We start from the raw sequence: 144,179 nt of genomic DNA, 5'->3' as shown, positions 1-144,179 counted from the left end.
ACGTCATCAAGTCTGGAACTGGTCGTGGTGCAAGAGAAACACCACCTAGAATTTTGCAGGGATGGGGCATCCCCCAGACATCTCTGGGACACCTCTGGGTGCTCCTCTTTCTACCTCCTTTCTTGGACTAGACGTTAGAGTCTGGAGGAAAGCAGGTTTCTCCTTCGAGAAGTCTCCGCTCTTGGGCAGGCCAGCTTACTTGGTCCTTCGCTCCCGTGGGACTGGGGCACAGCGGGCTCGGAGGGGCCCAGCTTTATAAAGGCTCCCCAGGCTGCGGGGCGAGGTCAGCAAAGGGGGTTTTTAAAAAGATCATTTCTTGCACCCACCTCACAACTTCTAACTCAGGATGTTAAGCAGCCAAAGGGGTTCTTGTGTAGGGGCACCCCTAGTGTAGGGAATGGAGCACCAGCTTCCAGGGCAAAGGAGCTGGGGCTCTCAGCGAGGCCCTGGCCCTCTGTGCCTCTGGCCATGGTAGCCGTCTCGCCTGGACCAAAGCTGCCCCGGGAGGGTGAAACGTGAGCGTGGCCAGGACAGCTTTTCCTGGGACTTGATAACTGTCATCGTCTGAGTTCTCAAACTGTGGACCTGACAAGCGTGATCTCTGCTTTGTAAAGCTGTGCGAGGGCACCGCAGGCGAGCTGAGGAAAAACCCAAGAAGCCGCTGCTTGGAAGCCGCGGGGCCCAGCTTCCTCTGGCCTGAGCTGGAGCTGGGAACGCCCTTTCCCGGCACCGGCATCACACAGATCCAAGTGATGGGGAGTCCACGTCCCCGGAGGTGAGCCCTGCATCCAGGAATCCGGGCGGAGCAGAAACGCCCTGCAGGAGCCTGAGAACTGTGTGCTTACAGGAGACCCTGAAAAAAGTTTCCTGCTGACAAAAACTGCCACTTGGTCACTCAGAACGACCAGCCACTGCTCTGCTGCGGCCGGGAGCAGCCTGTGACTGGCGCCTCAGCCAGGCCTGAGGCCACGCAGCGGGCAGAGCCTTCAACTGTGGTCTCGGTCGCACCTCCTCAGAAGCCTCACCAAGGAGCAGGGACACGGACGGAAGCATGCGTCCTGGCAGCATCCCATCCCCTGCGCCCCTGCTTCTACACTGCTGCGTCCGGTCACCCCCAGCAGGCCTGTCTGCCCCAGACTCTCAGCCTTCACAGTCCTGAGGGGCTCAGTGAGCTTCCCGGGAGCCCAGACACAGACAGCCAGGTTGGTCCAAGGCAGCTCAGGCACGGCTGGGGACCCCACGCTGCTGCTGAATACTTGTGGCTAAATCCCCAAGCCTGGGACCTTGTAGGTCCCCAATTTGTGTGATTAACATATCATTACAGGACCTCCCGGGTGGCGCAGCAGGTTGAACACAGCGCTGTGAAGTTGTCTGCAGCCTCCACGGCACCGGTTCGATTCCCGCCCAGCCGGGGAGATTCCCACCCGGCCAGGGAGATTCCCACATGGCGCGACAGACCTCTCCTGTCTCTCCTGCTGCTCCCCTCAGCAGTATATTTCGGTCCTTCTGCCTGTTCTGCTCCCCACTCTGTCTCTGGTGGATTCTCTCACCCTCCCGTGCCTCTGGCCTATACCCCAGTGCTTGTATAAATAAAAAAATCTTAAAAAAAAACATTACAAAAGAGCTGTTACTATTACTGGACATACTGGGGGACTAGTTACACAAGGGACCCGCGAGCTCTTATGGGATCATCACAACCAGGACATTATTATCCCCGTGGGAAGGATAAGGAGACCGAGCTGCAGTGATGTTAGGAGGTCGGCCCTGCTTAGCAAGCTAATGAGTGACACAGGGGAGGTGATGCAGGGCTTTGGGTTTTAGGCAAAGCCCACACCACACTGAGGGGCCCCATCTGTGCTCCTGGCCTGGTAATCTGCATTCCTCTCTCCTCCTGGAGATAAGGGCACAGCACCCAGGGAAAGACCTGAGACCCTGAGTCCCCATCATTTTGGACTCAGGAGTCCCACCAGCCCCCATCAGGACCCCACCCGACCACTCCCACTGGCTCCCACCAGGTCCATGTGGTTCACTAGGCAGGCCTCTCTTCCGATCACAGCTTCCAAGTTTCTCTTGCTTTATCTGTCCTGCTCCTCCTGGATCATTCACGCTCCTTCCTCAGCGAGACATCCAGGGCCTGGCGCAGGTTACTGGGTCAGGCCCAGCTGTCAGGTCTGGCACCCAAGACCTCGGGTCTGAAGCAAATCCCTTCCGCCTTCCCCCAAACTGCCCTCGTGTGCCCCTCCATCTGCTCCTTGTGAGCTGAACGGCTCTCCCTCCACTCACGTCAACACGCCGACTGCTCACCTAGTCCCGCGGGAGTCTCAGTGGAGCACCTGCGCCTGCTGAGCCGTCCCCAGCCCTGCAGGTCAAGAGGCCCACCCCACGCATGGAACTTAAAGCCCAGCTGAGGAGACAGAGCCCAGTGTCTTTGAGGAACTGAAAGGCCAGGGAGGTGGCTGTGGCCGGGGGAGCACAGCTTGAGAGAAGGGTGGAGCGGTCAGCAGGGACGAGGTAGTGCGGACGTCAGGGCCACAGACAGGGCTCCACAAGATTCCCCGTACAAATGGGGGGTTAAAGACAAGGAGCGACACAACCCGGCTTCACAATGGTGCTGTCCTCGTTGCCTCGTGCCTAGTTCCTGTCTGATGTCTCCAGCGGATGGGGAGCTCCACCTCGCTCCTCTCTGTGGCTGCAGAGCTGGGCCGAGAGAGGCCAGCAGGACTGGCCACTGAGGCTGCGGCAGCCTTGCCAATGCCGGCGCTCTGAGGGGCGGTCTGCTGGCTCCCGTGGGGAACATGGGGAAGAGGAAGAGCCCCTGGAGGGAAGGTGATGGAGGGAAACGGTGGAGTGGGCCCTGGGCAGGCCCGTGCAGCCAGCGCAGCAGCCTCCTTGAGAGGCTTCCCTTGGGGGTGGTGAGCGCCGGGGCGAGCAGGAGAAAGGCCAGGCTAGTCTCAAACGGGGCAGATCACAGCGCTCTGGGACTGCGAGCTGGGAGCCAGGGCCCCCGCAGTGGGGGTGCCTCCGATGGTTGCAGAGCCCATGCGTGCCCACCCCTGCTGTATCCCCCTCTAGAAGGAAGGGGTGCCCTCCTGGTCTGGTGCCTGGGCAGCTCTGGCTTGAAATAACCGTTGGGCCTGAGCTTGGCACCTGACCCCAAGAGAGCTATTGGGGGGCCAATAAGGAGACCGGCCAAGGTGGTCAGGCCCAGAACTCTGTCCAGCCAGGATCGGACACCAGAAGTGAGGGCCCAACCGTGTCCTCTTAGGGAGTCTCAATAGCACCTCCAGCCAGCGCGGCGGGGTCTTCTCCATAACACCCCGCGAGGGATGGCAATAAGCTGCCGCCACAGAGCTCTGGGCACCCTGAGCAGGAGGAGATAGGCCAGAGAGGAGGAGTCGGGGTGGCGGCTGTGAATGCAGCAGCCCAGTGAAGCCAAGCTGCTCAGGTGATGAAGACCCAGAGCAGGGATGGGTGTTGCAGGTCCAGGTGGCCGTGACCCACCGGGTAGGGCCAAGCAGGAGGAAGTTCATGAGACCTGTTGAGGCAGCCCGAGCTTTCTGCCCTCTCCACCACCCGCCAGCAAGGCCTGAGGCTACCTGACTGTGCCTCCAGGGTTCACACCCCAAAACCCTCAGTGCAAGGCCAGAGCGCAGCCTGCCCTGAGCTCGGGGGCTGCTGGAGGCTGCTGGGCTACCAGAGCAGCTTCTCCCAGGCTTTCTGTGATAATTACCCGGAGCGACCACACTGGACCGAGATTTTCTTCCAAAGTCGTCTGTACAGGGAGAGCCTGCAAGCGCTGCTGGGAAATTATAGGATTGGAGACCACAGGAAACCACAGGAAAATTCCCGTCAGGGCCAGGAGCAGACACAAGAAGAAAGAGGCTGTGACTGGCTCCTCGGAGGGAGGGAAGACAAAGCAGCCAAAGCTCAGCTGGATGGTATGGAAAGAAAATGGAGACATGATGGAGCAAAGCCTGGAATCCCAGAGTGGGGCAGCTGGCAGGGGACGGGGAACTGTGTGACCAGATGTTTGCTTTGCCTCCTGCACGGAAAACACTCCAAATGGAAAACGTTCCGGAACCAGTGAGGTCAGAATCTACCAGCAGCCCCTCCTCCAAGGGTAAGATGGCGGCGCGGGCAGGCTGCACCCAGCCACCAGGGCTGCTGGCTCGGGGCGCATAGCTGGGACCTCAGCACAGACCTCAGCACACTCCCTCGTTGGCCCCCTCTGGGAACAACCTCTCCCTGACAAGACTGCAGCGACAAACCATTTGCTCCCTGACTTTCCAGTCCTGGCTCTGGAAGGAAGACCCACAGGAAGGGGACCACGTCCAACTGGAGGCCGGGAAATGTTTCCCTGGTCTGTGGCGGGGCTGACGCTGGCTCGCTTCCTTCTTGTCCACGACAGGATGGTACAAGTGAAAGCAAACAAAGCAGAAGCCAACGCAAAGGCTTCTTGGGCTTTCTCAATGAGCACAACCCAGGCCTTGGGCCAAGAGCAGGAGAGGACCATGGAGGCCCTGGGAGCTCACACCCCCGTGTGGATGTGTTCTGTCTACTCCGACTCCCTGCTTGACTTCAGCTTCCGAGCCTTGCTCTCTCCTCTCCAACGGGCTGTGAGACACCTCCTTGGAGACCCTTCTTCTGAATTGTCTCTCTAAGCGCCACATGGCTGCAGCCACAAGCAACCCCCACAGCTCAGCAGTGAGTTCCAACAACGAGCGTTCCTTCCTCTCTCACGGTGCCCGTGCGTGGCTATCAGCTGTGGTTCTGGTGGCCTGTCCGTGACTTCTCATTCCAGGCCCACGCCCGAGGAGCTGCCCCTGTCCTCGGGGTCAGGCTATTGCTAGGCCGGGGCAGTGAGTGTGATGCAGATGTATTTTACGTTTCTGCTGAGGCCGGGGGTGCAGGGTCACACCTCGTCACCTTCCCGAGGCTGCATCATGTCACACAGGGAGCTCCAATGTCAACGGGCTATGTGCAATCTTCAAAGGAAAGGCGGGCGTGCACATTATACGCCCCCTTCACCCAGTCTTTCTACAGCCCAGCAGCCGCCTCTGTGCCCCGACAACCTTACAAGACCATAGCAATAGCAACAGTAACTACTATGCACTCGCCCTTTTGTGCTAGGTGCTGGTCTAAGTGTTTAGCAGACAGTGCAGCACCTACGAGATGAAGGCAGCTCCAACTCCCGCTTTGCATACCAGAAAGCTGAGGCTGAGAGTTTAAGGGACTTACCCAAAGTCACCTGACCCCAAAAGTTCAGGATGGGGTTCGCTCCTGGGGCAACAAAGATTTCAACTCATGGGTCCACTTTTAAGGGGATTGTTTTCCTCAAAAACAATTTGCGTTCCACATGCGAGGGCTCTACACTCAGGGATTCATCCAACTGGGGACCTTCATTAGTTCAATCTGCAGATGCACGACCAGGAACACAGAGACTGGCTATGAGGGACTTGAATGTTCTAGATTTTGGTTTCCATGGATGGGATCATTGAAACCAAACCCCCACAGAGGCCAAAGGATAACGAGAATGAAGTCTGAGGAGGTCAGAAATTATTCACAGGGGGTGGGAGTCAGCACCCCTAACCCCCACGTATTCAAGAGTCCACGTACTGCTGCCTCTTTATCTTTATTTTTATTTATTTATGCATACAAGAGCTGGAGTGCAGGCCAGAGGTGGGGGTGGGAGACCTCACCAGAGACAGGGCAGGGAACAGAACAGACAGACTGACTGAAATCCACTGCTGAGGGGAGCAGCAGGGGACAAGAGAGGTCTGCTGCGCCACGTGGGTAGCCCCCTGGCTGGGGATCAAACTCTTACCACAGTGGCTGCAGATAGTTTGATAGCACTGAGCCTTAACCCTGCACCACCAGGGAGGCCCTGCTGCCTTTTAGGAAGGTAGGATTGAGCCTGGGGTGGGATTGCAGGGGGTGACTATGGCCCCCTTTGGAAGACTCTTACCAGAGGCACAGAAAGGTGACTTGACTTGCCCAGAGTTACACATCACAAACCCAACTAAAAACACAAATACCCTGTGCCTAGGCCAAACCCTTTTCTGTTCATACTCCTGCACGTGTGTGCACATCGACCTGCAAACACACAGGTAGACAAATAGAAATGCATGTGTAAAGAAATACACACAGACACACAATACGGTCCCACACGCAGCCCCCAAATGGGGCGAGGCTTGTCCTGCTGTCTGCTCTCCCCTGGAGGCCTGTGCTCTCTGGGGAGCCATGCCGCACCCACCACCAGCAAAGGTGGGGGTGGCCCCTGTGGTCAAGTCCCTCCCCAAACCCCATCTTGCAGGTGAGGAGACTGAGGCCTAAAGATTCACAATAGCTCACACGCATGCCAGGCACAGCTCGAAGCTCTCCATGGATTAACCCACTTGTACTTAGAATCGCCTCTCATGTTCTTGGCTTTGCACAGGAGGAACGGAGCGTGGTGGTGATGGGTGAGGTCGAGCACGCTGGCGCCAGGCTGTGCTCCTAGCCCCTCAGCCCAGCTGCCTCCTGCCCCTGGTGCAGCCGTGTGAGCCTGGGCAAAGGGACCTGCACTCTCCGGAGCCCGGGGCAGGCCCCAGCGCCTCTGCCCGGGCCTCACGCTGAGACGCCAGTTCTCTGACCTCGGGCAGTTTCCCAGGGCCGTCCAGACAGGGGGACCCCAGGGTGGGGGGGATGCTGCTGCCGTGCGGGGGGGCCCCCAACCTTCCCCCTTTCCGGGCACAGGGTGGGACAGTTCCCGAGAATGAGACCAGCCTCCCCGCAGGCCAGATGCCCGGTTCCTTTGGCTTCTTTGCTCACACTCTCCTGGCTGTGCTTATTGGGGCTTGATTGAAGTTTAATTCCAGCTGGAATGACTGGAAATACCGAGTATTTCACTCGGATTAACGCTGGCTGGAAGCGCCAGCTGCCTTCACCACAACCAGGTACCACGGAACTCAGAGGATCATTAATCCAAGGGAACCTGGGTGACTCAGCTCCGGGTGGCTTCTTGGCCCGGGAGGGCCAACCCAGTTCATAAATGCTGGGCCAGGCCTCTGCTCAGCTGGGGGTGCAGCGGGTGCAAGCTCCCTCCTGCTCATCCAGGTCGGGGAGGTGCAACAGGAAGGCTCAGCTCAGAGCAAGCCTGGCCTCCCACCCAGCCCACCCCTGTCACCAAGTGCTGGTGGAGGTGGGGAGCAGAGGGGCAGGGCGGGCAGTCCACATACAGCCAGAGTTCCTGGGCTCCAGCCCTGGGGACTCCAGGGTACAAAGCAGGGGTTAGGGGCTCCGCTCCTACTCAACATGCCACTGACTGCCCTGTGCCTCAGTTTCTCCTCTCTAAGTGGGAAGGACAACAGCACCTCCCACGCAGAGCTGTTACGAGGATTAAGTGGGGTAGGGTTTTCAAAACACCTTGCAGATTGTGGCACACGGAAAACCCCATGTAATTACCAGTTATCAGTGTGAAACATGAAGCTCGCCACACCTGCCAGGCCTTCAGTCTTCCATGGAGGGAAACAATCAGAGGTGTGAGACACCCCCTCACTCGGATGATGGAGCTGGTGTTCCTTCCTACCTGTCCGCTGCTGCCTGACGCAGGTCTCAGCCAACTACGTCACAGGGAGATGTTCTAGCAACAAGCTCCGCCCAGCCAGGCAGCTCCTGGCACCCGGGCTGCTCTCTGCGCTCCAGGCTGCCGCCCAGGGCAGGCATCCCCAACCAGTGCCTCTGCCCCACCCTGGGTGTCGCTCCACCACCTCTGCCTGTTCCCACACCTGGTTCTTACCAGCCACCCTCCTGGTACCCCAGGTGCCCTCTGAGATGGATCCCTGGTGAGTTCCAGCTGGTGGTGGATGAGCAGTTGGCAACGTGCCCCTCCTTCCTTATGCCGACCCGGCACAGCTGGGGTCCTGCCACCTGTGAAGGGAGCACCCCTAGTTCCTGGTAGCTGGGGTCTCTGTCCTGCACCTTGGCCCTCTGTGAGCTGTTGGAGCAAGGAGGTTCTGGAGACCTCCCTCAGCCTTCCCGCCATGGGACGCGGAGAGAAGACAGCTGACTGTAAACCAGGAAGGGAGCCTCCCCAGGTGCTGAATCTTGACCTTGGACTTCCCTGTGTGCTGAACTATGAGGAAAAAAAATTGTTTAAACCACCCACCTGTGGGGATTCTATTACAGCAGCCCCAGCAGACCAAGACAGAGGGTTAAGCCAGGCCAAGGATGCCTTCCGAGGAATTCTCTCCCCACCCCACGCCCACCCTACTCCCCAGGGCTCAGGGTTGAATTGGCCAAAGCAAATGGCCCTGCATTTATGGCCTTATGGTTTGGGGCTGCCAAGGGACACCCACATCAGCCCTGGGGCTGGAGCGTGCGAAGTAGAAACCATCTGTCCATCCACCCTTCCGTCCAGCCTTTCACTCGTCTATCCATCTAGCAAATGTCTACTGAGCCTTCTCAGCGCTTGGCACTGAGGATACTCCAGGGGGGCAAAATTCAGCAACTCGTGCGGCCTGGCGGCCTGGTCAGCATCGGGCTCTAGTTGGGTCGCACAACACAAGCTGGATTGCAGCGACGATAATAGGGGCTTAAAAGAACAAAGAAGACAACCCGGTCGGGGAGACTAAAGGAAAGGTTGGGAGGTCACGAGCAGAGGGGCGCAGGACCATCATTCTGCAAGGAAGGGACAGCACCCCCAAAGGTCTTTGTGGGTGAAGCGGCAGGTGCGGGGGGCAGGTGGGTAAGACCAAGGCAGGAGTGCTGCTGCTGGGGCTGAGGCGGGGGAGGGCATGATGGGTGCTGCGAGCCCAGGGCAGAGACCAGCCCCAGAAGCCCCCGGGGCCAGCAAGGAGGGGCAGTGGAGCTGGGAGGGAGAACCAGGACAATGGGAGGGAAGTTTTGAGGGCTTCCAGCGCAGGGTTGGTGCTCAGGGTTGCATTACGAGAGGTCCCCCCAACCCCCCGCGTCTCGGCGCTGAGAGCAGGCTGGCTCCCAGCTCTCCCGCGGCTCTCCCCATGGCCCCATCCACACAGCTGTGCAGTTTCTCTCCGTGGGTGGAATCCATGGGACTTGGGACTTGCCTGGAGTGCTGGTTGACCCCAGGCCTCAACAAATTCCAGAAACCTGGAAGCAGAGGTGCAGTCCCAGGGGGGCAGCTCTGCCCAGGCATTTCCCTCTCTCACGCTGGTGCCCCCACCACTGCCCACGGCAGGGAGGCTGGCACAGGGAGGCCGCAGGCCAAAGCAGGGAGGACCCCAAGTGTGGGCCCCACTTGTGCTTATGCGCCTCAAGCCCTGCCAGGGTACATCCCTGGGGCCTCCAGCCTGGGACACTCACTCGTGGAATCCACTGAAATCGCTGCCCCAGAGAACGGGGCTCCCATGTCCCACGCGGGGTCAACCCATCAAGGACTTTCCGTGCGCACCTGCCCGGCTCCCAGAGTGAAGTGCTTTTCCACAAGAGGCGTTTGGAGTGTGCATCACGGAAAGTAGCTTTTGTTTCCTTATTCGACAAATATTGATTGAGCGCCTCTACTGCCTTTCCCTTTGTTGAATAATTGCTTCATATGTACTTTGCAGCTGGAGCCCCAGGCGGCAAGAATTTCCCACCGGGACCAGGGTGTTCCCGCGTGCTTGGAGGGCCCCGACTGTGGGGCCAGAGGGCTCCAGAGAAGGGCCTGGGATAAGCAGAACCAAGCAGATGAAGCTGCTGGCCAGAGAGGTGGGGGGAGGGCGGGGGGAGGTGCTGGGGCTCCAGGGACTTGGAGGAGGCCCCAGGAGCTGAAGCCTATGAAGAGGGGGTGGTCCCGTGTCAGAGGAGGGCCTGGGCCAGCCAGGAGACTCCCCAGAGGCAGGCATAGCTTAAGGAGCTGTATCCTAAGCTAAAAGCTCTCCAAGGAGCAAGGAACCCCCAAATTCCAGCCCAGGTTTGGGTACCCCACCTGAGCACTGAGGAAACAGATGGTTTCAGGGGGAACAGCAGGAGGGAAGGGGCCTGGGGGACAGACCTAAGACCGAAACAGGCCACTGAGGGCCGGGTCATGGCGGCCGACACACTGAGCGCTAGCCTGGGGCTCACGCCGGGGAGGGGGATTCCCTGGGGAGGGGGCCCAAGTGGTGCCAGGCTCAGTGCCACCCTGGGTGGGCCAGGAGAGAGGAGCGGTTCTCAGATGGGGCTCACCCGGGAGCTAGTTAGAAATGCAGGTTCTTGGGCCCCAGGCCAACCTACCCAGGAGTCCGTGCCAGCCTCACCCCTCCCTACCACATTAGACACTGAGTTTCCTGGGCTTAGGACACCGTTCTAGAGTCTGACGCAGACCCAGAGCTTGCCCCATGCTGCTCGGCTCCCAAGCTCACCCCGTCCTGGTCTCACCCCGACCACCCCCCAGGGCCTTGGTGTGAGGACACAGCTATGGGCAGGGTTGGGGGGTGCAGAGCAGGGCGGAGGCTGGGGGGGCGCTCAGAGCTTCCTTCAGGGGTCAGCATTTGACTTGTTTCTCTCATCCCAGCGCATATGAATGTGCAAGTCTTGCCCCAGCATCGCTCAGGCACTTGCTCGCAGGAGTCTGCTTCTCAAGCCCCTTCCTCGCTCTCCCCCAGCCTGAGCTGCCCCTGGAAGGGCCGGGGCCTGCTCCCGGGTGGGTGAGGAGGGAGGGAAGCCCTCCGTGTTTGCAGTGAGTCAGACTCATGGAGTGGTGCAAGAAATGCCTCCCAGGGCCCTGCCCCTGCTCTTGTTTCCCCAGCAGGACCCCGTCCTCCAGGGACAGAGGTCTGGCCTCCACGGCAGGAAGCCCAAAGACAGCCTCACACCTCCACGGCCCGCCACTCTCGGCAACCTCACGTGCTCCCGGGGAGCTCCCCAGCCTTGGTGCTCCCAGGCCCTGGGCTCGACCTGGGGTAAAGGGTCAGGGTGACCCAAGGCTGGCAGGAAGGTTGAGGAACAGCTAGAAATGCAGATTATTGGGCCCCAGGCCCCAGGCCCCGCCCCACATCTCACGAACACCCAGCAGCCTTGTTTTGGTGAGAAATCCAAGTGAGGGCAATGCCTCCCAGGGGTTCCTGCTCAGGCCTCCTCCCCACTCCTCCTCACGTCACAAGGCCTCCCTGCTGTGCTCAGCTCTGCCTTCAGCCCGCAAGTCCCCCCACCTCCCCAGTGCCCCCCCCAGGCTTCCCTCCTCAGCCTGGCCCCCACACTCGGCATTGCACCTCACTGCCCTTCAGTGATCTTTCTCAGCGTTCCCTTCCTCAGGCTTCAAGTCGCCTTTCCCAGCTCCCCAGGGCGGGGACGCCTTTGTTCACGTGTTTGACCATCCTGCGACACCTGCCCACGCCTGACATGGGTTATCCTCTTCCACAGGGTGTCACCCAGCGCCAGGCCCTGGGACAGAAGCAGGGCGACAAGGCAGTGGGCTCAGGACTGACAGCAGAGTATCCAGCGCCCCTCTGCCTGGATACCTCGATTCCGAGGGACCCCGGGCCCTCATTAGGTTGACTCGGGTCTTGTCAAAGCCTCCCCTGGGTACTGTCCTCACAAGAGGCTACCAGAGACCAGCCCAGCCACGGGCTCTCACCCGCCTGCCCGTGCAGACAGCTGGACCAAGATGGCTCTTCCCATGATCAGGCAGCACAGCAGAGCGGAGTGGAGGCTCAGAGTCAGACAGGCGGGAATCAGCTCCAATCCTGAACCCCTCACCTACTTCCTGTGTGACTTAGAGACGTTCCTCAACCTCTCTGTGCCTCTGTCTCCTCAGTACCACTTGCGGAGTAAATACTTGCATCACTTGCGGAGTAAATACTCAATAAATATGAGGTGTTTGGATCGGCTGGCTGCATGACAACAGATTCAAAGTCCCGTATTCCCTATCAGGACTGGATTTTCATGCAGTGGTGACACCTGAGAGCTCAGAGTTTCTGGCATGAGACTGTCATGAGACCAATAACTCCCCTTTGATTTATTGTCTCTCTCGCCCATGAGGGCTCTGTGGGAAGGTGGCTGGGGATTTCCGCAGACTCATACAACTATTTCAAGTTACTGGTTAACATAAGTTTCAACAAGTGTGAGGTTGAGTAAGGTCAGTCTTCAGGGAATCACAAAAATGGATGAGAGGAAGGCAGGAGGCCCAGGTCACGGAGCCGCCCGCGCCGGCCTGACGCCACTACGGGTGCAATGAGCCCTCGCGGCCGCTCCTTGGGGACCGGTGGGCAGCACCTCGAAAATGGGTCACCCCCTTCCACTGGTCACCCCTTCCACCCCCAGGCATCGGCAACAGGCAGAGACGTGCACAGAACTGTATGCATCTCACCGTTACAACATTGTCTGCTTATTTCAAAATAAAAGAGGAACAAATGTCAAATACTAGGGAAACAGTTTCAGGAGGGACGTGCCTGCGTCAGAATATTCCGCAGCCAGAGGCTAGTTAGCGATGGGCACAAAGTGAAATGGAAACAAGTCAGGCTAGAAGGCCCCGGCTGCCCGCCGTGATGCCCTCTGTGGGGGCCGTGGGGAGCTCACAGGCGCGGAACTGCAGACCCCCTCGCTGTCCTGGGCTGTCTCTCAGAACTTTTGACTTACTCATTTGCATTTTCCAAGCTTACTCAGCCAGGAAGCCCTTTTTCTACAAAGTGTCTTGGAAGATTCTGGGGGAGTCTGGTTTAGCTGAACCCCCTCACTCTGGTGAAAGGAAAGTCCGAAAGGGCCAGCAACCTGCCAGATGATGCAGAAAGCAGGGGCTGACCCACTGCAGGAACCCAGAAAACACAGGAGACCGTTCAAATGGAAAGAAGGCCCTACAGTTAAAGGGTACTAAAGAAATCACCGAGAAAAAGAAAGACAAACGTGCCTGCGAGTGTAAACTTGAACTTCAGAACTTCAAGGTGTCCATAAACCAAATTAGCAGTGAAATGACCCTATTGCTGTAGACCATGCTATCTCGACTCTGGCTCTCCAGGAGGGTAACCCGAGGAGCACTAATAATTCTACAACCCAGGCCTCACCCACAGAGCTTGATTGCAGCGTTCAAAGCCCCCAGGTGATTCTAATGTGCCTCTAATACTAACAGTGAGAGGCCCCGTGTGAGTATAATTAACAGAGACAGACATATTGAAAGATCAGTTAAAACAAAAAAAAAAGTACTATACTCCAGTAGAAAAGAGGGCAAACATTAACTTTAATTTTCTGAAAAATAACATGAAATATGAAAATTTCAATTTTACCATTAGTCAAGGAAAAGGAAAGTGAACATTTACCGAACACTTACCATGCTCCATGGTAAGTGGAAATCTTTCTCTGGAAAGCCACTGGCCAGTATGTTGCACCAGGCTTAAAAACACAGATGTGGGCCTCCCCGGTGGCGCAGCGGTTGAGCGCTGGGTTGCGAAGCTGCCCGCAGCCTCTGCAGCGCCGGTTCGATCCCTGGCTGCTCCCCGCCCACCAGAGGAGGTTCCCGCATGGTGCGCAGACCTCTCCTGCCGCCCGCTGCTCCCCTCAGCAGTGTCCTTCGGTCCTTCTGCCTGCTCTGCTCCCCGCTCTGGCTCTGGTGAATTCTCTCACCCTCCCGCGCTTCTGACTGTACCCAGTGCTTGTATAAATAAATAAATAAATCTTTAAATAACATAAAATAAAAAAAAACAAAGCCAATCATTTAAAAAAAAAAAAAAAACCCACAGATGCCAGGGCCTCCCTGGCGGCATAAGGGTTAAGATGCAACCTATGAAGCAATACGCAGCCTCTGCAGTACAAGTTTGATTCCTGGCCAGGGAGCAACCCACATGGGGCAGCAGACTTCTCTTAGCTTGCCTGCTGCTCCCCTCAGCAGTGTATTTCAGTAGATCAGCTTGTTCTGCTCCCGACTCTGTCTCTGGTGAATCCTCTCACCCCCCACACCTCTGGCCTGTACCCCAGTTCTTGTATGTATTAATAAATCTTAAAAAAAAATAAAAACACACAGATGCTTTGACCTTGGGCTTCTACTTCTAGTAATGTGCCCTGTAGAACAGGCGCAGACAAGAACATAGGACATCCCATGTAATGCAGGATCCTAAACTCCATTTCACAAATGAGAAAATTGGGGCACAGGGACATCAGCGATCTGCCAAGGGATCTTGGGTCACTGAAAATTAAGGGTTGCCATGCAGGGTCAGAGGATCTGCCCCAAGTCTGTTGGTGTGGACAAGCCTCTCTTTCTGGAGCCCCAGACTCAACGAGTCCTGGTTCCATCTGTAAAGTGACTGTGAGAATAGACTGGGTATCCAGGTGACCGCCCTGTCTTCACACTGATCCTGTCTTTCTGTGATGGGCCAGAGTGGGGACATGTGGCAACATAGGCCTTCTTGGTCCCTGGGATCACGCACTGAAACTGTGGCTGTAACCACACTTCACGGGCCAAAAGCCAGAAGACACTGTGTGACCACGAGCCAGGACACTGGAAACATGATCTCACCTGTGTGAGTGCTCCATGTGCTGGACACTGGACAGGGTCCTCTGAGGACAGCTGAGCTCGGAGCTCCACCCCCACCCCAGCAGCACTCCTCTGTGGGCTAACCAGGCAGGTGGCAGCTCCCCCGCGCCCCCACCCAACTCCTCTCTCTATTCTGTCACCAAGGTAATGCTCAGTGAGAGTAAAAAGCAGGTGCCCGAGCTCCCCCTGGCCTGTTAGTTGCTAAGCGGGCAGTGCCTGCAGCCTGTGGGCTCTGGGAGGGCAGCTCCCTCCCAGCGATCTTGGAGCCTCCGTGTTTGATGGCCTATTCTGTTCTCACATGCGCTGAATGCCCAGCTCAGGCGAGTGTCTGGCCCATCCCAGTCCGGCAGGGGTCCCGCCTGTGGCCTCCTCCGCAGCAGATTTCGGAGGCAGGGATAAGGGTCGTTATATAATGCAGTCCCATAACCCCAGCCATCCCCCTCACTGTCCCCACCCACCATGTTCCAGGAGCTAGAATTCATTTATTTCACTCACACAGTGTTTCAGGCAGTGGGCTGGATCTTGAAGAGACCCATCACAGTCCCTGTCTCGTGGAACTCACAATCTAGGTGAGATGCTGAAATGTAAAAAAAAAAGGAATTAAAACACAACATACACAAGTTATGATAGGGGTGTATGGAGGCTGCTTTGGGGCATGCCTGGGTTGAACCAGGAGGGCTTCCTGGAGGAGGGGCAGCCATCCAGGATTGTTGGTGGGGCTGAGAGGCTGGCTCGGGCAGGGGAGGCCTTGAGAGATTAATGATGCTGTTAGTGAGGCGCATTATGAGAGTCTTATGCCTGGCCCAGTACTTGACCTTAGCTTCAAAGAGTTTATCGGTTTCTAAGGAACTGATCAGCGAGGCTCAGATGATTTTGATTACAAGAAACATTGATTGATGATTTCTTACAAGTCAGGTATGACCCTAGGTGATTTTACAGCTCTGAGCTAGGAACTATTTTTATCTCTATTTTCTCAGTGAGGAAATTGAAACTCAGGTTAAATAATTCGCTCATGATCATGGCTGTCAGGTGTCAGTTCTGAAAGGAATCTTGGTGATCAATTGGTCTAAACCCCTTCTTGTACAGGGGAGGAAAAGGATGTCCTGGCAAGGGCAGAGTTTGCCCAGGGTCATTCAGCTGGACCCTGGATGGTGAAGGTGGGAAATGTTCTTGGGGCCAGTGGTGTGGGTGACAGCCAGGTAGCCTGCCCAGGACTCATTGAGAAGAATCAGGCACTTATTTAGCGCAGGACAGTAAGTATATAAAAGAAAGACCACCAACTGCTTCTAGGATCCATTCTCCGTTTTTCATTGAACAACATCTTGCTGCATTGAAGCTGGACACAGGACTGTGCACTAGAAACTACCCTTCCCAGGAGCCTCTGTGGTGAGCATGACCACGTGACAGTTTATGCTGATGTGAACAAAAACACCTGTGGGTCACCCTCCTCCAGACCAGCTGCAGCCTGCATGCCCCCCTCCCTTCCTGCTCCCCGAGAGGTGGGGACTCTGGCACAGCTGCAGGGACACAGCCAGATGTGAGGGGTCACAGAGCTGCCCACTCAGGAGAAGACAGAGCCCGTGAGGGCCTTGAACAGGCAATGAAACGGATACCTGGCTGGTGTAGACGAAATGGACCGGCGGTGTAGCCGGTGTGGCGGGGGCGCGGGCAGAGCTCAGATCTGCCCGGAACTAGCTCCGGTGGGAGGTGGCGAGGAGCAGTGGGGAGGACCACAGCTTCTCCTGCAGCTCCTTTTGGGGCCGTGTACGGATCGTTGCTCCAGCCGCACAAAGCCCAAAGCCACGGTGCCCAGGGCCAGGCTCCTAGAGGCTGTCCACCGCCCCTCATGGGAGCAGAAGGACCTCATGGGCTCCTTTGGCCATGTCCCCTCGGGTGCCCCAAAAACTCCAGAGGGAAGGGCTGGGTGCTCCTTCCCAGCACCAGCCAGGGCCTGGCCTCCAGCAGAGCTCAAGCCTGGGTGGTGGATGCCTGGTGACAAGAAGGCCGAGTGGCAGCAGAGGGTCGGTGGCGTCGGCCCCCTCCTGTGGCAGGCCGACCGGGGCTTCCTTCCCTGGCCCAGAATTTGTGCCTGGGGTTTCTCAGTATCAAGCCTTAGATTATTCTAGTTCAAGTCCACGGACACTTTTCTAGGCTCCTGAGCCCACAGGCATGGGTCCAGCACAGGCCCGCACCAGCCGGGACTCCCCGACTGGAAGGACAGAGACTAGTGCCAAGGTATTGCCCACCCAAGCAAAACGACCTCGTGTGCAAGACAGGGAGTCAGCACTTCAGGGTCTGGGGACCCTGCCTGCCCGAGGGAGGGGGGAACCCGGTGGGAGGGAGCGGAAGCTTCCAGAAGCAGTGACAGGTGAGCCAGGCTGAGGTTAATGAGTGATGTTCCAAAAGCTTTGGGAAAAGGGAGGTTCCAGGTGGAAGGATCTGCTTGAGCGAAGTCTGAGGCAGGTGCATGAAGGCCAGGCTCGGGGTCAGGTTATCCTCCAAGGATCACCTGTCTCCAGCCTCGGGCAGGCTGCCTTGCAGCAGCAGGTCTGGGCAGAGCTTGCTTTCCTCTGGCTGTTGACCTTGGAGAGTCACTTATCTCCGGGCCTCAGGGTCCCCATCCATGAAAGAGGGAACCGGGCAGTGGTAAGAGGACAAGAGGTGTGTCTGTTGTCTTTGGGAGCTCGGGCGCCAGTTTCTGCTCTGCTCCAAGGGACTCTGGCACCTGTCAGGCTGGCCGGCTGGCTCCTGAGGCCCCACCCAGGGCCCGGGGCTGCCCTCCGCTCTAAAGGTGAGCCTGTGACGTCAGCAGGGCCCTGTGGACAGTTCCCACCGGCTCTTCCTCCTCTTCCCCGGAGCAGATGACAGCAACAGGGCTGGAAGCTGGGCAGAGAAAGGGCCTTTGATTACAGGGGGGCTGGGAGGGACTCGCTTTTATTTGTTGACTATAAAAATGTCAGCTCCTTCGGGCAGCTTCTTGAATCAATATTTGCTGTTCTGAGGCCCAGTTCAAATGCTCAGTAATCCACTCGCCTGCTTCTTCCTCCCTCACCTGGGTGAGGACTCACACCCGTAAGTATTTGGCAGGGCCCCACTCCGCCCAGGGCAGGCAACCCGCCTCACTCCCAACCCCCTCCCCTGCAGGGGCTCTGTCACCCAGAGGTAGCTCACTGGGAAGGAAGGTTCCAGTAGAGAGAGTTTCTGAGTTTTGTTTTCTCCAAAATGGAGGAAACAAATGGACAGGATAACAGCACCTTCTTTCCAGGTTCTGCTGCTTTAAATGAAAGAAGGGATGTGTTCGGGGTCACTGGATGTTATGCCACCAGCTTAACTGGAGTGACAACAATGATGAGGAGGATGAGGAAGGCCATTTTCCAGAGCTTTCCAGGTGCTGCTGTGGGAGAGGGATTTACCTTCCGGCTCAGTTGTGGGCATCTGAGAGCAGACAGATGCTGGAGCACTGTGGCCAGCAGCTAGTTCTCAGTCTCCAGCAGCCACCACTTTTGGTCCTTTTCTGACAAGGGGCCAGTGGGACATTAGTGGAGAAACATGGGGCTCTGAAGGTAGCTGGAGCCTCGCCCCCCACTTAGTGCTGTGTGCCTTCTGGCCAGTTACTTAACCTCTCTGAGCCTCACGTCCTTGTCTGCAAGACAGAACAGCCAGGCTTGCCCTGCAGAGTGCTGTGGGCCTTAGAGAATGTGCCCCCAGCAGGACACCTGGCACCCAGTGGGCGCTCCCAGAGTTTCACCGTGGCCTCCAAGTCTAACACAATTCACACACCCCCACACGTGGGCCCACGCTCTGGGAAACACCAGCCTGGGTGACGCCATGGTGAGAAAACACGAGGTCTCCTCACTGGCCCACGGAAAGCTCCCACTATCAAGCTTGCTTTCAAATTGCTTTGTCCCCCACCTTTGCTGGCATCTGCTTTGGCTCAGCTGCAGCAAGAAGCTGGAGGCCTGCAGGGTGCGGGCGGAGCTGTCCCCCGCAGGTGGAAGTGGGCAACTGATGCCAGGGTGGCCTTGGAGGGGAGGTGCAGACTGGGTCTGACTCACACAGCCTGGGCCCAGCTCACAAACACCCTGCAGATGACACAGACATGGCTGCCCCCCACTGTTTGTCATGAAGCCCTGGCCAGGGAGCCAGGCCACTCGGAGGCTTCAGGTGCCCACGAACAATAATAAACCTCATCTCAGGCCAAACCCATGATGCACCCAAGGGCCTCCAGGGCCGGATAGCCACTCCTTCTGAGCTCGCCAGTGGAGATCTGAGGCCTCCCAGCCCTGCTGCCCTGGAGCTGAGCTTGGGGAACCTCAGGGAGCCTTGGGGTCCTCAGGAGCACCCAGGGAAGGGGCAGCTTCCCTTCACCTGCCGACCACATTGCCCCGCAGAGCCCTCTGTACTTTCTCCCCCTGGCGCCTGGCAAGTCTCCGCTTGAGATGCCACCGCCCCAACACACCCTGGCCAGGATGAGGGAGAGGCACAGCAAGCTGCCCTCTGCTCTCTCCATGAGGCGAGACCCCAGCATGACTGGCCTTTCTGGTGCTGGTCCCACAGCCGAGCCCGAGCAGAAGCCAAGAAATTGTTGCACCAATAAAGTTAACAAAAACTAACTACTGGGGCCTCCCTGGTGGCTCAAGGGATTAACTCTCAGCACTCTGAAGCTATCGGCAGCCACTGCAGCATGGGTTGGATCCCCGGCCAGGGCGGTGACCCACATGGCGCAGCAGACCTCTCCTGTCTCACCCGCTGCTCCCCTCAGCAGTGTATTTCAGTAGATCTGCCTGTTCTGTTCCCCACTCTGTCTCTGGGGAATTCTCTTACCACCCCCCCATCTCTGGCCTGCACCCCAGCTCTTGTATGCATAAATAAATACATCTTAAAAACAAAAAACAAAATACTACAAAAAAGAATAATAGAGATTAGGTTGTGATATTATTCGAACCGTTGTAGAATGGAACGGTCTACTAACATTCATACCATAGACACAATTAACTTTAAAAACAATATTTAGCTTTTTGCTATTTAGTTCCACTTAGGTTCGAGGTATTTCAAGAAAATTTCCCACAGCTTGGGAGGATGTATTTTGTTCCCTTACATAGCATAAGAAGGAAAAAAAAAATCCAAAATCACATACACTATCTCCATAATAAATAATCTTCATGTTAAACATAATAAAGATATAATTGACATTATGATATTAGAAGAAACTTTTAGGTAAACAATGAGGTAAACAAAAATACATTTTCTACTCACTGCTCAGATTTCAAAGTAACAGACACAGAGGCATTCTTTCAAAAAGTTTCTTATAGTTTTGAGTCCCTGAAGTTAAAGATTTAAACAATGCATTTGCTGAAAAAATTGAATACACTGTGATAAATTTCCTGTAATGAAAAGAGGATGAATTTTTGAGATAGGGTCAAGCCATCAATTCCAGGTTAAAATAAACCATGGTGCTACAAATCTTATTTCGGACCATCTAGATGCTGAAAAGGTGACATTAGCAACACTTCTGATAAGCTTCTTTTTTATTAGTCTTTTTCATGGTGGACCTTAATCCATTTAATATTTTTAACCCTTCATATCCTTCAACTTCATTATATTTTAATCCTGGCTGACAAGCTTTGCTTTTAAGTGCACTGTTCCATTTATATTTAATGTAGTGGTTGAGGTATTGGGATTTAAAGCTGTCATCTCGTTCTTTTGTATTTGTCTCTCCCAGACTATGTGGTTTTTCCTCGCCCCTCTGCTATTAAATGAATCAAGATTTTTTAAAGCATTTCTTCCTTCCATTTCATTAGTTTTGATTTTGCATTTAATGATTACCCTTAAAATTTATAACGGGTAGCCTTGACTCGGTAAAATATACCATAAATTAATATTTTCACTCCCTCCAGACATGGTATAAGATCAGGACAGAGTAAGAACTGTCGGTCTCGGTCTTCATCTACATCTCCTGGCCAGTGCTCTAAAACCCTTAGAAGTTTCCTAAGTGACAAAGGTGCTAGGAGCAGCTTTGCCATAATAGTTGGTTGTGATTCTGGTTCCTGAGACAGAGTTCCTAAAGCCCTTAGAATTTCACAGGTTATAAGAGCATCTTTTGTTGACCTAAGATGACTCTTGGTGGGCAACTGGACAACTTCATATGGAGACTGGTCCCCAGAAAGACAAAGTCATGATTCGAAACTTGGAACTTCCAATCCCACCGCCAGCCTCTGGGGAAGGAGAAGGGTTAGAGATTGAGTCAATCATTCATCATGTCTACTTGTAAAGCCACCATACAATCCTTAAACTGTGGGGTTCAGGTTGCTTCCAGGTGATACACGGCAAATCCTGGGGACAGAGCTCCTGCACCCAGGACCCTTTCAGACCTCCTTGTGTGTCTCCTGTTCTGTATCCTTTATCACATTCTTTGTTATTTAATAAACTGGTAAGTGTTCCCCTGAGTTCTGTGTGCTAAACTAGCAAATTATTGAGCTTGAAGAGGGGGTTGTGGGAACTTATGATTTGTTGCCAAGTCAGACAGAAACACAGCTAATGGGCTCAGGAAGTTTGCACAGCCTTGCGGGATTGACCTGTGGGGTTCGATGCTGACTCCTGGTAGATGGCGTCAGAGCCGAGCTGGCTAGCTCGTGTTAAAGAACTGGCGTGTGTTCCCACATATTTGGGAACCAGAAGTATTGGTGTGAGCAGAGGTTGTGAGAGGGGGACCCTGGTGTTTGCCTTTTCATAAGGGAAGGACCGTGAAACACTTTAATTCCCTTTACTAACTTGCTTTTGGGGCAATTTTTGTCCTGTGTGTTAAACATAAACGTAAGTTCCAGCTGATAGAAATGATTATCACCTTATCCCGTCCATAGTCATTTATTTATTTTTTTTTTTAAAGAGGCATGAATTTTTATTTATTTATTTATTTATTTATTTGTTTGTTTGTTTATTTATACAAGCACTGGGTACAGTCAGAAGCGCAGGAGGGCGAGAGAATTCACCAGAGCCAGAGCGGGGAGCAGAGCAGGCAGAAGGACCGAAGGACACTGCTGAGGGGAGCAGCGGGCGGCAGGAGAGGTCTGCGCGCCATGTGGGACCCTCCTGCGGTGGCCTGGGAGCAGCCGGGGATCGAACCGGCGCCGCAGAGGCCGCAGAGGCTTCGCAACCCAGAGCTCAACCGCTGTGCCACCGGGGAGGCCCCATAGTCATTTAGATTCACCCACATACCTACCCTAACCACTGCCCTCATACCCCCTGCCTTTCAAGGCTTCCACGTGGGATAATACGCTTTGACCTAAAAATAGAGTTTCTTTTTAGTGCAGCAACCAATTCTCCCAGAAATTGTTGGATATCCATCTTCTGAAGGTTATTCTAGGTTTGCAGTTGTTTGTTTTCTGTTCAGCGCCTGACAGGTATTATGCGAGTAGCTCCTGCTGTCAAAGCTTCTGTAGAAAAGTCAACTAGTGCTCTTACTGTGGCTCCGCTGAAGATGTCTTTTCTTTGTCTGCTTTTATCTTCGATATTCAGCATTTTCACTCCATCAACTTTCTTTTCATCAACACTACTTGGATGTCATAGAACTTTTGAATCTTTTCAAGAAGTTTAGAAAAGTCTTGGCTTGTAGCTTTTAAGTTGTGCTTCTACCCATTCTTTTTCTCATTCTGAGATGCTTAGTACATATATATTTTCCTTGGTCTCATCTCTCTCTCTCTTTCTCTCAGGACCCTTCACTTTGCATATATTCAAGAAATCTGTCCTCCTGGTGATGAATTCTCTCTCCCGCTATATAATCTGCAGTTGAGGTGATCTATGTAATGTTTAATTTCAGTTATTTTGGTTTTTTTTAGTCCTATGCGTTCCATTTAACTCCTATTATAGTTTCCAGTTCTTGGATGAAATTCCCCACTTTGTCTTTTTTTAATTAAGCAATTATTTCAAAAATAATGTCTGATAACCAATATCTGGATCACCTTTGAGAGTGTTTATTTTATAAGGTTGTTTCCCTCTCACTGTCTCTGTGACTCTATTTCCTAGCTTGTCTGATATTGAAGGATGACTACTGTGTATAAAAATTGCCAAGAGGATTTGAAATGCTCGAGTGCTGTATTCTTCCCTGGAGGAGCTCCTTTTGCTGCCTTTGGGAGTGAGAGGTGGGTAGAAGGCCTCGCCAGCCTGGGGCTGCTGGATGGCAGGTCTGTGTTTTGGTCTTTTGTGAGAACTACTTCTGGTTCGCCCTGCATCCTAGACTTCAGGTGGGGTCATAACGGGAAGTCAAGTGTTTGCTAGGGTCTCTTGGTGGTGGTTGCAGGATTCAATATTTTGTTTCCTCAGTTTTTTTTTTTTTTAGACTACTTACAGCTCTGCCTCTCTGCTCTGTGCTGTATCTAAATTTGCAGATGCCTCAGAGGAAAAGCACTGTCAAATACTTCCTAAGAGAAGCATCTTTTTCTCTCAGGAAGAAAGTTTCCAGAATCTTGTCCTTGGAACTTTTCTGGGCGCACCATACATCTGACAAGATGCTAATTTCTGAGATCTGCAAGGAACTCATATAATTCAACAAAAAGAAGACAAAGAATCCAATCCAAAAAAGAGGACAAAAGTGATAAACAGAAACTTCTCCAAAGTAAACAAGTAAATGGCCAACAGGCACATGAAAAATTGTTCATCCACCTATCATCAGGGAGATGCAAATCAAATCCACAACGAGACACTATCTCACACCCTTGGGAATGGCCCATCTTAAAAAGACTAGGAACAAGTATTGGCAAGGATGTGGAGAAAAAAGAACACTTACACGCTGTTTTCCAGCCCCTCTGGAAAACAGTATGGAGATTTCTCAAAACATTAAAAATGGAGTTACCATTTGATCCAGCAATTTCATTCCTTGGAATCTACCTGAAGAATATAAAAACACATTTGAAGAGGTATACACACTCCTACTTATATTGCATGTAAACAACGTGAGGGCCCCAGGGCAGATGAGTAAATAAAGAAGTTGTGGTGGACACACAATGGAATCCTACTCATCTATTAAACAAATAAAAAGATGAACTCTTGCTATTTGTGACAACACGGATGGAGGAGATTATGTTAGAAGTAAGTCAGCAGGTGGGAGACAAATACTGGACAGTTTCGTGCATCTGTGGACTATAAAGAAAGAAAACAAAAGAACTGACAAAACTAAACCACACAAACCCTAGAAATCTGAGTCCACCAAAGGGGGAGAGGCAGGGGAGTAGTGGGAGGGACAAAATGGGGTGAGGTTCTAGGGGACTATAGTGGAGGGTTGTGGATACGTTGTTTGTGAGTGTGATGTGGGGATGTTCATCTGAAGAGATATGAACCTGCTCCCTAAATCAAATAGGTCACCAATGTGAGCAGTTCAGCATAATACAACTTAAAAAATAAAGCATTTTTATAACAAAGTTGTATTAATAAGTAAACTATAATTATAAAACTCCTGTTTGTGTCTCGGGAGTTCATTCAATAATGGTGGGTTTTGGTTTCAAACCTAATACTTTGTGAGTTTGGTCATCATTTACTATCTGTCGTGAGATGATAAGCTCTTAAGACTTTATCTGAAATTGTCTTTATTTTAACCTCTTCACTGATAGGTGGGCTAAATGTGAAACATGAGGGTAGAAAATCAGCTTGTCACAGAATATTTTTCTTAAAGATTTATTTATGCAAGCACTGGGTGCAGTCAGAAGCGTGAGAGGGTGAGAGAATTCACCAGAGCCAGGGCAGGGAGCAGAGCAGGCAGACTGACGAAATACACTTGAGGGAAGCAGTGGGCGCAGCCGGAGAGGTCTGCGCGCCTTGTCACAGAACATTTAATTTAATGGTCTATCTGTTCTTGCTTCCAAGTTACTATTGAGAAATCCAGCTCCATTCTGGTTCCTGATGCTTGTGATGTGACCTGTGTGTCTCCCAGACTCCTCAGCAGCTTTTGAGAGTTTTCCTCTGTTCACAGTGTTAGAAACGCCCAGTTTCAGCTACAGAATGTATTTTTATTTGTTGTGATGGGCACTCAGTCTTTTATTTCTGGGACATTTTCTACATTTATGTTTCTTTCTCTATTTTCTCTTTAAGGAACTACTATTATTTGGATGTCAGTCCTTTTGTTGTAGAGCAACCCCGATACAAAATGGGATGCCTGACTGTGGGTCCTCACCCGCGCACTTAAAAGGACTTATCAATGCTCTACTGCAGGCACACGCGAAAGGTTCATAAAAGGTTTATTCACAAGGGAAGGGGAAATGAGGAAATGTGCAGCTCAGGGAGAAAAGTGGGAGACAAAGTTTTAAATGAGTCCTACCCGATCCGCCGATCAGGAATCCCAAAATGGCGCTCTGAGAGCTGGTGGCGAGCCAGGAGCCGTGAAGCCAGGAGGCGAGCGACAGAGCGCGAGAGACCCCAAGGCCCACGTGTTTGGTTTTTATACCCAACCTGGCTGCCCAACTCCACCCTCAAGTCCCAGTCACCCTCCCTTTGGTGGTGATGGGATTTGTCTTTCCCAGTGTCCTGATGGCTTTGGTCTGGAGTGGGGGTGGGGTCCACAAAGCCTGTATGGGATTAACTCAGGACATCATTTCCCCCTAACACTTTTTTCAGGAATGGTCTGCTGTTTGAACTTCAGAAATTTGTTAAATTCTAAATGCAAGGTTTTTAAAATTTGAAGCAATGCATGTACCCCCATGTTCATTGTAGCACTGTTCACAATACCCAAGAGTTGGAAACAGTAAGTGTCCATCAATAGGTGAGTGGTAAAGAAGAAGTAGTATATTTACACAATGGAATACTATGCAACTATAAAAATGATGACATTTTGTCATTTGCATCAACATGGAGGGATGTACAGGATATTATGTTTAGTGAAATAAGTCAGAGGGAGAAAGACAGACATTTCACTCATATGTGGTACATAGAGAAAACAAACGATTGTATTAAACAAAGTCAAACTTTGATATTTTAAGAACTTTCTAGTGATTACTAGAAGACAATGCGAATGAGGGGTGAGTAAATGGAGTAAAAGAGGTCCATAGAACGGTGGAGGATGGAATTGGACCTTTAGGAATAAATCAGGGGTGATTTATAGTGGTTCACTCCTGAATCTTATATAGTGTGTACAGTACAATTTACTTCAATAACAAAAATTTAAAAACACAGATGACAGTATAAAAAATAAATGCAAGATTTTATATTGATGTAAAAATTTGTCTTATTTTTGGGAAGAAACCAACCCTCTTTACATAAAGAAGAAGGAAGCCGAGTGGGTGGGGGTGAATAGAAATAATGGCTGGATTTGCCCAGTTTCTCTTCCGCTTACTCCCTGTTATTATCAAAACAAGTTGACGCTAGTCAGCAGAAAGGGAACCTGACCCCACACCACACCGCCTGGTCTCCATCCTCAGCTTCTACCGACTGTTTAGTGGCCTCGGGCAAGTCACATCTCCTCCCTGGGCTGCCAGCTCATCATCAGTAAAAGGAAATGTGAAAAATAACATGTGCCCAGCCTAATAAAATAATAGGATGGCCTCACTGGGGAGGTGTGAAGAACTTGTGAGAGCAAGATTTGTAACCAGCCAAGACTTGTGCATGTGGGAGAAATTTTTAGTGCAATAATAACGTTGGGGTTGGTGGCTTTAAGATATTGTGTTTCTCTTTCCCCCAGTGTTTTTCTAAATTCCAAGGGCGCAGAGCTTCCAGTGACAGTATTAGGGACAGGTTTGCAAGGTGATAAACATCTCCCTTAACAGCAGGAGTAGAGGCCCAGACCGCCCAGAGCTAATGATGTCACTTATAAGTGAAAGAAGCCAAACAAACCTACAAAATCCTCAGCCTCTGGCATTTCCTGCGGCCCTGGTGTTGAGTTCAGAATTTAGACCTCTGTTTGAGGCAAGTTCTCTTTGCTATCACAGGCCTGGCTATCATTTTAACCTTAAGGGCATGGCTACTTCTCTGTTTCAGGATGACTAAGACATCTCACTGACCTCCCAGCCCACCCTATGTGTCCCTTCAGACTCTCATCACTTCTACACTTTGATGAAGCGTCCTAACAATTATCTGTGGCTCCCATCTTGTCCCTCCATGCCCACCTGCCGTGTTTGTTTTATCTTTCAAAAGCACAAGTCTGTCCCTGTCACTCTGTGGAGTTAACCCCCTCAGTATGGGCACTAACTCTCCATGCCCTTTCCTTTAGTCTGGCTTTGCATAAATAACCCACCATCATTTTATTTTAACCTAAATCTCTGTCTTTTCTCATTCATTTTTTCCTGAAAATCCATGCATTTGTTTTCTTTATTTTATTTCTAGAATATTCCTAGACTCCTGCGGCCACTTCACCCAGGTCTTTGCTCCAATGTCTCCACCCCACTGCCTTCTCTGCAACTGTCCTGAGGGTGTTAGGGGGACACATGTCTTCTCTACCCTCCTTCATTATTTGTCCCCTTTGCATCCATTGGTAACATTCATCATCACTGACCTTAAGAAATATATTTTTATTCACTTGCTGGAATTTTTCACCCTTCTGCTTAGTGGAGAGTACGCGGATTGATGGGACTTTATGTCCATCTTACTCGGCGCTTACCCCCATGTCTAGAGACATGCCTCAGACATCTTAGAGCTTGATAATCACTTGGAGAATGTCTAAATGAACGAATGAGTGAGTGATTAAACAGACTGGTTGGAAAGAGGAAGAGGGATAAGACCGTTAGAAGGAGAGGGAGAGAGGATTATTTTAACTCCCTGTGCCAGCTTCTCCAGAAAGCTTTCCTAACTTCCAGTCACGTCACCTTACTCTGTCTGCCCATGCAAGTCATGTGGCATTTATCTCACCTTGTAGTTTGGACGGATTTAGACTGTGGTCCTCCTGAGAACAGGAGCCTGCCCCAGTCACCTGTTCACCCCGGCGCCTAACCCAGGTCCTGCCAGACAACAGGCTCTCATCGCTGTGGAGTTGAATTCAACCCACACTGGCTACCACGACGCTGAGTGCAAATGTCTTTAGCCTGCTTGCTGGCCCAGTCACTGTTGCCGAAACAAATCAGATTTTTTAATTATCGACCAAAAGTCTAGATGGAATGAAGCGTTTTTCAGGGCAATTTTCGTCATTAAAATAAAGCATCCTGAGAGCAAAGTAGAAATGATTATCCAGCCATCGTCCTTGAAGGGAGGAACAAAATATAACAATCTCCGTAAGCCCTCCCGTAAGACAATACTAGTGATTAGAGAGTGTGCTCTGTAAATACACAAATGTTACATGAACGAATTTTAAAAAAAGATTTTAAAAAAATTGTCCTTTTATTGTCTTTTTCCTAATTTGCAAATGGATTCTAAGGATGATCTCTAAAACCCTCCCAGCTATACATTTAAAAAAAAAAAAAAAACAAAAAAACCCTAGCTTCTTTTAAGAAGAGACAGGTAATCAGGTAATCCCAAGGGCAAAAAAACCAATGGAACACGGTAGGGGATGTCAGTGCTTGGTGGCGAGTGTGGCCAACAGCCTCCCAAAGATCGTGGCTAGCTGTAAAGTCACACACAATGCAATTGTTAGGGGGGGAAAGGCTGTCCTAAAGCTCATTCCATACAGGCTTCGTGGACGCCACCCCCAAAGCCAAAGACACTGGGAACTCCAAATCCCATCCCCACCCAAGGGAAGGTGGCTGGGACCTGAGGGTGGGGTGAAGCAGCCAAGTGAGTATAAAGACAGACACGTGGGCTTTTTTTTGGGGGGGTTGTCCACCATTTTGGCTCCCTGCCAGCTCGCAGCGTCCGGCCAGCTCTGAGAGTGACTTTGGGTTTCCAGGTCAGCGGATCTGGTAGGACGCATTAAAGACTTTATTTCCCTATTTTCTCCCTGAGTTGTCCATTTTCCTTATTTCCTTTTCCCTTGTAAATAAACCTTTTATGAACCTTTTGTGTGTGTCTGTAGTGGAGTATTCGTAAGTCCCTTGTAAGCGCGGGTGAGGACCCACAGCCAGGCAACCCGTTCAATATCGGGGCTGCCCTATAACACTATCGCTAACAAAACAGAAGTGCAAGCTGCAGGAAGCGTCCCTCCAGGCCTAAGGTAGTCTGAGCTGCTCTGCCTTTTGCATCCTTTGCTGCAGATGTTGCTAGAAAATCAGGAACCAAGTCCACTGAACATCTGCTGACACCTGCAGAGGCCAGGAGGACGCCGGCCCCGGCAATCACTGCCTGCCCTGACCAGGAGCTGCAGGCCGGGGTGACACGGTCCTCCCCAGCAGAGGGGAAGCTGTGCGGGAACAGGGGAAGCCTGGCTTGGGCGGACAGAGAAAGCGGGAGGAGGAAGAGGAAAGGACCAGACAGAGCGGGAGGCCCGTGTGCCCTTTCAGTCACGACTGTTGGCCAAGTGGAAAAGTACCCAGCCCTCGGGAGGCTCCATTGTGCGCTTCTCAGAATCGTCTCTGCAAAGGGGTGGAACGAAGAGGCCACCTCGCTGGCGCAGGTCCGAGCCCCGTCCCTCTGTCCTGCACAAGCCCAGCGCCCCGGCTGGTGCAGGTGGGGGCGGGGGTGGCGCCCCGAATGCCCCGAGGAGGTCGCACACAGTCAGGGCTCGCCCGCGCCCTTTTCAAGGGAAACCGAGGCAGGTGCCTAGAGGCTTCCACCTCCCACGCCTCCTCTTCCTTTCCGGGGTCTGGTCGGCAGACAGCGTGGCCCCCGTGGACTGCTGCTGGCCGGGGCCGCGGGCGCCCCCACTGCAGGCCACCCCTCAGCCCTGGGTGCTGGGCTGGGAGGGAGGCAGGGGCCAGCGCTGCTGGGTGCACACCCCGTGGGCAGCAGAGCCAGGGCTGCACCCACCTCCTCCAGGCAACGAGCTCGCCAGGTGGAAAGGAAACTGCAGGGTCCCCAAAACCCCTCCGGGGGACCAGCTCAGGAGGCTGGCGTTCTTATGAAAGGGAAGGTGGCAGGCTGGGCCCAGCCGTGGGGGGTGCGCTGGGGTGGGGGTGCCCAGCCCCTGGGGAGGCTGCTTAGCGTCCCCCAGGCTCCGCCTCTGCATCTGAAGGAAACAGCCATAGCACCCCCCTGGGCTGTGCTGCGGGGTTACATAAGACCCGGCCTGTGTGTCACCAGCAGGCTGCTTGGCGCTGCAGGGCTGGGAACACAAGGGAGTCATTGTTCGGTGACTGACAGGGACCTGCGCCGCAGGGATCGCGGGCCTCCCAGGATGTGCGGCCACCACCACCACCGCAGGGGCCAGGCCGGCCAGGCCTGTGAGGCGCCCAGCGCGGGAGGCACGCCTCCCGGCTCTCACCGAGTGTCCCCGAGATTGGCACTAATCCTGACTGCGAAAGGAGGAAGGTGCTGCTCTGGGCCCCAGGGCAGGGCAGGCTTAGCTGGCTGGCTCTGGCCCAGTTCCTTCTGGCCCACAAGCCGGGCACAAGCACAGGCGTGCAGGGGTTCTTCCTGGCACCCCTGCGGTCAAGAGGGGTGGGGCTCTCGGCAGGGAGAGTCGGGAGCGCACCTGTATAACCCTCTCGGGGTCAGCACAGCCCCCCATTCTTGTACTCTGCTCCTGTTTCACAGCATCCTGCGTTGGCCCTGCACGCCGTCTGCCCCAGGGTCCTTGGCCCCTATCGCTCCCCTTCTCTCTAGTGGACTGAGCTCCATTTGGGGTGATGGAGGTGTGGTGAGCAGCCAGGGCCGGTGGGTGACGAGGCCAGAGCAATGAACAGATTTGCCAAGAGTGAGCCAGTTCCCCCTGCGAGGGCAGAGGCCCCCTCCCGGCAGTGTCAGGTACCAGGCCCCGGCTGGGGTGCTCCCTGCTCCCAGGGGTACAGGGTGGTGCGGGGGAGGGTCCGAGGGCTGCATGCAGAATCCCAGGAGGACCCACCGCTGCTCCCAACACCCTCCCCTGCAGCTATCCTCTCTTCTCCCCCTTCACCGGGTCCTCTCCTGCAGCCACACCCCCGCTGCTCCCCCAGGCATGCCAGAGGAAGGGCCCCCAATCTCCAGGTCACTGTGCATTTACCTTTGTCCTTTGGGGACCATGGTCTGAACCCCCTTCCCCAAGCCCGCTCACTGGGAGGCAGAGGCGCTGCCTGAGTCCTCGCCCTCTGGTGCTGAATGAGGCACCCAGCGCACCCCACAAATGCACATAGACTTGAAGGGGAGCCAAGGTGGCCACTGATTTTGCAGGTCCCTCCTGCCGAGCTGAGGAACTCAGGGTCACAGACGTACTTCAATCGCCAGTGCCCGGGGCCGCGGGGCCTGCGATGGCGGCTGCTCTGGGTTCCTGCTGGATTCTGGCCTGAGAACCCCCCAGTAGCTTTTCGTTCTTGAGTGCTTTTTAATAGGTGGGTTGTTTTTTTTTCTTTTTAAAATCTCATTCGGCTTTTTAAATTGTCCTCACTGGGACAGTTGGTAGGATGTTCCCGTCAGTAACGTTTTCAGTCCAGCTTGACAGATGATAAAACGTGGAAGGGGCCTTCCTGGTGGCACAAGGGGTTAAGATGCAACCTATGAAGCTGTCCACAGCCTCTGCAGCACGAGTTCGATCACCCAGCCGGCCAGGGAGCTACCCACATGGCACGGCAGACCTCTCCTGACTCGCCCGCTGCTCCCCTCAGCAGTGTACTTCATCAGTCTGCCTGTTCTGCTCCCCACTCTGTCTCTGGTGGATCCTCTCACCCCCACACCTCTGGCCTGTACCCCAGCTCTTGTATGCATGAATAAATAAATCTTTAAAAAAAAAAAACAAAAACATGGATGTTCCCAGAGTCGCTCACATCCCCATTTTCCTATGAAAGTATTTCCCCTTTTCGTCCTCTCAACCCTTCTCCTTAAATCCCACTCTCCCCCCACCCCAGTCTTTATGCCAGGAGCGTCACTTCCAATTTCACGGATCAGAAAAGAAATCCCACCTCCCACCGCGCTCTCCCGTGGGCTCTGAGAAATAAACTCCCTCAGACACGCCTGCCCTGCGCTGCCCCCACCCGGCCGCCGCCCAGGCCCAGGGCCTCCCCACACCAAACTCCCCTCCCTGAGGGACGGTTCCCGGGCAGAGCGTGGACATGGGCCACATGTGTCAGCAGCGGCTGCCGGCAGAGCTGCCCGGGTGTCCCCAGCCCTGCGCCCGGCGACCCCCTGCGCCCACGCTCCCGCAGCAACACTCTCAAGAGCTGCTGACACCCGGCCAGCGCGCCCCTCTCGTTTCTTCTTGGGTGTTTCCGGAGCTGGCTCTTGTCTCCGCGCCTGTCATTTTGCAGGACGCTTTTTGTCAAGGTCGCCAGGGCTGTCCACGCCGCCCAGGCCCAAGGCCAGTTCTCAGCAGTCATTGCTCGCCGCCCACCCGCGCGGGGGCTGTGCCCTCCTGGCTTCGCCACCTCTTCACAGAGTTTCCGGTTCTCTCCCACGACGCCGGCTTCTCCTCCCTCAGACCTTTCCACCCTGGACGTCTCTCAGCCCTGGGATGATTTCTTTTCTCTCTCTCTCTCTCTCTCTCAAGGGACCCAAGTCTAAGCAGCAAGAGAACGTGACTGACCACAGCTCTGTGTCCACGCAGACGCCCCTGAGCTGCAGGCCTCACAGCCACGTGTCCCTTCATGTCCACTCGCTGGCCAGCAGGAGCTGCAGAGTGCACACGGTCAAGAGCACTTTCTAATCACAGCCCCTCCGAAATCTCGAGGCTGTTGATCCTACAGGAGCTGCGGTGATGACCTTGACGTCCCTTTTTTGTAGTCACAGCCAACCTGGAAATGAATCACATCAGTTTTACCTTCAAAATCTAGACCTGTCCACTGTCCCTGCCACGGGCCTAGGTCACCATCATTGCTCACTGGGATTGTTTCAGCAGCCACCGCGCCGGTCTCCCAACCACCCGCCCTCCACACAGAAGCCAGCGTGACCCTTTAAGGACACCGAGCAGGTCACCCTCACCCGTGGCCAGTCTTCCAGGGGCTTCTATTTGGCTCAGGGCAAACGCCACAAGGTCTCAGGCGGCTGGGCCTTGCGACCTCTCTGGTCACACTGTGCGAAGTAACACACTGTGTGACTGGAAGGGCTGGGTGCCCTGAGCTACGGTCTCCGCTTTGCTGTGTACCTTCCATGTGCTGCTTCCTTTTTCTAGAATGTCTTGCCCATTTGTTGCAGCTGTGGTCAACAAACTTCTCATTCCTCAAGTTTCAGTCCAGGATGTCCTCTTGGAAAGCTCTAGTTAGGCTGGTTTAACTTCCTTTCCACTCTCTCTCCCCACCAACTGGCTCTGTCGACTCCAGAGGTGCTCGGGCAGCCCCAGCCGCGTCCTGGCAGAGATGAGCTCAGTCCCTTGCTTCACGGCAGGGGAAACTGCGGGGCTCCCCTCAGTCACCACGCGGCCGTCACATGTCCCTGCCTTCCATCCACCAGCAGTTTCTCTCTTTAAGCGCCAATAGCATTTACAACACCCTGTCCTGGGGGACATGATGCCAGGCTGCCCGCTCGCCCCCTGCCACCCCAGAAGCCCCGTGAGTCAGCTGCCATCATTGATGGCCACTCTGGTGCCTGGCCCAGCTCCCGGCACACAGGGGCTGAGTGACGGTGTGAGGAAGTCACTCCAAAAGACTTGGTACCAGGAAGCTCATTCTTGGTCAGGAACCAAAACTGATACTGAGAGAAACTGAGGGGACCCCAAACTGTTGATGGGGAAAACCCATGTTGCCTGTTCTAGGGGTTTACACCACTAGCACACACAAAGGGGCCGCGAGTGAGTGCACAGATTTTGAGGGGGGGTGGGAGGTGTGAGGGGCAAGAGGATGAGTAAAGGATTTCCAGGTACAGACCGCTGCCCTCCCATCCGTTCATGAGCAAACAGCCAGCAAACAGCCCGGAGCGGAGTGGGCAAAAGCAAAAGCAAAGCTGCCAGGAGCCCAGACACATGCTAGCCAGAGGCCAGGCGGGACCCAGAGGTTGGGGAGAGAAGCAGCCTGAAGTTCACCACGTGCCGTCCAAGCTGGATGATCCCCACGAGGCCAAGATGACGGTCGCCATGGTCTTGAAGAGAGACAGATCCAGGCCCCTGTTCCAAGCGCTGAAGGTGGGGGGAGGCGAGACCCACCTGTGCTCAGTCTCTGAGGGGTCCATGTGGCCACTCAGCTCCACCCTCGTCCCCGCAGATTCTGTCCCGTTCAGGAAGCGGGGTTCAGGGCTTGCTGGGAGATGGGGTCGGCTGTCAGAGGCATGGAATGAGCCAGGGCGCCTCACTCACGGCTGAGCTCCCGGGGGCCACCTCCCTGGCCGACTGCCGCAGGGTTGTAGACATGCCCGTGGCCGATTCCCACCTACCTTGTACAATGTCGTTCGAAACACTATTCCACAAAGCCATTGTCCTACCTGAGCTAAAATCATTTGTGTGGATCAAATGAGAATTTTTCAATGGTTTCCATCTTCTAAAACTCTTACCTACTAGTTCAAACCCTTTTTTATTTATTTTATTTTAACATTTATCATTTTTTACATTTTTTAGACAATATTTGTTTCCCCCCACCCCCTCAGATTGAGTCCCCACAGAATTTCCTTCCCCAAGGCACCCGTGCACCATCACCACAGTCCCCTGAGTTCAAACCCTTTTTTTTTTTAAGATTTATTTATTTATTTATTGATTGATTGATTTATACATACATTCATACAAGCACTGGGTACAGCCAGAAGCGCGGGAGGGTGAGAGAATTCACCAGAGCCAGAGCGGGGAGCAGAGCAGGCAGAAGGACCGAAGGACACTGCTGAGGGGAGCAGCGGGCGGCAGGAGAGGTCTGCGCGCCATGTGGGACCCTCCTCCGGTGGCCGGGGAGCAGCCGGGGATCGAACCAGCGCTGCAGAGATCGCGGGCAGCTTCGCAACCCAGCGCTCAACCTCTGCGCCACCAGGGAGGCCCAGTTCAAACCCTTTTTAAAGAAGGGAGCTCATAGTTGGAAGGAAACTGAAAAGTCTCCTTTAGGTGATGCTTGTTTTCTGTTTGGCAAACATTTCTGTGCTGAGCTGGTTTGAGCGGGGCGAGTGCCCAGGACAGATAGAACCCCAAGTGGTGGCTGCCGTCGATCACGGGATCGCCCAAGTAGCCAGGCCCTGAGGCACCCTCTGCGAGCCAACATCGGGTGGACTGAGCAGCTTAGGCCTCCCCTTCCTAGTCTCCCGCGTTTCCATCAGGTGAAGATTCAAAATTAAGGAGATGAATGAACACTTGGGGTGCTCGCCCCCTGGCGGCAGGCACTGCTGACTTCCTTCTGCGGACCTGTTTCTGAATCCTGCGCTCGCCTTGGTTCTCTCTGGAGTCACCAGGAGTGTTGCTGAATATTTTTAAAAGTTAATTCCAGGGAAGTGTCTTAAGCTCCTTCTAAATACTATTCATTTTTCCGTACCTCAAGGGCTCTATGGTATTGGAATTTTAGGCTTTCATAAAGGAGGGGCCCTAGGGATTTTGGTGGGTGCCGCTATTGGCCCACCCTGGACCAAGGGCAACACCGTCTTGGGGTGAAAAGGGCTGCGTGAGAGTTTGGGGGAGCAGCACCCCCAGAGTTGGACGGGCTCTTCCCAGTCTTTCCCGCGCGGGCCTCTGGCTGCTGTCACAGAGCCATCTTCCTGCACGTGCCCCGCACCGTGTCCCCACCCCACCTGGATGCGGCCACCTTGGGCTACAAGTCCCGGTGGGCCCTGGGGACGTCAGGGGCAGGGAGCGCCTGGGAACAAGGAGCAAAGGGGAGGGGACCAGGGGACACGGAAGGCAGGTGAGCTCCGGGCAGGAGGCTCTCACTCCCGCAGCCTGTCTCACACGGTGGCACTGCACGGAGGGGGACGCGCAGAGACCCCTGGAAGAGACGCGTGGGTGTTATCCTGAGGTGATTTTCCTTCTGTCCCAGCTTTCTGGGACCTGCTTCAGAACCCCTTTGCTGTGGTTCCCCACCAGGAGGTGCCTGTGGTTAAGATTTCAGGCATCAGCAGTCCCACTTCAAGCCAATCCTGCTTTTTGCCCATGAGGGGAAGGGTGATTTGGGGTGTTTTATTTGGGGTCTGTACCTGGAAACTTTGGGTGAAAATATCCGTCCATTCCTGCCCCCTCAATGGACACTAATTCTATCAAAGATCTAGCCCACCCAGAGTCTGCTTTACTTGCGCAGTGGATGGCAGCTCCGGTTTGATTTTTGATTGTTAACTAAGGTAGCACTGTGGTATCCCCTAGAGGTCTTACCCTCACAGTGCACCCACCAACTCGCCCACACGCCACAACCACGGGGGCAGAGCTGAGGCATTTGGTAATTAAAAAGTTAAACTGCTGGGCTCCTGGCATTTAAGCTGCTGGCACTTTGGGGGCTGAACTGCAGGCACGTTAGCATTTGTGTGGCTGGGGCGTCAGCAGGTGCACAGCTGGTGAGGTGGGGCGTCTGGAGGTGCTGCCTGACTGTACACAGCTTCAGCGTGGATCTGAGGCTCTGCTCAGCGGACACTAGCTGGGGGAGGGCGGCCTGGCCACGAGCCAGTCTGTGATGATCCTCACAGTGCTCACTTTCCTCATTCCCCGCACACATCAGCCCTGTCATTGCTTTGCATGTGTCTGCTTTTGTGTTGTGTCCTGCAGTCGTAAGCACAGTTGAGGACCCACCCACTGGGCGAACCATGGTCCCCCCAGGTTTGCTGTGTCAACAGACTCAATCACTGTCTACAGTCTAATCCTGTTTTTCAAGCCCACTAGGCCTACTTTTGCCCAAGTATTACTAAAGCAGGGTCGGGTGAGATTTTAATGTGGCAGAATGAGATCAAGGGATTGAGGTGACTGTTCAGCTTGAAGATCTGAGAGTCCGGACTAGACAAAGTCTCAGCGGTGCAAGCACAGTAATGCAATCAGGTGGACACAGAGTTTTTCTTAAATCAGACAGAGTAAGAACCGCCACTGAAGCAAGCTTTCCGTAACTTCAAGTTGAACCAAGAGAAATCCTGTCTGGATGTGGACCCTGAACACGGACCGTAAAAGCCAGTTGTTTTGTAACTAGGGAGACTGGACTGCGTTGTCACCAGTCAGTACAAATGAAGGACAAAAAATTTCACTTAAAGAACATCTTTATTTGATCTTTGATACACGATATTACCTTTAATTTGTAAAAACTACACAGAGAGAAAATGACTGGAGATCAGTTCAGGAGCAGCCAGTGGGTACCGAGTTAGGAGCTCACACTCACCCCGCTATTAGTTTAGGGAGCAATTGAATCTGGGACCAGTGAGACTGAAGAATGTCATTTCGATGTCCACATACAGTAATTAAATCTGGGGATATTTTAATGAATCCAACAATAATTCAAAGTTTTCCAAAAAATAAATGTTCCCGAGAAAGCTGAGCTTCTCTCCAGGGAGCTTTCCGGCGTGCAGCGTGTAACATTCAAGTAGCTGCAAGGCACGGCCGTTATCTAAAGGCCTCTGCACACCAGCACGTGTGTGTGTGTGTGTGTGTTTGTGTGTAATCACATTCACACTGAGTTGAAACCACCCGGATGGCGTGGCAGACCTGGAAAGGCAGCTCATTTATATGCGCTCCCTCTCCCACCCTAAACACAGGACCCCCCTCCTCGAGAATCTCCCCCGACAGTGACATATTTCATAAACTTAGTGAAAAAATCATTCTCAGGATGGGTGCATTGCAACGTACCAACTAGTGAGAAGATGCTGTGTACTTTCAGGGATAATCTCACGAGTTCTGTGGGCGCAAACCAATTTTAAAATGGCTTAGTTGTTAAACGGTGAAAATAAAAGTTTGAGGAAAGCTTTCATTCCAACATGATTCATGGGGACATTCTGAAACACTGCCACTGACTTGTGAAGGGTGTGAGAGGTGAGGTGCGCAAGAAGAGAGGAAGGAAAACTGCTCTCTGCACTTCTCCAGATTTGGACTGTCCTCCAGGGAAGGAGGGCCGTGACTTTGTGCCGTCTGAAAGGTGACTGCCCACCAGCAAGTGAGGCACAGAACCTATTCTCTGCCGCTTAAAATTTTACAAAGATTCAGTTTCTACAGCACAAAGGTCAGGCATCCTGTCATATTCTTGTCATAGGACTCGGAGTGTTCAAGTGCAGGGATTTTGTAGCCGCAGCAACCCAGAGTCCTGGTCCAAGGGTCAGTGAGCAGGCAGCGCTCGGACAGCGTATTCAGATACCACTTGAGCATGACACTGAGACCCTTCTTTTTCCATGAGGACTCTGGAACTGCCTTACAATGTGACTACTGGCTGACAGCACACACCGGGAACAGAAAAATGTGCCTCTTTCATGAGTCCTATCACCCTGAAACCCGAAGAGACTCTAGAAGGGCAGTTTCCATTTTGAAGACAACAAAATCTATAGTTTAGGTTACACAGACACATACAATCATACACACACATAGCTTTTTTGCTTTAAAAGGTGAATTATGTAATTCAAAACACAGAGAAGCAGCAGAGATTACAGGGTCTTACATAAATTAAACTGGAGACCAAAAGTTAACAATTATGACTCATGAGCCAAATGCAGCCTGCCATGGTTTTATAAATAAAGTTTTATTGGAACACAGCTACACTCCTTCATTTACATATTGTCTATACTTGTTTCCATTTTTCAACAGCAGAACTGAGTAGCAGAGAGAGACTGTATGGCTCACAAAGTCTAAAATATTTATAATCTGACCCTTACAGAAACGCTTGTTGACTCAATACAGACAGTATATATGTATATCTCCATGGTGATCTGAAAGAGCTGAAGTAACAGAAAATCATCTTCACCAATGTTATTGACTGAACCAGAATAAGTGCATTAAAGTATCTCCAAATCATGTTTGGTAACTCAAATATTCTGCTTAGAATTTGTGCAGCCAAAACCGGTTAACAATTAATTGTTCCTTACTTATTAACACAGACAGTAATAAAATTTCCATGTATAATTTATGTATATATCTATGTAAAGAGTAGATAAGACAAGCTAGCCAACTGGAGGGTAAGAAAACCTAAAGAAAAATAAGAACTCAAAATCCTCTATCTAGAAACTGTTATTTGGAACTTAGAAATATTTTAGTATATTTGTCTTTATACTTAACAGCATGGGGACATTAGCAGGACTCATAGCAGAGCAAAAACAATTGACAACTGCAAACTTTTCCCATGAATTATGTGCCCCAATTTTTTGAATATAAAATAACCAGCACTTCTATAAATCATTAATTTCTAATTAGTACTTAGAGTGAGACAGTAAAAGAATGCTTTTTCTCTCTAAAGTAAATATTTTAGTTAAGCTTGCATGAGAAATCAAGTATTTGACAGTTTCCATGAGACTTTAGTTATCGACTGCAACTATCGCTGTTAGTATGATACAGTAACACTTTGCTTAAAATATATTATAAACCATCTCTTTTCCTCTTTAATTTAAATGAAATATAAAATTAAGGATTTTGTCACATGACGCATACTAGAAACATTTAAAATGGTATGGACTACTCTTCTACCAAAAATGCCACTGGAATCATAAAATGTGAGAGTGCCCAGCACGACGGTTGGCACGTCAGGTACTCCGTGTTTGTTCACTCGTTCTGATTCACTCACACATTCATGCACAGAAATCCAGGCTTGAGGAGAAACTGCATAATGAGGACGGCAAGCACAACCTTTTATGAACAAATGCGTAGTTTTGACAAAGACTTTGGCAATGGAGAGTGGGGATGAGAAGTTCAGGAGCAAAATCTTCAACTGCTTGGTTAAAGTTTACCAAGTGAAGTCCTAGGTTACCCCAGATAACAGCAGAGAGAACCAGGGTCCATATTCCACAAGAGGAACTCATTCCTTCAATGCCCAGGCCTTATTTCTACATATAAAATAGAAACATCTACTCCAAGACAAGAACAAGTCAGAGTCAGAGAGGTAAAACAGCAAACACGTGTGACCCACCAGAAAGCAAGAATCCTCTGACCGGGGACTGATTTTTCTGCAGAGACTTCTTTTTGGTTAGGGCCGCATTTCCTTGGCTTTAATGACTTTATACTGGTTGAATAAAAAAAAAAAAAAAACAAAGAAAAATCTGGTTTGAACCAAACTGTGATTCTAAGAGACAGAAACATCTGAGAGAGAGAGAGGAGCTCTGAGTCTCCACTGTCTTCCGCCAGGGAACCCCTCATCTACCTGCTCTGCATATTTGTGCCCAAAGCACAGTGATGTGTCAGAGCTTTGAGGAGGCATCCAGAAAGGGGCATTTCTAGGCCTTCTGTATTTAACACGAAGTGGTCTACAAAATGCAAGCGACTATAAAGAACAGAAGAAAGAACTCTCTTGGAAACTAAACAGAGCATGGGATAAGGACTGAAACTGGAGGAAACGATTTTAAAAATTTCTAACAAAAATAAAACATGACACCAGCAAGTCATTTGTAGCTGACTTTAATTGCCTTTGGTATTCAGAGAAGGAAAAAAAAAAAAAAATGGAAGCATTGCTGGAACTCTAGTCTCACCACCATAAGGAAGTGGGGAGCAGTGAAGCAGCCTCTTTACCTCTTCACTGTTCCCCGCAAGCCATGGGCTTGCGTCAAAACTGGCCAGACTTGTATGCGTCTCTGCTGTTTCCTAAGCCCCAGTCACTGGAGAAAAATATAAACAGAGCCCTTGTGGTGGGGTTCTGTCTTTTCATTCCTTGACAAGTTTTTGGGAGAAGCAAGGACACCCCTTTATTCTGTGTTCTCCCGGACAGAGGGGGGGATTCACTGCCCCCTCTGGAGCTGTTCTGTGTCTTCGCCAACTCAAGTTTTTCACTTGTGCTATTTCAGGACTAGCATCAATGCTTTTTTGGGCGCCAAATACTTTCGCTTTCCCTCCCAAAGTTACAATCATGTCCCCATCACATTTAAAATTTCTAATTTTTCAAGTAGTAAAAGATATTACAATTTCAAAATATGTGCTAAAATTTAATGTTATTAAAGACTCAATGCAACTGACTCTACACCTTTTTCTATGTATCCTGGAAAATCATGAGTGGTTACCGTTAATGGGTCATTTGCTGTGCTATGAGCAGTTTGACAATTTCTGGTGTAAGAGGATCACCCTTAGAAAATATTTGATTACATTTATTTATTAAATCTTTCCCCAATTTAAACCTACTACATGCTAATGTAAGGTTAAAAAGAAAAGCTATCAAAATAAGTAAATAAGCCACTGGAATTCCAAAGTAGGCTTCCTGGCACATTGTTTCATGAAATCTTCAAATTCAGGGTAAATATTAGGCTAATTATACTACTCCCAACTTTTATTGTCCATGGAAGCTGCATGTATTAAGTGTAAAGCAGAAAAAGACATCTCATACGGAGACAAAACCTCAAGGGACAGAAAACGCATATAGTGTTAGATATTTATCTTACAATATAATTCTTGATAAAATTTAAGTTCTTCCACCAAAATATAAAGAAATAGCAGTTTCTTTAAAAATAATATTGTAAAATTTACTGATGGTAAGAGAAAGTCCTTCAGATAGACCCAGATTTAGTGTAATAGGATCAATCATATCAATATTTTACCACTAAAAATTATTTTGAAGCATTGTGATTCTTTGGATTTCTATAAATATTCTTGGAGAAAATAAAAGTTGAATTTATTTTCTACATAAAATATTTGTGAAAAGCTCACTCATCTGATAATAAATAAGGGATCTCCTGTCCCCATTCCAGATATAATATTTAAGGAAGTTTCACTGTATTTTATTTTTTATTTCATAAGTTATAAAAGTAATTTGGCTCATCAAGGTAAATTGAAAGTTGCATAAGAGTATAATGAATTTTGCCAAGCCACATAAATAAAGTTGTACACTGAGGGACTCTAAGTTGATAATGAGGTTAAAGTGGATCAAGTTTACTTGGTAGATGTGCTGATCTGGAAAAAAAAATCTCCTACCAGCAAAACCAAGGCTTTCTCTTAGAACAGGCTTCAAGGCAACAAACTGCGGCATTTCCCCCACTTTTTGTCATGCTATCGACACTGGACTGAACATCATGCACAAAGTCCCAAACCCAGGCTCGGAAGTAACGGTTCCAATGAGGAGCGGATTCAGAGATTCCACGTGGAGACATGACTTGAAGAGTAATCTTTGTTACACCATGCCCCCAGAGACATGGAATCTAACCAAGAAATTTCAACGAAGTAGATTGGGACCTGAAATGGCTGCCAGTCTGGTCATCCAGGGAAGTGGAAATTCAGATAGGGACAGGTACTTCTCTCTCTTTTTTGAGTCTTCCTGCTGCTGATGCAGTCATTCTGTTCTTTTACTCGTGTTTATTTTAGTTCATTCCGTTACTAAAAATGGAGAGAAAGGGGGCAAACAAGGTGTACGTATTTGATTTGAAAGCTGCTTCCCATGGGCGGAAGCAGCTATATACTTGGTTCGAAAGGCCATCTCTAACTTCCGTAAGATGCTCCACATTCTCGGCTTATTCTTAGGCAGTCTAGCCTCCAGACTCCAGAACTCTTAAAAAATAAAATAGTATTAACAGGCATAATTTTTCATGTGACGATCTCGTTAAGAATCAAAGTACATCAAGTTTCTGTCTTACACATACCGGATTATTATGTTTTGGTCAGGTATAAAATGGAATCATTTCAAAGTTGAGATATCTACAAGCTGAAAAGTTTCGTGGGGAATAGTCACATTTCACCCTGCATTGTTGACTTAAGAGGTCCAGGTCTTCAAAAGCCCCCTCTCCAGACTAATTTCTGTAATGGTCCATGTAAACAAAACACAGGAGAGAATGGTCTTTCTGGAGCTGTTTTCATCGAACAGCAGGATTTCCTGAAAGTGTGGCATTGGCTAAATGTAACACAGGCAGAGGATGAGCCTCTGTATTAAACACCCAGTGGTCTAAAGGTAAAAGGTCATCACCAGAGAACAGCAGATATAAATATCTGAAAATAAAAGAGGGGTGGGGGAAAGAGCTTCAATTAGAATTCAACAAGGCCATCGAGTGATCTCAGTTATAACATCAGAGGAAACAACTTATTTGGAGGTTTCATGAAAAAACATATATAAGAAAATGAACTCTACTCACTCAAATGATCTAAAACACAAAAACAAAAACAAAGAAAATCCAGTAAGATGTACAGAGCATTAAGAAAATCCAGTAGGACTGCTGAAATAAGAAGATGTTTAAAAATTCCACACACAGATGTAAAGTACATAAAACAATGATGTTCTAAAAAGTGGCATACAATAAATTCATAATTTTCAAAGGATTTCTTTTAAAAATAATATACTATACCAATCATGTTTTGGCAACTTCAGAGCTCACAGTATAACCTGACATTAATAATTACGTTTACTAATGAACACTGACAGAAATAATAACATTGTTTTCACAAAGCAAATTTATGCATTCCTAATACTTCAGTAGTCTTCACGCTTCTTGGAGCAGGTACTGCCAGCTGCTAACTAAAGGTTTAAGGAACATTACAGATTCACAGCAGGTTTACTACTTTGTTAACTGCTCTTAAGGGACAGTAACATCATTCTTATGAAAGCAAGGATTCCTGATATCTCCAGGATCACCGTAAGTCAGAGTGATAATTTAGAAGTGTAAATGATAGAATTAATACACACAATGATTCTTACCTATAATGTTGGGCAAATTGCAATCTGAATTCTATTAGCGAGTCATTAAAGTGAGCATCAAAAATACAAGTATATAGTCAGGAAATCTGGGTTCTAGTTCTTGGTATTAGCAATAACCCCCTGGGCCATGATAGGTCTCAGTGGAGAATTCCTTTACAGATTTAACTTAAATTTCATTATTTAAAAAACAGGCATGCTAATATCATTTGATTACAGTCATTGTAGGGATGATAGAGTAAAAATGTACTGAGGTAAAATGGGAATTACGTGACTCTACAACTGGTAAAACTGGAATGGAAAATAACAGGTCAATCTTACTCCTTGACCTTAGGCCCCGATACCTGCTTGATTTTATTTACCAGGTTACAAGCAGAAAAGCTGGAATTGATTAAAAAAAAAAACAAAAACCAAAAAACCGGACTGGACTAACAAGAGACTCCGCTTGGTGGCTCACTGTACAGAGGCCAGAACGTATGCTCTTGGCAATCTGAGCAAGAGTATCTCTAAGGAGCGGTGTTCTAGGCAATTCCACATCTCTCAGTTAAATACGGACTAACAGCTTGAGCTTACTCTAGCTTCATCACTTCCTGGGAGATAAGTCAGTGAAGGCCTAGGGAGAGGAGTTTCCAGGAAGGTGAGTCCTTGCACGTAACCACAAATGCTATGAAAATCAGTAAGATAGTGTGAAAGTTTTAGATAACTGAATGCGGTATTTTTAAACCTTCATTTTAGAAAAGTATCTTAAATATACTATAGCGGAACTGACCTGCACACCCCAGACCTCCAATTCAAAGCTCAAAGTCTCAGAATGTGATCTTATTTGGAAATGAGTCTGTAGATATAAATTAATAAAGGATCTAAAGATTAAAATAACCTAGTATTTAACAGTGGTCCCTAAATCTAATGACTGGGGTCTTTTCAAGAGAAATAAGAGATCTGCCACAAAGACACACAGGGAAGGTGTTCATATAAACATGAAGGCAAAGATTGAAGTTATGTCACCATAAGCCAAGAAACATCTTCAGAAGAAGCTGACTTCTCGCTGAGAGAGAATAAATTTCTGTTATGACACCAAATTTGTGATGATCTGATCATTATAGCAGCCCTAGGAAACTAACACAACTTCCACCCCTCCCCTCCAGAAGACCCCTAGTCCTTTGTGTTTGTGCATGAGTCTTGAGGACTAGTATATTCTTTTCACACAACCACTGATGCTAATGTCCAGTGTCCTGTGGACAAGTGTTACAATTCTAAAAGGGCTTGTACGAAGAACTAAAACTCTTCAGAAAAACAGATTTGAAAAACAATTTACTTGAAACTTTCACCTGTGCTTCTAATATTAAACATCATCTTTGGAATGAACTGATTAGAAATGAAATGAAATAGAAGACATTCATTGGAAATTATATTCAAAAATGTACACTTATATCTGCCTTGCCCCAGAGCAAGATTTTTGTCACAAACTTAGCTCTTCAGTTCTATCTTCACCATCTCTGCTTTAAGAAGCACCAAGATTAAAAACATTAAGAAATTTATTTTAGTTCAATAGTAAACAAATTTAATTCCTACTTCTATGACTCCTTTCAGAAGCACATAATAAAGGGATTCTCAAGTGTTACCAGATAGACAATATAGGTCTAGCCATATAACAGATAACTATGCATCAACAGAAAGGAATAAATTACTGACACTTGCAACTACATGGATTAAACTGAAAAATCCCATGCTGAAAAAAATGCCAAACAGAAGAATGAGTGCATACTGTCTGATTTAAATTACATGAGATTCTAGAATAAGCAGTCAATTGTGATAGCAGATATACATTTGGGGTGGGATTGAACTTCCTGCATGGCTAGGATGAAGGGGCCTTCCTAGTGGTACAAGGGGTTAAGTCTCAGCACTATGAAGCTATCCACAGTCACTGCAGCGTGAATTCGATCCCCAGCCAGGGAGCTACCCACATGGCGCAGCAGACCTCTCCTGTCTCACCCGCTGCTCCCCTCAGCAGTGGATTTCAGTCAATCCATCTGCTCTGGCCCTCACTCTGTCTCTGGTGAATCCTCTCACCCTCTTCCACCTCTAGCCTACATCCCAGCTCTTGTATGCATAAATAAATTAATTAAAAAAAAAAAAAAAAGACTAGAATGGAAATGTTCCACAGTAACCAGGGTGGTAATTACCCATGCTTATATATTAGTCAAAATACAATGAAATGTAAAATGAATTTTTAAAGTTAAAAAAAGACTAAAGGAAAAGAAAAATAAACTTTTTATGTGCTGTTGTTACATCAGTATAGTTTGGGTTGTGGCTCCCTCTACTGTAGCAAAAAAAAAAAAAAACTGACAAAGATATTTAAGTATATAGTTATTTTTTTTTAAGATTTATTTATTTATGCATACAAGAGCTGGGGCACAGGCCAGAGATACAGGGGGTGGGGAGGAGGGTGTGTGTATGAGAGAGAGAATCCACCAGAGACAGAGTGGGGAACAGAACAGGCAGACTGACTGAAATACACTGCTGAGGGGAGCAGCGGGTGAGATAGGAGAAGTCTGCTGGGCCATGTGGGTAGCTCCCTGGCCGGGATTGAACTCATGGTTGCAGATAGCTCCATAGGTTGCATCTTAACCCCTTGCACCACCAGGGAGACCCTCCTAATTCAAATGTTAATGTATTTTGACCCACCCATTTTTTCCTAGGAATTTTAATAATACTTAAATTCATACAGGGAACAAAGATAGGCACCACTGCGACACTGTGTATAGCTACAAACAACTAGGACCAACTGACTGACGAAACACACCAGGTACAGGTCAGTGCATCTGCATGTGTCAGTGTGGCAACTTTCCCTAGATAAGGAGTTAAGTGGAAAAATATAAGTCTCAGAACAGTATCTGCAGGGGGAAGTGAAAGCCTAATGAGAGTGTATATATATGTAGTTATGTTAACATATACTCAGGAAACTTCTAAAAGGCTACATCAAGAATAGTTATTTTTAAGAGTGAGAATGGATGAGAAGTAGACAGAAACTCTTTCACTTTTTCTGTCACATACAACTTATTTTGCCATAACCACATTTTTTTTTTGTAATTTCAAAACTAACCGGTATTAAACCCATTATTAACCCTGATTTTTCAAAAGCTGCACAATATAGAGGAGATGTTTGTATAATTCCTTTTACTATGACAAGTGCTACGCTGTGAATTCTGTATAACTGGTTCAACATCCGTTAAGTGTGCTCTAACCTAAACACTATTAAGTACCGAGGATATCATACTTCATGTCAGAATGAGGGCAGTGCCGTGAGGATGGATGAATTCCGCCTGAGTGTTGGAGAGGGCTCACGGAGGCGTGATATCTGAGGCAGGCCTTGAAAAGGTAGTAAGATTCCGTTAGGGGTAAGTAAACAAATGAGGAATTCCATGCAGAATGGACAGCAAGAACAAAGACATGTAAAAATGTACAGTAGGCAGCTAGAGAACACACAGGTGAAGTGGCCAAGCCGGAGATGTGACTGGCAGGACACAAGTAGCACCTCACCTAAACTACTCAGTGTAACAGTGAAGAATATCAACAGTGTGAGAAAATCATTATCTTAGCTCATGCAAAAAGTAAAGATCTATACTATATTTTCAAGCCATATTGACAGGATTACCAGAAAGGTGGATGCAGTATTACTGTGCACTGATGATGAAGTATAATGCACAAATTTCAGGTTGCTATTTGACTACATCTTGAATGCAATGCCCAGTCTAGAAAACAATGGGATTATTTCCAGAGAAGGCAACCAGACTGGTATCAGAGAAATACTACAGAAACATGAAATTTTTAGCCTGGTAAATAAAAGTATCTTTAAATGAACACATAGAAAACTTGCCAAAAGGCGAAACAAAGATCACTGAATGGAATTCACAGTAAAGCAGATCTTAACTCATACAAGAAAGAGCTTCCTAATAATAGGAGCTTTTGAACTAATGAGATTAACAAAAGCATGTTGTAAACAGATGTTTAGCATGAGAATGTCTGTGTGTGGGGCTAAGGGAAGAGTGGTGGTGTTTGCTGAACTGAATGACCTCCAAATTTTTTTGCAGCTCAAAAAAATTCTTTTGATTCCAGTCACAAAGACGGCAACTCAATGTGAGACTAGAGAATATTGCTGCAGTTTATAAAATTTTTGTTCTGATTATAAAAGCAAAAGCAGAACAATTAAAAAATCAAACTAAACCATGCTTTACACATTTAGATGTTGAAATAAATATTAAAATGTTCATTTGTAAGCTTTACATACATACATGCATGTGTGCACTTAATATCCTACTTAATATTATATTGTGAAGAGTCTAGAGTTGCTACTGGTTCCTGAACATCCACTGCGTCTTAATTTAGACATTAACTATTACTTTAGCCATCAACTATTACTGAGTGTATAATATTTAATATAACTCATTTTCATAACAGTCATAAACATCCTGACACATATATAATTTTCCATATTTTGAATATTTCAGATTCTTGCCATATTCTTACATATTTTTCAGGACTTTGCCATTATATTCAAAGTCTGAATTTTAAAATATTGGCAGGAAAAAAGGTGCACACATACACACACACACACACGAGTTCTACACCCCAAAGATTTTCATTACCAGTGAAAACAGACACATTGGAAACACATTGGAAACCTGGTCTCAAGTGTATGTTATTTCTTTTTCTTTTAATAAGAAACTTATTAAAAATACTGTATTTCCAACTAACAAGATTTCTTTTAGCCATTTAATAACAAACATGAACTCCAAAAAACTGGTTCAAACATATCTTAAACATGTACATTTTTCTCAATTTATCAGATCTTCAAATAAATATGCACAGAACTGAGCTGAGATTCAATGTTCAGTTAGACCTAGATTAACTGGTGGATACTGAAGTACAGATATAAAATAACACGCTCCTCTTTCAAAGTTTTTGTTAAAAGGAAATGATTTATGATAGTAATGGTACAAAGTGACAGAACTAACAAGAATCCAAGTGGAAGATACTCATTCAACAATTTAAGGGCCTCTGCTAGAAAACTGCTCCCAGAAGTCTTGGTGTTCCACCTGCTATAATGCTTAGAATTCATTAAACTTACTTGGCTTTGATCACAGTTTTTAATTTCACTCAAACCAATATAAAGACAATTCATAGCGGGAACAAAGCCATTATCAAAGAATGTATTTCTTGTAGGAGAAATGTGGAGAGTGGAATTATTTACCAATTTTTGTAAAACAATCTAGATTCCAAATAAAAGCCTTAAAACAATTTTATGTTAACAAAAACTATTCAGTTTTTTCTTTTTCTTGCATAATTCCTCTGCTCACCTAACAGTAATCAGGTGTAGCACTAGTATGACTAGTATGCACCGGTCTCTGTCTACTCTCAAAGTAATCTCCAGAGTCTCCTGCCCTATTCAGCCTGGACTGGTTATCCTCTCCATCCCCCTCCACGTGTTCCCTTTATTCGCTGTCTTGCCTTTTGGTTTAGACTCAGTTTTGATGAAGCATATTCTACAAACTTCACTGAGAAAGTCAGTGTAGAAGAGTACTTTTGAGACCTTGCCTGGCTAAAGACTTAGAATTCTAAGCTGTAATTAATTCTTATTCCTAATTTTGAATTAACTGCTCCATTGCTTCTAGCTGTCACTGTTATTGACAAGTCTGAGGTCATTCTGATTACAGATCATTTTTCCACTTTTATTCCCCCTCCCTTTGGAAGTTATTAGATCTGTTCTTTACCCCAAGGGTTCTGAAATTTCCTGGCACTGATATACACAGAAACATGGATGGATCCAAAATGAAAAGAATCCAAAGCCCATATATTGTGAATCATATGCCACCTCAAAGTATGAATGCGGAAGTTGAGGACATGCTATTCCAACACACGCCACGGCGGTAAATGAATTTATTCTAAGCTACTTAGAATAGATGCTTGAAAAACAGCCTGTGGAAGGAGAAGCTTTCTCTGAATTTCCCTTTTCTTCCTAAAGACAGCTCCTCTTCAGATGGAACTTGCTGTCAATACACCCCCCCCCCCCAGAAATTCCATCGATCACGGAAGACGGAATCTTATTACAGGAGAGGAGGCTGGACGGCATCGTCACAAATTGTGTCATGAACTATGCTCTCTCCCGTCTCATCTACTAAGGAAGATGCATGCGTCTTTAAAAGACGGGAAAAGCATGGATTCTCCCCTGCTGGCCGACATCCCTGTTAAAATGGTATTTTAACCTTCCCCTGTTAAAATGGTATTTCAGCCTGAATTGTAAGTAGGTCACTTCTTCGAGGCACTCACTTTTTCCCCGGATACCTTCCGTGTATACACAAGGTAAATGTGTTACTTCTTTTTAAAATAAACTTTAAAAACTCATAGTATAACATGCACAAAGAACACGCACAAATCTTGTATGTCCACAGTTTGATAAATATTCCTAACTCAACACTGTCAAACTAATAATTTAACAACGAGGCACCGGAACTCGGACTAAGGGCCTACTGGTATTTGCTGTGGCTTCACCACTAGGGGCTGAGTGAGAACAAGGACATTTTGTTGAGAGAAATTCGCCTACCAGCATCTGTATTTTTCTTGGAGACTAATAACTTTTTCTAGAAAGGAATCCTCCAATCTTGTGTCTGCTTTCAGATGGGTCTAGTTTCCCCAGTCAAGAGTCTCCATGATTTGACCTCTTCAATCAAAAAATCTCTAATCTCATTCATGGTGGAGATAAGGCAAGAGTGGATCTGGGGTCTAACTACTACTTCTATGTACTTAAAAAAAAAAAAACCCTACAGTTTTCAATCTTACCTGCACCTTGGTCCTGGGTCTTTCCTAGCAGTCATCAACTAGCTTTAAATTACTTCTCCTGACACAGGCATTTAGCTTTCTCTACTCTGTTTTCCACATTTAAAAAATCTGCTGACATCTCTTATCTGCTGTCAATTTCTTTTTCATTATTTTTGTCCTTACCCTTTCTATATCATTAGCCCCCTAAACTCATTTCAATGGCTTTCAAGAAAACAGAGGGTAAATGCAAGAGTTCATTCTGCCAAGCTAAGCCTGAACCTCCTTTCCTTTGTTAGATACAGGCACCTTCAAAGGATCAGACATATGTCTCAGTTCCCTTCATCCTCAAAATCTTTCTGAGTTCCAGATCTATATTTGTAAATGGCTCTTGGGAGCAGAGGTCAAAATAACTCATTAACTTTTCTGAAAATCTATTTCTTCTTGTAACTTGGTGTCATAATCATTAAAGTTATCCACACTGGAAATGAATATTATCCCTGATTCTTTCTTCTTATTGAATCTCCATATATCTAATAAGATAATAAGGCTTGTCAATTCCACCATGAAAGCTCTTATTTCATTCTTAATACTCCACTGTCTACATTAGAGTTACTCTCCTGAATACCAGTTCACTGTATTATACCTACTGTCTGGTTTAAACCTACTGTTTAAACCACTGTATCATACTTACTGTCTGCTTTCACCACTTTGATGAAACCTTCCTTTCAGGTTAAGTAAACTCTTCCTCCTCTAAAAGGTCTTGCATTTTGTTAACATTTCTCTTATGCACTTAATATATTTAGTATTTCTTGCAAATTTGCATGTTTAATTCCATCATGATAGCGTAAGAGTTTTAAGGAAAGTGTTTGAAGGAATCCACGTCTGAACTTATTCAGTACAGTTTATATTGTGCCATCAGTATATAAGGTAAATGAATGAATCAATTTGGCACTAATGATGGAAACAAATGAAATAGAAAATGTATACCAACAGCCATAGATATAGCATATCTACAGCACAGCATCCATGACAACATGAAAAGCTAAAATGGCCCTCTACTTAGGCTTATTTAATGTTGCCACTACCAAGCCATCTCTGGTAGCAAAAACACATTGCTTCCCTTTAATGAATTCATAATAAAATTATTGTTATTCAGCTTCTGACAAAACTTTATTTCACTGATTAAATACAAACTTTTAACAATACTAATCACAGAAATGTCTTGATTCAATTGCATTTTAATATTATGCCGTCATTTTTTATAAAGAGTAAGTCACATTAACAGTGTTTTTGCATTATTTACAACATCACTGAAGGTATTTATCATTATGTTTTATGTTGAATCATGAAATTGCCAGTATTCAACTGTTTTGATTTTTAAAAAGGGTAATTTCATATGGTTTACCTAATAGTTCATTTTTTTAAAAAATGAGCTATGCAAATTAAAGCATCTTATAGTACTAAGAAAATATTTTGTCTCATCTGTCAAAGTAATATGCTCTCCTCACTCCCAAGATGACGATGGCAATGTGCAGGAAGGATGTGTTCTTTCTTGCATCCTGTCAGGAAGCTCAGTGCTGAAAGCAGCATTCAATGGTGATCACTGTCTTAGCCTAGACTTTGTTATAATTATTTGTGTAAGTACTTTGGCTTTACCTTTTTCACTTTATGACTCCCAATGCAAACTTTTTTTTTTTTTTCTGAATGTGAATACTGCAGCAATTATGTACAGACAGATGTGACTAGTTACCTAGGGTACTGTGTTGAGAAGGATATGGCCTGAACTTGGCAGGGAAAAGTACCAAGGTCAACTGGTGATATTCCACATACATGCTGGACAGGGAAAAGCAGCTGCCACATACTGACAGTCCTAGGCCAAGTACTAAAGTGCACAAAGTCTGAACTGATGAGTCATTAGAGAATGAACTGTGAGGGCCAATCTGTAGGAGACAGATCTGAACTGAATTCAGAAATGAGAGGGGCATTAATTGATAAGAAGGATAAAGGCATTTCTGTCAGAGCCAATTAAACATGAAATAGATAATAAAATGCAAAGTAACAAGAAATGAAGTTAGAGATGAATGAACCACTTTAGCTTTTGCGCGGGAGGAAAGTGACATGAAGAAAATGGTATATAACAGCAATAATATCAAGCAATTTCTTTTTAAGATCAGAAGCGATCTCAAATATCAGCATTTTATTACATAGTAATATTTCACTCATGCACGATGCCAGAAGAATGAATGAAAAACGTCATCTGTGTAATATTCATGCCAAAAATGTTTAAGCTAAATTTCATCACCAGGAAACAATCAGAATAAGTTGAAGACATTCTTCAAAGCAACTAGGCTGAATATTTATGTCAATGTTATGAAAGACAAAAGAAAAACAGAGAAACTCTATTCTAGTTTAAAGGGGATTAAATAGACAAGGAAACCAAATACAACAAATGATCCTTTGCTGGACCCTGGATTGGGGTTGCTAAAATATATTATTAGAAAAATTGAGGACTTTAAAAATGGACTACCTCTTAGGCACTAGCATTGTTGCACAAGTTTCTCAAATGTGATAACTGTTCTGTGATTATGTAGGATTATGTCCTCTTCTTGAGAAAAGAAGAGTATGATACACAAGTATCATAATGCCAGTGAGCAAAACTTTCAAGTTGTACAGTAATAAATGAGCAAATGTGAACGTGGGTGTGCGCATATGCATTTGTGCACACGTTCACACACGGGGTGGCTGTGAGGAGAATGTGGAAAAAGTAACAACAGGCAAAATTAGGTGAAGAACACACACATATTTGTTGTACTACTTATAATTTTTCTGTCTTTAAAAGATAAAATATCTTACATAAAAGAGGGGGAAATAAGAGTACTAAGGATAATAAAAGAACAATTGGACTAAAATAGTCATTTAGGAAATGTAATGTTGAGACACACACATTCAATTAAACCAAAATGTATAAAATCCCTTCAATTATACCAAGAATAGTATAATATGTAAACTCCAGGATGGTAGAAATTTTTGACCTATTTATCTACTGATAAATCTACTTCCATGTGACTTAAAGAATGCCTGAAAATATTTTTTCTTTTTTGAACGAATGAAGTTTGTTTATAAGACATTCAGGTACAGATATACAGGAAACAGAAATAACAAATAGAAGATATCAAGAGATTTTCACTTTGTTAAGTCTTTAGGGACAGGGACATATTTAAGGTCTCTAGCTTCTTCCAGGTTAATCCAAGATACCAAGATTACTTCCAGATAAATCCAAATAAGCAATCCAAGATTACTTCCAGATAAATCCATTTTTCTTTTCCATTGTTCCATTTATGTACCTTCCTCTTGGCAAGATGTGTGGCTTTGCTTATAAACCATCTACCACCATCAAGATCTGATTAATCCTAACAGGTTTCAGCAGCTACAGCAGAGTGTTCAGGCGTATTCTCAGAACCAGCATCAAAAGCATCAAGAGTTGTCAGAAATGCAAATTCTTAGATTCCCCCCGGACCTACTGAATTAAAAACTCTGGATGGCCCAGTTATTTGGGTTTTAAGAAGATAATTCTAATGTATACTAAAGAAATAAGGACAAAATAAAGGTATTAAGCCCTTTAATTAACAAAATATCTACCCCATAGTCTAAGTCATTATTGAGAAGCCAGTAAAAATCTAAGACCCAATCACATTAAAAAAATTTTGTAATAAAATTTAGTATATCACATACCTATAACTGATCATATATTAATCATACAGCAAAATCAGCCCACAAAAAAAAAAAAAAACCACATTTCAAAAGGCATCTACTTACTTTAACGTTTCAGCAAGAAAGAAGCTCTGCTGAACATCATCATGCGTAGGAGTGGAGGAATACACATCCTTCACCCCAGAAAATCCGCTACTGACTCTGCAATACTTTTCAATAGCCTGTGGAGGAGACCAGACGAAAGCATCAATGCCACAGAATTTCAACTTTAGAAGGACATGCAAAGGAACTATAATCAAAACCTCAGAGATTTATATAAGAACTGTATGGTTCTAGGGTAAGATTTATTATCAAATGGAATATCCTCCTACTGGAAAAATTAACTGAGGTATCCTGTTTCCTGTAGAATTTCTCCCTCACCAAAACTAATCATTTATGACACCTTACTTTTTCCTACTTAGGAATCAAGATAAAATATCACTATTCTCTCTCAGCATCAATAGGGGCTGCATCGGTTCCTGTGCTACGTGACCACCACCTTCATTATTGTTGTACCTTACTGTTAAAATTCCATAAGGACTAGCTAGGTCTGAATGACAAACGATACCTACAGGTCCTGTAGTTCATAGTACAGCAGACCCTCTTATCTGCTGGGTATACATTCCACGACCCCCAGTGGGTGTCTAAAACTAGACAGTATTAAACCCTTATATCCCTTTTTTTGGTGTATATAAACATGCTTGTGATAAAGTGTAATTTATAAACTAGGCACAAAAAGAGATTAGCAACAATACAGTAAAACAATTATAACAATACGCTGTAATAAAAGTTAAATGACTGCTGTCTCTCTCAAAATACCTGATTGTAAACGGTATTTTTGGACTGTAGGCAACTGAAACCCTGGAAAGCAAAACAGCAGCTAACGGGGGACTATTATATTCTTAGATTACTGCAGGGTCCTCAAAACCTACCTATTTGTAGTTAACGATCAGATCCTTTTGTTGTTACTTCTCACTAAAAATCCTTTGTTAGTTCCTTCACCTTGAAAGACCTTTAGGAATTCTGCAATGGTTCTAAAGTTAGGGAGATATACTCTTATGAAAAGACTAATGATTTTCTTCTTCCACTGGTACTGACAGTCATGAGGTTGTCTAAAAAAACCAGTATTATACAAGTAAACCTTGAAAAAACGCCTCATTTCAAGTAGATTTTTTTTCTGATTGAAAAATGCTGTCCATGTACAATAAATGTCTGATAGAAACATTAGCAAGTGCGTGTGTGTGTGTGTTGTCTTTCAATCTTAAAAAACTAATGTATCATCTTATGATGATTCATGAAGGATTTACTCAGAACACAAGCTGAAGTGAATAGGGGGCAATCTACACAGGCTGTGAGTTGGGAAGTTTGACAATGATCTATTTTTTTTTTCCCAGAAGTTAAGCATTGAGGCAAAGAAATTGTGTAACAGTGAAAATTTTGATTGCTTCCCTATATTCAATAAGAATGGGCAAGCATTTAAAAGATAACAGTTGTAACAGAGAACTATTCAGAGGGTACTAAGGATCATCTTAGCACTTTAAATGAACTAAGGAATAGCTTTTCCATCCAATGAAATGAAAGCAGCCCTGCAAGTAATGAACATGGGCTAACATGGATGAAGATGCTCAGTACAATGGGGCGGCTTGATTGAACACTTGTGCATAAGAGAAAATATTTACCAGTGCTGCTTCCCAGCCCCACTGCCTATATCTTGGATCATGAGTGAATCGCCACAGGTACCAATAGGTTTCAATTACTTCTGGACGGAGAATGTAATACTTTTCAGCCTGCCGGACCGCCACAGCCTCTACTGCACCATCAAACTTGAATGATTCAGGACCTAGTTTTAATGCTGTTATATGACCAAAAAAAAAAAAAAATTAAATGAGCAGAATAAACAATTTGTTTCGTATTTGCCAGAGCTTTTTTTTCTCCTTTGAAAGAATGAGGTTAAAGTTATTTTTGTTATTTGTTTTACTTTAATTGCTATTTTGCAAAATCAATGACTTTAAAAGATCCATACTTGGTTTACTTGTAATAGACTTATAAATATACCTATTATTTTAACATGAAGTATTTCTCATAAACGATAAACATTAACATACTTCTAAGCCTATACTAACAAGAATCTTGTAATCCTTTGGAAACAAATGCAAAGCTAGACATAAGCACATTTCATATTCCGTTTTCATCTAAAGCAGTACAGATAACCATACGATGCAGAATTATTTTTTAAAAAGACAATTTTAAAGTCCTTTCAAAATAATACATATATAAGAAAACACTTAAGAGTTCAGATCTTGAGTTATATTTAGCTGTAGATAATAAACTTTTTCAAAGCAAACAACAGTATTTCAGGAACAACATATTTCAAAACTTAAAAATAAATTCTCTGTAGCAAGGAAGAGGTTCAAATTGTCAGTCACCAAGAATTTCAACAATAATTTTACCCATTTGCCAGCTTGAATAAAACAAGGCCATTATATATATCTTTCAACATTGCAACTATTCCTTGAACACGATTTCCATTCAGGCTGGAATAAAGCGTAACATGGAAGACTTTTTTTTTTTTTAAATAATAAGGTATTCTTTTAATTGTGGTAACATTAGGATTCTCTCCATCAGGTATTGCCACCTACATGGAAGACTTCTAAAAAAACCTCTTTCTAACTACATCAGTACCCTAAACCTGTGTAATATAAACAAGGTCCTCCTCCATTGGGTTACTGGAGTCACAATTACCACTTTTAGCTGGCATCTTTCTTTCTTTTCACTTAGCTGTAAATACTGGCAAAGGTTAAATAAGTTTCAAGGTCTTATACCTCTTTCACACAATGCCAGACATTTTTATGTTTTTGCAGAGAAGGTAACACAAGAACCATAACGTTGGCAGTCCAGAAATAGTCATTCCATCGTTGTTGGTGTGACAAATGCTGCTGTGGCCAAATATCAGCATTACAACAGCAAGCCCATAAGCTTCAAATAATCACAGGTCTAAGGAGGTGTAAGTAAAGCTGTCTTTAGCACTCCAAAAGAAAACCTAAGAAATAAATGCCCTCAGGGAAAATCCCAAGAAAAATCCCATAAAACCAAAACCACTGTAGTGATGGTAGAAAGTTCTATTAAAAGCAAAACATATGATCCTTCTCTTTTCTCTTCATGAAAAGTTTATAACAAATAAATACTGTTTACTTATCTATGACTGTATGTATAACTATGCTCTTATATATATATTTTTCACCACCAATTTTTGTCACTCTAAGAATCATCTCATATTACAGATAAGGACACTGAAGTCCAGAAATACTATATATTTGCCTAAAGCAGGCATCAGAGGGCATTTTTAGTGAAAGGCACATAAGCAACTCATAACTTGTTGGTAATAAGACAAATTATTAGGTCACTGAGAAACCAATTACACATTCAATATAACCACTATTATCTTTTGGTTAGTCTTACTTTCACAAGAGGATAAGCAAGGCATCCTCTAAATCAGTCAATTTTGTGTTCTTTTAAGTAACTGGTTTAATTAAAGTTGGAATGAATGGCTAAAATGAATTCTTAAATAATAGCAAATGTATATTCTATACATCCTCAAATACCCTACCTCTTGTCTTTAAAACAATTACTGCAAAATCTTTATTAACAAAAACATTAATAGCTTTCAGAATAATTTTAAAAATGATGCAGGAACACATTTCCAGAATTAAAATTTAAGTTCTTAAGATTACGAGTTACTGTGTTAGAATAAACTGATAAACTGTTTTCCTTCTAATTCCTGGACATAGTTTTAACTTAGAGGTTCTTTTAGCTAATTAATTAGCTTTACTAACAGTCTTACCAGTTCTGTCATAGGATTCATGACATGTATGTGCAATTTCGGCCCCTAGCTCTAAATAATGGCCAGCTTTATCAGTTTTGGAACCATCTGCTCCGAGTGCAAACATTCCCCCAGCAAAGCAAGCCAAATGCCCCATCTTCTTCTCCAAGTGCCCATTCTTCCATTCTCCAATAAATGTAAGACCTCCCCGGGACTTCTTAATAAGATGTTTTTCTATAGCCTACAAGAAAAAGTAAATATTTAAGATTTTAAAAGCAAACTATGTTTAAACTTCTTATATCATTTTGGCTACTGTTAAACCTTGATAATAACAGGATGTCTTGAAAAACAGTAACTTTCCTAAACTGAACACTTAATTCATAATAAGTAAATTTTGGCGTGAGTAATTAAGTTGCATCTAACCTTGAAAAAATATTCCTCAGTCAATACTATAAAAAGACACAGTAGGAGAGGGGAGAGCTAGTCTAAAGATCACCTTTTAAGATAACACTACGCATTTTAAGAATTTTTTTATTCTTGAACTAAATGAAATTCATAATAACCAATCAATGGAGATCATGAGGACAAGGTCTAACTAGTTCATACCTTCCTAGTTTATTTTCTTTCCTACAACATAAACTGAGTAGGAAAAACTCCTAAGTAAATCAGAAAAATACAATTTTAAAAATTAGTTAAGACGGTTTCTATTTTTCCAGGTATCAATAGCTATACCTTTTGTCAAAGTAATTTAAAAAGGTACAATTAGGTGAAACACGTTATGTTATAAAGCTTACAGAACTACCTGGAAGTTCAACCTTAGCTTCTTAGTCCCTTACTTCGCAAACTCAGGCACTTGCTTTGCTTGCTGTGCCCGTGACTGGGAGAGGCCTACTGAAATGTGGATTTACTCAAAAGGTGTGAGTGATGAAGTAGTTTATATTAAACTTGAATATGACAAGAAATAGAGTTCAACAATCATATTTAATTTTAAAATGAGATTTTTAAGAGATTTGTTCCTCGCCGCTAAAGCTCTCAGACTAATGAAGAGGTTATGGATTAGAAATACTCCTATGGAAAAGTATAAGAAAATTGCATTAATTCACTTCTCTTTGGTAGAAGTTACTATAAATGACTAGATACTATACTTTTCTGACAATAAAGGAGTTTAAGTATTAATCCACATTTTTATTATGGGTTATTTTCTGACAAGCTCAGTAAAAATCAGCTTTGGAAAAACTTACTCTGTATTTTTTATAATTAAAATGTAAGTTTTGCAGAACTATAGGGACTTCGCCTCATTTATTGTCTTATCCTCCGCAATGTCTGTATGTGTAATACACACTCAATAAATGTTAAATTAGTAAGTCTTTTTATAAATAAACAGTACTCTTAGTAACTGTTTGGTCTATTGGGGAATACAGGGTGATTGATAAGCAAAATGATAAGGAACTACCACTGGATTTTAAGTTTTTATTGTTGTTTTCTTTTAACCATAATACTATGAAGCACAAAAAGAAAGAATTCATTTTTTCAGTTACAGGGACAATGACTTTTATCTTTGCGGACCTCATGGCATATAGCAAGTTTGCTAGATGTAAGGCATTCAATAAACACCTTTAGAATGATATCTATGGTTTGGGTTCCAATTTCTGTATATTTTTGTCATTTCTATTCTTTTTAACATTAATCTTACTTTGTTATAATTAGAAGATATTCAAATATATTTTAAAGAATTTACTAGAACTAAAGTAAAAGGTGGGTATACATAGGGGTTTTTAACCAGTAATTCACTTATGAACCCCTGAAATTTCCTTTACAGCTCTTGTCTCTATAAAAATATGAAGAATGTCTAAGAGTTCAATTTATATAAATGCTGAACTATGGAATGGCAACAAGGAGTAACATTATTGCTCTTCTGTTAAAAAGTGTTAAAGAAATCTTCACAAATATTGACACTACTTTCTTGTCCCAAAATGATCTTCAAAAAGCATGTTTTGCATCACTATTTTTTTTTTTTTTTAAGATTTATTTATTTATTTATTTATTTATATAAGCACTGGGTACAGTCAGAAGCGCGGGAGGGTGAGAGAATTCACCAGAGCCAGAGCGGGGAGCAGAGCAGGCAGAAGGACCGAAGTACACTGCTGAGGGGAACAGCAGGTGCGGCAGGAGAGGCCTGCACGCCCACATCACTATTTTAAAAATGAAAGACTAAATATAAACTTGATTAGAAAATAAAACCTATAAAAAAACAAAAATTTTTTAAAAAGAAAGCGAAGATGGAGGAGCCAGGAATAAGGGTATTTGTGAGTACAGAGGAGAATGAGATGGGAATGCATTCAGTGAAAGAGGTTTGTTCAGAAAGGCAGATTTTAAATATGACTTATCTCAATTAGAATGAAATAATCTTTCCTATTGCTTCCTTACAGTCCATGTCATTAATCTTACAATTTGTGTATCGTGTCTCCTAGCAGAATTAATAATAGTTACTGGAGTTAACAAAACACACACTGCAAAAAACTGCACCCCTGAGATCATGTCTTGAAATTAAAGCTGGTCAAGTGATTATTTAAAAACTTAATAGGAGCCCATTTTAGACTTAAGAACTAATAAAAATAGGACAAAGAAAACAATGTAGAAAGATTCTTACAACACATAACACACAGTTAATTCCCAGAAAATGATTTTATGAGATTAACTTTCAAAACAGGTATCATGCCTTTCAAAGTACATACAGTTAAAAAGGAAATGACAAATCTAATGTTCCTTTTCCATTAGGAAGACTTAAACAAAGTGAAACAAAACAATGGTTTTAGATTTAAAATATTACAAGAAAGCATCCAACTATGAAGAAAAAAATGATTAGCTGGTATATGACAACACGCTTTCTCACAAATAAATCTATTAGTCATTCATTTATTAAATATTTATTGAACACCTGTTATGTTTCAGGTATTGTGGCAAGTGAAAATGATAAACACACACAGTCTCTCAGTCTACCGGGAATGACTAAGGGCTACTCCAACACTATGATTCTAATACCTTTACATTTTTCCTTGATGACTTTTCTAGGATGACAAAGATATCTAGGTGGAAAGTTTAATAACAAATGAAACTCCAACTTTTTAAACTGTAATACTTTATAAAGAATTTTATAAGCCACACACTAAAATGTAGATTCTTGGTCACATATCCATAGCTGAATTTCTTAGCACAATCTCTCAATAAACTTCTACTGAATGCCTACAATGGGCATGGACAAAGAGCTACATGCCACAGACTTGTTTGCCTCCTATACATTTTTATAAGCAATTTATAGGGATTTAGTGCCTTAAAAAGTAAGGGATAAAATGGGTAATAACATACTTGGTTTAATTTAAAGACAAAACAACAATTATAACTCAGAATAATTATCACTGGCTATAGTTAGAATGGTAGTTATCTACAAAATATACTATTTTAAAAAATAATTAAAATTATTTAAAGGACATGGGTTTATATTGGATCAGAAAGAAAACAAAGTTACTAATTGCTTAATATACTTTTCTCTCTCAGTTTGTGCATGGAAACAACACATGTAAGTGTTTCCAAGAATGAGACTTGCTCCAATTTTAAAATGTCACAGCACTATGTTCTGAAACTACACAGGTCAGAGGTTGTGAGAGCAAGTTCTGAAGTTAGATTGTGCAAAAGTCACTTCTCTGTCTGTGCCTTAAGGTCCTCATGTGCAAAATGGCCATAAAGATTAAGTAGTTCCACGTATGTAGAGAGGTTAGAGCAGTGGCTGGTATGTGAAAAGTACTATGCAAGTGTTTGTCCTTATTGTTTACCCACAAGATACTCAATGTGTGGATTCAATAGATCATTTCAGAGAAGAAATGTTTATGGAAATGTGTGTCAAAGTTTTTCCTGTCTCCTAGATAATAACTAAAAGTAATTACAATAAATTTTCATAAATATGCTACACTAAATTCTTTCAACAATTTCTTTCTTTTCTTTTTTTTAAAGATTTATTTATTTATTTATACGAGCACTGGGTACAGTCAGAAGCGCGGGAGGGTGAGAGAATTCACCAGAGCCAGAGCAGGGAGCAGAACAGGCAGACGGACGAAGTACACTGCTGAGGGGAGCAGCGGGCGGCAAAAGAGGTCTGCACTCCATGTGGGACCCTCGCCCAATGGCCGGGGATCGAACTGGCGCTGCAGAGGCTGCAGGCAGCTTCGCAACCCAGTGCTCAACTACTGCACCACCGGGGAGGCCCTCTTTCAACAATTTCTTTAAAAATACCACAAAAAAGGTAAACTTAATAAGACTTTTATATTAAAAGACTTAACAAACTCTATAGTGAATACATCTGACAAAACAGAAGACGCCCCTCAGTCACTGTCAAATATATTGTATATTAAACATGCTAACTAAAAGAGAATTCTGACAACAATTACCTCAATAGCATCATCATACATCTTTCTCGCCTCATGGTCTGTTTTATCTGACATCAACCATGCTTTCAGTAAGTATTCATAAAAACTGTCTCCCAGGCCACCGACTGATGTGTGATCTGTAACAAAAGAGAAAAGGGCATAGGTAAAGGAAAGAAAGGACAATTCAATAATGTTTAAAGTTCTAAACTAGTGAGTTTAAAAATTACATTGACATGCCTATTTCCAACATAGTTTGAACTTAGCCCACTAAGAGCACACTATAATCACTCTCCTCTGCATATGTACCCAATTACCTAGAAAAGATTTTTCTGCTGAATGTGGCATCTCATATTTAGTCTTTCTCTTCAATCACATAGCTTGCACGTTCACACATCCAAACTTTTCCAGAACTGCAAGTAACTATCTTTCAAATATTAATGGCTTTAGTTATATAGGTTATAATTACATATAAGAGATATATTTAAATCTGACAGTAGCCAAGGGGAGCACACTCAGACATTTTTCTTAGGATGGTTAATAGTAATTTCTGTGCTGTAGGTAGCAAATTTTTCAAAATCTAAAAGAAAATACAAGAATTACTGTGTAATGTCACCTTGCATAATACAGTAAGCTGTTGAAATGCTACTTTTATCATATTTATACAACCACCAGTATTTATTTGTTTGTCCTGGGTTTATTCTTGTTCCAACCTATCTATACTTATAATCCTATCCAATTTAGCACTGTAACTCCCAAGGCAACCATACTCCTTTATCCCTGACTGCCTATAAAACTACATTCTTGACCTTTCTTTTAACATTTACATCCTCCCTGCATGAAAAGAAAAATAATCACATTTCTTATAACCCTTCAATCATTCATATAATATTATCAATAGTTTTTCAAATTAAGGAGGAAGGACAACTTTGTGGTTTATGGGAACAACCATAAGCCTGCCTGCTCGTGAGAAACTCACAATACTATTTATATTATTAGCTCACAAAAATAAATTTGGGTTGAATTTAAGTTTGACTTCCTAGCACAAAACCTTCTTTTAAAAAAACATAGCCAGTGTTTAAGCAATGTCTGCTGATAGGCTAATAATTCACTTCCACCTTACATAGCCTATGTCTCAAAGGCTCTTATTTCTCACTTTCTTCCTTGACCATAAATATACATGCATATGATAAATTTTCATATATACACCAACAGAAACCACCACCAAGACAAAAATACACAGCATTACTAGCATACCCAAAGTCTTCCTCATATGGTTCTCAGAATCAGTACTCACCTCCAAGGATAGTTTTTATGACCTCTATAATCACCAGAGATTTACTGTGTTAAGTTCACATAAAATGGTTATTCACTTCCAAATGAAGTTACTTTGTTATTTGTTACTTCATCGATCTCCTTTATTATGTCTAAATATTTAGAAGGAACCCTCTGTTTTAGGTACACATTATTCTCTAACATTAAGTGATGAGGTATCAGAAAAGACACTTAGAGGAGTAGAGGACAGAGTTATAAGTCTAAGCTACAGACTGCAGAAAAAAAATCACAGTTAAATTTCTAATAGCTTCCAAAACTCATCATACTTACATTTAAGAGTTTTATGATGGGAGTAATATATAATGATAGATTTAGAGGGCAAATTACACTTAGATGTTATTTAAATATTTTATAATCACAAAAAATTATAAAAGATAACAGAGACTTGTAAAATATTAAAACAACATGAAATGAATAGCATGTACGAGTCTAGCCTCTCATTCTTATGAGGCACTTTGTACAGTGTCATGATTAAGGATGCCTCCGGCACACATTATTTGGTAATAAACCAAAAGACAGTGAAATTATTTGGAGAACCACTGTTTTAAAACAGCTGTATCAAAACAACCATGACAAAATATCCCCAGATAATGTAATTATGTCAAAATGCCTTGAATGACTCAGTGGACGATATCGTTACTAGCTGCCCAGTCTCTTACTGGGCTTGGTCAGCTGTGTGAATCATGCTATATTTTACTTGTCTTTACCTTTTAAACACGACCCTCTTACATAAGCTTCTTTCCTCAGATTTTCTAGTTGCCTTCCTATTGTCCCTTATCTTTTTATTTTACCATTTTTATTGTTTCCCATCATCTCAATTACACTTTCATTCAGTCACTGCTTTCCTTCTTACTCCTCTAGAGACCTTCTCCCCAATCTGGTTATTCTCTAAACACACTATACAGCTATCATCTGGAGCTGCTTGTTTTCCTGAGACCAATTATTTCCTCAGCGTTATGTCTTAGTTTATACCACATTTACTGAATCATATTCTTCTACAATTTCCCAATAAGAACTTATTACAGTATCAGCAGACATACTGATTAAACCATGCTGTCTGAAAATGTCTTTATTATTCTCTCGCTCTCACTTTTACTCTATATAGGTAAAAAATTCAATATTTGAAATCATTTTCCCTCAGAGCTTCCTGCAGATACTGTTCCAATGTCTTGTTGTATCAAGTATCATTAGTGAGGAATCTGATGTTATTTTATAGCTCAATGTAGCCTCACTCCCCCTCCTCATACTTAACTCACCTTTCTAAGCTTTGGAATCTCCATTTTGACATTGGTTAAATTTAAGTACAGTCTCCCCTGCACCCCTGTATTCATCATGCTGGGCATTTGTCCAACTAAATATTGCTATCTTTTAGCTCTGAGAAAATTCTCTTCTATTATTTTCTTTGATTATTTTCTTCACTTCACTTGCTCAGAACTCTCTCCTGAACCTCTTATGAGTTGGAAATTGTCCCTGTTCTAGGTGCCAGAAATACAAGAGTAAGCAAAACTGACAGGACTCTGCCTTCAAGGAGTTTGAATTCTGTTGTGATACAGTCTCTATTCATTAAAATTAATGAATCAGCAATAACAAATATCCTATATATTTTTTTTTTTAAAGATTTATTTATTTATTTATGCAAACACTGGGTTCAGTCAGAAGCGCGGGAGGATGAGAGAATTCACCAGAGCCAGAGCGGGGAATGGAACAGGCAGACTGATGAAGTACACTGCTGAGGGGAGCAGCGGGCGGCAGGAGAGGTCTGTGCGCCATGTGGGACCCTCACCCGGTGACCAGGGATCGAACCGGCGCTGCAGAGGCTGCGGGCAGCTTTGCAACCCAGCACTCAACCGCTACACCACCGTGGAGGCCCCTATATTTTCTTGACTTTGGTCCTAAGAAGATGTAGACTAAGCTTTGCACTTAGAAAACCAGTGAAAATATAAAGTTTAAAAAAGAGAAATAATAATGATGTGCCTTTAAATCTAGGTTCCTTACTATGTTCTTTTATGTGTGCTGCCAAGTGCTTTTCCTGAAGGTAATTACCAGTAATTATTTTCTGTGATTGCTATGTGCATGTCACAGACATTATCATTACTCTAATTATAATACAGTTAGCCAAAGCTGAATTGTTAAATTTCAGTTCAATTCACTGTTTTGCAGACTATTTATAGACATGACAGATGTATACTGCTCAAAGATAATAATGGAATTTGATATACTTTGCAGAGTCTGATGTAAAATATACAAAAAAATTAAAAGGAACAAATTGGACAATTTAGTAAGGGCCACAGCTGCTAAAGCGATATCAAGGCAGCTCCCCTAGGATTTTAAAGACCTCTTGCAAAAATAACCAGTGAATAACTATAAATTCTTAAAATTAATTAACTGCTGAGAGTGAATATATTCTGAAGAACTAATCTGAATTTATTCTGTGGGAAAAAACAGGGATGAATGAAAAAAAATCTTTTTTGCTTACAATTTCTTTTATTATGGTGAAATGTACATAACAGTGAAAGTTGCTATTTTAACCACATTTTAAAGTATAACATTTGGTGATATTAATTACATGCACAATAATGTTCAACTATTACCACTGTTTCCAAAATATTTCATCACACCAAAAAGAAGTTTATAACCTCTGAACAGTAATTTTTCATTCCTCTCTCACCCAAATCTCTGGTAATCTAATCCACTTTCCATCTATGAACCTGACTACTCCCGATACTTGGTATCAGTGGAATCACATAGTATTTGTTCTTTTGTGACTGGCTTAGCATCTGTGTTGTAGGATGTGGAGGAACATCATTCCTCTTTACAGCTGAACAATATTCCATTTTGTGGATATATCACATACGTCTACTCACTTGTCTGTGCTGAAGTGCTGGGCACTTTAGCTGTTCCTTCTGGCTACTGTGAATAGTGCTGTGTGAACACTGACAAGCAACTCTGTTTGAGAAACTGTCATCAAATCTTTGTGTATATAACTAGAGGGTGAATTCTGGGTCTCATGGAATCCTACGTTTAATTTTTTTGAGGAACCACTGAACCTCTTCTCACAGTGGTTGCACTATTTTACATTTCCATCAACAATGCACAAGGGTCCAGTTTCTTCTTCACACACACGCAGACACACACCTTCTGTCGCTGACTACAGCCATCCTACCAAGTGTCAAGTGGCATTTCATGTGCTTCATCGTGACCTGCATTTCCTTAATGACTAACATCGCTAGATCATGTCAAAGACATGTACAATGTGAGCTCTATTCCACATGCTGCTTTTCCATTCCCTTTCTTCTTGGGAAAAATGTCTATTCTGGCCATTTGCCTGTTCAGCTATTCGTCCTTCCTTGTTGAGCTGCCAAAGTTCACTCTGCGGGTTTTTACTCTCAGGATAGTGCCATCTGATACACAAAAGTTTTCAATTTTAGTGAAAAATAATGTCTCAATTTTTTTAATTGTTGTCTGTGCTTTTGAAGTAATATAGCCAAATCCAAGGTCATGAAGATTTGTCCATGTTTTGTTCTAAGAGTTTTATCAGTCTGGTTCTTTATTTTTTTTTTTTTTTAAAGATTTATTTATTTATTTACACAAGCACTGGGTACAGTCAGAAGCACAGGAGGGTGAGAGAATTCACCAGAGCCAGAGCAGGGAATAGAACAGGCAGATCAGTCTGGTTCTTTAAATTTAGGGTCTGTGATGAATTGAGTTAATTTTTGCAAACAGCATAATTTCTTATTCATGTTGCTATACAATTTTTACAACACCATCTGATGACAAGAAAGTTATATTTTTAATAATTAAGATGCTATCAGTGCTATACTGTTCACTGTTTCAGAGGCTGGCAATTTTCAAATAGTGATTTCATTTTTTTCAGTATTTAAAGATTTTGGTGTGGAAGATGGCATTCTCTTTTTTATTGAAAAAATAAAAATCTTACTTCAAATGCAATAGATATTATCAAATTTAGATTAGTAAAGGTAAAAGAAATAGAACTGAACATTCAGAAAAAAACACATGTAACATATTAATACAGTTTATAATTTTAAAATGTTTGTTGTCTTTATAAATATCTTTCTAGACATCTATCTATAAAAAAGCCTTTAATGACTGCATGATATACTACATCGGAAAGAACTGCAAGTTATTTAACCAAATATCTTTCATACAAGGTTTAAACACTGCACTGTCCTATCAGGTAGGCACTAATAACAAGTAGAAATTTAAACTTAATTAAAAGTAAAATTTAAAATGCAGTTCCAATATCATACTAGCTAAATTTCCAGTGTTCAATAGCCCCCCAAAGCAGTGACTACTGTTTTAGATAGCACAGTACAGAATATTTCCCTCATCACAGAAAGCTCTATCGCACAGCACTGCTACAGAATGCTTCCAAATTATCCCTATATTATAAACTGCTCCACTGTTACTGTAAATAAACCACATACACACGAATTTCTGAAAACTTCTTCTGAATAGATGCCTAAAAAGTGAGTCACTGGTTCAAAGGGCATACAAATTTTCACACTTCTCAAAGCTCTGAATACAGACGTGTTTATTTGATTTATCAATTTAAGAGAGAGCAGTGTCTTCTGTTTAAAAGTTGCATTGATTTGATTAGGGAAATGTTTAAGTGAGAAAAGAGAGGGGCAAAGGACCAGTCTATGGAAATGCTACAAATACAGTAGCAAAAACTGTGGGCTCCTCACTTGAAGTGCAGCAGCACCAGTTGCCAGAGACAGGGTTTCTCCCTGCGTGGTCTCCATCCCCACACACACTACATTGTCTCCATGCGTCGTATACCTTCACTAACATTAGGGCTAAAGATGAGCCTCTCTCTGGTTTATTGTCCATTGTGTTTTGCTTTTTCACTTGATTTTTCTGGGATGATCATCTTTCTCTTATGACCTTATGAGTTCTTATATAAAATATGTTCGAATATATTTCCATAGCTTGTTACTTGCCTGTAGTTATGACATGTAGGAGACTACTATTTATATATAGTAAAACCTGAACCTTTTCTTTATGGTTTTTGTTTCATGTGATCTGCTCACAAGAGACTTTCCTGATAATACACTCAACCATTTTTAAATACTTTTATGGTTTTACTTTCTACAATTAGTTATGCCACTATATAAATCTATAACTGGCACATGATAGAGGGAAGGAACATAATTTTCCCCAATGGTAGAATATTTCCAAATCATAATGTAACTGTAAGGGAAAAGATTTACAATAAAATTCACCCAAATTACTGAGTAGACATCCAAATGAGTTAGAGTTATCTAGAATAAGAAAAGAACAATTTTACATTTTAGAAATGTCACACTCAGGGTTTTGTTTTTTTTCAGAAAGTACCAGTCTGACCCTGTCTTGACATTAGACCTTATATTTTCTTTAGATAAAAAGAGAAAATGAACTACTTATAAAGAATTTCAGAGAGGGGAAAAAATTTCTGATCTATCCCCATATCCATGAAAGATACACAGTAACTCTACTGACCAATCAATTTCCTTTCATAAAACAGACAATTTTCTTTCAAGAAGCCTGAAAGACATTTCCACGGCCAATGTTTTCCTACTCCTGGTAGGAAATGTCATCTTCTGCATATATAAAATTAAGTGAACGATACTTTTATCTTTTATTTACTACTTCTCAAAAGGGCAAAGTTACAAATTCTATTTGTTTACTTTTACCACATTTTAGGAGAGAATCCATTGACAAACTCATAATTTAATTTATTAAAATTCCATAAGCCCCACATTGCCACAAAGACATTATTATTTTTTGAAAATCAATTTCTCCAAAGATCAATTTTAAAGCTCTAAAGAGTTACCTCTCCCAAACCAAAACCCTTTCCCTGAGATAGAGAGATCACCTCTGCCACAGTCTCACATGGCAGTTGGGAAATTTCCCTACTATAACATTTACCTCATTATGTTCTAACTACTTCTAAGTGCATCTGCCTGCTCTGCTAGCCTGCACAGTCCCTGATTTTGACCAAGTCATACATATCCTTTCCCCATTCCCAGTCTTAATTTAATTCATTAAAATTAAAACTCTTAATTTAATTCATTTATCTAAGAACTTAGCAAAGAAAACTGGTAAATAATAGACACTGATGCCTTCTTTTTAAATCAATGGGTGAACACAGCTGGTCAAAGAACACCTGCCCTTTCTAGTCCTTCAACACAAGCACTTATTTTTACTATTCCTTTAACAGACACTTAGCCCAAGGAATGCTCTTATTTACATTTAAATATAAGGGATTAAAGTATAATCCTTCACAAATGCCACATTATATTTTAGCAAAATACTTACACATACATGAAATAAAATACCCTGTGTAACAGGTTATTATTGTTTCCATTTTATAATTAGAAAAACTGAAGCTATAAGAAATTAGAAACTTGCCAAAGGAAAAGTAAGTTCAACTAGATAACAGGGTTACACACTGAGAGTTTCTAACTCTATGTGTGATGTACTTTGCACTACATCAAGCAAGGGTTTTATGATAAACAACTTTCTACCAAAGTATTAATAGTACTAGAAATACTTACACTGACCCCAGCGACCAGTTCTTGGGTTCAAATAATTTGGATAAAGACCATTTGGACGATCCATTTTCTGAAGTAGTTTTCTAATGTGCATGACCTAAGCAAAACAAGATTTAAAATGCAATTAACATAAACAAATGTCATTGAGGCTTTATATTAATTTAGGTTTTATGGGTCTTTTTTCTTTTACAGAACCAACTCCACCTCCCTTGCCTCTGTTAGTATAAAGTTTACATAAGGTTCTCTGAAAAATAAAATATTTCCCTATGTCATTTTAATTAATGACTATAACCATAATTTATTTTCATTGCTGTATTGAGTTTTATTATATAAACTGCTAATACAAACAATACTTCTATCTCTATGATGTAAATGTATACACCAAAAGTGGAAAATGTGGGTTATAGCATATATCTATTTTAACTTTATTAATTTTGTCTTTTAAATTTAGGCCTTTAGGGCTTCCCCTGGTGCTGCAGCGGTTGAGCACTGGGTTGCGAAGCTGCCTGCAGCTTCTGCATCACCGGTTCAATCCCCGGCCACGGGTGAGGGTCCCACATGGCGCGCAGACATCTCCTGCTGCCCGCTGCTCCCCTCAGCAGTGTACTTCGGTTCTTCTGCCTGTTCTGCTCCCCGCTCTGGCTCAGGTGAATTCTCTCACCCTCCCACACTTCTGACTGTACCCAGTGCTTGTATAAATAAATAAATAAATCTTTAAAAAATAATAAAATAAATTTAGGCCTTTAAGCGCCTATTATTAACTGTTATAATCTACAACAAGCTTGTCATATCACAGATGCTTTCACACAGAGATGGTTCTAAGGTCTTTGCTGACCATCAGCCACACTGTCAGTGTTGATAAAGGAATAATGCAAATCTGCCCAACATATTTTTTCTTCAGTAGCATCTGAAATGTTTCCTTTATATATAATTTCAAAAGTTTCTTGCCATATTCCATTAAAAAAAAGTCACTGATGATTTAAAGAGTATTGAATCAATGCTACAGAACAACAAGGAGATGACTGGATTTTTCATGATACTGCTTACTGTACCTGAACATGATACATCTCTTCATTTTTAGATTCTTCTCAATGCCATTCAATAGTTTTGAGCTTCATCTTTCATTAGATTTATTTGTAGGAAACATACTTTTGTTATTACCATGTAAGATATGATGTTTACTTTCTCATTCTTTTTAAAAATTTTTCATTAAAGTAACACTGGTTTGTAACATTAAGTTTCAGATGTACAGCATTTATCCCTTTTTTGTAAAATGATATTTTCTTGCCCATTATAGCTGATGCAGAAAAATCCTATTCATCTCTAATATCTAATAGAGCTTTTATTTAAATATACAGTTTTTTGCTTTTAATAATACAAATGTAGGCTCTCTTCATATTGCAAATAACCACGTAGTCTGTGAATAATGGCTATTTCTTTTTTGATTCTTAGACCTTCTGTTCATTCTGTTTTCTTTGTCTTCTCATGCAGTCCAGCACTTCAGTACAATGTTAAGTATCAATGACAAAGGGATTTTAAAAAAGCCTACTCATGTTACAACTTCTTGAGTATCAATAAATATTTTTAAAATGTTCAAAATAGAAAGGACACTTCTTTAGATAATTTTAAAAAAAGAATAAAAGGCCAGAATACTGATAGACATACTTCTAGAAAGGCAAACATTTTAAAAACATGAATCAAGTCTTTGGGTAAACCATAGAGGACCCTACAATAAAGCAAAGCAAACAAGGAGACTCGCCTTTTTGTAGTAAACTGGGTCTCCCGTCAAGTAGCTGAGGTGGACGAACTCCATATGCAGGGTACCAAACTCAGCAAGGATGCTGCTGCCTGCAGATGCCCAGCCCCAGTTTCGCCCAACACCACTGAAGGGAGGCAAAGGTAAAAGCAGACAGGGTTAGAAAAAGACCAAAACTTTATTTTGATAAATACATAAATTTTAAATAAATCTCTCTGAAATAATTACATTTAACATAACAGCTTATTTACATCCAAAGTAGTATTTTATTATTTTTAAATTCTTTTGAATAGGTAATACATTCACGTGTTTTAAAAATCAAAACAATATAGAAATTTATATGATAAATAGATTTTATTTCCTCTTCATTTCTCTTTACCTTACCAGGTCCAAAATATAAACACCTTCATTAGCTTCTTATGTATTACTACAGAATTTTTAATGCATATATAAACAATTCAAATATATATTCTTCAAATACGCTAAAAGGTTGCCAATACAGGATTAATTACATGAATTATATATATTTAGATAATGTATGAATTTTCACACAGGCACTGGAATGGCTGTAACTGAGAGAGGGAAGTGAAGGAAGAAGAACGAGGTTAGAGAACCAGATGTACTCCAGAATACACAAGGATTTTGCAGGCTGTGGCAAAATTTTAAAATTTATATTCTGAACATAATGAAAATCCATGGATGATTTCAAGAAACATACTTTCTTTTATCATTTAAGGAATAAAGTATGCCATTTGGGGAGAGTGCAAGCACAGGGAATGGGTGACAGCATGCCTAAGTATAACACAAAGCACCTACTAAGTCCAACAGGTTACTCGTCGCTATAAAAACTTACTGGCCACATGAACCAAATGAAAGCTTCATTCACAGTGCATTTAAACACTTTTCAAATACTAAATTCTAAACAACACTTTTTGTTTTTTGTTCTACATATAGCCTCATGGGAGCAATCATTAAATCTGAGCCTTGGTGGGGTTTAACATACACCTGAAGGGTGTGATCCTAAACTTCAAAATCACCGACAACGTTGTAAACTGATGCTACTGCAATAAAAAAAATTAAATATGTACAAATTCCCTAAAAATACAACTAAAACTGACACAAAATGAAAATAAAATATGAATAATTGCATATATACCATATTATATTATTGTATAATTTAAATTCATCATAAAATAACCACAAAGAAATTTTCTGGCCCCAGATAGTTACATAAGTGAACATATCAAACATTTATGAAGTAACACCAGTATTAAAGAAATTCTTTCAGGAATGAACAAAAGAAAGAAAGACTATGTCCCACCACCTCATCTTACGAGACCAGATAACTTTTTTTTTTTTAAGATTTATTTATTTGTGCATACAAGAGCTGGGAAACAGGCCAGAGAGGCAGGGGGTCTGAGGATTCACCAGAGACAAAGTGAGGAACAGAACAGGCAGATTAACCAAAGTACACTGCTGAGGGGAGTAACGGGTGAGTCAGGAGAGGTCTGCTGCGCCATGTGGGTAGCTCCCTGGCCGGCTGGGGATAGAACTCATGCTGCAGAGGTTGCCGATTGCTTCACAGTGTGGTGCTTAACCCCTTGTGCCACCAGGGAGGCCCAAGACCAGATAACTTTAATACCAAATAGAATTAAATATAAAGAGAATAATACTCCTTAGACACGGAATATCCCAGGAATTCAAAACTGATCTAACATCTGACTGTGGCAAATAAATTGTAAAAATATGATCATCTCCATCAATGCAGGAAGAAATGCATCTGGCAACCTGATAAAAGCAATTGATAAAAATCTACAAATAACATCACACTTGCTGAAATTTTTAAAGGAAGTATTATTATACAAACCTGTTTTGGAAATCCATAAGACCATAAAACTTAAGTAGAGACAATATTTTTAATCAAGATTGTAAACCCAAAAGTTATAAAAGACATAGTGCCTGAAGTGAAAAGGTTACACTTAATGTTCAGTATTAAATGCTTGTTTCTGAATGTAAATCTAAACTCATGAAGTTCTGCATTAGAAATAAACGGCTTAAATGAATTAGCTTTTTCAAATAATAACTGTCACAGAATCATTCCTCTCAAAAAACAAATGTTCCTAATTTTTATTCTAAAAGGTCTGGGGACAAACAGACCAAGAGTCAAATTTCTGCATAATTTTCAAGTTTCAGCATTAAGAGGGATAGTAAATTTTATTTGGAGAAAAAAATGAGCAGCAAAAATTTCAGTTAGCAATTATTATTTAAACAAAAGTTAAAATCTTTACAGTAGTCAAATTTTAGTTATAATCTGTGCATGTTTATAAAATTGTCCAAAGAAAATATTTCATCTATTTCTAACTGAAACAAGTGCTTTCTCCTAGAACAAAACAGACTGCAAAGAATGTTTTAAGAATTAACTTTGAACTTCAGTAGTGTAAATATATACTAAGGACCCTACAAACATTCCACAGCAGAAGCCCTGACTTTAAGGCATACCATGTTCTGTTTTCACTTAAAAGAAGACCAACAAGCAGTGTGCAAAAAATCTGGATAGATAACACTCTGAATCCATTATAGCACCAAATGTCAATGAATAAACAAATACAAGAAGTATTTTATAACCATACAGATGAAAAAGAGAAATCTATACTCAAACAGTTGAAACTGGAATGATTAAGACAGATTTAAGAATTGTTTAAAACAAAAGAATGTGGGCCTCCCTGGTGGCGCAAGGGGTTAAGATGCAACCTATGAAGCTGTCCACAGCCACTGCAGCAGGAGTTCAATCCCTGGCCAGGGAGCAGTTGCCCACATGGCACGGCAGACATCTCCTGACTTGCCCGCTGCTCCCCTCAGCAGCGTATTTCAGTCAGTCTACCTGTTCTGTTTCCCACTCTGTGTTGAATCCTCTCCTTCCCCCACACCTCTGGCCTTTACCTCGGTTCTTGTATGCATAAATAAATAAATCTTTAAAAAATAAATAAATGAAACAAAAGAATGCATATTCAAAATCTGAAAATGTTTTCAAGATATAGGCTTCTACATATATGTACAGATTAAAAAATTAGTCTTAATAAAAAGTACAATGGGGTAGATCATTAGAAGATTTTAAGACTAAAAAGGCCAAAAATCAATCTTTTTTTTTTTTTTTTTCAGAATAGGAATAAGCACAAAAGAAAAATTTACCTTTTCAGATTCACCATTGCCCAGGGGATCCCAGTAGGTGTGTTAAAGGCAGGAAGGAGTTTCTCAGCCAATTGGACTGCCTTGATCTTGAATATCTGAGATATAAACATCAATATTCCTAAGTTATAGTCACCATGAAGCATCATGAAGCTGTTCTCTCAGAGGATGCACACCACAATGTATTGGTTACATGGAAGTTATGGAGGGGGTATGGGGAGAGGTAGCATCTCTTTGGTACTATGATATATACAGAGTAAGAGAAAATGTTTGCAAACTGGACACTGGTCAAGCTGCCCAATATGCAATGGTCTGAAACTATAACAAATTGAGAGGGAAGAATGCAATTTTAACATAAATATTATCTGTATTTTCAGCTGGCATAGAAATTTGAGAAAACATTTGTCTAGAAGTTTCCATTCATGGTATACAAACAGTACAAATATTAAAACAAAAAAGCTACAACTCAAATTTTAACCATTATTGACAGGAAAGAAAATATCTGAGTTCATAGTCCACGTTTATTTTGAGAGTTACAAATGCTCCATTCTTCAATCCCAACTGTACTTTTTTGGTAGCCAAAACAACTATCAGCGATTTCCAAACTTTTGAAATAATGTACTATTAACCAAGACAATATCTAGTAACATTTCTAATATTCTTAACATATTCCACAGATAGGTGTGTGGATCCTACCTCAGAGAGTATTAATTTAGAGACTCCAAACTGAGATAAGGTCATAACATCCTATTAGGAAAAGTGGCATGCTCTGTATGCCTCAAGCCTGTCCTCTCTCAAACTTACTTCAAATTCATTTAAGGTTCCATCCTTTCAGTGGAGTCAAATATTTTATTAGATTCTTAACTAAGCAGTTGAAGGTCTGGAACAAATTCATGTTCTTAACTGAAATTATATTAAAGAACAAGAATACTATTGGGAGAAAATGTAAAGTTCCTTAAATAAGGTAAAACTACTTTTGAAGGTCTGGAACAGATCTAAGTTCTAAATTGAGATTATATTCAACAAAGCATACAAATACTACTGAGATAATTAATGGCATATTTTCTAATTTCCAACTACCTTGTATCATTAATAGCAACTGACATATACAGTTACTGATTATAGTTCATAGTACAAATAATATCACTGAGCAAAATTTCCTTATACAGTATATAATAATGCATATATAAAAATATAAATTCTAATAATGTATATCCTCTATTTTCAGAAAAATTTTGGTAAGTTACTTTAAACAATTTAGTTTTTAATATGTAATGCATATTATTATTTCTCATACAATGCATGCCTTATTTGTCATAATCCAAAAAGCATTAAACTAAAATAAGTCTCTGTTCCCATCTAATACTTCAACCACACAGTTTCTTTTACAATTCAAGTAACTACCAGTTTCTTAAATATCTAGTAAATATTTTGTGCTAAATTGGTCTATGGTATTTATGGTTCCTAGCTGTGTCACATCAAATCCTCATTTTCTTACCCTCCCAGAAATAGAAATTCTGTTATAGTTCACACACACACACACACACACACACACACACACACACACAGTCTTTGTCTCTTTCTCTTTCAAACACAGAATATTCTATTCTGAGGGTATATAGTTCAAGGGTAGAGCATTTAACTGCAGAATATTCTTCTCTGACCTTTTCTTTAGTGCTTCTTATAGTTTATGTGTTTGTGCAAGTGAGTGTGCATATATACTCACTCTCATGTATCTATCTCTATTGCCTATTTCCCAGTAGAAATGTAATCCATAGATGGATAGGGCTTTTCTTGTTTTGTTAACTATTGTATCTCAGTACTTAAAAGAGAGGTTAGCGTATAATAGATGTTTATCAAGTATGAAGTCAAAGGAGAGAGAATATACCCATATTGTAATAAACAAGTAAATTATCTTTTTCACTTCTATACCTCTTCTCATCTCTCTGAGATACCCAATGTTAACAAATAAAGGTTTCAAAGACTTTTTAAGTTATTTTACAAAAATGTTGGATGATGGTAATATATATAACTACAAACATATAGTAAACCAATTAATCCTCCTAACAACCCAATGAAGTATTATTACTCCCATTTTATGATGTAGGAAACTGAGTTAAACAATGAATAAGTTAATTTGTCTCAGTTCTAGAAACTACCTAAGTGTTCAAAGACAGGAGAATGTAGTGTGTCTGTGTTATCTATACATATACATATATGATACATATACATATATGCAATATATGTATATGGTTATCATGCATGTGTGTATATATGTGTGATATATATTATATATATATGGGGTAGAATGGAATACTATTTAGCTACATAATATGAATTATTATCATTTGCTACAACATAGAGGGGAACTGGAGAGGACCATGCTAAGCAAGGTAAGTCAAAAGGAAAAAGATAAATGGTTTCACTTACATCTGGAATACAGAGAAACAAAACAGTCAGACAGAACCAAAGCAGTAACAAACCCTTGACACATGACTCCAAAACTGAGGCAACTAAAAGGGAGGATGACGAAGTGAGAGTGTGGAGGGAGGGAGCAGGATTTTGGAGACTTTGATGGTAAATATGGTGTGGAAACATACATTTGTAAACGTTTAAGCCTATAACTCCTAAAAAAAATGCAATGATGAAAAGCAATTTTGACCCCAATAAAAAATATCTTTAAAAAGTTCAACTTATCCAAAGTCATACAGCCAGTAAGAGGTAAACCTGAATTTAAACTCCGGCAGTCCAACTCCAGAATCTATGTTCTTGCTTGAACAGTCACTGTATTAGATGTAGATACAGATATAGTCATACACACACACAGACAAAGACAGCCATACATATGTGTACACACACACACACACACACACACATTCCTACATCACATATTATTTAATCATACCTTTTAGTTAATAATTCCTCAAAACATCTTTCTAATTTATTCCTCTTTACCTTCCTCTGGAGTGATAGTTTGGCTATTATAAAATTCTGGGTTGGCAGTTACTTTATCTCAGCAGTTTAAGGATATTACTCCAAAGACTCCTGAAACCTATTGCTACTGAGAACTCTGCTGTCAACTGTCATTCTTTTCTAAGTCCTTTCTCTGTGGTAGCTTTAATATTTCCTCCTCATTCTTGATGTCTTTTCAAATATTGATTTTCTATCATTTATTTAAACTCACCTGAGACTCCTACTAAACATTCTTTGAAATCCTTCAATCTATTTTGTATTCTCAACTCTTCTGACTCTGAATACTGCATTCTGGATGAATTTTCATTATCACCATGAATAGGAAAATCCTAAAAGACCAGGCAGGTGTTCCTTTGGACCCAGTGAAGGTTAACACAAAACCATAGTCTAACATAGAGGTGGAAACACAGTGACACACACCTCCCACTCAAAATGAGTCTGCAAACTATTTTTAAAGTCTTGATGAAATCTAAGATTTTATCATACTTACTTACAAGCTAAAAAGTTAGCCTGCCACCACAATTTATTTCATGAATATGAAAAGATACAAGACTACTGGGTCAGAGAACAATGACTGTATTATTCATGGTAAAGGTGCAACAAAAGCTGTAATATTTATTTACATTAGTTGTACACGCCCCAGTCCTCACTCCTACCTAAATCCCACAGGGATGATCCAATGGGCCCATAATGAATCCCTGCACACAAAGTACACTGCATTACAGAAGATGAGCTTGGAGAATCTCATTTACAGCAATTGAAAGCAAGTCTATTGTTGAAGGTGAGACATTAACTCATCCCTGAAAGTATCACCCTGATGGCTAATCAGGGCTTTGCACTCTTGGTATTCCCACCGAAAGTATGCAGGGAAGCCCAGACCCCAATGATTGCTTTCCTAACTTGTCAAATCAGAAGCAACAGCAGTTCCTCCCTGTAGGAGCACCAGAATCTATCTTGCAGTTTTTCCAACTCTTGCAGAACTACCTTCATCACCCCCAACCCTCACTCCAAACACCAGCAGCAGGAGCGCCAACCGGCAAGCATACCTTCATTAAAGGTCTGAGTTTCAGCTTTACACAAGCCTTTCTCTTCAATTATCTAAGAATTAGTAATTAAAACCCTTCCTCCACATTCCCTCAGCCTTGGCTGCTTCCTGTAGGAGCCACCTCCACACTACCTTTTCTTTTTTTTAATCTAGCACTTGCCTAGTTAACTTTGTGTTTAGTTAGTAACTCTTTACATTAAATTCTCTCTTTTAAATTACTGGCTTGTTCAACTGAACTGTGATAAATCATCCCAACTTTGACATTATCTATTATTAAATATTTGCTTATTTTAAAAAACCAGGAAAATAGGGGGGAAAAAATCATACAGTTCCTCTATTCTGAACCTAATAATATTATTATTTTATAATTTCCATTCTCCCTTTTCCTATACATACATATACATTTTAAGTTGGATTTTTATTCTATCTTTTCCTGCTACTAACATCACAAGCACTTTTCCAATTTTTACAAAATTGTCTAATTTAGCATATCCATTTCCTCACCTCCCACTCACTCCTCAAACTATTTCAACATGGCTTTCTGTTTCTATCATCTCACTGAATTGAACACTTGGTAAAGTTAGTCACACATTTGAGTAAAAAGCATTTTTAGTCATTATTGACCAGTTCCTCCTTAAAATACTTTCTTCCCTTGTGTTCAACAATCCTAAAATCTCCTTGTCTCCTCACCAATTCATCCTCCTCGTTTCTGACCTTTAATGCTGTGTTTCTCAAGACTTGATTCTAGGTCCCCTTCCTATGCTAAACTGTCTCCCTGAACAATTTCACATGTGCTTGTTTTCAATTACTAGCTACAGCACAACTGGCTCACAAATAATTATTTCCAGTCAGGACTTCTCCAATAAGCACCAGATTCATTGTCTACCATCTATTTTCACCTAAAGATATCAAACTCAAAATACTTAAAATGAACTGATGCAATTCCTCTCTCAATCTAGTATTCTCAAAGTGTTCAGTATCTGATAATCATCCCATCAACTGTCTAGTGCCAAAACACATGTAGGGGTGAACACAGAGACAGAGCCAGCTTCTCTTTCTGCCTCATCTCCTCCATCCTAAACACACCCAATCATTTTAAATTGTCCTCTCAAATCCCATGAAATCATTTATATTTCTCCTCTCTACAACCCATCTGAGTCCACCCTAGTCCAGCTTATTTCCTGCACAAAACACCGCAATGACTGAACAATACACACACACAGCCAACCCGGAATTATTAGTTTATAATTTGCTTGTTACTGAGTATTTCAAGCATATTTTCTTGGTTAAAATATATCAAACATATGTTTATAGCTGCACAATATTCTATGGTAATAGATGTATCAATGTATTCAACCATTCCCCTCTAGACGAATATTCAGGACTTTCAACACTGGCTATTACAAAGACTACCACAATGAAATATTATTCTAGATACATTTTATGTAGTCACATTGTTACTTTTATTTTTTTATTTTTTATTTTTTCCAATTTCATGTACCTTCCTTCCACCTCTACACAATAGCTCAAAAACTAAAATGCCTTTGACACACTTCCATAAGCAAATTTCAGGTCTCTTTTTCAAGGCCAAGTGCCACAATTCACTTATATCACATTGTTACTTTTAGATAAAAGATTCCTAGAAGTAGATTATTGGGTCAAAGAATATTTTAAATTTGAAATGTTTACCTGAGACCATCAAATTATTTTCCCAAAAAGCTATATTATTTATATTCCCCATTTACATTATTCTTTACTAAATACTTGCCAAAATTCAAATTTATTACATATTGTACATTTAAAGTGTGTATATATAGTATGTAAATTAACTGCAATAGTTGCTTAAAATAAATAACTGTGTAGTGAAGCCTTGAAGTTCTTTACCAAGAAAAGAATGTGGAAGAATCAGAGTCTATTTCATGCAGAAAATTATGGTACAGCTCTATAAACAAATAGGGGAATTAAGCAATGTTGTCACAATACATGCTCTCAGTATGTACAATTTGGGGATTTCTCCTCTGTGGCTCCCTCCTATCCTGGGTTTCATCTCTAAAGTGTAGTGTCAAGATCTTTGTGATATCTTCAAACTTCTTGTGGTACCATCAAACTACCACATCAATTATAGTATTGTAATCATCAATTATTAATTGGTATTAGGGTATTGTGACTTTAAACATGCATGAACTTCTATAATAATGTGTAAATGAACTCAGACGTATACAAGGAAAATGCTGGCGTGTTATTTGAGACTTTAGCTGGATGGGCAAAGTCTAGTGGACTATGTTTCCCAATTATCAGCACATCCACAGAAAATAAAGAGGTCAAATTTTCAGTGAAAATAGCAGCAATTTCTGGAGCAATCGGGTTTTTCTTCTTTTTTTTTTTTAACAGAGGCATGTTTTATTAATTTATTTGTTTGTTTGTTGGTTGGTTTTGTTTATACATGCACTGGGTATAGTCAGAAGCGCGGGAGGATGAGAGAATTCACCAGAGCCAGAGCGGGGAGCAGAGCAGGCAGAAGGACCGAAGTACACTGCTGAGGGGAGCAGCGGGCGGCAGGAGAGGTCTGCGCGCCATGTGGGACCCTCCTCCCGTGGCCGGGGAGCAGCCGGGGATTGAACCGGCGCTGCAGAGGCTGCGGGCAGCTTCGCAACTCAGCACTCAACCGCTGCACCACCGGGGAGGCCCAGCAATTGGGTTTTTCAAAAACAAAATGAGAATTAGTGCAGAAAAGACAATAATAGCTATTTAAACCAGGAAAAATAAATGCTCTAACACTTTTTTAATTCAGAATTTTAGTTAAAGATTTTAAGTCAAAAAATGTATATCTGTCTTTAAAATTTTTCCTGAACTTACTCAGATTATCCTATCTACAGCACGGGCAATAAAGAACATTTATGTCTTGGTAAAGAAATATTTTGTGGTGTTGTTTGTTTTTATTATCTGTGAAACATGCATTAAACTCCATATAATCATTTCTCTACTTATCTGACAGATTTTAGATGCAGTTATCTACGTAAATTATTTTATTACCTTATTAAAAAAGGGATGTCACTTTGATAACCACTAAAAAATGAAAACAGACAATCTGTAAAAGAAATGCCATGTATTTGAGGTAAACATAATAAATCATGAAGAGACTTGTTTTGAGAAAATAAAATGATAAAGTTTCACATGTATGATATTAATACATCAACAGAGAAGAGGAATATTTTGTGAGGATGGCATATAACCCTCACTTGGTTCCAGTGTTAGGAACAGAATGAATATAAATGTTCTTCATTCCAGCTACATATTACTATGGTACTTTGTCATGTTATAAATTATAATTAATTTTCTTGCTTATATTTACTTTTAGTAGACTATATCCTAAGAGATTTATGTTTTAAAATAAGTACAAGGATTCCCAACATGTTAGAATATTTATTATCACACAGGAAAAAGGTCAAAGCAGCAGCAAAAAAGTAATGTCAACTGACTCAGGTATTTTAGGCATTTTCATGTAACTTAATCTTCACAACTCTCAAGTGAATTCTTCCACATTTTCATAGTTGAAGAAACAAGGACTAGATGGTAGTATCATTGCAAAAGGGAGTCAGAGTAGGGAATTAAACTTCCAATTCCAAATCTTATGAGCTTCCCTCCATTTCAAAATGTTTCTTCTTGATGACTAAGGCATAAATATTGCAAAAGTGGAAAATATTGCTATCATCATGTACATTTTTTCAGCATTTTAGAGTTTTCCTAGAATAGCAACAAAAATGTCAATATTTTGTTTCTACCTTCAGACCCGGCGCCTAATGCAATGTTCCTCTTTCACCAGGTACTCATAACTAACTTTTGAATCATGTGCTTTTTGGTATGAAAACTAATCAAGTATGTCAACTACACACAAAAAAATGAGAACTTCCTCTACACAGTCAGATAAGGGGAAAAAATATCTCATTTCTCAAGGATATCTTACTAATATCTAACCTGGAAAATAAACACCAAAACTAAAGGTAACAAAACAATTTTTCCTCCCCTTCATTGTTTTTAAATTTTACTCCAGAAGTCAGGGATCTATGCCCAGAAGGGACGCCTAGCGGAAAAAGCAATATCCTAGAGAGGGATTGGGACCAACATGTGGAAAGTGAGGCCATGCAAGCAAAGGGGAGTACAATCCCAGCATGGTCCATACGGTGGGATGACTATAAAATGATAAAAGAGAATTTTTCTGGGGTGACAGAATTCTCTCACTTGATTGTGCTGCTGGTTACTAGATGTATTATCTGTCAAAATCAAAATGGGTGAATTTTTTCTCTAAGTAGTAATACCTCAATAAACCAGATATTAAAAATCCTCTCAAAAATATTAAAAATAGATCTACCATATGATCCAGCATTCACTCCTAGGTATATACCCAAAGAATGCAAACACACTAATTTGAAAGGATATTGTGCACTCCTATGTTCACTGCAGCACTATTTACAATAGTCAAGTTATAGAAACAACCTAAGTGGCCAGTGGCAGAAGAGTGGATTAAAATACATATATTTCATACACACACACACACACACACCCCCAATGGAATGCTATTCAAAAGGAGAAAGACAAGTATCAGATGGTTTCACTTATATGTGTTATGTAGAGAAACAAAACAAAGAAATAGACAAAACCAAACCAATTATAAACCCTAAAAATCTGCCTGTGGAATTGAAGCTATAAGAATGGGGAGGGGAGCAGGGAACTCGAAGTGTGGGTGGGGCTCATGGACTGTGGGTGGCTGGGTGGTGGTTATGGTGTGGTGACTCACATGGGAGGTGTGATCCTATGAAGCACATACAGTATTGTCAACCAATGTTACCTCGGTGGGAAAATAAAAACCAAAAACAAACCTATCAATTAATTTACTATGATTTTATATATATAAATGAGGTAGGTCAGTGTTTCCCAAAGTATAGAACAACCATTATCAAAAGTGTGACAGCAAAATTATATACTAAAATAAGCTAAATGCTGTTTATCTAATATTATATATTAAGCACTGGCATCTTCAAATATACTACTTGTAAAGAAAATAGCAATATATGAATATTTAATTTTTGCACTCAAAGACAAAGGATTTATATATAAGCATATAAATCATAAAAAATTCAGAAGAAAAATAGATGTTTTTGTTTATAATAACACAAAGGAAGGCTTTCTAAGAACCAAATTCTAGAAATCATAAAGGGAAAAATATCCTAAAAATGGTTATTTTAAAGTTAACAACACAAACACACAAAAGACAACATAGGAATTAATCTTCACATAGAAATAACAAAAGATGAATTTTATCAAATTTACCAAGAGCTGTCAGAATAATTTAGATCAGGAAACCATCAAATATAGGGACAAAGTACAGATTCCCAGAAAACAAAAGAGAAATGACTTATAATTTCTTCCTGGTAACCTTTCCCATTCTCCAAGTCCATCCATCCTTTAACCCATCTAATTATCAAAAAAGAATACCCCACACCCACTTCCCCATCCCTGTGGGTCCCAAGTAAGTCTGTGATTTAGAGTTTTGTTTTCAAATTCATAGTAAGGCATTATAATCAATTTCCAAACAGGCAGTTTTAGTAATTAATTTTTGGTCTAAGGGTCTGTATTCACTCTTCCTGATCCATTCCTTCATTCTGGTCTTTTTTTAAATTTCCTCCCCTCTTTAATTTGACCATGCAATCAATTACAACGGCAAATTTGGGGGAGGATCATTCCTCCAAAGAGCCATGGTCATATAAGCTGGGCTCTGTTATGAACTTACGTTTTATTGATATTCTCAAAATGAAAAAAATCACTATGCCTAAGAAACATGCTTCTCTCTGAAGCACCCAGTTATTTCAGCAAAACTTTACCTTAGTTCAATATCAGACAATTCAGAAAAACAATATGCTGCTTGGAGAATCTTTCATTTTATTGTATCTCTCACACAATCCCTTCCCCCAAATCAATGCATTACTTGGTTTTGCTCACCTCCTCTCCCGAAAGGTAATATGCCGCAAGCAGACCTCCAATAAATCGAATGTTGACTTCAAACACTGAAACCTCTGAATTCTGTAAAAACATTGAAAATATTCATATAAAGTCTCGTAATTTTCAAAATATTCTCAGGATGTCTTATGTTTCTCAAAAACTCCTTATGGAGAATGTTCTTCCCAAATTCCACAACTTTATTTTTCACACAACTACAATCCCACCTTTCACTGTTAATATTACTGAAAAGCCGCTGTTTTCCCTACAGCTTCCTAAGCGCCAAGTGCAATTGGCCATTTTCTTTTTTCTTTTTTTAAAGATTTATTTATTTATTTATTTATACAAGCACTGGGTACAGTCAGAAGCGCAGGAGGGTGAGAGAATTCACCAGAGCCAGAGCGGGGAGCAGAGCAGGCAGAAGGACCGAAGTACACTGCTGAGGGGAGCAGCGGGCGGCAGGAGAGGTCTGTGCGCCATGTGGGACCCTCCTCCGGTGGCCGGGGAGCAGCCGGAGATCGAACCAGCGCTGCAGAGGCTGCGGGCAGCTTCGCAACCCAGCGCTCAACCGCTGCGCCACCGGGGAGGCCCCAATTGGCCATTTTCATGTACCTTCCATGGCATAGTGAAATTATCATTGTATTTGATGCTCTTAATGTATTCTCTCTCCTTTACGAAAGCCTTCACTTCTTTAATTCTGGAAGAGCACTCTCTACCAGACCCTTCCTTCTGTTCTAATTACTTCAGCATAGCATCCATTCTTTATTTCTATCTCTCCTCATGAATTTTAAATATTTTCCCTAGTTTATATAATAATGTAATAAATGTTAAGAGAAGCACTAAGAATAATGATGGAATTTAAAAGTAGAGAAAACTGGCTCCTAAATAAGAAATTAATTTGGATACTCATTTCACATATATACCAAACTCAAATGCAAATAATTTAGACAAAATATAGAAAAAATTATAATAAAAAATGAAAAAAATGGGATAATATATAAACTTCCTCAAGAAAGCAGGTGCTCTGTAAGTATAACAATATTATCATAACAAATGAAAGGCTTTTATTATCCCAAAATGCAAATTACTATAGGAAAAAAGTCCTAAAATTAAAGGTAAACAACAAACAGAAGGAAATGTGGCACAAATAGAGCAGTATTAATGACCTTACTATCTAGGGTCTGTAAGTTGTATTTGGATATAAATAAAGATATTTCTAAGAAAAATTCTAATACAGAAAAAGAAAAGGAGAAGTGACAGGGAATATGGTCAAAGAATCCACAGAAATATGCACAATTGATATAAAGATAGCATTCATGATTAACTTTTAAGTAAGTGTATATTACTCTCAAGTCTTTCTAACAATTACTAGCAGATACACCATTTGCCAACACAAGTATATTTCTCTGGTATAGAAATTAACAATTTCATTTTTTTTTTTTGGGGGGGTGGGACCCTCGCCAGCGGGTGGCTGGGGATTGAACCGGCGCTGCAGAGGCTGTGGGCAGCCTCGCAACTCAGTGCTCAACCGCTGCACCACCAGGGGGAGGCCCAACAATTTAATTCTTTTTAACTCAACTGTCACCCCACTCCGTCCTTGAAGGTAAAGTACTTTATATTCCTTCACATAGCCCCGATATACAGGCGTCACAGGGCACAGAATAGAAGCGCCTAAATATAGAGAGAAAAGAGGAAGGAAGAGGAAGAATAATAACTTTCCAGCCAGTTTCCTTGCTTTCCCCTTTCCCCTCCTCCCTGTACTCTTCAGCAGGAGAAAGCTACAGTGAATCCTTTAAATCTTAACTCAGTTTAGACAACTGCTCTACACAGACCCTTATAAGGACTTCCGGTTACACTTAGAGGGAAATGGCTGATAAGACCATACATAACCAGATTCCCTACAGCCTCTCCGATGTCATCTCCTACCAATACCCCTTTGCCTCCCTCTATTACTACTTTACTATGACTCTTACTGTTCCCGAATGGTCAAACTAACTCCTGTGTCAGTATTTACACTTTATCTGCAGATATGTGCACAAATGTCACCTGTCAAGTTTGAGCACATAATGCAAAATACTGTCGTGAAATAATCCCTTATCACTAACATCCCCAATTAACATTTATCACCATGCAATTCCTATTGATTCTTTATTTATAACATTATACCCCTCCTCACAAGAGCGACAGCATTTCAGAGGGAGAAAAGCTAGAGAGTGGGGGAAAGGCATTATTCAAGGAGAAATGACTAAGAATCTTCCAAATTAATGAAAAATAACTCCTCAGATTGATCAAACATTGAATCCTTTAAACAATAACCCACAAGTAGACACATGACAGTGGAATTACAACAAAGCAAAAAAAAAAAAAAGGAAACAAAGGGAGCAAAGACAGATTACCTTTTAAAAATTGTGCTACTGCATACTTTTCGATAGTCTAAGAGAAGCCGGAAGACAATATAACTGTACCTTTAAAAGGTTACGAGAAAATAATCATCAACCTCTAGTCCTGCACTCAGTTTATAACATCTACTGGGAAAAAGCCTTATATCCACATGGCTTCCCTTGGGTCTCTTGTCAGAAATGTCACCACAACAAAAAGTCCTTCAATAGCCAACCTATGTGAAATAATAAGTCCCACAAATACTGATTTAAACCCTATTTACTCTTTTTTTCATTGTCCCTTTTTAACTGTCTAACCAGCCCTGGTTCTTAATCCTGGCAGTGGTAGTTGGTTTCAGCTTACAGCTCCCCTGACACACATCCATATTCCTCTAATCCTCCTCACTGTGCTTATCAGAAATGCCAAGCACTAACTAGGGGCCCCTCCTAAAAGGCCAGAGTTCTAGCTCTGAACAGGGCCTTCTAAGAGCTACTAAGGTACCAGAAAGAGACCCCAGCAACTACATATTAATCACCAAAACCTCTTTCCATTGTTCTCACAGTTGCAGGGTGCTGCCTGTCTCCTGCAGTGCAGAATATCATGATACCACTATATTCTCTTTTTAGCCATCACTTGGTTGACAATTCTACACACTTATTCTCTGATTAAAATAAATGCTATATTCTGGTTCTTAACTGAGCCAAGTGTTACAAGCAGCCCTGCTTTAATAAAGCAGCCATGTTAGTGAATAGGAAAACCCACACAACTGCCAATTCTCTCCAAATTAATCTATGAATTGAATGCAATCCTCGCAGAATTTCAACACAGGTTTCCAGAGTTTAAAAGAGCAATGAACTGAGAATTGCTACAATAATTCCCTAATAGAACAGGAGGAAACATCAAGATGTGTGTGTGTGTGTATACATTATGTATGTATGTGTATATACATATCAGATATAGATCTCAATATCAAAATACTATAGCTAACACAGTTTAGTACTGATACAGGGGTAAAGAAAAACGCCAATAGGATAGACTAATATGACTAATATTTAACTAATATGTATTAATGTTTTAATATGTACTAATACAATGAGGATATAAATAGTGCTGGGATCAAACGATAATTTTTTTATCTCACCCTATATACATAATGTTTCATATGGATTAAAAACTTAAATGCAAAAGCAAAATTTTAAATGTTTATAATTAAATATACAAATATATCTTCATGACTTGGCAGCAGGGATTTCCTAGATAAAGATATAAAAAGACTATAATGGTTACATAGTTATATATCAATAGCAACAAAGGCTACATTTCTTAGCCTCCCGTAATAATAAGGTGGAATATCAAGAGTAAAATCTACTGTATAGCATGCATGTAAAAATGGGGTAACCAACTGCCAAAAGGTATTCTTAAAGAACAGTTTCCTATCTTTCCCCTAATCCTTCCAAGTTTCTGCATATGGAAGGTTTATCCACCTTATCTTGAGGAACCATCTTGTACCATGAGGTTGAAGGTCTACAAACTCTGAAGGTGACAGAGCAACAAATAAGACAAAGGATCCTTGTTGATCAAGAAGCTACTCAAACACATCCTAAACTACTTATCTCTGTGCTTGAATTCCATGAAAGAGAAATAAAAAGATATCTATTTTGTTTGTCATTTTACATTAGGTTGTCTGCCAATCCCAGGCAAGCCAAAATCTAAGTGATAATAAAAAGTGTTCTAATTGAGACATGACCAAAATGCTAGAATAACATAAACGAAAGTAATCAGTTTTTGCCTAATTAACAATGCATTTTAATGATGCAGAGTCAGACAGAGGAAAAAACACAGAAGAGTGACTTCCAATTACAGTTGGAAGAAGTGCAAGCACACATATCATGAAAGATAACAACGAATATGACAAAACAGTTCATACATCTCTCAGGGAAGGACTGGTAATAAAGAAAAATAATTGCTACCATTTAACTGAAAAGAATATTACCAGATTACCTCAAATAATCCTTACAATATTACAATGGGATAGCAATTTTATAAAAGGATGAGAAAAAATAAGAAAGTTTCCCAAGTTGCAGAGCTAGAATGTAAATGTGATGGGCTTCAAAATCTATGCAGTACCACTTAAACTATGCCAGGATGCTGGCAGGATGGGTACAGGCCTAGTTATGAAGTCTTATCAAAAGTGTAAAAAATTATCAAATCTTTTAAAACACACAGGTATCATATGTAAAGTAGTTCATGGTTTTCTGCATTTAGTCAATGTGCTTTTTTCCCTAACTCCTGCCTTAACACACTGCTTCAAAGAAGAAGAAGAAGAACATTAAAAGGAAGATGGGAAAGAGTGTGCATTTTATGCAAAAATTAAATAAGGGGTCTCTGGTGGCGCAAGGAGTTAAGACGCAGCCTATGAAGCTATGCACAGCCACTGCAGCACAAGTTCGATCCCAAGCCAGCCAGGGAGGTGACCCACATGGTGCAATAGACCTCTCCTGACTTGTGCCTTCAGCAGTGTTATTTCAGTGAGTCTGCCTGTTACTGTTCCCCACTCTGTCTCTGGTGAATCCTCTCAACCTCCCGCACATCTGGCCTGTACACCCTGGGGTTCTTGTATAAATAAATAAATCTTTAAAAAAATAAATAAAATAAAATTTCTTTAAGTTGCTAGTGTAATAGTCCAAACCATTATGGTTAAAAACTGTTATTTTTTCCATAGCTGATCACAGAAATTATCACTTATACTCACCACACTGAAATCAAGGTTTTCTTCAATCCATTTTTGCCCATCTCGGAATTCATCATGAAGTCCCATGATATAAAGGGTATCCAAAGCATCTACTATTGTAGCACCCATTTGTGAACTTCCTATATTTTGGATGGAAAAAAAAAAACCTGTAACTAAAAAAATGCTCTTTATATAAGGTCTATTTCAATTTTTTAATATATAAAAAGTAAATCAAAGCAGGGATATAAGGATCAAAAAGAATATCCAATTTTTCCATAGAATAAATTTTACACTTTATTCTATTTTCTAGTTTAATACATTTTCCTACAAATGACACATTGATAACATATAGGGAGATAAAGAAAAACTACAATTACAATTCTCTTTAATTTTCTTCCTGGTCACATTATATCTATCTACTGAAACAAGTTTAAGAAAGTGAAGATTAATTCAAGAAGTAGGAGTGCTTTAAGATGATAAGCTAAGTCATAGGAGAGCAAGCATGGATAATCATCATGAAACAAAAACTATAATAATCCTTAACAATCGCAAAGCAGGTAATTTATACTGAAGAAAGAAGTCATAAAACAAAATGTCAGTAGGCAAAGTCAAAATAATAAGATGTACCCATCTTAAAAAAAGATCTATGTATTGCATAGAAGAACTGGGGTGTAGGCCAGAGGTACAGGAGTGAGAGGATTCACCAGAGACAGAGTGGGAAGCAGAACAGGATTTACTGAAATACACTGCTAAGGGGAGCAGCAAGTGAGACAGAAGTCTGCTGCATCATATGTGGGTTGTTAGCGCCCATGCCAGGGATTGAAGTTAGGCCATAGTGGTCATAGCACTGAGACTTACCCTAGGCCACAGGGAGTCTCAAGACAGAGATAATCTTAAAGGAAATGTTTCAGGAAGGAAGCAACTAATTCAACAAAGCTAACTGATAACTAAATTAGATAAATACTATAAAGATATGGCAAGAAAACAAGTCAATCTTACTAATGAATATAACTAAAAAAACCCCAAGTAAATAATAGCAAAACAAATTTAGTAGCATAGTAAAAAATAACAGGAAGCAGAAAGGTCCTTCCAAATGCAATACAATTATCATTTCTATCTATAACTACATCTTGATATACTTCTATCTCAAGAGCCAATTCATGACTTCATAATGAATTCCACACAACTTACTATCTACAATGACATGAATTTACTGTTATCCTATTATAATAATGTCTCCATCAATACGAGTTTACCAGGAAGCTCTTCTCTGGAAAGATAAAAGCTGCAAAATAATTTTAATATATTTATTGTTCATTCCAACAACTTCTCAAAGACCCATCAACTCTTCAACAGAAAGTACCAAATGGTGGTTTGAAGCCCTGACCTCAAATTCTCCACTTACCAACCTTACCTTATTATATCATAATGTTATATAATCCTAACCAAGCACTCCAACTGAAAGGCCCACCCTAAAACAGCCTTAAAATATCGATAAATATCTTAACTTTGTCCTTTCTCCCTCTGACAGGCTACCAAGGTAAGCATTAAACTCAGCTTTCTCTTATCAGCAATTTATCTAGTGATAAATAGATGATATTAAAGAGTCAGCATTCAACACTTAGTTCAAGTTTTCGACTTACCTTTGTATTCCTTCCTTTTGTTTTCATTCCCTTTTCTATTAGGTAGTGCTTTCTTCTGACAGTTTAAAATTATACAGATTGGTTCTTAAAATGGTTATTCTTAACTTAGATCACATTTATGTGCTCCTTACAATTTTTCAACTTATCTGTAGGTATAACTGTTAGAGGAAGAATAAGGAGCAAGCCCTGAACCAGTGAATGACTTCATGAATGCACTCTACCCTCTGATGTCTTTTTTGTTTAAAAGATTTTATTTAGGGCCTCCCCTGGTGGCGCAGCAGTTGAGCACTGGGCTGCGAAGCTGCCCGCAGCCTCTGCAGCGCTGGTTCAATCCCCGGCCGCCAGCGAGGGTCCCACATGGCATGACAGCCCTCTCCTGCCACTCCCGCTGCTCCCCTCAGCAGTGTATTTCATCAGTCTGCCTGTTCTGTTCCCCGCTCTGTCTCTGGTGAATTCTCTCACACTCCCGCGCCTCTGACTGTACCCAGTGCTTGTATACATAAATCTTTAAAAAAAAAAAAGAAAGAAAGAAAGAAAGAAATGGATCTTAAAATGCTCTTTCATTCATTCCTTAAAAAATTTTGAGAAAAAAAAAAAAAGATTTTATTTATTTATGCATACAAGAGTTGGGGTACAGGCCAGAGGTGTGGGAGGTGAGAGGATTCACCAGAGACAGAGTGGGGAACAGAACAGGCAGATTAACCAAAGTACACTGCTAAGGGGAGCAACGGGCGAGTCAAGAGAGGTCTGCTGCGCCATGTGGGTTGCTCCCTGGCTGGAAGGGGATCAAACTTGTGCTGCAGTTGCTGCAGACAGCTTCATAGGTTGCATCTTAACTCCTTGTGCCACCAGGGAGGCCCCCCCCCCGATGTCTTTATGGACTCAATTTCCAACTCCATGCTTATGAGATCTCAAGAACCAAGGACTACAAGTGCCAGCATGCCATGAACCTGACTTCTGGGACAGAGTTAAGCAGGCATGTCTGGCTTATAACTGAACACACGCATCTTCACTCTTGCTTCTCTAGCTTCCACTTGCACCCCAGTGTCTCATCTCAGATGGTATTACTTGTAGGAAGATGCAGTATAATTAACCTTTGTAGTTAAGCAGTCAAAATGACAAAGACAAATAATGGACATTTACACAGAAGACAATTCAACAAAGCAATATACAAAAAGCAGCATCACTAACAGACAAAACGAAGCACCTGAGAGGGAAGTGAGAAAAGGGAAAAGTGGTATAAGGGATTGTGGGGGGCACAGGGGGAAGAAGAAAAACAAGATTTTTGTACCAAATTTTATATAGATTGGGCATTTGCATTATTTGTTCAATAAATAAATACATTTATTTGTTTACTGAAAAAAAAAAAAGATACCCATCATATCAAGAAGCATTTATAAGAGGTGAACAGTGAGGACTATAATGATAATTCTGAAGAACTGTATTTGAACTAAGCAAAAGTTGTAAGTTAACTTATTCTTTTAAATTGAGAATTTAAAAAGGATTGAATTAAAAAGAAGTAGAAAGTTAATGTGAAATCAAGTTGAACACAATTGTTTCTTAAACTACATAACTCTGTGGTTGTAACAAAAGCAGCCTTTAAAAAATACATAAACAAATGGGCGTGGCTGTGGTCCAATTAAACTTTATTTATTTTATTATTATTATTTTTTAAGTAGCAACAGGCAAATTTGGCGCTCAGATTGTATCTTGACAACCCCTGGGCCTACACAAAAGGACAGCCACACACATTAACTTTGCCCTTTGATATATGAATGTACAATAAAACCCACTGAAATTACCCATCAAATCACCCTGATCATGTCATTTATAAACACACACACACACACACACACACACACACGTGTACTTGGCCCTATTAGAATTCCCTATTCTTCCCGTCCTTCTCTATAACGCATGAATATCAGAACTGGTAGTGTATTGAAGGGAAAAAATTGCAAATAGTTATCTACTTTCTGAATACTTAAAAAAGAATGGAAGGAAGAAAAATGCAGAAAAGCTTCAAAATATTCAGATAAATTACAAAAACATGTACATGTAAGCAGGAAAACTACCATGTATTTGTGTGGTATAAAGCAACTATAAATCTTGAATGAAATTTGCAAAAAAAATAGGGTACATAATACTCAGACCTTAGGAAGTATTTAAAAAATTGTTATCCTGCTTTATAAATGGAAGTAGAAAATGGAAATATTAATTAGAAAAAGGAAACTTACCAAAGATATTAGTGGAGTGTCCTTTCCTTGCAATAGGCCTGAGCTCATTATGGCCCCATCCATACATCCTGTAATTATCCCACGCATGTTTCATCATCTAAGAAAAATTAAAATCCATCAACTTACATTGCTGACATATCGTTATATTTGATGTAATTTAGAAATTCATTACTATACTGTTACCTGCATCTCCTACAATAGTATATTATTGTCTTAACATTGTAAACCGTGTTAGTAACAAGTATAACATATATAGCCATGTTTAACCCTGGTGTACACAACAGAAAAAAATTGTGTGTAACAGACAAGTTCTTTTTATTGAGGCTAATGGTGTCTGTCCTTTATTTTAGAAACTGCCAGTCCTTTTGGGAATAGCTCCCCTTCCCTCTTTGTGGTTATGACAGAACTGTCATTCGAGGGGCTCTGATGCTACAGCCAATTAGCACAAGCTGACAGAGAACCCCTTATCCTTACTCCATAGATCAAGTAAACTCTGTAAAGTATTTTAGACTTTGCAGTACATATGGTCTCTATAGCAACTACATAACTCTGTGGTTGTAATACAAAAGCAGCCTTCAAAAAATACATAAACAAATGGGCATGGCTGTGGTCCAATTAAACTTTATTTATTTTATTATTATTATTTTTTAAGTAGCAACAGGCAAATTTGGCGCTCAGATTGTATCTTGACAACCCCTGGCCTAGACAAAATAATTGGGAACCTGTGATTCAAGTAGGAATAATTAAGTCCATTTATGCATACTATTGTAAACACTACGTTACAGAAATACTCTCATTTTACAATATCAAGGTCAAAGTAATATGTAATCCTGAAAACAATGGGGGCTGACTCCCAACATGGAAAAAACAAATTAACAAAAGGAAAGAGAGAGAACGAGAAGATGCATATTATTGACAATATTTACAGAACACAAATTCCGTCAAGCATGAAGCCCTAGTTTAAATCCACTACACCAACTAATATTTTTTTATATCAATTAGTTTGAACTGAGTTTCTTACAAACAAAGGAATTCTAAATTACACAACAGCAGAGTATTTAATTACATATCAGCTGACTTAGTTAATAGTATACTATGGCATATCAAAAAACTTTTCATTTAATAGTATACTATTCATTAAAACATTTCTCAATGTGTTTTTTGTTTGTTTGTTTTACAACCAGCAATACTCAGACACCAAAACCAGAGAAAGATATTACAAGGAAACAAAAAAACCAATAAATCTCAAAAACACAGATGCAAAATTACTTTAAAAATGTAGCAATACAGAGGCCTCCCTGGTGGCCGTAGGGGCTAAGACACAACCTATGAAGCAATCTGCAGCCACTAAAGCACAAGTTCGATCCCCAGCCAGGGAGTAACCCACATGGCGCAGCAGACCTCTCCTGTCTCGCCCACTGCTCCCCTCAGCAGTGTATATCAGTCAGTCTGCCTGTTCTGCTCTCCACTCTGTCTCTGGTGAATCCCTTCACCACCACCCCCCACACCTCTGGTCTGTACCCCCGTTCTTGTATGCATAAATAAATAAATCTTTAAAAAAAAAATGTAGCACTATATCAAAAGGTTACTACACAATGACCAAATACAGTTGAACCCTGGAATATAAAACTAATTTAACATTCAAAAGCCAATTAATAGAATCTACCACATTAACAGAGTTAAGGAGGGGCAGGAACCATACAATCATTTTTATATCAATAGTTGCAGACAAAGCATTTGACAAAATTCACCACCTAGTCATGATAAAAACCCAGGAAACTACAACTAACTACAAGGGAACATCCTCAAACTAGGAAAAAAGAAAAATCTTTAAACACAACTAGCATTACACTTAATAAAAAACTAAATGTTTAATACCTCAAGTTGGGAGCAAATCAGGTATGTCCATTCTCATCATTTCTTTTCAACTATGTATTGGAAGTCCCAGACAGTTCAATAAGACAAGAAAAATATAAATAAAGGTCATAAAAATGTAAAAAGAGGGCCTCCCCTGGTGGCGCAGCAGTTGAGCACTGGGCTGCGAGGCTGCCCGCAGCCTCTGCAGCGCCGGTTCATTCCCAGGCCGCCAGCGAGGGTCCCACAAAAAAAAAAAAAAAAAGAGGTAAAAAGAAAAGTACTTCTACTCACAAAGGACTTGGTTATTATGTACAAAGAAAATTCCATACAATCTAAAAAAGAAAAAAACCACTAGAACTAATAAACAACTGTAATAAAGTAATGGAATACAAGTTCAGCAAACTAAACCAAACACATTTCCATATGCTAGTATTAAACAACAGAAAATTAAAAAACAATTCTATCCAGTATTTATCTTTCTTCTTCTGACTTATTTCACTTAGCATTATCCTTTCAAATTTCACTCATGTTGCTGCATAAGGCATGAATTTATCTTTTTTTTTCACTGAATAGTATTCTTTTGTATATACACACCACATGGTTATGATCCACTCATAATTTCAGATGGTTGTCACTAGTATGTGGCATATAAAGTAACTAAATTAATAGTCAGATAAGGACAAGCTGAAAAACTAACCCTTGATAGCTGACTACAGAACTAAGACACCGAGGGGGGAGGGGAGAAATGGGAGAGAGAAGAACAGGGAGGGAGGGAGGCCCAATGGTCTGGGGGTGCACTATGGTGTAATACCTGATGGGGATAAACCAGTGTTACTGCAATTAAAAATCAACAATTTTTAAGAATTCCATTTAAATCGGCATCAAAAACACAAGATACCTAAAAAAAGAGTACAACACAGCTATGCGAAAGAACTAGATCCTATGACTTACAAAACACTGCTGTGAGAAATTAAAAGGAACCTTCAGGAAGTGGGGAGATGTGACATGCTTATCAGAATGGAGGCTGACTATTACTAAGATAACAATTTTTCCCAATTCATCTCTAAATTCAATGAGATCCAAGTAAAAATCCCAGCAACCTTTTATGTTTACAGAAAGACTAATTCTAGAATGGCAGAAGACTTTGGGCAAAACTAATTTTTTATTTATTTATTTATTTATTTATTTATTTATTTATTTTATTTATTTATTTTATTTATTTATACAAGCACTGGGTACAGACAGAAGTGCGGGAGAGCGAGAGAATTCACCAGAGCGGAAAGCAGAGCAGGCAGAAGGACCGAAGCACACTGCTGAGGGGAGCAGCGGGCGGCAGGAGAGGTCTGCGCGCCATCTGGGACCCTCCTCCAGTGGCCGGGAGCAGCCGGGGATTGAACCGGCGCCACAGAGGCTGCTGGCAGCTTCGCAACCCAGCGCTCAACCGCTACGCCACCGGGGAGGCCCTGGGCAAAATTAATTTTAAAAAGCACATAAACTAGAGAATTACCTGATTTCAAAAGTTAATGTAAGTTACAGTAATCAACATGTCATATTGGCATTAAAGATAGGCAGACAGATTAAAAGAATAGGCATGGCCCAGCAGACCTCTCCTGTCTTGCCCGCTGCTCCCCTCAGCAGTGTATTTCATCACTCTGCCTGTTCTGTTCCCCTCTCTGTCTCTGGTGAATCTTCTCACCCTCCCACACATCTGTCCTGAACCTCGGTTCTTGTATAAAATATAAATAAATCTTTTAAAAAATAAAAATAAATAAATAAATAAAATAGGCATGAATCCAGAAAAAGACTCAATATCTATTAATTATGTCAACTAATATGATCAAAAGTACCAAATTACTCATTAGGAAAAGAGAACCTTTTCAACAAAGATGCTGGATCAACTAGAAAGTCCTATTGTAAATAAAAAAATGAAGCACAATTCTTACTTCACATAATAAACAAAAAGTAACTCACAACAGATCACAGACTGAAAAGTCAAAACTAAATCTAAAATGTGCCTACACTAAGACTTAAACAAAAAGTGATCATGGCAACTCTATTCCTAAGAGCCCAAAACTAGAACAAATGTTAACCGATATTTAATCAGTGTGAATGAAACAAATCATGGTATATTTATTTAACGGAATATTAAGAAGAAAAGTCACCTTTGTGCACAATCTACATAGCTGAATTTCAAAAACCTGGGGAGCAAAGGCCCAGAAACAAAATATCACATACCCAATGACACCACTTGATTGAAATTTGAGACAAGACCCATCTAATCTCTAACAACTAAATACAGAGCAGTGGCTGTCTGGGTGCAAGGAATGGGGTGGACGGACTGGAGAAAAGCACAAGAACACTGTTTTGAAATTATGGACATATTCACGTCTTAGTCGCAGTTGCTGTGACACAAGTCTGTACATCTGTCAAAACTCATTAAGCTGTACTCTTAAAACAGGTACACTGTATTATATATTAAGTGTTTCAGTAAAGTTGAACTTTATAAAATCAAATAGGCTGCCATATCTTCCCCACTGGCAATTTCCACTCTCATGAGGGAATTACTTAAATTCTTTCAAGTGTTTCGTCTTTTTACTACTGTATTTCAAAATATATACTACCGTTTCTTGATTTTTTAGAAGATATTTTAAAAATATGCATTACATTCTCCTGGAGTTAAGATAATTTAGTTCTCACACCACTATCAACTCATCATCACTTATACTTCCCCACACATACTCTCTGGCTCACATCCTCCTAATATAATTAACAACATATTTTTCTTATAATTATTACATTATTTTGTTCAACTTTTGTTTTCTCTGCTATTAATTGCTGGTATGGGGTTTGGATTTCTGTTTGCTTAGTTTTTATTATTGTTTTTAGTTTTTTTAAGATTTATTTTTATTTATTTATGCATACGAGAACTGGGGTGTAGGCCAGAGGGGCAGGGGGTGAAAGCATTCACCAGATACAGTGCGGGGCACAGAACAGGCAGACTGACAAAATACACTGCTAAGGGAGCAGCGGGTGAGACAGGCGAGGTCTGCTGCACCATGTGAGTAGCTCCCTATCCAGGAATTGAACTGATGCCACAGTGGCTGGAGATGACTTGATAGCACTAAGACTTTAACCCCTGTGCCACAAGGGAGACCCTATTTGCTTAGTTCTTAATGTAAAAAGTACTCGAGTTTCAAAACTAATCTTAATACAGTCAAACACATCAGATAAACTATCAGTCCCATCTTGGACTCTGAGGTGTGCTTCCTGAGGCTCTCTGCCCTCCTGCTGTAACCTGGCCCTCTGTACTTTCAGCCTGAAGCACAGCCAAGATGCAGATTTCTTACTTACATCCCTGAAGATGCCTTTCCGCTCACTCTCCAGCAACAGGTTCCATGTTTCCAAAACTGTTTCTTCCTATTTTTTTTTTTTTTAAATGTTGTTAACTTTTTTTTTTTTATAGAGGCATGTTTTCTTTCTTTCTTTATTTGTTTGTTTGTTTGTTTTGTTTATACATGCACTGGGTACAGTCAGAAGCATGGGAGGGTGAGAGAATTCACCAGAGCCAGAGCAGGGAGCAGAGCAGGCAGAAGGACCGAAGTACACTGCTGAGGGGAGCAGCGGGCGGCAGGAGAGGTCTGCGCACCATGTGGGACCCTCCGCTGGTGGCCGGGGAGCAGCCGGGGATCGAACCGGCGCCGCAGAGAACGCGGACAGCTTCGCAACCCAGCGCTCAACTGCTGCGCCACCGGGGAGGCCCGTTTCTTCCCTATTTTTGTGATGAAATATATTCTCCAGCAGAAAGCTTAGAAAATGTCTAATAAGATCTATACCCTCAGATTTGACAGACAATTTGATCTGAAATAGTATTTCTAAGCCTTTGCTCCATACTTTTCTAGTTTCCAATATTATTGTTGAAGAATCTGCTATATTTGAACCCATTATATACAATGCCAGTCTTTTTCACGGAATCATTTTATTTCCTTCATAGCCCTTATACATTTAGGATCTCTTCTTTAATCTCTATTTTTCTAACATTTCAGTAGGGTCTTTTTCTGTTTATTGCATTGGGTGCCTAGCAAGTCCTTTCCATCTGAAAACTCACATCTTTTAGTTTTAGCTGATTTTCCTCAATTATTCTTTGACTTCTTCCCCTCCATTTTCCCTGTTCTCTTTCTAAAGCACCTAACTAATCACGTTAGACATTCTGAATTGATCTTACCATTTTTCTCATTTTCTCAATCTTTTTTGTCCTACTTAGAGATCTGCTCAATTTTACCTTTCAATTCTTCTATTCAGTTTTTAACTTCTATCATATTTTTAATTTCCAAGAGTTATTTCTCATACTGTAAATGTTCCTTTTTGGAACATACTATTCTCATTCCATGAATTGAATTTTTGTCACTCCAAGGATGTTAATTCTTTCTTGATGTATTTTTCTTGCTCCCTGTATTGTTTCTGTATCCTTTGTTCCCCATTTCATTCTATTAGCTGAGAAATTTTCTGAAATGTCTGGTGATCTATTGTTTGCTTTTCACTTAAGAATGAAGCACTTACCAGACAAAGGCTGCCCATGAACGATCAAGACTCACTACCTGAGCTACCTCCTAACAGGAGTTACCCATGGTTGGCTCAGCAGGTCTAGGTTGTCCCAACCCTCCACATCCCAAGGAAAGGTTTGGCCAATGCCAAGTTCCTCAAAAATAACCTCTAAACCTTCATCATTCCAACTGTTAAGATTATCTTTGTTTTCCCAAAGTTTTAGACCATTTCAGGTATCTTTTGCTAGCAATATAACAATATGGGCGAAGGGAAGGGGCCAGGGGATGCCCAGACCATGTGATAGGAGTCTGAACTCTGGGGTAGTTGGGTAACTAAGGTTAGCCTAGTCTATATAACGAGCTCCCATAAAAACCTAGGCTATCAAGGCTCAGATAAACTTCCCTGCTTAGCAATAATTCTCCCACATTTGCCACATATTACCATTGAGTGAAATAAGCATTGTTCATATAACCTCACCGAAGAGAACAACTGGAAGGAAGCTTGTTCCCGGTCTCTCCTGGGTTCTGTCCTATGTGCCTTTTCTATTACTGATTTTAATCTTCTATTTTTGCTATAATAAACCACAACCAGGAAACAATAGCTTCTCTGGGTTCTGTGAGTGCTTCTACCAGGTATCTGAACTGTGGGTGGTCCTCGGGCCCCCTAAACATTTACATGATGTTATCTTTCTGAATTATGTACATTTCAATAAATTCTAGTGCCATCTTAAAAAAACAGGCCAAGCATCTGAAGAAAACTCTATTAATCCCCAACATTGTCCAAATAAAATGCCTCAAACAGCCTGAACATAAAACACAGACTCCGTAAAACATAGACTCTATTTTGATTTCATCAAGGTCACGGTCTTGCAATGATTCATAAGAACAAGCTTAAAATATCTTCTAAATTGTCCATATTCATAACTAGAATATATCCAAATAGACATGACTATCTGAAGCAAGCTTACTTTCTTTCTCATGAGAAACGCGCCCTCTGAAGTACCGCCAATGCCATTACAGTGACAAATCTTAACCTTCACAGGCAGCTGCAACTGCAATCTTCACCCAGAATTGGTGGGAATTCTAATTAACTACGCTTAACTGAAATATTCTCTAGATGCTTCTACCCTCTGGCATTTTCTTTCTCTCGAAGCAATTCCTAGAATAACAAACTGTAAGACATCTGCAATTCAACAAATATTAAAAAAACTCTGAGATCAAGCTTTCCACTCTTTAATCCATTCACACTCTTTGGAACGAAGGTGTTCTTAATCTGCACGATGGCAGAGCGATGGCTACGCGATGGCTGAGCGATGGCTGAGAGGGTATCATGTCATGATCCTTAAAAGGTGGCAGATATAATGCTAAGTTTTCAGAAGCAAGTTTATGAGATTAATATAATATCTAGCAGAGCCCCTTGTAACTAAGCACTGAAGAAAATTTCTTATTCGATGATAAATTATTTACGGCTCTATTCTACATTATTTATAAAACATTGACTATCAAAAGGTCTCTGGTCACATGGTGAGTAGTGCAACCACCCAAACACTACCATAAATTTTAAGGGTCTAATAATTATACTATAATCAAAATTAAGAAAAAGAGTTCTAGCTCTTACTGACAACTTGGAAAACGAACTACAACTATAACCCAAAGCAAACAAGATCAAAGTATGACAGCATTGGTATATTTCTCTGTGTGTGTGTATGTGTGTGTAATTGATATTACCTGTGTGTGTATGTGTAACTGATGTGTATACACACCCAAATACATATCCATATTACAGTCTGCAGCGTATTTATTACCTCTTTAATTTTTTCCCTTTTCTTTCTTATGTCGTTATCTTCTGGGTCCCCACCATTTATTCCTATGAGGTTTGGTACAGGGACTGGAGGCAGTGGCTTTTTCTCTTTAGTCTTCATTTCTTGGAGTACCTTACTTTTCTCTGTCTGAATTTCTGCTCGGATTTCCTCTCTCGACTTCTTTAATTTTTCTTTTGCTTCTTCCAAGGCCTTCTCATGATCAGCTCGAATTTTATTTCTCAAACGCTCTTCTTCATCCCTGTAAGAGGAGGAAAAAAAAAAAAAAAACTAGTAAGAATGATCCTTAGAAACTTCAATCTTCTAACCTAAAATTCAAGTTTACTCCCTAAAGCCCTGAAAGTAATTTTGTATTCCTGACATTTAAAGGCATGAATGCTCTGTGAGAGCACCTCACAGCTATCTTCCCAGAGAACAGGCTAAATACAACGCCATGAGAGAAAAATGAGCTCTGGATGCTGAAGAACTGACTTTATACCATAAGAAAGATGGAGCCTAGAAAGCAAGTTATAATTTCAGAGCCAAATGAGAACAGAGGAAACAGTAATCAGTAATTTATGACTGAACAAATTAACAAAAGAGACAAGTGGAAAACTAGTTAGGGGAAAAAGTTAAAAATAAAATTAAGTATCAGAGACGGGACAAAAATAGACACATAGGGGCAATGAGAAATTAGTGGAAAAGATGAGAGGATGGAAAATTTTTCATTTGTTACACAATACATCATAGTCTTTTGAAACTTAAAGTTTTGGAAATGCCATAGGTACAATGGTTCTGTGTTCATGACTACTTAAAACTCTCCAGCTCTTGTTAAAAAAAAAAAAATGTACATTTCAATTTAGTAGGTCTGTATGCAACCCATAAATTTGTATTACTACAAACTCCCCAGATGACTGTTGTGTACACACAAGTTCAGAAATCACTAATGCAGTGTACACATTCTGGGTTTTCCACTCAGCCCTAATTTTGTGAGAGTTCAATGTTCTCTCTACTTCCACCCCACTTCACAAGAATGAATACATAAGTGGTCATTTATTTTCCACATCAGCCCATAATGACCACTGCAAGGGTGAACATCTAACCCAATAGTGACCAGAGTTACCTCTCCAGAAATTTAAATCAAACTCTTTAGATAGCTGGACTTAGAACATGTTGGTGGGAATGTAAAATGGCACAATCACTCTGGAAGTTTAGTCATTTCTTAAAAATCTAAACATGAAACTATAATAGAATCCAGCAAGTGCACTTACCCAACAAACTGCATTTATCCCAAAGAAAATACTGCTTATCTTCACACAAAAACCCTTACACCAGCCTGCACAGACAAATACATTACGATTCCACTTATAGGATATATTTAGAGCAGTTGAAATCACAGTGAGGAATTAGAATTGTGTTTTTCAAGGGCTGGAGGAAAAGGGGACGAGAGAAGTTACTATTTAATGGGTATAAACTTTCACTTTTGCAAGATCAACAGAATTCTAGAGATGTGTGTGGTGAGGGCTGCAAAACATGCAGGTACTTAATGCCCCTATACTGGACACCTAAACACGTTAAAATAATAAATTGTATGTTACAAATATCTTGCTACAATAAAAAAAATTGGAAAATAAAACCCTGTTTACAGATGTTTAAAAAAACTGGAAACAATCCAGACGTCCTTCAACAAATAAGTGATAAAACCACTGTTTATGCTGTGGTAAAGACATATGCAACATTATTCACTAATAAAAAAAAACTATTAATATACACAACTTGAGTGAATTTCAAGGGTATTACTATGTGAGTGAAAGAAGTCAGTCTCAAAAGGTTTTATTCTACATGATTCCTTTGACATGATATTCTCGAAAAGACAAAAATAAAGGGAGCATGATGAATAGATGAGCCAGGAGTGATGGATAGGAGAGGTTAACTTAAGGGAATAACACAAGAGTATTTAGAATAACAGCATTGTTATGTAACCTACTTTTAGTGACGGTTACACAATTGCATGCATGTGTTAAAAATTATAGAACTTTAAGCCAAACAAGAAAAATATCAATGTAAAGTTTAATATCAAAAATAAAATGTCAGGGCCTCCCCAGTGGCGCAGTGGGTTGAGCACCGCGCCGTGAAGCTGTCTGCAGCCTCTGCAGCGCAGGTTCACTCCAGGTCGGCCAGGGAGGAACCCACATGGCGCGGCAGACCTCTCCTGTCTCGCCCGCTGCTCCCCTCAGCAGTGTCTTGGTCCCTCTGTCTGACTGTTCTGCTCCCAGCTGTGTCTCTGGTGAATTCTCTCACCCTCCCACGCCTCTGACCTGTACCCCAGTTCTTGTATAAATAAATATATCTTTAAAAAAATAAAATGTCAACTGTTTAAAGAAAACTGAGTTGCGAGAAGGGATTGATGAGAAACAGGAGACAGAAGAGTGGGGAGAGAAGCCAGAGACTTGGGAACACACAAGGTCACTGAGGTGGGGGGGGGGGGAGCTCATGGGGCCTGCAAAGGCTGAGTGTGGGAGGAATATGGCAGGGGTTGTGGGGGTGGGGAGGAGGCAGCCAGGGAGATGCAGGCAGGTTAGGGCATCCTCTCAGTACACAGGTGCTAAGTGAAGACTCAGATAAGATAACGAGGTAGACAAAGCACAACAGCCTTCCAAAGACACTTCACCTCCTGACCAGAGGAAAACCTTGTACCTAGATTCAGAAGGAGATCATAGTCTATGACAATTACGTAAGGATATGTAAAAAATACACTAAAATCTAGTTTAGTAAATAAAGACTGAGGCAGATATACAAGGAGTTCCCCTTTATATTTACTCTCTTCCTCTTCACTAGTTTTAGTCTTCACCTACAAACATGAAGTTCTTCAAAAAATAAAAACTCCTCCTAACTTCACCTTCAACCTTCATTGATAAAAGCCCTGTTCTTCCTTTCACCAGCGGACTTTCTCAGAGTACTGCTACTTCCACTTTCCTTAACCTCACCTCTCTGCTGTCCTCCACAGTGAAAAACTGATGACTGAGTTGCTTTGAAATTCTCTCTTCCTCACACCTGTCTTTCCAACAAGCCTCTGATCAGTAGCTTTATCATCATCAATGCATCTCAAAAATGTTGTATTCCCACCTTACTTCCATTCTTGTTTTATAATACTTTTCCTATTCAACATCATCCAAATATATTTCCTCAACAATTATATCAAAATTCATAGTTCAGCCTTTGCCAGGTTACTAACACCATCTAAAACTTTTCATTGACTGCCAAACACTTCCAATTTAAATATCCAAGAGAAAACTGAATGATTACTACAGAAAAAAGACAATCATGGGCTAAGCTCATTCATGAACACACTCTTTTTTACTGATGTATTAGCAATGTTACTCACCAATATTAAAAAATAGAAAGAAAATTCATCATAACTGTACTTATTCCAGAAATGAGAATAGTTCAACATCAGAAAATTCTATCCACATTCATTTACCTATTACTAAGGAAAAATTGTATAAATCATTCAGCAGAAACAGATAAAGAAGCATTCCCTTCAAAATGAAGGAAACATTCAAGGACACTCACTATTCAAGTGTTTATGTGTGATTGCACTGAATGTCCTAGCCAGCAAAGTAAAATAAGAAGATAAAAATGAGATTAAAGTATAAGAAAAACAAAGTTAAAAAAGTTGTCTGACACAAGTAATATTTCTGCATAGAAAACCCAAAGGACCTACAAAATATTACAAATAGGAGTGAACAAGGAAGAGGAAAAAACTGACATACAGCAAACACTCATAAAATAATTTCCTCCTCTTCCTATTCATTGGGCCCCATCCTTCTATACTCCATGCATTCAAATTCCTGTTGATACATTTATTCCTCCAAATGGTAATACCATTGTTTACAATGGCTTTCATTCACATGCATTATTTTAATACTGAAATTTCTAGGCCCTATACTTCTGATTTAAGAAATCTGGGTGCCCTTAAAAAGACTCTGACAGAAATATATTTTCAACCATTGTAAGTGAATTTTACTAAACTGATTCTTACTAATCTCCAAATTCTAAGAGTACCTCACCAAGCCCCTATGTAGACTAATGTTATCTTTTAAAAGATAAATGATGACATATATACAATGGTCTTTAATAACCAAAAAAAAGTGAATAACCTCTTCAAACATCCTATGTTTTAACAGCACTATAAAGAAATTCCAGAGGATCCAGGAAAGCACAACGAAAATAGTTGAAGCAGCTATGTGAACAGCTATTTGTGCACAATTATTGGCCAAGGATGATTTCAGGAATACCTCAGAATAGTTAGTAAATAATAAATACTGAAATAACAGTATTCAATAAAACTGGCAAAAGCCTAAAGGAATTTGTAGGGTAAGGAAAAATGCCAGGCTTTTCTGCCCTCCCGCCATCAGGATAGATGATGGATCCTTGCGGTCCTGAATGCGTGCATGCCTGATGGCGGGCACCTGGAATAGGGTGTGGGCCGAGGTAGATGGGATTCACCTGGGCTGAGACTGGGCTTTTAAGGGCGGCGTCATGGGGAAGCCAGCTGAAAGAGAAGCCAAAAAGAGCAGAAGCCAAGAGTGAAGCAGAGAAGGCCGGAGAGCCCATATAGAGTGAACACTTGCTGGGGGCTGGGAGGCCTGCCAGCCTCCCGGCCCCCCAGCACCCCTGCCTGCCGTGTACTGGGTAAATCCCAATAAAAGACCTGCAAAAAACCACTGAGGACTCTGACTCCTCCTTTACCCGGTCTGCTGGATCAGAAAACTTGCACTGTGGCCGTTCCTGACCAAACAGAACTTAAGACCTTCCAAAGAGAAGTATCACTCCTTCATAAAGGAAGAGCTTTTCAAACTCAGAAGTGACTAAGAGGTGAAATGAAGTCAACTATTATTTGGGATTTTTTTGTTTTATTTTTTCACAAATACAATCTAAGAAGTTTCCAAATAGCAAGTGAATACATTGTACAGAATATCACCCTCATGTAAACTGCAAAGAATTTTCTGAAAATTATCATTCAAGCTAAGGCATGTACTTTCCAATGTACTGACTTGTGGGTAAGAACCAAACAGCATATTTGAGTTCTCAATTTGGGCTTCCTATTCCATAAGAGTGAAACCCATCGTAATGTTACTAGAAAAGCCCAATTATTTCACAGTACAAGTAAATAGTGAGCCACCTGAAAGTGAAGCATGGAGAAACCCTCAAGCTTCTACACCAAATCTAATTTGGTCACTTTGCTCACATAGAACATCTTTAGTGCTCCCATTGTAATAATGCAGCTCATGGGCAATCAACACAAACTCACTAGCTCTAAAACTTAGATACAGGTCATTTATGTGGCTATTAAGTTTTTGTTTACATAGATAGCTGTTATAAATCAATCTAATGAGTTTTGGAGGATTTAACTTGAATTGTAATTCCAGGTTAAATCAATAGTAATCAGTCATTGAATTAACTTCAGCTTACCTCAATGATAATCAATAAACTTTTACAAATGTGAGGGACATTGAGCTAGCTGCAGAGAATACAAAGAAAACTAAGATACATCACTTGCCCCAGGATTCACAATCTAATAGGTAAGTAAACACAGTAAGTACAAATGGGAGAATCACAACAGAGGAAGTATATAATACCAAATTACTATTATCACCATGTTGTACATTAGATCCCCAGAGCCTAATGATGCTCTAACTGGAAATTTGTACTTTACCCAAATCTCATTTTCCTCACTCCCACCCCCTGGTAACCACCATTCTCACTCTATGATTTCAGCTTTTATAGAATCCACGTATAAAATCATACACTATCTGTCTTTCTCTGATTTCACTAAGCATGATGCCCTCGAAATTAATTCATGTTGTGTCCATTCCTCTTACACTTTTTAACTGGAAATCTATTTATTATGACATGTGTGGCTGCCCTGTCTTCCTTTGGGTTTCACCTGCTTTTAGGATTGTTTTCCAGCCCTTTATTTTGAGCCTACATTTAACTTTGGAGCTCAGGTGCATTCCTGGAGACAGCAGGTCAGACTTTGTTTTCTAATCCAACCAGGCACTTTGTGTCTTTTACTTGATAGGTTCAGTCCATTTACATTTAGAATAATTATTGATGTGAAAATCTGTTGCTCTCATTTTGTCCTTGAGTTTGTGGTTGTATCTACTTACTTGTTTAGTTCTCTATGTATGTTCCTCTCTTGGTTTTACCTATAAGAGCTACTTTCAACATTTCTTGGAGGGGGGCTCTAGTGTTTGCAAACTCCTTCAGCTCCTATTTGTCTGAGAAGGCCTTTATTTCTCCCTCATAGTTGAAGCAGAATCTTGTAGGATAGAGTATTCTTAGCTTGCAGTTTTTATCTTTAGGCATTTTGATCACATCATTTGCTCCTTGCCTTTTTGGTAGTGTTTCTTCATGGAAGGCTGATGTTAGCTTGATCAGGGTTCCTTAATAGTCATCTGCTTCTTGCCCTTGTCAGCTTCAATATTCTTTTTTTGTTGTGAACTCTTGGGAGTTTCACTATTATGTGTCTTATTATAGATCTCATTTTGTTTAGGTACTCAGGAACCCAGGGCTGTCTACCTACTATCTGTTGCATGTGTGGGTGAGACTCTTCCTGGCTGCATTGGTATATGGTACAGGAACTCACAGCACACACAAAGACACTTTTGTTCACAATGGATGCCAGTTTTCTTTGGTGGTGAGGGAGTTAAAAATGAGGGATGCCTTATGCAGAATGCTGATGTCATTCTTCCCATAGCCCTTTATTTGTAAACCTTATTTTCATATTTTCATATTTATCTTTTTTTCTATGAGTTCCTTAAGTTGGGTTTCTTACTCTGTTATATCCCTGCTGTTTGAAATGAAGCACTCAATATATGATGAAAAAATTAATGAATAACCACACAGCCAACTTAATCCTCATCAGGTATCTCAGATCCTGTATTATTTCAAGCTGACTGGTTATGCTGATTACACTTTTCATTTCCCTACAAAATAGTGCTGTGTACATTTCTATTTCACTTATGTGATGACTATGGCTATTTGTTTCTCAAATGTCTTGTTTTTCAACATTATTTTTTACCATTTATATGAAGGTTAAAAAAAAATATTGTCCATTTACTTCTCTTCCCTCAAGTTTCCCTATAGCCTGAGACGAAAATCTAAACACAGATAATGTAGACACACAGATAACTAAAACTTTATATGTAAAAATCCATCATTAATCATAGGACCTTCAAATAGTTTTGTTTAAAAGTACATTAAAAATAGTAAAACCACTAACCCAGTACACAGGTTCTAATGAAAATATAGCATGGTTTTCCACAGTCAGAAATTGAAAATGGGTATACAATTCAAAGGAAAAAGAAGAACCTATAACGCACACTAACTCCCTCCCCCTCTTTCTTTCAACTTCGATATTTTACAAAACATTTTTTGTGCTAGTGGATGACTGACTTAAAAAGTATACAGGATAAAAGCTGAATTGTTTCTGACTACTGTAATAATCCTCTCTCAAAATATGATACATATCCATCAAAAAGTTGCCATTAAATGGGGTCTCCCTGGTGACACAAGGGACGCAATCGATGAAGCTGTCCACAGCCACTGCAGCACGAATTCCATCCCCGGCCGGGGAGATACCCACATGGTGCAGCAGACCTCTCCTGATTCTCCTGTTGCTCCCCTCAGCAGTGTATTTCAGTCAATCTGCCTGTTCTGTTCTCCACTCTGTCTCCAGTGAATCCTCTCATCCCCCCCCATACTTCTGGTCTGTACCCCAGCTCTTGTATGCATAAATAAAGAAATCTTTTTTAAAAATGTTACCATTAAATGGAGAGAAAAAGAGACAATACTAAGATAACACCAGATGTTCATTATAAGAAATGAACATCAGTTCAAAACAAAAAGTCACCATAAGTCATTTGTCAAGACTGAAAAGAGTTTATTTAAAAGGCTCCTTTCAAAAATGCTTTAAGTTATTCATTAATGTCCTGTGGAGTAAAACATTATTCATTCAGGCTTTAGTGTAGCCCCCGGGCCAAAGCTGCTATTTTCACTGTAAGCATCATTACCACATACCCACCTTTTCCTACCCCAAAAACAGTAAAACCTGATAACAAACGCTATAGCCACCTTGCCTTATTCCAGCTAATTTCTCAAAGCTGTTTTCCCATTTCTAGATTTGAAACTTCTCTCCCATTTCTCTAACTTATCTTAGTAGCTCACATCCGCCCTCTCTTCCTAGTCCCTTCAAACTGACTTGTCTGTGGACTTTTTATGTTTATTTGGTTGCTCCCTAAGACACTATCTCTTAAACTAATGTTTGCGTACCCCAAATGCATATGTATTGAAAGTTTGAGCCCTAAAAATTCCTCTAACCCCAACACAATGCTATTTGGCTTTGGGGAAGAAATTAGGGTTCAATTAGGAAGAGGCCTGCATGATGAGATTAGTTTCTTGATAATAAGAACAACAACTCAATCAATTAATCTCTCTCTCTCTCTCCCTTCCTCCCTTCACCTGCACACCATCCTCACCTGCCCATGCCTCAAGCACTAAAGAACATGTGAGGATGTATCAAGGTGGCCATCTGCAAGCCAAGAAAAGTGTTTTCACCAAAATCTAAACACTGTGCAGCCCTGATCGTGGGTCTTCTAGTCCCCAAAACTTTGAGAAATTCTTGTTTTTAAGACAAAGGAGTACAACCCAAAGAAAATTTGGCATTAAAAAAAAATTCTGAATGACTCAACTCAAAGACTAGGAAGCAAAAACTAAACAAAACAAATGCAAAAAGAATTAAACTAAAAATTTTGAAAACTCCAGCTCACTAGTAAATCAGAGCAACGAAAATTAAAACTGGAATCAGACTGGTAAAGATTTTTAAACTCTAACAATACCATGATTTACATAGATGCAATTGGGAATACAAATTGATACAACCACACTAGTGACTACTAGCAACAAAATTCAGTCAAGGATGCACATACTTTACAATTCAATAATTCTTCTACTTACAGAAAAACACAAAAGCCAAGAATATATGTATAAGAATGTTTCTGCAGCAAAACACAAAATTAACCTAAAATGTATCAACTAGGGAATACATAAACTGATATTTAATCATACAATGGAATACCTACGTGGATACTATGTGGATACTATGTGGAACCATAGTAAATATATCAACATATATAAATAATAAAAATATTGTTGAACAAAATATGAAACTTATAGAATGATATATGCAAAACTTATAGAATTATAAATTGTTTTGCATGTTTAGGAACATACAAAACAGTATGAAATTATATATATAGATATAATTTATATGAACACTTATTGTTGCAGTTGTATAAAACCATGTGCTAATAATGACAAATTCAAGTCAGGCTAGAGCTTTACCTCAAAAAGGGTAATCTTCAGCAAAACTGGGAAAATGTTAAGTTTTGAAATAATGGGTATATTAATATTAATAGTATGTGTTAAGACTTTAATGCTTATAATCTTTCAAAGCACAAGAATGATACAAAGTATGCACACCTTATATCAAAATATACTATTATCAAAAGATAAAACCAAATAGTGTGGCACTTTTGGGAATAACCAAAAAAAAAAAAAAATAGGGAGTTAAAGGGGAAAAAAAAAAAGAGAGAAAAAGAGAGAACACTGTACATAGTGAGATATATTATTTATTTAACTAATCCCCTGCTGACAGGCATTTGGATCATTTATAAGATGTCAAGTTATAACTTTAAGGGACAAGCTGAACATATCTTTGTGCACTGATGTGAGGATTTCTCAAGGATAAGATCCTAGAATAGCTGCTCAAAGAATATGCACTTTTAAATCTGAAACTAAATTGCTCCTCACAAGATTCTGTTAGTTTACACTCACACCCACTGTATAAGCACAAGAGGAGTGAACTGTTCTATGTTCACCACATTCTAAGTATTGATCTTTCCAATATTTTTAAGTAGAGGAAAAATATCTAGGTGAAAAAGCTAAGTTTGTTAATGGCATCACAATTAATAGAAAAATCATTCACATTTATTATATACATCACCTATATAAACTTAATTTCCACCTTACTGTCAAGATATTGAAGAAGTCATGTAAACACATGTAACTTTACAAACTTAGACACTTAGACATATAATCATATCTAACTATAAATGACCTTAGATATATAAATATATATAATTGTGCCAGATTTCAATTTAGTACAATGCTTAGCATATTTTTTCAGAGGCCAGTAACTGGCTCCTGACTGAAAAAAGCTTCAGAATATTACACCTTATTTCCAGATAACCCAATCCATATGCCAGAAATGCATAAATATATAATATAAATGCATATTTGAAAAACAAAACAAAAAGGAGGAAAGACAAAGCAATGAGTTATCCAAACTCTCAAAAGATACCAATGACCTACATGCATCCATCAGAGACTCACCAAGGTGAAAGAGAACGGGTATCTATCTCTAAGACCCTAAAATGTGACTCCAAAGATGATCAATATAAGAATGCTACTAATATTTGAATCTAAGATTGACATTTTTCAGCAATGTCCAGAGTCAAAGTAAAACTTTTATAACATTTCCCAATAACCTCCAATACTCAGCATATTGCTAGGCACATAACTATTCAAAACACTTGCTGATGTGACCAATGTTTTTTAAATGGTAACATCAATATCACTAAGGAGGGGCCAGGAAATCTGCATAACTAGTACAGATTGATTTCACAATATGTAAATTTCAAAGACGTCAAAAGGAAAAACAATACACACATTATTCTTTGTAGTCTCCAAATTACTTTATCTCCTTTTTTTTTTTTCCACTATTTCTATTACTTGACCTTGAAGTTCTTTTGAAGATATGGAGAGGAAAAAAGAAAAAAAAGAGAACAGACACTTAGAACGGTATTTTCCAATATTACTGTTAGGAAATTATAGTTTTCAAGAAAATTTTACATGAGGAGTAGTAAGAACCTTCACAGGGTCTGGTGTCTTAAGGACTCTACAGAATCTATCCTGCAGTCTCAGATAACAAATTAAGAAATGTAATTGTTAAGTGGGCTGAAAAATGACACCTGGAAACACTTCTATAAATATACCTATTACTTTCAGGCTGGCACATAAAATACTCAATAAATTATACTTTTAAATTTACGAGAAATAAGAAAATTTTATAAAACAGCATTTGGCTTCTTATCACTTTTTAAATTGGCAAAAATTTCATTATATAAAGAATCACAATAGTAGAATATATAAATGAATTATAGTAATTTATAAAATGATTCCTTAAATCTTAATTTTTATATATAAAAATGACATTGCTAATTCCTGTTTAGTAGAATACATTTTATTTTCAAAGTATTCATGATTACTTAAACTAAATCACGATACATTCTTCAGTTCCCTACTTCATAAAATTACTTGTATTTCATATGCATGAAATGAAGGAATCTTTAAAGATTCAATCAATTCCCTCATTTCATAAATAAAGCACAAATTAAATAGCTTATCTAAATACACTCTAACAAGAACAATGCTGAAACTGCAGCCACTATCTCTCAACACTGAGCCCGATGTACTTTAAAATATACAATGATGCCTTCCCTTGAACTAAGTAAAATTCCAATATAAATCTTTGGAATGAATGCTCTTTAAAGAAGATTTTTCTTCATGATAAATCCTAAAACTCAACCTATAAAGGAATCTCCAGAGCAAATTTCATGATTACCATATATTTTTTAAAGATTTATTTTTTATTTATACAATAGCTGGGGTACAGGCCAGAGGCGCAGGAGGGTGAGAGGATTCACCAGAGACAGAGCGGGGAGCAGAACAGGCAGACAGACTGAACTACACTGCTGAGGGGAGCAGCAGGCGCGACAGGAGAGGTCTGCTGCACCATGTGGGAATCTCCTTGGCCGGCCGGGAATCGAACCCGTGCTGCAGAGGCTGTGGACAGCTTCACAGTGCTGCGCTCAACCCACTGCGGCCTCTGGGGAGGCCCTCATTATTACCATATTCTAATAGGGAAAACTTTCCAGCAAAAAGTCAACTGCTGTGAAAATAGCTTTTCTAATAGAATTTGCAAAATTATGGAAAATGACAGGGGCGAAATAATTCTCCTAACTCCTGCATACACAGTCAGTACAAAACATAAGTTAAATATTTCTGTAATAGTAAATAATAGTACAAATGATTACATTTGATAAGCATAACATTTTGCAGTATATACAGTATGTCATCTTGACTTTCCAACACTCTGACCAACCTGAAAATCAGGACTTCTACCTTGCTTGGCATTCTGGATTTTAAGCAATATAAGTCATATAATACTTTTATTCATTTCTGAAAAAAAATGACATACTGATTATTTGAATGATTTTATAACGCTGAACTAAAGGCACTATCACCTTGCTTAGCACAAGACTTTAAATACGAGTATACAAAATGTCATCTGATGAGCAGCCTGCAAATACAGCCTCTTCTAAATCAGTATGACAACTCTGAAAGATGCAGAAAATGATAAAAACTCAGATATAAGTACCATCATGAAGCAAATACCAGAATCTGTAAGAACTCTTTACTATTTATCGCCAAACCTACATATAGAACTAAGCCTTATGTCATGAAACAAAAAAGGGCCCAACTACACTACCCCAACTGTAACTTATCTCAGAGATTCAAGGGCCTGTCCCAATGAGAAGAAGGAGGAGAGTCTCCACGCATTCAGAACACTGTGCAACTTCCCTTTCCACCATCTCTTCTCAGCTCTTACCTTTCTGTGTAACATGCTAGGCTCTGCCAGAGAGCAGCTCTCAGTAAGCGCATGGGAAAGAGAATGAAAAATTGCTTTCGAGATGGTAAGGGACAAGACAAAAAGCATCTCAGTAGCTGTCACGCTGCCAACTGTATTCTGAATTTGGGAACTACATAAAAACCTACTGCAACATCAAAACAGTTGTGAGGACTGAAGATGGTACGATTAGAGGAAAACAGACCTATAATAAAGGGCAGAAAAGGATATCCTATATATATATACACATATATATACATATATAAAAAATAATTGTCATCACACAACACTAGACCTCCCAAAAATGTAACAAAGGTGCTGACATCACAGACCATGGACAAATATCAAGTGTAGACAGACCTAACTCACATCTGAGTTAAGGAAGGAAAATAACCATGACCCCTGAGGGAAAAATATGTTACAAAGGGAAGAGTTCAACAGACATAGAGGATAAAATGGTATGCCCTCCCCAAAACAGGAGCACAGGAAAAGGACTGGGGGTGGGGGAAACATATCAGATGGGGGCTGACAGGGGTATAGATGAGGAATGAGATGAGGGAAGACTTAGGAAAATTAAAATCACCACAGTGAGATTTAAAGTATCTCCTCCTTTAAGAAAAATAGAATTGGGGCCTCCCTGGTGGCACAAGGGGTTAAGACGCAATCTATGAAGCTATCCGCAGCCACTGTAGCATGAGTTTGATCCCCGGCCAGGGAGATACCCACATGGCGCAGCGGACCTCTCCTGACTCACCCGCTGCTCCCCTCAGCAGTGTATTTTCAGTCATTCTGCCTGTTCTGCTCCCCACTCTGTCTCTGGTGAATCCTCTCACCCCCCACACCTCTGGTCTGTACCCCAGTTCTTATATGCATAAATAAATAAATCTTTAAAAAAAATAGAACTGAATCATGAAAAAAATAAAAATCAAGAAACGAAAATCTTGAGAAATGCTCACTTATTCATGCTACAATCTAAATTAGGTCATTCTAATTCCAAAATCTATGTTCTTTCTGCTTGAAGAAACTGTTGGAAGTTACCATACACATGACCCTCAAGTATTCAATTCAGACTAACAAAATCCTGATTGGAAGATGAAATCTGTTACCAATTCAAATAAATATTTAAAATTAAAACAAAATCACAAAAACTATGTGTGTGTATAATGTTACTACATAAAACATTAGTTTCAAAAGTTAAATAATGAAATTTTAATAAGGTCTGTATGCACACAAATTATGAATGTGACACTTTAAGTATTATCAGTGTATATTTACAACATTCATGTCTATTATAACCAATACCTGTTTTGGTTACTTTAAAAGCTAAAAATAATTGCCATCACACTACACACATATGTTACTATGATCTGGAAAGGATACTACTGTTTGGAAACCCTGGATTATTTATGAATACAAGAGAAGGCTTCTATCAGTATACCAGAAGAGAACATACTGGTTTTCTCATGAAAATACCTTTTCTTCAATTCAGGCAGTACCAATTATATAAATTAAAGTATTAATTAGTGCCTATTTCTTGGTAACCCACAGCCAGGCCACCTAGAAATTGGGAGCTTAGCCTGGACACCTTCCTCCTTCTACCTTAATTCTCATAATCAATCAACCAACAATTTTTATGAAACTCAACCACTTTTCTTCACTCATTTCTCTCTTCCATTGGTCCAAGCCAATATCCTCTGTGACCTGGACCATCTAGCTGATTTCACTAAATCTAGTCCTCCTTCCCTCCTAATCAGTCTCTACAATGCAATCAACGTGATTATTCAAATTTTTCTTAAACTTTAAATGATTATGCCATTCCCCACCTTTAAGAAAACCATCAATAACATCCCATAATACTTAGGATAAAGACCAGAACATTGAACTACAAACTCTCCAGGGTCCTGCCTAGGGATTCCAAACTCAACAACAACCAAGTTAAATATTGATTCATTATATTTAACAATCTGGAAACTGAACTGAATGAACCCTTCAGTTGTTGCAGGAATCCAGCTGAATGTTGACATCTGAAAATACAGATGAGGCTGTGGCCATATCCTCTAATTTTCAAAAGAAAAGAGAGATTCAGACTTTTATTTGAAATATTCTGACATGTGAATGCTGGCAACTACGTCAAACTTCTGAACAAGCAAGCTGGCCAAATCCGACTGCTCATCTTGTCCTTTCACCTAACTCCACACCACTATCCTCCACACCAGCCACACTGAAGAGTTTTCAGATCCTCAATGAGACCCAGCTTTTATTACCCAAGGACACATGTTACGTGTCCTCAGTTTTGACTTTTCCCCCACATCTCTAATTCTTAGCAATCTCCAACTGGTTCTAAATTTCTAAGCCACTGCTTCCTTAAGAAATCCTCTCTATTCCCTCCGCCTTTAACCCCCTCTATAAGACAAATCACACCGCTATGCGCTCTGAAAATACAACTACATACAACTTCATAACACACTAATCACACCTCAAGAATTACTTAATGCCCATCATCCCCTAGCTTATGGTAAGCTCCATAAAAGGAGGGTCTGACAGGCAGAAGATGTGCAAGGACACAGTTGCAAACACACACTGTTGCTAGCCAGTTCTTTATAAAATGTTTCTTTTTAGAAAACAAGGTTCTGTTGTACTTTTGAAATATTAATCTACACCCAATTTTTCAGAACACGTAAAGTGGTTACAGGTAAGTGATTCAAAAATAAAATTTTCAACTAAAACTATACTGTCGATAACTAATAATATTTATTAAGCATTTATTAAACAGGAAGAACCATAATGAGTACTTTGCATGTACTATCTCATTCAATGTAACAATCTGTAAAGTACATGTCACTGTCATAAAGAGAAAGCAATTTAGATACAGTTTAAACTTTGTGCTCAAGATTACACATCTAATCGGTGACATGCATGAATCCATGCAGTCTGTCTATAGATCTTAAGCACCTACTAAGGAAATTCATAACTTAATAAGAAAAGCCAATTCACCAAGCATCTCTAAAGCACTGAAATAAGAAATGGCTTGTTTCCCGTTACGCATCAGTTACAAGTTCCTCATGCCTCTATCCTGAACCCTTTTCCACAGACACAAAATTAAGGTAAATTAACAATTGCATTTTTTAAACTAAGAAATTTTCTTAACCCACACCCCAACCATAATGATCTTAGTACCAACAATAATGACCTTAGTACCAACAAACTCTTAAGAGCTTTTATTCTGAATTATTTTTAAATAAGTTGATGTTTAAACATTAGTTTGATGGTTTGTACTTCACAGTTTAAACTTACTGAGAAATCTCTAATTTGAAATGTATGACTGCTCAAATTAGAAGAATTCTTCTCACCACAAATTAGAATTCTGAACACTAAATCACTTTCAGACATGGTAAACAGGTAACATGCTAACATAAAAATAAACCGACAGAAACACAGGAAACGGGCGCAGAGATACTAGCGATCCCTTGATGCCTCAATTCTTACTACCTGAAATTCTTGCTTCTAAAACTCAGGGAGCAAATAGATTTGACTAAATTTTCACATATTATCACTTGCTGGCCGAACATTAACTATTCAAAACTCAGAGTTTAGCTCCCTAAGCTCTCATACCAACTCCAGGAACCGAAACGTTTGGGTAACAACACACAAGTAAATGTAGCCATGGGATACAAAAACTTAGGACTCTTGTTTAGCAATTTGACAATTTTAAAAATGTGAATAAAATGCACACATCTACACTTTCATTCACATTTTATATTTTAACTACTCTTAAAAGAATTTTTCGATGTAAATGTTTTGAAATTAAAACACTACCGTAAATACATCTATATGTGAGTGTGTGCACATGAGTAGATATGTTCACACTGTAGCATTCAGGTCACTTAAACTATCAGGCAACCACTTGGTAAATGACAGGTTACTACAACAGAGCTAAATAATGTTACCATGTGGCCACCAAGAACTCTGAAGCCAGTGCTAACCACCCCACCCCACCCCCAGGAGAAATAGGGTTTCCAAAGACAACAGTACTTACAATGTCAGTTTTTAGCAACACATTTCACAGATCACTACGGATTTTTCTCAATGTCACAGAGGGGAGAACATAAGAAACAAAAGGGTACAGAAGTTGATGAGGATGAGAAAAAATTCCAAATGAACTTACAGAAAAATGGTAGGTAACCATTTTAGAAATAACCACTGCACAGGGTTCACCCAAAGCCAAGGGACCGGTAAGCAAATAATGGATCACAAATTTGCCCCCAGTCCAAAAGTAGGGCATTCCTACTGTGCCGGACTGATAGGCTACTCTTTGGATTGTGGAACACTATTACCATTAATATATGCACAATTTTTTTTTTATTATTATTATTACTCCTAAAGAGTAACCTACCAAGTTATCCCACAGAGGAATGTCCTGTTCTCAGACAGCGGGGAAACCTGCCCTGGGATCGGAGAAAGGACAAAACAGCTCTCAGCACGACCGTGCATTTCCCAAGTATTGATCACATCTGAACCCAAGTGTTTCAAAAACCTGTGCTTGACGGAAAGTTAAAACTCAGGCAGAAACACAACAAAATCATATATTCTTTTCAAAGACTCAAAAATTATCTGAAGAACCCCGAGAGGGGGAAGACTCCGCAGCCTGGAGAGGCTCGAGAGCAGCGCCCCGTCTCCCACACGCGCCTCCCACACACATCCCAGAGAGGGGGCCTACCCCAGGGGGGCCACCCCTTCCCAGGGGCTCACCTCAGCCTCGGTGACCTGAGAGTCAAATTCTAGGAGTTGCCCGACTGTCTCCCCCACGAACAAAGACAAAAATCCGAGCGAAGTGCATTTTCAGAAACACCGGGGCGCATCCCCGAGACGGTGTCCGGGGCGCACACCCCGCCCGCGCACCGCGGGGCACGACAGGTGCGCCCCCCCCGAAGCCCCGCGACTCCGCGTCCCCGACCCCCGGGGGAGCCTCTGCCGGGCGGCCGGGGTTCGGGGCGCGCACCCCCAGGCAGGCAGAGCGCCGACCTCCCGCTCCCTGTGGTGCCATGTTCACGCCTCCCTTCCCAGGTGCTCACACCGCACCCAGAGGATCCCTCCCACGTAAAACGGGCAAAAACGTTTCTTTAAAAAACAGCAACGAGCACCCCGCGCCGGCGGTGGGGTGGGGTGCGGTGGGGGGGGTCAGACCCACGGCCCCAGGCGCCCCCCCAGCTCGGGCCGCGCCGGCCAGCGTGGAAGCGACCGCGGCAGGGACACTGGACACCACAGCGACCTAAATTTTTTAATTTTTTTTTTTTTAAAAAGCTGAGGGGCCGCACACCGGCCCGGCCCCGCCGGGGGTCCCCCCCCCCCCGAGCCCGGAGCCCCACCAACCTGTGCCGGTGCTCGTCGGGGCCGTGGATCCAGAAGGCGCCCGGCTGCCGCGCGCCCTTGCCGGCGTCTACGTGCGGGATGAGCACGTCCTCCAAGCCCAGGTCGAAGCGCTTGTGCTTGGAAGAGTCTGGAAGGAAGAAGAACGCCCCGAAACACAGGGTGACGAAGGCACTTAGGATGAGGAGCAGGATGAACTTCTCGGAGAGCCTCAGCGTGGCCCTGTGGTGCGGGAAGGCGGGCGGCCCGAGGCTGAGCGGCGGGATGCGGCGTCCGGACAGGGGCAGCAGCGCGGGGGTCGTCATCGTGGCGCGCGCGGCCCGGGCGCCTCGTCAAGTCCTCATCGCCTCGCGCCGCGCTCCCCTCGGCGGCGCCCCGAGTCTCGCCGGCCCGGGCGGCCCGCGCCCGCGCCTCAGGGAAGGGCGGCTGCGCCCCTCAGGAGGCGCCGCGCCCGCGCTCGTCCGGCCCCCTCAGCCGGCGCGCGGCCCCGAGCGGCCGCGGTTCGCGCCCCGCAGGCGGCCCCGGCCCGGCGGCCCCCGCTCCGCGCCCCCCTCAGCCCCGCGGGCAGGGCGGGCGGGCCCCAGCGCGGAGCGGCGAGGCGGGCGCTGCCATCCCCGCCGCCGGCCGCCGCCTCGCGAGCTCCCCGCCCCGGAGGGGCCTGCGCCGCGCGGGGAGCGGCGGGGGCGCCCTCGGCCCCGGGGCTCCTCTCCGCGCCGCCGCCGGGGAAAGCGGGGTCCCCGCGGAGGGCCGCCGGGAGGCGCCGGGAAGCGCCGGGCGAGGAGGCGGGCGGAGGTGCGGGCCCCCCGCGCCCCCCGACGCGGCCCCCCGGCTCCCGGCCCGCGCGGAGCTGCGACGCTGCCCGCTCGACGGCCGGCGCGAAGGGCATTCGCGGCCGCGCTCCCCGCGCCCCGCCGGCCGCCGCCGCTGTCGCCGCCGCCCGGGCCTGTCAGGAGCGGAACTTCCTCCTCCGCCGGCCACTGAGCGGCCCCGGCGCGCGCGGGGGGAGGGGGAGGGGGAGGGGGCGCCCCCGCCCGCCCGCCGCCCGCCCCGCCCCGCCCCCGCCGCCGGCTCCGCCCCCCGCGCCCCGCGCCCCGCGCCCGCCGCCCGGGCGAGGCCGCCGCCGGCCGCGAACGCCGAGCCGGGGCCCCGCGGCGGCGCGGGGAGGAGCCGGGCCGGGGCCGGGAGCCCGACGCGGGCGGCGCCGCGGGCGCGCCGAGGTCGCCTCCGCCGCCGCGCCGGGGCCTCGCCTGCCGGGGGGCGCTCGGCGCTCGCGCAGCGGCGGCCGGGCCTGGCCGCGGCCTGCTGGGCCCGGGGGGCGCGCTCGGCGGGCGCCGGCACCGTTGGGCGCGCGCAGGCCCGGAGCGGGGAGCGCGCGGGCCTGAGGCCCCGACTCGCGAGTGGGCGTCCCCGGGCGGCGGAGGGCGAGGTGCGCGCGCACGCTCCGGGCCGCCGCGCCCCTCCCCCGCCCGCGCCGCCGCCGGCCCCGCGCCCCACCCCGCGCCCCCCCCCGCGCCCCCGCCGGCCTCCCCGCGCCCCCCCCCCGCGAGTGGACGGCCGGGACGAGGGCTCGGGTCCAAAGGTGCCGCTGCGGGGGGCGCTGTGGGGCGACGGTGACGTTGACTCTGGCTCCTGGGAGGGCCTGCCTTCAGGGGTAACCCTGGGGTGCCTTCTTCCGGGTGCACGTTGGGGGGCACCTGAGGCTTGATCACCGCTATTGAACCGGGTGCCTCGATCGGTGTCAAAAATAAAATGGCTACTTGGCCCCCTCCCTTCGCTTCCTTCATGAGCACTTGGGGACCACAGCCTGCGCCCCTAACCTGGGGTCGGTTTCTGGAAGGTGCCCCCCCCCCTTATCAGCTTCACCTCCAGCCAGCCCTTAGAAGAAAGAAGTGTCAATGAGGAGGTGCTAAAGCCTAAAAATACAAGATTATTGGGTCTCCCTGGTGGTGCAAGGGGTTAAGACGCAACCTAGGAAGCTGTCCCCAGCCTTTGAGGCACAAGTTCGAACCCCAGCCGGCCAGGGAGCTACCCACACGGCGCAGCAGACCTCTCTTGGCTCGCCCACCGCTCCCCTCAGCAGTGTGTTTCAGTCAGTCTGCCTGTTCTGTACCCCACTCTGTCTCTGGTGAATCCTCTCAGCCCCCCCCACACACACACACCCCAGCTCTTGTATGCATAAATAAATCTTAAAGAAAAAAATAAAAGACAAGATGATTACTTAAATTTAGGCTTAACAATCCGAGTCTTTCTGTGGTCCATGGTATTGAGAAGAATAGTATTGTGATTCAGTCCAAAAGAATGTCCTGGCAATATATATTCTCACATCTGGTTTATCAGGTTGTGTTTTGTTCTGATACTGTTTTCATAAGTTGTCATTCCGTCTGCACTTCCCTCTACCATCCTTGCTGATTTTTGGTGGGGACTGGACAGGAGGCTCTTAAGTGGGGTGGGGGGGGGGTGAAAAAGCAAGCCAAGACTCCTCATGTTCAGTAGTAAGATCCAAAGCACATTGCAGAATGCACTGTTTTCAGAAGCTGCCTGTCTAAACTACATGTGACAAAACAAGTCACTCTTTCTTGATCCTGCTTCACCAAGTAAAACAAAGATACGAAAGTGTTAAGGGCCACTTCTCACTAGTTCACCCAGTCAGGATGGCAGTAAGTAGTGCCCAGTCCAAAGTGAGAGTTGTGTTGGACACGAGTCTGGAAATGTAAATAGCAGGTTGACACTGAATCCTTAACCACAAGAGACACCCAGCATAGAAAACCAGCCACGTCCTAGCTGAGCAGTGTGACAGACCAACTCAACCTCTCAGCCGGATGAGAAGGCAGACGGGTGCCTCTTGCTCTGTGTTGCCCTGCCTGTTTTGCAAAATTCATTTTTCCTTCAGGAGATTTAAATAATTATTTAAATTACAAGTTATTGTGGATGTCCAAATGCAGTCTACCTTTCTAAGGCCATTGATGATATTAGTTACTTTATTATAATCCTACACCAGCAGCAAAAACGGGCGTATGTGTGGGTGTGTGTAGGTTCTTACATAGTGGTTCCTATGTTTTAAAAGAATCAGTACTGTTGTTCTTTTTTTAAAAAATAAGTGGCAAATGTATTCGTAAGTTCTGATTATAAATATGTAAAAATATGCATATAAAAAGATTAAAGGGGACTATTTGGAAAAGATTATATTATCAACACATGATTTTATGTTACCTTTATATTTTTTATATGTTACCTTTAGAGTTAAATGGTTTAATCAGTTTGAGAAAAAGTCAGATTTCAAATAGGTAGACTCAGATGGACAGCCCATCTGAGGGCTGTGCATGAAATAAATATATACATGGCCATAGGGAAGGTTCTCATTCCAGAGAATTTAGAGACAATTTCACCTTCAAAGAGTAGTTACAGTTTGATGGAAGGTAAACACCAAATTACAAAATGGAAGATAAAGTGATCGTTCCCTTTTTTGGAAACCCATATGAAGTAGTGCTTTAGGGAATTGGAATGATCAAATTCTAACAACACAAAACTTACCCCAACATATTTCACCATTATATTCACTTATGCATTACAATGTAAAGGTTACTCCTATTTGTTCAATGATATGTTAACTTTTCTATTATTGAAACAATTTAAACATCTAGTCTATGGGTGCCCCAGCGCAGACACACACAAACATGCTGTCAAGCTTTGTTTTCAATGAAACTGGAGAGTTACTACTAGGAAAAAAATACAGCTGGTATATAACACAAAACAAAAGTTTTGATTTACTTACATAATCTTTCTTAATTTCAGCTGGCTCCCTAGGTATTCAAGAAAGATGTTAGAGAAATTCCAGACATGGCCACTAAATATGTAAGGAAATAATCAGATGTTGGCCCTGCTCTTTCCACTCTTGCTTTCATCTATGAGGCTTTTTGTTTTTCTCTGAGGTCAGGGATAAGCTGAAGTTCAGTGTTATGAAACTCTCAAGTTAGCTCCATGAAAGTTAGCTGAGCCATCAGCGATCTCTCTCAGTCAAGTATTTGATGCTCATTTGTTTATTTAAGTCCTTTGCAGAAGGACTGCTGCGACAAGGCCTCTAGTATGTGCTAAGGATTTGGAGCATAAAGTCAGAATCCTGTGCTCAGTGACCTTGCATCCCCCTGCTTGGTGTGGGGGATAGATCAGCACTGACAATTACAAGACCGGAAAATGTCTACTGTAAGAATAAAGCCCGGGGGCTTATGGGAACCCTAAAAGGGCACCTGAAAGGGGCCTGGGGTCATGACTGGGAGTGTCAGGGAAGGTTCCTGCATCAAGGGCCACCTGAACGGAGCCATTCCTTAACCAGGAGAGAAGGGTGGTCTTCCAGCCTGAACCTACACAGGCACCCTGAGCTGTTTTTTCTCACCTCTTTCCTACATCCCTCCCCTGTTTTACTCTCCAACAAATAGCTGCCTGACCCTGATACCCCAACACTCTTGGGACTGGGAAAGTGAAGTTGCAAATTTTAGAAAAAAACAGACTCAACACACTTCTAGTCTCCCAGTGACTTAGACAGTGTCAAGCCATGAGGATCCAGAAACTTAAGCTTCATGACGCTCATAGTAAATCTCTGAATCCAGCCATATCTAAGGCTAGTTCATCCCGTGCATTCAGTTACACAAGCCTGTACATTTCCTCTTCCGTCACAATTAGCTTCTGTGCCTTGCTGTGTAGTCACAACAATACACAGCATGTCTTTGCGCAGAGGCTCAGTGACTGCCAAGTACTATGAGAAGCACCAAGTTGTGTAAGTGTGAAGAATCAGGGTTCCCACAACAATACACAGCATGTCTTTGCACAGAGGCTCAGTGACTGCCAAGGACTATGAGAAGCACCAAGTTGTGTCAGTGTGAAGGATCAGGAATCCACTGTTATGGTGGCCAATAGCTTGGGCCAAGGACACACTGGACTAGAAATGAGAGAGAACAACTGTCTTCTTGGACAGTCACGGGGAGAAGACTAAATGGAAAGGGCTGGACAGAGCTAACAGGGACCTAGAGCCTCGCAGTCCCTATGAAAAGTGTCAAAATTGGATGCTCCTGTAAACCTTTAAAAAGAGCCATCCGATGCCAAAGAAGGTCAAGCAGATGTTTTTAACCCCTCAAGGCACCTAGCCTGACAGTGTTTCATTAATATATAAGTTATGCATAAAGCATTCTCAAACTGTCTTGTGTGATCTTAGTCTGTTTAGTTTCTTCATCTGTAATATTAAAATAAAAATTAAATGAGACAATGTGACTGCTTCCCGCATAGCTGGGATTCTGGAAATATGAAGTCTTTTTACTGTAGACATCAAGATGAGTAGGAGTTAGCAGATGAGAGAGATGGGAAGAACCCTTGAAAAGATTTAGAGGGAGGAAAAAGAGCATGGGTATGTGTTAGGGGAGCCTCCTTTTCCCTTGCTCCCCAACCCTCCCACCCCCGCCCCTGCTTCCATGACAGGGGAGCAGTGAAGTTGTCCTACTGGAGTATAACTTGTGGGTCCTTACATCACTGCTCTTCACACTCAGGAGTGATCACTTGATTTGTGTGCACCACCGCCTTCACTGCAGTCATTGGCTCATGGTTCTTGACTTGTTGAGCTAATCTATTAAGAAGGCCCCAGATATGGGCAAATGTATCTCCTTGTTCCCTTTCTGCCCTAGACAGTGAACTTGGGTAAACATACCTATTCTGAAGCCCCAACCTGCCCTTTGGTGGGTTGTTCTGAGGCTAAATTCTGCGAAAGTTGGGAGTTAGCAGAGAGTACAAACCCTTTTGGGTTTATAGGTCAAAAGCCTTGTTTTTTATTCACTTATCTGTAATTAAACCGGCATTTTAGATATCTCCTCTTGACTACGTCATTTCATCCCAACTTAGGAGTGCAGTGGGGTGGGTCTAGGAAGGACGTTTGGAGGATCACCTTCTTGAGCCTTTGAGTTGTTTTATATGACTAGAACACAGATTGTAGCAGGGAGGGTGGTGCAGAATAAAACCAGAGAGGTCAACAGATTCTTCCTGCTGCTGTAAAGTCATCACTCCCTTTACTCCACACAAATAGTAATGATAACTAAGTATCAAAAGAGAAAACCAAAAATGCACAGCTAGGTCCAAAAACAAACCTTTTCATAAATCAAAAATAGAACCAAAACAAAGGGTGTTCAGCAAGTCTGAAGCCATGAGATCCCCGTGGGCCTAGTTGAGAAGCCAAGATGTTCGTCCCCTGCATGGAGACAGGAACTAAATTTGCTCCAGAGATGGAGGCCAGGAGCCAGCTCCATTCTCAAAGTCAGGAATTTGTGAAAGGAAGCTGAGCATAAACTGCCACCAGCCCACTGCTTTGGGAAGCAGAAGGACAAAGAGACAGACTTGGAATCTGGAACCAAGCCAAGCAGATGGCCGGGCGACTGGTCCTTGATACCCTCAACATAACAACAAGAGGATAAGGGTATCAAATGCCCAAATTATATCCAGTTCTAAGATGGAGGTTCAAGGAGGCAAGCGGAAGCAAAAATCACTAAAAAATTGGAGGGGTGAGCACAGAGAGCAAAAGAGGGAAAAAGCAGCACTACACTGAAACAAAACAGGAGTAAAAAACTTCCCACTCAAAGTGAGTCTGACCCCTGTTCCAAAAACATAGAGACATCTAATGCTGAGAAAGATGGCCAACGAGATGAGCGCTCAGAATATGATTTCACTCCACAGAAAATGAACTTGATGGAACTCTGTGACAAAGTTTTTTAAATGTCTTTCCAGTCTCAAAAAGTGATAAATGAAAGCTAACACTCACTGTAAAAGGACAAAAATTAGGGAACAGGTAAAGTCTGAATACAGAACAGGTGAATATGAAAAAGAATTAATGGAAATCTCTAAAATAAAAATACTGTCATTGAAATGAAAACTTTAATAGATGGCCAACTTGTAGAGTTGGCCAAAGTTGAAGAGAAAAACTAATGAACTAAAGGGCTGTATGGAGGAATTCACACAGAAAACAGTATAGAAAAATAAGGAGATTAGAAGATGGGAATGAAAAGTTAAGATTCATGAGTTTCAATTGAGAGTCTCCAATATACATCTAATAGAAGTTCCAGAAGGAAAAGCTGAAGGGGGAAGGGAGGGTGGATGGAGAAAAGCTGTACTTTAAAAAAAAATAAAGAAATGACTAAAGGTTTTCTAACCAAAACTACACAACACCAGGTGTCCTAAACAAGATAAATAAAAATAAACTAACACTTATGGCACATTGTAGTAAAACTACAAATCAATAAGCATAAAGATAAAACCTCAAGCTACCAGAGAGAAGATATTACTTACAAAGGGACTATAACTAGACTTTTCAAAAGGAACAACAAAAACCCAAAGAAGATAGACTATCTAAGAAATAGTGAATGGAATGCTCACTGGCAACCTAGAATTTGATTTTTAAATAAACTATCATTTAAGGGAGAGGATAAAACAAAGATATTTTCCATCATGAGAAAACTAAAGACAGTCCACCACCCTGGACCAAAAGAACTATCAAAGAATGTACTTCCCTCAGTAAGAAAAATCAGCCCAGAGGGAAAGCGTAACATGTAAGAAATACTGGTGAGGGGAGAAATTTATAAAATGTCGTGATAGAATTCAAAATAACTACTGCTGTGTTAAAATAAAAAGTAAGATGAAGGAAGGAAATGTTCACTGGATAAAGCACTCTCAGGTGTGGTCAGGGAGAGGGTTAGGAATAATGACTTTGTCTGAATACTTTGTATATAAGGTATTTTATTTTATTTTATTTTATTTTTTTATTAGATAATAAATTTTATTGTTATATTCCCCATACAATTGCAGCCCCCCCATTCTGACCCCAATCCCTCCCCTCCCGCCCCCGCCCCCCTAAAAGTGTCTCTGGTTCATAGTTTTTTGTTGATTTTGATTTTCACTTTCTTATAGTTATTCATTTTCCTGGTCCCTTATTTAAGTTTTCTAGATTCCTGCTATGAGTGAGACCATCCGGTATTTTTCTTTTTCTTTTTGGCTTATTTCGCTGAGCATGATCCCTTCCAGCGCCATCCATGTTGCTGCAAATGGCATGTGTTTATCTTTTTTGAATGCTGAGTAATAGTCCATGGTGTATATGGACCACATCTTGATCCAGTCATCTATTTTTGGGCATTTGGGTTGTTTCCATAGCTTAGCTATTGTCAGTAGTGCTGCTATAAACATAGGGGTGCAGGTGCTCTTTAGAATTGATGTTTCTGTGTCCTTTGGGTAAATACCTAGGAGTGGAATTGCTGGATATATAAGGTATTTTAATAAAAAATGATCAAGAGCTTCTAAACCTGCAGAAAGAGAAAAGTAGCCAAGGGGGAGGGGAAGATTTGGTATAGAAAACTAATAATTCAGTGAAAGGTAAAAAGGGAGAAAAAGAAGGGGGAAAAAGTTGACAAGCAAAACACACAAAAAACAGAACTGTAGAATTAAGTCCAAATATATCAGCAAGCACAATTTATTAAATGACATCATCAAATTGGATTTTTCAGGTATTCAAAAATGAGAACACAGAAAGATGACGAAAAGAGACCAAAAAGAATTGAAATACTATTTTAAAAAAAGAAGAATGATTACTAGCAAACTGGCTAAAAAACACTCTTTTACTAGAACTAAAAAGGGTCACCAGCAGCAAGCTAAACGTACCTAACAACACACCTTTCAATTACAGAAAGCAAAACCAACCAGAACTACAAAGAGAAAGAGACAAGACCAGGGCCTGGGTGGGAGATTTTAACAATCTATCCCCTCGGACATTTCTTGATCAAGCAGGCAAAAAACAAACATAAGAGAAATGGAATTATGAAGGGCCTACAGGAGGCTACAGGAAGGAGTCAGGTTTTCTTTCAAGGGCACTAGGATGCCTTTAAAGGGTTTTAAGCAGAGAGATGATTAGATCAGATGAGCGTTTTTAGAAGGATCGCTCTGGAGAACGGACTTCAGGGTGGTGAGACTACACAGAAGCAGGAAAACCAGCTCGAAAACTCTTCCTACCGTCCAGCCAGGAGGCATTATTGGCCTGCACTATTGTGCCATTGGGGTGGAGGAGCAGGCATTTCAAGAGGGATTTGGACAGCAGAGTAGATTTTATTTATCAAATAAATAAAATATCTATATTCTTGCCCTAGAAAATCTTGCCAGCTTCTCCCATCACACGTCTTACTCTTCCCATTTCTTTAACCCCCTCAAATGTATTCAGTTAAAAAAAAATTCCTCCTGATATTTTTTGAAATATATCCTGTAGCCACCAGTGGTGGCTGTTCCCTTTGCTCTGCTACCAAGATATTATGTCCTTGCTTCTGATTATACCACTTAACTCCACCCCTCAATTTTGACAATTAAACTAATTCATTAGAAAAGTATCTTCAATATGCAAGTAGTACATACATCAGTTTTAAAAGGTGTCTGTGGAAAAAGTGTTCTATTTTAAACTGCTGGTGCTGAAGCAGTACCAGAAAGATTTGCAATGGGATGTTTCAATAATCTGGGAGGGGAATTCCACTTTAACAACGCCAGGAAAATGGGTGTACATTTTAAAGAACCATTTTCCCCTGTGTAGGGTAAGGAAAAATATCAGGCTTTTCTGCCCTCCCGCCATCAGGATAGATGAGGGAACCCTGTGATCCTGAATGCATGCCTGATGGCAGGCACCTGAAGTGGGTACACCTGTGCTAAGACTGTGCTTTTTAAGGGCGGCGTCGCGGGGACGCCAGTAGTAGAAGCCAAGAACGAACAGAAGTCGAGAACAGAGAAGCCGAGAGAAGGCCGGAGAGCCCACAGAGTGAAGACCTGCTGGGGGCTGGGAGGCCTGCCAGCCTCCCGGCCCCCCAGCACCCCTGCCTGCCATATGCCTGGTGAACCCCAATAAAAGACCTGCAAAAAACCACTGAGGACTCTGACTCCTCCTTTACCGGGTCTGCTGGATCAGAAAACCTGCTGTGTCATTCCTGACCCTACACCCTGTAAGAGTCAAAAACAGTCCTTTAAGATTATTTGTATTTGCCATTGCAGATTCTCCTATTTTCCCATACGTAGTGGGTTTTCAGACACACCTGCCTGCTTAACCACGAAAGTAAGAAAGTCACCCTGCCTCTCCTTGCATGCAGCTGGTTTGAAGACAAGGAAACACAATCTCTCTACCTGTGAATCTTACAGAGTCCTAGACTTTGTGGCACGAAGCTCCTTTGCTCTTCCTGGTTTTATTCATCACTTTAATGTTTGCGTTTACCTTGCGTGTTTAATCTTCAGTGAACAAAGATTTTGCTTTAACCTGAGTGGGGCAGGGCGGGGGTGTACACCCAACCTGAAGTCACTGATAAATGCTGAAAACGAAGGCGTTATCATTCCCAAGGCACCCTATTTAGCAGCTTTAAGCATGAAAAGGATTTAAGGACTTAAAAAATGGATTTCCAATTATGAACTTTTAAGTTTTGTATTTATCTTAACACCAGTCCCAAAATCAAAAGAATTTTCATTTTAAAGTTCCAAACATGCTGTGCAATTTCAGTCTCATATTTTAATGAATCAAATAAAAGTGTGAGCCTGCCATATGGAACAGGATGCCCAAATAGCCCCAAAATCTTCTGCAAACTTTCTAGGGGACTGGCTTGGGCCTCTGCAGGCTAGACAAGTCTTGATAGTGACAGACCACAGAGAGATGTGTTACTCTTCCGCTGGAAATAGTTTGTTTCTGAATATTGAAGTTAACCCTTCTTTGAGGGCAATTTTTCCACTAGATGTCACACCTGGGGCCTGCTGTATATTGCAAGTCATCATTATATAATTCACATCAGATAATATTGCTTCTTCAATCATGGCCCCTCTGCATTCAGGGGCCTCAGAAGCAAAATACTGACCTAAGCTCTGTTCCGTGAGGCCAGTTGCTACTTCGCCCGCTCTAAAGCATCACTTGGTTGCCACCCTGGGCAAAGATGTCTCCCTCTTCATGGGAAAATGCTAAAATCACAGAAGTCCTGCTAGCAAGATGTGGTTGGATTCTTCTTTCCTACAACATAGGCTGAAAAAACAGATGCATCAAACCTTTCTCATATTTTCCAAAATGATACCAATTTGTTAGATTTAAGCAATATGGAGGGGAAAAGGCCGTAGCAATAGAACGTGTGGTTCTCTCTATTTCTAGTTGAGCCAGAAATATGCTAAAGATGGGGGTGTTTTGTGTTTGTGGTCATCTCTGTGCTTCTGGAAATACATGTGAATGGAAGGAAGAGAGAAAAGGAGGGGTGGGGAGTTGAGGGGGGCGTAGGAGGGAGGAAGCCACGTGCCAGTACACAGGAATAATGCTCCAGGTCTACACACACCGAACAGAGAAATTCATCAAGATTTGAACACAGGGAAAAAATTAATTGTATCATTTCCACAGTGGAGTGTTAATCATTATAATGTAGCAACAGGGTACCTGGAAAGATCCTTAGAGTTTTCTCTCATTTTTCAAAATAATCACACTGTCCCCACAAGATTTTGACTGTCTAATTTCTATGAATTTGAGGGTGAGGATTCCTCAAGTGTATATCTTGCTGTTTCATAAAAAGTTGTTTGCTGCCTCTAAACCAAACCTCTCTCTTGCCTTAACATCTCTATCAGTGATTCCTGGAAATGGTGGGAGGAATGATGGTTGCAGCATCCACTGGACATCAGGCTCACTTAGGCTAGTGAAATAGTGAAAGAAAGCAGCAGAAATTCCTATACAGGTAAAAGCAGCCTGGTCAGTAACCACTAAGGTAACCAATCAAACTAAGTACTGTGTAAATTTAGGATATATGTTTTCTAATTATACATAGATGTTTGTTTTCTACATATATATGCAGATATAAATAAATATGGATATATATATAAATAAATTGTACTGGGGAGCGATCTGAACAAAGTCTGAAGGGAACATGGGACAAGGTCACAGATCTGAGAGTTAAAGGGACACAGAAATCCTAGGTTCATAATTTTCCATAAAAGAAATGGGTCTCTTGGGCCTCCCCGGTGGCGCAGCAGTTGAGCGCTGGGTTGCGAAGATGCCCGCAGCCTCTACAGCGCTGGTTCGATCCCTGGCAGCTCCCCGGCCACCAGAGGAGGGTCCCACAGGCGTTCAGACCTCTCCTGCCACCCGCTGCTCCCCTCAGCAGTGTACTTTGGTCCTTCTACCTGCTCTGCTCCCCACTCTGACTCTGGTGGATTCTCTCACCCTCCCGCGCTTCTGACTGTACCCAGTGCTTGTATAAATAAATAAATAAATCTTCAAAAAAAAATAAAAAGAAAAGAAATGGGTCTCTTGACGAGACTTACACACAGCAAAGCTAGGAACTGGGGCCTCCCTGAATGGTGCAGGGATTTAAGTCTCAGCGCTATCAAGCTATTGCCAGCCACTGAGGCATGAGTTCAATCCCCAGCTAGGGAGCTGACCCACATGGTGCAGCAACCCTCTTCTGTGTCCTTCCTGCTCCCCTCAGCAGTGGATTTCGGTGTATCCACCTATTCTGCTCCCCACACTGTCTCTAGTGAACCTTCTCATTCCTCCATACCTTTGGCCTACACCCCAGTTCTTATATGCACAAATAAAAATTTTTAAAAGCCGAGGAATTGTGTTTATTTCCAATGAAATAACCAAATAGGCTGGGAATGTTTGAATCCTAAGAACTGAAGCATTAACTCACATATTCATTTGACTTAATAATTCTTCTTCTTCATCATCATCAGTATCAGGCATCCTTTACCTTTCTCTGTTAAACAGATTATTGAGCCCATATGATCGATTCTATTGTTTCTCCATTCTCACTACATATCATAATCACCCATGGAACTTATTTATTTTTCTAGTCTTCAAGTCCCAGCCCCTTCTCTGAGCCACAAGATCTCCTGGAGCAGGATGTGATCATGGAGTGAACCCTAAGGTGCTTCACTGAGAACGATTCTCCCTAGACTGAGACTCTCTGGAGTGCTCACTCTGACAGGAGTGGGTATTAGGCTTGGGTGGAAAACACAACCACCTACCTGCAGTGACTACATCCATGGAGTCAAGGTTTGAGCCTGGCGCCTTTCTTTGCCAGCCGCTCTGTGGAAGGTAACCGGCTTTGCAACATCATTGTTTTTGGTGACAAGCATAGATGTAATGAGTCAAAAGCGCTGAGGGCGGATGTGGGTGGTGGTAGATTTAGCCACCAGGTGGCCCATAAATAGTCGTATTCATACAGTGCCAGAGTATGGAACAATTGGCTCGCCCTCCATCACTTACAGGGATGATTTCATGAGCTTCTGGCAATTCTAACACACAGGGTGCTACAGAAAAGCACAGCCACGAGGGCCACAATGCCCTCCATGGGTTAAACACTGACTGTCCCTGCTCGCTGTGTGAGTATTGCTACCTTATTTAAGCTCTCTGTGACTCAGTTTCCTCTTCTGCAGCAGCATGAATAAGACTCAGTGAGCAGCAGTGGCACAGCTCAAGCACACAGCCTGGCACAGGGGTGAGATGCCCAGGGCTCAGATGGCACCAGGAGAGCTGTGCTGCACCCCTGGGGCATCAGAACCTTCCCCTGGGCCCTTGCGCACATGTGGTATCTTGTTTTGATATCTTCTTTGGTGAAGCTAATGAGCGTGACCCAGTCACAGCACCTTCCCTACTCACGTTGAAGCCTAGGAACGTGGGGAAGCCTGGGCCCCACTTTGTTGGAAATTCTAACCAGGAACATGAAACATAATCATCCTCAGTGCCTGTTAGCACTGCTTTGGAATACTTTGTTCTGACCGCAGAATTCGTGAAGCCAAATCAGAATAATCAGCCTAACTCTCCACCTGGTCTTTGCTTATCCCATAAGACTTACCACCTCAGTGAGATCCTAGCAGTTCCCCCAAAGCACCTTGCTTTTCCCTGCCTCTGGGCTTAGCAGAGGCTGTTCATCCAGCCAGGGATGCTTTGCCACCCACACCCTCTGTATTGTGACATTGAACTCCAGTTGCCTGTTTACGTGTCAGCTTTCCTTGCCAAGCTGGAAGCTCTTGAGCACTAGGTTGGAGTCCTTGGACTCACCGTTACGACCAAAGTACCTAGCACAGTGAATAACATACAGCAGACACACCCCAGTTACCTGAGGAGTGAACAGATAGAGCTCACTGTTGATATACCAGGACCCCTGCCACTGCAGCTGTGTGATTTGGAACAGATTATTTGACCTCTCTGATCCTTGATAAAGTTGAGCTAAGATTACTTTCTCATAGGTTCTTGCAATGTACAGGGCAGAGGAAAGCAGCTGGCACAGTGCCCAAAACAAAGTCAACGTTAACAGTTAATACACATTAAAAAAAAAAAAAAAAAGGCAGCATAGTTAAGTGCACCCAAGCCCTTCATTTTCCTAATTTTGTCTCTTTCCTTATTGAATAAAAATGGATGTTACAACCACAATTGTCACTATCAAACCCCAGAAAACAGGGGAGATGGGATGAAAGGTCAGAGTTGACTGCTCGGCAATTCTCTCAGGTAGACCTTTATTAATACTGCCTCATTAATATTCATTAGGCAATGTGAAGGAGCCAGGTAGAGCATAAAGGGAAAATGCCCATCAGAGAGCTCGGCCCACTTCTAAGCCAGCTCTTCTGCACAGAAATTAGCCCAACACAAAACCAACATTTGCAGAACTGGAATAAAAGCCATCAGTTAGAGCCCGTCTGAGTGTGTTCCTCCACTTGCCCATCTGAGAGCCCGGACTGAGGAACGACAGAACCATGAGTCACACATCAGATGTCATTGGAGAAATCAGTGTGTTCTGATTTGGATGATAACATTATCGAACCATCAGTAAGGGTATATACTACACGCCAGACAATTTATACACGCTATCTCTTAGAATTTTCAGAAGAGTTATTTCAGCTTGAGAGATAAGGAAATGCAGGATGGCTGTTGAAACTGGAGAGGCTGAGAAATGTGCCCAAGATCAGTAAGTGAGCAGGCGGCAGAGAACCCAGTGAGGGTGACACGCTGGCGTCCTCTACCAGGGCCTCCCCGGCCTGATTTCCACCTCCTTCTGGGGACTGGTATCCTAAGGCTGAGCGATTCTGGTTCCTGAGCTAAGCAATGTCTCTCAAGCTCTGAGTCATCTGGGTGATGTTTACTGCTGTTCCGGGACACCTAGAGAGCGTGGTGGCTCTTTGACCTTCCTTCTGTGAAGACAGGGCTACAATTTCACAGCAGGATTAGACCGGCAACTCCTCTCTGCTCATGTGGGTAAGCAGGCCCCAGAGACCTCCCCACAAGGGGACACAGCACTCAGGCTGTGAGCTGAGTGTGCTTCCAGGGAGAGAGAGCCAGGGCGTGTATTACTGAGTCCAGGCTAAAGGATGTGGCTAATATTTGGGAACCACCTGCTGTGTCCATTCCTCTTGGGCTTGGTTCTTGCTCACTTTGAGGACCAGCCCCTCCTGATCACCCTCCCTAATTGGATAGGTGCCTGGGCTTTGAATTGCAAAGGATGCCTGACCGTGCAGGGCATTCTCAGAGTGTTAATTAAGAGATCTCAAAACACTTCTTCGTAGCTCATCCAAACATACTTAAAGGACACTTCTCTCTATAAGAACAAAGTTATCACTTGTAATGTCTAAAAAACCATTTGAATGCCATTTTCCAAAATGAGAATTGTGCTATCTGTTCTCTAAGTTGCAAACCATTTATGACACTTTCCTTCCCAGCCCCTCACTGATAGAAAGATGAAGAACAGCCATTTCATTTTTTTTTTTTAGATACTCACTAAATCACATTTTGCACTCATTCTGCATGTAGAATGATAAAAACCTTATTTTATCCCAATCGTACCTTCCCTTGATTTTATTTCCTAAAATCAGCAGGAGGAAACGAAATAAAATATCCCTGCATTTCCCATTTTCATTATTCTACGTGAGGTTAGCAGTGACGAGAACGGCTTTTCAAAGCGATTGCACGCAAGGCAACTGGTCGGAGTTGAGACTGTCGGGCCCCGGCTGGCTGCAGGTAGCCACTGAAGCAGTGAGCTGTGGCCAAGCCCTTTTCTTGATTTAGCTGTTACTCCAGAGGGAAAACCCACACAAGAAAGGATCATAGCAAAGTCATGGCAACAGATTATTTTGAGGGGAGAAAATAGGGGATTCAGGAAATGGGATGCAGAGACTGAGGATTTTAATTGGAGATTTTTTTTCTTAAGAATCTCACAGGAGCAAAGTGAACTGGAAGACAGGGTGGTATTGCTATTGCTAAATCCAAGAGATAATAGAAAAGCCCACCCACCCTCTCCCACACATATTCCCACCTCCCTTCAACATCCAGCTATTTCTGGCCGAGATCTTACTTTCACTTTGAAGGAATATTTTCTTATGTCAGGTGCATAAATACAATTATGAAACATGGCCTGTTTTTCTAGCCCTGCAGTGAAGATACCTTCATGCTAAAAGAAAACTTACTTGATTTTGTTTCCCCTGCAGATATGTTAAAATTAGTTGCTGAATTTACTATTTTCTAAGTTGTTGCATGGCCGTGTTTTTCGGAGTCTTTGTAAAAACAAACCTTATTCAGCAATGAGACAGCCTTTAATTTAAGCAAATTTTCTCTTGCATGATTCAAGGTAAGCACCTCCATCAGTCTGACTTCCCCTAGTTGAAATTCCTCCTGTCCATAAAGTATATATAAATCTTTATGGGATGACCTAGTAACTGCTTGCTGCTGGGACCCAGCTTTGGGCTTTGCTTCACTTATAAAATAAGGTCATTCTGCTTTTCGTAAAAACTGATGTAGCTCTTTGGTAATTAAAATCCACAGAGTCCTGAAGAGATGATATATTTAAACCTCTAAAAAATAATGTCGAAGCTATAAACTCACAAAAGGAGAAGAGAAAAGGGTTCCCTATTACCACTCATCAAATTATATGTTCATAGTAGGGTATTTATGTCACCCCTTTAAAAATAATTTCAAAAAGTTTTTAAAAAAAATACTTTAAATCCAGCCCTGAACTGCCTCTTGTCTGGCTGGCAGCCCCTCTCCACTTTCAGAGCAGGCCTGGAAGGAGAGCTTGCATTCAGAGGGTGTCATTTTAATGCCTTCGGCTTTGGATAAAGCTCCAAGAAATAAATTCACTGATGCTGCCAGTCAACAGGCCAGACTCAAAGAGAATCCACCTGGCTCTTCGTGTGAAGTTTTTACCTGTAGACAGATCCTCTCCTTTCAAGCTTTTCCCTGTTTTTCTGTTGTAATTCAAAGCACGCCCTAACCTACCATACAAGAAATTTCCCCCCTGTTTTTCTGTTATAATTCAGAGCAAGCAGCTTCTGGCTCAACCATGAGAACATTATCTCAAGAAGCAGTGCCTCGAAAGGACATCAAACAAATATTTTACTCCTTGTGAGCTTCCAGTGGTCCCAAGGAATTATTCGGGGGCTAATCGGGGGTCTTAGTGGGCAAGCTTTATAAAATAAAGTACTCTTTGAGTCAGAAAACTTTTTAGGCTAAATCTTTGAGAGTTTTTGTAACCAAGATACTCCCATTCCACCTTGGGAGCGATGCTTAGCCCCGCTAAACCTCATTTTAATCATTTCTAAAATGAACATAATCATAACTGATCTCATGAACCTCTAGATCGATGTAAGTATTAAAAACAGTAGTGTGTGGAGGGCCCACGAGCCTGGCGCTGGCACCTGGAAAGCACTTAGAAATATTCGGTCTTATAACCGTGATGAGAAAGCATACATTGTACAGAAATGAAGGATGTAAAAAATATATAAAATAAAAAATATAATAAAAAAAAGAAATATTAGGGCTTATAAGGAAAGTTGGGCAAGCGCTGGTTGCTGGATCCTTCTCACTTCCCACGGCTCCTCTCTTCACCCCTCCCTCTTCAGTCCACATTCTCTCCTCTCCTCTTCCCCTGCATCACTATCACCACCTCCCAAATAATCATGACCACATTTCTCCTGAAAATCTCCAAGAGAGAGATCTGGGTTGGATTCCATCTTCATACTATTCGGTTGACTGTGGGCAAATCAGTTGACCTCTTTGGGTCTCAATTTCTTCCTTTCTAGAATGGGACACATGACGAGAAGTAGTGCTGGTAATAACGCACTTGGTGATCATAGTGACAGCGCATTGAAAGTGTCAACATGTGACATTTTGCCCAGCCCTCGACATCTGTCCCCTGCCCTCCCTTATGCCCATCGCTCAACCTCATGATTGTTGTTTGTCATCCCAAGTCATTGCTTTTGGAATATTAGTTGAAAAACACCATTTTGAAGTTTAAAAATGTATATTTCTATTCATGTTTTACATTGCATACACATTAACTATATTATTACATGTATATGTTTGCTTAGTCGATTCACTGTTGAATCCAGATGGTGAAATTTTCAAAGCAACAAAACATTATTTTATGTCAGCATATGTTTAGCTTCTGATGTGATCTAAACATAGCTTTTACCTGGAACTTTATTGGTCTTCTATTTATTTATCCTGCCCTGATTATTAAAAATTATTTTCTGAGGCATAAATGGCAACTATAGGAGCCCCAAGGGATCCATCTTTGCTTTGCTGTAAACTAGATTATATAGTACAATAACTAAAGGTACTGAATACCAATGCTTTGGGTTTGGAATTTTATCTCTCTCTCTGGCCACTGAACCTACCAGTTATAAATTACATTTTATTACCTTTCAGAAAAACAAATTAAGTGACAGGCAATTCACGTTCCACATGCAAAACAGCTATCCGAGAAGTCAAACTCAGCTGGACTAATTCCCAAGCTTTTCCTGGGGTGGGGAGAATGTTGGGGGTGAAGAATGTATTTGTTTAAAGAAGCTGAAATACCTGCTTCACCAGTTGGTCCTTTTACACCAGTCAGCTGGTTCCATCCTGTGATGATGCAATGGTGCGGGAAGGAAGGCACTGGGGCGTTCCAACACCCCTCCAAGGCCGGCAAGGGCAGAAGTCTGAGCATGTCAGCCCACAAGACCTACAGTTAGTGTAGAATTTTCTGCATTTCTGTTTAAGAGTATCTTGGTTCAATGGTTTGTCACGTCCTAGCTACTTTCAGTTTTTAAAGAGCTTTGCTTCTTCCTTGTTAGTTGTCTTTGTTTACACACAAACACAACTTCATCTCCCATTTCTTTCATGTTTTGCCTTGTGTTTGTTCATTTTCTGTTCCTGCTTTGCTTCTCCTCCTTAATTTTCCTAACCTGTTTTTTAGACTTAAAAAATACTTGTGCTTTTTATTCTTTCTCCAATTCCCCATCTCCATTCTCCATTCAGGGGGGCTGAAGTTGACATTGTCAACTTCCCAAGTGTTTCCCAAGCACACAACCCATGATTTGGGTGTAAATGGTACAGGAGATGATTATCGGTACCCAGACACTGAGAATAAGGGACATGGAGTCACACAGTGAGAGTTAATTCCTTTTCCAATCCTCCTCAGTCCTGCTCATCACTTCTAGGGAAAAGTTTCCATCTGGTGCTTGGAGGTCTACCACCTGCAAATCTCCCTTTCTAAAAGACAGAGCAGGCCTCAGGCTGAGAGCCTTTGGCATGTAATTGTATCTAGCTGGTGTTTTAGAACATTTTGGTTTTTATTACATAAATGCTTGTTTTTATTGTTAACTCACATAACTCACATTTATGGCAAATGATACTTGTTTTCTTTTTACAGTCATGATATAATGTTTCTTCTTTTTTTTTTTAAAGATTTACTTATTTATTTATTTATTTATTTATTTATTTATTTTTTAATACACGCACTGGGTACAGTCAAAAGTGCAGGAGGGTGAGAGAATTCACCAGAGCCAGAGCAGGGAGCAGAGCAGGCAGAAGGACCCAAGTACACTGCTGATGGGAGCAGTGGACACGGCAAGAGAGGTCTGCGTGCCATGTGGAACCCTTGCCTGGTGGCGGGGGATCAAACCAGTGCTGCAGAGGCTGCGGGCAGCTTCGCAACCCAGCGCTCAACCGCTGCGCCACCGGGGAGGTCCTATAATGTTTCTTCTTTAAAAAGGTGTAAGTCTAAAGTGCACATTGCTTTAAAGAAAAAACATTAAGACAAATAAGTACAAAAATAGGGCAAAAATAACGAGCGTGGGAGCTTAGGAATGACTGAAGTTTGGGAAATACCAGCCTAAAATCACCACACCAGCTTTTGTCTTCCTATTGCTTTAGAGCATTGCTCTTTTTCGAAGCATATTTGTTAATAACATATGGCCTAGATGCCAGTCATTCTACTTCCAAATTTCTCCAACCAAAATTATATACAGATGAGGTCATGATTTCTATTAATTCCTCTGGGGCAAGTATTGTGTACAGTCATCTGTTTTAATTAATTTACTCAGAAGCTTAAATCTATATTTTTTTAATGATTTTTCCACCACTGCCATGAAGATGCATATAAGCTATGGGACTTAAGACTTTGACATTTATTAGATAGGAATTACTCAAGGCGATTGCATTACAGTCAAGTCATGCAATCTTTGCCAACTTTTCTCCAAAGGGAAAAAGGACCATGTAACTTTCTTTTTATGGTCTCCCTGCATTCAAGGAAAGGGAATGTTTGATGTAAGGGAAATACACTGTCCTCATCTCTCTTTACACCCAAAAGGGGCACTCTCTAAGATTTCTCAGTTTACTCTTGGGGATCCAGTTGGAACATCTTCAAGAATAGAAGCCTTTGGCTGCTTCCCAAGCCTGTCTCCTGCAGGTTTCTGTCTGCAGGGGTGGTGACGGGGAAGAACTTCCAGGTCTTTCTGGCCCAGCTGACTGCCCACGTGTGGAGCAAGCACCCAGAATAAAGTAGAACAGGCTTTTTCCTGCAGCTTCTCCTTGTTCCTACCTTCTCATCTCAGGCGTATCGCCATGCCCACCTTTCCTCTCCTTCAGAAAAACTCAAGCCTTGTATTCACAGTTCCAAAGTGTGTAGGGGCAAAGCTTTTATGACAAAACCACATAATCCTAACCACCAAATTCTTGTAAAAGGAGATTGGATAGGTGCAGTTTGTGGCATGTTAGAGAAGTAATTATTGCTTGTGGCCCACTCTTCTGCCACACTTGAACCCCAATCGCCCCTCATCCCTTTTGCCGCCCCTCACATAGCCTCGAATTGCTGCCCTGACAGCTTTGACAGCTGTTCTGAGGAACAGGGAGAATTCACAGCTGTGTCTCTTGGCCTGTGTCTGACTCTGTGACGCTCTAACTTGGGAATAGTACAGTTGGGTTTTCTCTATCTCTGTTTTGCACGTAGCCTGATTCCCTACACTGATAAGCATTCAAGGGCAATTTTGTTGCAGTTTCCTGGGCACTGCTCCCTGCATTTTTTCTTGGAAGACTGGAATTTGTAGCAAGAGGTCACCTGTAGGCCTTCTCAGAAGCCCGCGGTCTGAGATCAGATCTTTGCTCTCCTGGCAGTCCTGAGGTCGTTGCTGTTGGTTCCTGTTCCTGGATCCAGCAGCTGGAGGCCCACCCCTCCATGTGGGCCTCTAGCCTCTCCCATGACTCCCACCACCCTCTGTCCAAGAACTTGAAGTTATGTGCTTATGGCAGGTGGCTTAGGTTTAAGTCCTCTGGGCAGGCGGCCTTTTACCCAAGCGCCCGGATAATGTCTGATTTTCATGGTCTGTCTTGACCTAGGAAGAGTTTAGGTCTTTGTAGCGACTCAGTACTCAAGCAGAGAGAGCAGAGCTCAAAGTATTCCAGATACTTATCTCTCCAGGGGATGTAAAGTAATTAAGCTCTAGCCGGCTGCCTTTGCTTCCTCTTCCTTTCTGAAAAACTTGCCAAGCACTTTATCCTTTTCCAGGATCTTTCAAGAAGACTGTTGGGTGTTTGTAGTTTCAGGCTCTTCCCTGTTGACTGGCCCCTGCAGAGAGTCCACACCTATCCCTACGCATCAGGGCTATGTGCTACCAACACCATTCCAAATGCCAATTGACTGCAGTTCTTTGAGGGAATGATTAGTCCTGGTAAGTGTGTGCACAGCATTAGGAGTCATGAAAATCCTGGAAGAAATCCTAAAACAACAATATTCACACTTCACCAGCCTGTGAGGCCTCAGCCATTTTCACCCTTGCAGAGCCCTGAGCCTGCCTCCTGCCCCTCCCCGGATAATTTGCCGAGTCCAGTCTTTCTTGGGCTCTGCTGTTTAACTGTTTCCATGCACTCCAGAGAGAACTTGGGCACATCAGCTCGGACTGGCTAACAGCGCAGCACTCAGAAGCTGCCCAATTTGATGGCACGTGCTTGGGATCCCTCTCCCTTGTTGTTTTATTCAAGGTTCCAAGTGTGATGGTCTCTCTGGAACCCACTGTCTCCTTCCAGGCTCATGTTTTATGCTCAGGGTTGGATGACAGCTCAGTAATCTTTTCTGAACTGGGAAGAAGATTCCCTCAGCCACCTTCCTGAGTGGTGCTCAGCGAAGATAGCCTACAACCTAGCTGCCTGGACCCCAAGCTTGACAGCTCTTTGGTCACGCTGCCTTTCAACTCTCCTACACACACACACACACACACACACACGCACACAGAGGTTCTGTGATAAAGCAAAAGTGACTAGACTGTAATGGATCCACACCCCCCTATCTTCCTACTATAAAACTTTATTCAAAAACATCTCACTAGAAGATAACTTATTGACCATGGAAAATAAAACACATCTATATAAAAGCAAGTCTGTGGCTGGACCCCAATAAGCTCAGTTTGTTCTGCCTAAGAAAGAGCTTCAAATAGAGGACATCCACTTTGCAAATACAAATGTAACGTAAATCCACAGAAATTCCCTGGTGGATCTCTAACCCAGTTCCTAATGTTTTCTAAATTAATGGATTTCTATAATTTTGCTAAGGGAAGTCACAGACATTCAGTCACAACTTACCTTCAACTCAATATCTTTTAAAAATAGCCATGGAGTACCTTGTGCAGAAAACCCATTTCCACCAGGGATCGGCCAGGTTTTGCTGGCCTCTTTATTCTTGCTTTTTCCGGCTGCACCCCAGCTTCAAGAAGGCACGACAGGCAGCTCTGGGGACCTGGTCATTCTATCCTTCACACCAGCCCTCACTGTCAAACAGGCCACACGCTTCACTTTCACAATCATTCTCTCCATTTTTGAAGCCTCAGACAACACATCATTTCTTCTTCACATAAAGGTCCGCAAGTTGTAATTTGTGAATTCGTTGTAACTTGAGACTAGAAGGAAACAGACAAAGATAAAGAACAGTGACCGGGCCTGATTTCGGTTGGCTGCCCACTGTCCCTGGCAGTGGTCCATTGAGACCTACATGCAGACAATGCGCCCAGGCCATGGAGTGTGACCTGCAGGGGCTGGGTTCAACCCCCAAAGCACTCTTTCAGGGAAGTCCACCTTTTATTTAATTTTTTGAAATTTTCTATACAAAAATCTAATTTTTATGTCATCAAATCTATCAGTCTTTTCCTTTATGACTTCTGGATTTTATATATTTTTAAGAGTTTTACCCATGCTAGGATTATAAAAAAAAAAGGCACTCACATGTTCTTCTAAGATGTCGGTGATTTCATGTTTTACATGTAAATCTTTTCTCCATCTGGAACTTATTTTGGTATAAGAAATGAGATAAGAATCCAGCTTTACTTGTCTTTTTCCCCTAAAATGGCAATTCAGTAAATCCAATTACCATTTATTGAATAATCTACCTTTTATAGGAGTCCTTTAAATAGCAACTTTTCCATGTACTTGTTTAGTATGATTCAATTTATGCAGGTTCCATCTATACATTTATAAAAGCTCTATTTAAAACATAATGCCAGAAATAGCTGAGTGATTGTGGACAGTTGTTTCAACTCCCTTCCCTCGGTCTGTTTCTGCACCTATAAAAACTGAGAAAACAGATCTACCTTACAGCATTCTCATAAAGATTTTTTTTTTAAGATTTATTTATTTATTTATTTGTTTATTTATACAAGCACTGGGTACAGTCAGAAGTGCAGGAGGGTGAGAGAATTCACCAGAGCCAGAGCGGGGAGCAGAGCAGGCAGAAGGACCGAAGTACACTGCTGAGGGGAGCAGCGGGCGGCAGGAGAGGTCTGCGCGCCATGTGGGACCCTCCTCCGGTGGCCGGGGAGCAGCCGGGGATCGAACCGGTGCTGCAGAGGCTGCGG

General features: G+C 42.2%; 1 protein-coding gene across 1 annotated transcript; it reads right to left on the bottom strand.

Moving 5' to 3' along the window:
• Window positions 1–42,044: 42,044 nt before the first annotated feature.
• On the bottom strand, window positions 42,045–120,328 carry MAN1A2 (mannosidase alpha class 1A member 2; the record flags this gene model as incomplete). Its single annotated transcript, XM_084243290.1, has 13 exons — window positions 42,045–42,308; window positions 53,641–53,756; window positions 55,254–55,426; window positions 57,416–57,635; window positions 61,837–61,952; window positions 69,705–69,798; window positions 71,461–71,584; window positions 74,647–74,741; window positions 84,659–84,739; window positions 89,787–89,905; window positions 93,646–93,742; window positions 101,849–102,104; window positions 120,027–120,328. The coding sequence occupies 13 exons, from the start codon at window positions 120,326–120,328 to the stop codon at window positions 42,176–42,178; spliced, it is 1,926 nt and encodes a 641-aa protein (XP_084099416.1). The 3' UTR covers window positions 42,045–42,175.
• Window positions 120,329–144,179: the final 23,851 nt, after the last annotated feature.

Source organism: Talpa europaea (assembly GCF_964194135.1).
Source record: "Talpa europaea genome assembly, chromosome: 9".
Lineage (NCBI taxonomy): Eukaryota > Metazoa > Chordata > Mammalia > Eulipotyphla > Talpidae > Talpa > Talpa europaea.
Note: the sequence above shows the minus strand (reverse complement) of the source record. Positions and strands in the feature narration are given on the sequence as shown.